The 144179-nt window shown below is 37.2% G+C and overlaps 3 protein-coding genes across 6 annotated transcripts; 1 reads left to right on the top strand and 2 right to left on the bottom strand.

Annotated features, from left to right (window-relative positions):
- The first annotated feature begins 26472 nt into the window (after window positions 1-26472).
- On the top strand, window positions 26473-104113 carry PIK3CA (phosphatidylinositol-4,5-bisphosphate 3-kinase catalytic subunit alpha). 4 transcript variants are annotated; one of them, XM_028100847.2, is made up of 21 exons: window positions 26473-26759; window positions 71994-72421; window positions 72961-73170; window positions 74699-74949; window positions 75540-75785; window positions 76708-76793; window positions 83266-83371; window positions 83879-84031; window positions 84123-84257; window positions 87849-87973; window positions 88860-88941; window positions 89254-89418; window positions 89641-89744; window positions 91136-91307; window positions 93510-93616; window positions 94134-94255; window positions 95069-95147; window positions 98705-98875; window positions 99429-99546; window positions 99655-99806; window positions 100624-104113. In XM_028100847.2, exons 2-21 carry the CDS (start codon window positions 72070-72072, stop codon window positions 100892-100894), a joined length of 3207 nt encoding a protein of 1068 aa, XP_027956648.1. In that variant the 5' UTR covers window positions 26473-26759; window positions 71994-72069; the 3' UTR covers window positions 100895-104113. The 4 variants fall into 4 exon arrangements, with proteins under 4 accessions (XP_027956648.1, XP_087881513.1, XP_087881510.1 ...); XM_088025387.1 differs by lacking the exon at window positions 26473-26759 and adding an exon at window positions 27452-27948; XM_088025384.1 differs by lacking the exon at window positions 26473-26759 and adding an exon at window positions 36570-36833.
- Window positions 103326-126859, bottom strand: LOC114206955 (calcium-activated potassium channel subunit beta-3). The gene is given in 5 exon segments (XM_088025389.1): window positions 103326-106691; window positions 106693-106716; window positions 111387-111585; window positions 115359-115550; window positions 126791-126859. Coding segments are annotated over 5 exon segments (522 nt in total). The 5' UTR covers window positions 126853-126859; the 3' UTR covers window positions 103326-106646.
- On the bottom strand, window positions 109854-110557 carry LOC148165030 (calcium-activated potassium channel subunit beta-3-like). Its single transcript, XM_088018825.1, has 2 exons — window positions 110537-110557; window positions 109854-110247 (listed from the first exon to the last, which is right to left on the bottom strand). Exons 1-2 carry the CDS (start codon window positions 110555-110557, stop codon window positions 109864-109866), a joined length of 405 nt encoding a protein of 134 aa, XP_087874951.1. The 3' UTR covers window positions 109854-109863.
- Window positions 126860-144179: the final 17320 nt, after the last annotated feature.

The raw sequence follows: 144179 nt of genomic DNA, 5'->3' as shown, positions 1-144179 counted from the left end.
CAGAGATAATTACCCCTGTCAAGATGGTGACTGCTCTTCTCATCTGCAGATTCCTAGGTAAACGATATCTAAAGTGCCTAGGCAATAGCCATATCTTGTAGTTCAATGAGATTATAGCTGTGTCCCCTGGATAGTACATCCCTTTTAGGGACCAGGACCTCTATCTCACAGTTGCAGGAGGATTTCAGGGATAAGAAGCACTATTTCCTCCAATGGATCATTATGAATAATGATAAGTGAGGCTTAGTCCTATCTCAATCCCTTGGATCCTGAGTGCATGTGTACTTCCTATGGGGAATGCAGTGCCCTATGGAGGTCTCTAAATCATATGCATCAAGCAAGATGATGTTTCAGTCTCACAAAATATTACATCTGTCCCTAGGGATATCATGCTCTATTAACCATCTCCTCAATTCTCTGTAGCTCAAGCCTGCTACTATGAATTGAATGTTTGTGTCCACCCAAAAGCTGTGTGTTGAAAGCCTTAAAACCCAATGTGATGGTATTTGGTAGAGTTTTTGAGAGGTAATTAGGTTTAGATGAAGTCATGAGAGAAAGCCCTCATGATGAGATTAGTGTCCCTGCAAGAAGAGGAGACCAGAGCGTCCTCCCTCTACCATGTGAGGATACAGCAAGAAAAAGGCTGTCTGCAAACCAAAAAGAGGGCCTTCACCAGAAACCACGACCCATACTGACACCCTGATTGCTGACTTCTAGCCTCCAGAAGTAAGAAATAAATTTCTGTGTCTTAAGCCAGTCAGTGTATGGTATTTGTTTTAGTAACCCAAACTGAGCAAGACAGCTGCCACTCCAGCCTCTCTGGATGTTACAATAGTTGGAACTCCTTGGCTTCTGGCACCTAAGCTTTACCCCGTGGGCTCTATAGCTTTGAGGCCCCATTGTCCCCATTTCTACCATGAGCCAAGCTAAGCAATAGTCTCTCCTACCATTGATCATGGACTGCAAAGGAGAACCACCACTGACCTAGTTAGTGATGCCCCTCTCACTTGTGCATTCATGATGGCCTTGGTAAATAGTGTGTCCTCTGGGTCTTGGACCTTAATTCCCTGGTGGGTTTTCTGGCAGCATATAATGTGAACATTTTGGCATGCCCTGTCTCTAAACCTTTTAATCCCTTCCTCCACCGTTAGCCACGGTAATTCAGGCATTTCAGTATCATTCAGCATGGGCCCTTGTCTTCTTCTTCAAGTTTCTTACAGTCCCCCTAGCAATGACTTTACATTATGCTCTGGGGTCCTTGTCATGATGTTAAATCTCATATCCTAAGACAGTGGTCCCAGGTCAATAACCTCTTCCGTATCCAGTGTTAAATTTTAGCCGTTTGATTAAGAACTTTCCCTGGGTCCTGCCAGTACCTGCTGGCCAATTCTTGCAGCTCCTTTGTGGTATGATCTTCCTTCCCCTTTTTGGTCAAGTCTAGTATGTCCCTGGACTGGCTATACTGTGATTTAGTCTTCGTTATTGGCCTGAAAGCCAGGAGAGTGAGCAAGGGCAGAGCTTGAGGGAGCCTCTGCTGCCCCTCGCAGGGGAGGGGCCATGAGAATAGGAGATGGGAGTGCTAGTTTTTAATAGGGAGGGCAACCTGTGCTGGCTCTGAGAGTTCAGAGGAATCTGGGGATTCAAAATCTTTGGGGTTATCCACACAAATGTTCCCATCCCATGTGTCAGGGACCCACGCTTCCCAACCACAGCCCCAACTGTAGCATAGGAGTCCTGCCTTAGCTGAGTACTCAATTGTGTTTGTAGCTTGGTGATCAAAATGTTAAATCCCCAGTATGGTTTTCAGCAATCTCTGCTCTCTCAGTTCAGGGAATAAAGGCCTTTAGGAGTTACCAAAGAGGCCCTATGACGGTCACACCTAGTTTTCAATTGTTTGTTAAATGCCCTCAGCATTCCATTATCCCTCTGTTGTCAGGGCAGCAATGCAACTTAGTAACAGCCAACGGGTTTCAGGAGGCCTGTCTACCCACCACCAGGCACTTTTCAAAAGCCTGAATTACTGCACCATTGAAGGTGCTCACCTCCAAAAGAATATTTTCCCAAATCACCACGGGTGGAAGTTGTAGCAATTTGGCTGCCATTTTGTATATAAACTCTCTTTGCCTCATATACCACCTAGAATGGGGTTGTCATTGCCCCCCAATTGGTGAATGATCTAATCCCCAGGCTTCACAGCTGGTGCCTTACTGCATCGCTTCAGGTGCTTGAGTAGGCAGGCACTAAGATAATATTAGGAGGGCAAGGGACTTATTGGAGGTTGATGTCTGAAATTTAAAGGGAATGAAGCAGGACTGGACAGGGAAGTCTTCAAGAAACAATGCAGATCTGAAAGTCTTAATCAGTGCAATGGGCAGGATTAAAACCGCTATTAGAACTCTTGCATCCTATTTTATAATACGTCTGTTTGAATATGGAAACAATGTTTTAAATTAGTTACTGCCAGGGGGGAAAATGAGTAACAGCATGTCCTATGGTAAGTGGACAAAATATTATAGCAGTGAATGCATCGATTTTATAAAATTGGATTGAAACAAGCTCCTACCAAATATGTTTTCAATTTCTTGTCAATTTCTCTTCTCTCTTGAGGTAACAATATTTTGGAGACCCTAGAATCTCATAAATCCGTGGACAGAGCCTGATAAAATATTTATTCGTATGTTTGTTTTTACTACATCACAAGGTATGAAGGGAAATCATCAAGAGGAGACACTCAGAACGCAGCTACCAAGATAATAGGTTGCAAGCAGAAATCCAGGCTAATGTCAAGCATCCTATGAGAACATGTTCCTAGTGACATAAGAAAGACATTCCAGAGTCAGTACCTTTTACAATTTGGGGATTAATTGTCAAAAGATATTTTCAATGAAGAAAGTGAGCTTTTACCATTAAATCTGTAATTTTTATCACGTGTAAATTTAAGTCTCAAATGGTTCATGATCCTCAAGATCAACTTTCTTCACATACCCTCAAAAATCATTTTTCATTGAAGCGATGCTATTGTTTTTGATAAAAATGTTCACAGCCTGTCATTTCTGCCATCCTGTTAAACATGCTAAGTAGAGAAGCAAATTTTTTCAGATGAAATGTTCTCAGTAAATAATGCAGGATTAGTTAATAAATTCAGGAAATAAGCACTCCTACAGCTTTATGTGTGATACCCATTTATTCATTTTTTTCAGTTGCCCCTCTATTCTTTTAAAATTCACATATCTTGTTGAAAATATTTGTTTGCCCTTGGCAAATAAATATGATTTCACAAATATTCTCATGGCAAACAATAGTAAAGAAAAACCAATGAAAAGTAGATCAATAACTTGTCTTCACCATAATAGTGTTATGTTTGTTGGACTACATGTTTTAAGCATATCAAAGTCTGTCTTTTGATGGTATAGTTCAAAAAATTCTGTTGTTTCAGCTTGGATACCAATTTTTGAAGCAAAACATTTTGACCAAATCTTCACCAAATTTTCTCCTATTCGGCAGCGTCATTGCCAACGAGAATTCTAAAACTGATTTTATATTTTGTTTTTGTTTAACTTTTGTAGTGATTTTTTTCTTCATAATTCATGCAGTTTGTTTTTAAAAGCCACTGAAAGTTGGGTGGCTTTATGTACTCAAAAAAAAAAAAAATTATCCTTGTAAGTCATACTAAGGTTCAAGCTATTTTGTATCTCCATAATAATAAGACTCATGCACAGAGATGCATCCATGACAGAGACATATACTGCTCACCAAATATGCATGTTCTCATTCACATTTCCTGATACATTTGCAGGTAGGTAAGCCTGTGTGACTAGTTTTGGCCTGGGATCAAGTGAGAAGTAGCCACTGTTAAGTCTGTTAAGTCCATAAGATTTTGAGGTTAATTTGCTACCCCATATAACCTAGCTTTTGAGTATATTCTACATTTTTTATTAACTGCTGCTTCTTACTGCAGCTGACTCACTACTATGATTGGAGTAATGCTAACTCTTTTTTTTTTTCTGCCAATGAGGGAGTCTTTAAGGAAAATGCCACTTGCTCACAAGCTTTGATCATTTCCATTACTTTCTTTAAAATGAGTATAAACAGTTTACATATCTATAGGTTTTAAGCTTCATCAAGATTTTCATTTGCCACCACCAATAGTTTCAATTGAAAATTGAATTGAAATTGAATACAGTTTTAAATATTACCTTTTTAAGAAGACAAAGAGAGGCATTACAGTCATTTTAAAGCAGAATGTCAGGTATATTTGTATTACAAAGTAACTCACTCCCATGGGAAGTAACATTAAGTGAAGTTTTATATTTGTAAACAAAGACTTGATTACGGGAAATTGTGTAAGGAAGTTGAGCTGATTTGTGAGAAAATTATTTTCTATGATTAAAATCATAAATAAATAAGTACACAAATACACGTAGGGGTTTAAAAAGAGGCCACCTTGTTCTTCAAAATACTTAATGTGTGGGGGCCCCTGGATATCTCAGTCTATTATCGTCCAACTCTTGATTTTGGCTCACGTCATGATCTCAGGGTGGTGAGATGGATTGGGCTCCATGCTTAGCATGGAGTATACTTGTCCCTCTCCCTCTGCTCCTCCCCCCGACTCTCGTACTCTCTCTTTCTCTCTCAAATAAATAAATAAAATCTTAAAAAAAAAACAAACCCTTAATGTGTGAACCTTCACAGGCTGAGAAATCACATGGTCCAGTTCTAAGCACTACGTTGGAGGAAGAGCCAGAGGGTGGATAACAGGGAGGAGGTGGGCTCACAGTCATAATGCGCTCAACTGGGAGGAGGGAAGGAACAAATAAACCAGATTTCTTCAATGACACAAAAGTCCAAATTTCCCAGGAATTCCTGGTATGTAAAAATGGTAAAACACACAAAAATTGAATACATGTAAAAAAAATTGATAAAACACACACACGTAAAAACATAAAACAAGATAAACTGCTGATCTTTCTTGTAGATTTATGTGACAAAATGTTTTAATAAAAAATATTCACAATTTTTCTCTGTAATATTTATCTAAATTTAATACTTCAGGAAGACGGGACATGTTAATTCTTTGGTTTCAAGTATCCCCAACACACTGATATATATGATTTTCAGGATAAAATTACCCCAATTTAAGAAGCATCACTCTAGTTTACCTAAAGATTATCCTTGTATTATGTGTTTGAAAACTTTGAGTCTTCATTGACTGTATAGATTTCTCATATCAGTGCTTTCACTTAGTGATACTTTGTTTACACTAAGGGCTGTCTTAGTTCAGGCTGCTATAACAGAATACCATAGATTGGGTGACTTAAACAACAGAAATTTATTTCTTACAGTTCTAGAGGCTGAGAAATCCAAGATCCAGATTCCAGCAGACTCAGTTTGTGGGGAGAGCCCCTTTCCCAGTTGGCAGATAGCCATCTTCTTGCTGCACCCTCACTTGGCTGATAGAGAGTGCTCTCTGGTCTCTTCTCATGGGGGCACAATTCCCATTATGAGGAGCCCATTCCCTATGATCTCCTCTAAACCTAGTTACCTCCTCAAAGCCCCACCTCCTAATATCATCACATTGGGGGTTAGAATTTTAACATGAATTTTGGGAGGACACAATCTTTCAGTTCCCATAAAAAACATTCATATGCAACTCATAGTAGAGCTCTTTTAGATTGTTGAGACCATCTTTTATAATTTCACATAACGTCCCTTTATGTAGTTCCATGAAATAAATTTCTTTTATATCTCAGGGGACAACTTTTTCCCACAAAACTGCTTTGTTTCTTAAATTAATAACACTGAATCCTTTAATGTGATAACTGTGGAGCCATCCACCAAGATAAACCCAATGATCCCCATCTCCTGATACATTCTCATGTAATTGCATCCCACAATGTAATAGAGTTGGTCTATGTCACCAAACAGAATATCATAGAAGTAATAGTATGTCATTTCCAATATTAAATCATTAAAAGCAATATGTCTCCTGACTTCTTTCTTGAATCACTCACTGGAAAATCCAGTTCCATGTTGTAAAGGCACCTAGGCAACCCTGTGGAGAGAGATGTGGTGAGGAATTAATGCCTTCTGCTAGCAGCCATTGAGCAACTAAGGCCATCAATCTCAGCCAACAGCCATGTGATGAGCTATCTTGGAAGTAGATCCTGCAGCCCCAGTCAAGCCTTCAAACAATTGCAACCCCATCTCTCATCTTAATGTCAGCCTCATGAAAAACCTGAGCCAGAACCCTCCATCTATACCACTCCTGGATTTCAGAGGTAACAAAAAAATTTTTTTAAGCAGATAAATTTTGAGGTAATCTGTTATACAATAATAGTTTATCAATCTGTTTCTCTTTTTCTTTTGTCTGTTAGGAATCCTAAATTCAAATATGAGGCTCACCTCTGAAATTTCTATAGGACTCTCAACATATATGTTTGTGTTTTGATATTATTTCCCTATTTTCATTTTTCACTTATTTCAATTTCCTCTTCTATTTATTTAATTGTATTACAATATATGATATAAGCCACTTCAAATAGTATTTTAGGAATTAAGCAAAGTATTATTTATGACAAAATGAAGAACTATAACCAGGAGAAGTTAACAGAATAAGGCAAAATAAATAAATAAATAAACATTGCCGCTAGACCCAAGCTTGAAGCTTTTTTCAACATGGAAGCAACAAAGTTATTATCTGAGTCTTTCTTAAAGGATTTGAATATAAGTTCTAGGAAATATAAGTTCTAGGAAAAAATAAAAATATTCACAAATTATAAGTTATTTGAAACAAAGATTATATTTTTATCCTCTGCATAATGAATTATTTGGAATAACCAGTCTATAAGAGATATTTTCACCAGTCCACTAGAAAACAAGAAAAATGAGGGCAATACAGTCAGTTTCCATTAAATTAAATTTATTCAATTTAAATTTGTTTATGTTGATAAACAGACATTTTCCAAAGAAGACATCCAGATGGCCAACAGATACATGAAAACACGCTCAACATCACTCATCATCAGGGAAATACAACTCAAAACTACAGTGCGATATCACCTACACCTGTCAGAAGGGCAAAAATTAACAACACAGGAAACAACGGGTATTGGAGAGGATGCAGAGAAAGGGGAACCCTCTTACACTGTTGGTGGGAATGCAGACTGGGGCAGCCACTCTGGAAAATAGTATGGAGTTTCCTCAAAAAGTTAAAAATAGAACTACCCTACAATCCAGCAATTGCACTACTAGGTATTTACCCAAAGGATACAAAAATACTGACTCGAAGGGGCACATGCACCCCAATGTTTATAACAGCATTATCAACAATAGCTAAAGTATGGAAAAAGCCCAAATGTCCATTGACTCAGATGAATGGATAAAGAAGAGGTGGTGTTTATATATATATATATTCCATTATATATATATATATATATATATATAAAATGGAATATTATTTGGCCATAAAAAGAATGAAATCTTGCCATTTACAGTGATGTGGATTGAGCTAGAGAGTATTATGCTAAGCAAAATAAGTCAGCCAGAGAAAGACAAATACTATATTATTTCACTCATATGTGGAATATAAGAAACAAAACAGATGAACATGGGGAAAAAGAGAGAGCAAACCAGAAAACAGACTCTTAACTATAGACAATAAACTGATGGTTACTGGAGGTTAAGTGAGTAGGGGAATGGGTTAAATGGGTGATGGGGATTAAGGAGGGCACTCATGATGATCACTGGGTATTGTATGTAAGTGATAAATCACTAAGTTCTACACCTGAAATTAATATTACACTGTTGGTTAACTAGGTGGAATTTAAATAAAAACTTGACAGAAATAAACTTGTTTATGTTGAGATTATGTTCTTTTTTTTAAAATTTTATTTATTTATTTTAGAGAGAGAGACAGAGATAGTGACGGAGATATCAAAAGAGAGCATGAACAGGGAGAAGAGGGAGAAGCAGGCTCCCCGCTGAGCAGGGAGCCCGATGTGGGACTCAATTCCAGGACCCTGGGATCATGACCTGAGAGGAAGGCAGAAGCTTAACCCAACTGAGCCACCTTGGCGCCCCAAGATTATGTTCTTTCTAATCTTGATGCATCTTCTTTTAAAATATAATGATAGTGTATTGCGGTATGGGTTTTTTTTTTAATATTCTTAATCATACCATTTTCTCATTTCTCCTAGCATTTATGTGGTTTTGTTGGGTTTTGTCTTATTAAAATATTCCCACTGTGTGAAACCGCTCTGCAGGAACCTGGGTTCCTAGAGAAGTATTGAGGGATGGTGAAGGAGTTGGAAAAGCAGTGCACAAATCTCAAGCCAGGGGAAGGAATGTCTGAGGGGGAAGAACATGCATACTTTCAATACAACCTTTGTTTTCATAACACTAACTACAGAAGCAAAATCTTAACCAACTTGCAACTCAGGGCTTCCCCTCCCCAACCTGGTTGAGTTTCATTGTTTCAAAGCAGTAGACAGGTTCCTAGCTTTGGACCTTAGAAACAATACAAGACATTATCCAATCCTTCTGCTCACTTAACATGATCTACAGTCTGAAGAGTATCTCCAGGTAACATATACACTATGTTTCAAATGTGTAGAACTGGAAGGCATAATTAATCAAATCCCATTAAAGTGGTCTAAATTCATGGCAGGTTTTTATATATTGTGTCATCTTCTAATTACTAGATACAAAAATATCATTACTATGAGAGGAACATCTCATAATTGTTTTAGAGGCTTTTTAAAATATTTTATTTATTTATTTGAGAGAGAGAGAGCACAGAGGGAGGGGGAGAAGCAGACTCCCCACTGAGGAGAAAGCTCTACTCAGGGCTCTGTCCCAGGACCCTGAGATCATGACCTGAGCCGAAGGCAGCCGCTTAACCAACTGAGCCACCCAGGCGCCCCTGTTTTAATATTTTTTAAAAGGGGCCCTTGAAATAATGGGGAACGACTTGTGCTAAATAAATGTTTTTGGATAGATTATAGAAGCCAGAAAGAAGAAAATAGAAAAGAAAGAGTGAAGGGCTTGAATCTTCTTCTCCATAATATGAGCTCCTAGGAAAGGTTCTTAATGTTGATAGACTCTCAGTCTGATACTTAATTCTTTATTTTCTTTATAAGGTCAAGTGGTTCCATGCTGCTATCTCCAAATGAAGTAAAATTGCCTCACTTTTAAAGTTGAAATTCTTTCTGTTCTCAGATAATCTGAAGAATGTGTTCATTAAGTCTAATATCCTATTTATGAGCCGATAATAAGACCAATTTTCATAAACCACTCCAGAAAATCAGTAATTACTTCATAAAAAAGAGCTCCAGTTTCCACGAGTAATGCAAGTAGATGGTTACAGCCTGCAACTTATCAGTGAGGAGCCAGGATATTCTGTCTCCTGTGGAGTTTTGAATGTTTCAGCATGCCTCCAGGACTGTCCTGTGCCTTCCATTCCATTTTATCTCACTTGAGCGTTAGGCTCTCTGTGATAAACTGCGTAGTATGAACTCACACCTTTCCCAACACTGCATATTGTATCCTTCTACTAACAGAAATGCATGTTCAGACTTCATCCAACCAGGCTTTTAAATCGTGAGAGGATGTCTAAAACTCTTCTGCTACCTTTTAGCAGATGGACCTAAGAGAGGAATGGCAACCAGTTAACATTCCTTATTTCTCCAGCCGCTCTTCCACTGCTGCTCCCTTCCTCTTCAGGAATTGTTTTCTAATCAAGGTTTGTATTCCTTTCAAGTCTGGAAAATAAATAAAGCTTAGTAAATGGTAAGAAAAATCACTGTATCTTGAAGATGGAAAGGACCAAAAAAAAAAAAAAAGTCTAAACTAATTACTTGAATTTCTAAAAGAGGAAAATGGGGCCCAGAGTAGCCTATGTGTCTTAACTAATGTCTTACCACCACTCACTACAGGATCCAGGATTAGAATTCCAGGTCTCCAGGCATCAATTAAAGAGTGTCTCCTGTGCAGGAATCCATGAGGTTAATGGTAGAACTGAAGAGAGAATTGGGAAAAAGAAGGATGATGAAATATTCAAATAAAGCCATTCTAATTTGGTACCTCTAAGAGGAAACTCTGAGGGGCCCTAAGTCTGGAAGGGCAGGAAGTCCTCCTTCCTGAGTCTCTTCCATCAGAGCAAGTGATGGCTTCAAAACAACTTAATTTTACACTTGTCTTGAAAGTCTAATAATGATGTCATGGCAGACCTATCCAGCCAACATTTCCTTCAGGGCCACAAGTTTTCTAAAAGTGAGATAAAAACCAAAACAGTATTTTCCTTTGCACAGAATGCAAAAGGAAAGGAGAGGGGATGGAAGGAGAAATAGAAAATGACAGTGTGATAGATATATAACAATTAAAGCCGGGGAATAAATTAAATGGTCTTTTCTGACCTTAATTTACTTAAGATTTGCAATTATAAAAAAAAAACATGATCTACCTAATTTTTAAACAGTAAAAATGATCAGGGCACCTGGGTGACTCAGTCGGTTCAGCATCCAACTCTCGGTTTCGGCTCATGTCCTGATCTCAGGGTCGTGAGATTGAGCCCTGCCTCAGGCTCTGCATTGAGCGTGGAGCCTGCTTGGGATTCTCTCTCCTTTTCCCTCTGCCCCTCCCTGCTCATGCTCTCTCTCTCTCTCTAAAAACAAACAAACAAATAAAAACATTAAAAATTATCATCAAGAAAACATTAACAAACTTTGAATGGACAGAGTACAGGAACCCAGGGGACAGCAACACAGGACAGAAGGTTACTCCAAATTGCATCAAATTCCATTATATTACTTTAGAGTATTCTTAATTTTTTAAATTATATAAGTTTTTCTGTAGCTACCATCCCTTGAATTTTATATCAAATTCTTTCACTGACAGCTTTAATACAAAGCCCCTAATCTGAAAACTCATCATTACACACTATTAAAAAACACCATCATTTATGACACTTTCCTACTTTTTTAAAAATTTTAATTAGGGCTTAAATTTTAAAATGAATTATGAAGGGCAGTACTTCTCAAAAACCAACAGAGAATCATGTTGATTAAAAACAACATTACAAACAAGATATACAAAAGGCCAACAAGTACATGAAAAGATGTTCAACATCACCAGTCATTAGAGAAATGCAAATTAAAACCACAATGAGATATCACCTCACACCTGTTAGAATGATCATCATCAAAAAGACAAGAAAGTGTCAGCGTGGATATGGAGAAAAGGGAACCCTTGTGCACTCTTTGTGGAATTGTAAATTGGTGCAGCCACAATGGAAAACAGTATAGAGGATACTCAAAAAATTAAAAATAGAGCTGGGCGCCTGGGTGGCTCAGTTGGTTAAGCGACTGCCTTCGGCTCAGGTCATGATCCTGGAGTCCCTGGATCAAGTCCCGCATCGGGCTCCCTGCTCGGCAGGGAGTCTGCTTCTCCCTCTGACCCTCCCCCCATCTCATGTGCTTTCTCTCTCATTCTCTCTCTCTCTCAAATAAATAAATAAAATCTTTAAAAAAAAAAGAATTCCTTTAAAAAAAAATTAAAAATAGAACTACCATATAAGCCAGCAGTTCCACTTCTGAGAATATACCCAAAGGAAACAGAAACACTAAAAAAGATATCTGCACCCCCATGTTCATAGCAATATTATTTATAATAACCAAGACATGGAAATAACCTAAAGTATCCATTGATGGATTAATGAAGAAATTGTACACACACACACACACACACACACACACACACACACACAAAGTGAAATACTATTCAGCCATAAAAAATAAGGAGGAAATCCTACTATTGGGGACAACATGGGTAGAACTTGAAGGCATCATTTTAAGTGAAATAAATCAGAGAAAGACAAATACTGTATAATCTCACTTATGTGTGGAACCTAAAAAAAAAAAAAAGGAAAAAATTCATAGGAAAAAATCAGACTTGTAGTTCCCAGAGGCAGAGTGGGGGAGGGGAATAAAGGAAGGTGGTCAAAAGGTACAGACTTGTGGTTATATGATAAATAAGTACCAGGGATATAATGTACAATATGATGACTATACCGAACACTGATGTATGATACATAGAAAAGTTGTTAAAGGAGCAACTCCTATGAGTTCTCACCAAAAGAAGAACATTTTTTCCCTTTTTTCTTTTCTTTTTATTGCATCTATATGGGAAGATGGATGTTAGCTGAACCAATGGTAATCATTTCACGATATATGTAAATCAAACCATCTTGCTATATGCCTTAAATTTATACAATGATGTATGTCAATTATTTTTCAATAAAACTGGAAAAAATGACAACATCAATTTTATTACACTAGGTGGCAGCAAGTAATTAGAAGGACCAAATAAAAGAAAACATTTGAGTATCACATAAATATTGAAGCATGGGAGTGAATAAAGAAATAATGATAATATTTGAGAAAGAAAAATAAAACTTCTACTTGACTCCTGAACATTCTTTAAGATTTACCATTTATTTATTCCTTCACTCAACAAACACTAACAAATACTTTGACTATTACAAAGGGCAATGGAAGTACTTCATGCTGATTTTATAATCCTCAAACAGCATATAAGGACTTAACTTGTTGCTCTTTACAAGCAAGAACAATGTTTTGGTCTTTGAATACTCCCTGTTTACTATATAACTGATATATAGTAGGTCCTCAGATTTCACATTCAGTTACTTGCTAGTTTCCAATCACAACACGAGAGTTCATACCTCTGTAGTTTGCATATGATGTTCTATATCTGGAATTACGTTCAATGCCCCACATACACACTCCACTATCACCCGTTTTGAGTGCTTTCTCTTTGCCAAGGTTTCAATGACCATCAGAAGCAAAGCAGAGCTCCCTCTTCTATGTTGTCACAGAATTCTGAGAATGCCTGTAATCATGGAGAGTTCTGTGTTATATTTGACTGTCTCCTCCATTAGATTATGAGCAGTGTTTTTATATAGCCGCTATCCAGCACAGTCTCTTTCACAGAGTAGGCCTTCTGTAAAATTTTGTTAAGAGATTTGGGTGTGTTACAGGAAATCAAGCTTCTATATCAGAGGTCTGATTATAACTTACAAATGTAGGTACCAATATTTTATAATGTGATGTGGTAACATATGGATAAGACTTGTGAAAGTGGCCAAAAAGCTAGAAGTGCCTGCAAGACAGATTCAAGGTTCATAAGAATACATTGTTTTATAATATTAATACCAAAGAGAAATATGAGGTCTAGGAGGAAAAGCAGAAACACAGAAGAAGAATGAGAATAGGAGGAAAGAAAGAAGAGAGTAAGGGGAAGCAAAAGGAGGAGAGGGAAACAGACAGGTGCAGAACACTGTGCCAGACACTATCCTAAGGATCTTACTTGATTAAATCCTTATAACACCCCTAAGGTAGATACTATTAATATTCCCATTTTACAAAATTTGGGAAACTTACTCAAACTCATAGACAGTGATGGGGTCTCCAGTGATTCCAGTGACCTTTAGCTTTGTCTGGAAACCACTGTCATACTAATTCAACACTTAATCTATTATACAAATAACATGTAGGTTTTCTTAACAGAGCCATATAACTCCTTGGTTTTTCAATCATACAGCTTTAGGAACAGGGGAATTCAAGTAAAATAGTGTAAAATCACCATTAAGTACTTCTAACTTACACTATAATAAAAATCTTTGCCAAAGATGGTGTGGATTATGGAATTTGAATGCAGTGATAGGTGATGAAATTATGAGCAAAACAAACAGACAAAAAAGCTTCTAGAATATATTCATAGATCTCTTTCTATTATAGGATATTCAATCTTTTCCTCCAACTTTACTTTTCTTGATTCCTGTAGAAGACATTTGCCATTTGTTTGCCTCCTCTCCACCAATCCTCCCCCGCCCCGCCACCTACTTCACTCCCAGAATCTGTATCCCCTTCCATTTCTTTGGCTTTTTGTCAACTATCCTGAATTTAAAAAAAAATTAAAACTCAAAGGAATTAGAGACATTGCAGTTTTCCATACACCAATAAGGAAGCAGCAGAAAGAGAAATCAAGGAATTGATTCCATTTACAGTTGCACCAAAAAACATAAGATACCTAGGAATAAACCTAACCAAATAGGTAAAAGATCTGTACTCTGAAAACTATAAAACACTGATGAAGGAAATTGAAGATGACACAAAGAAATGGAAAAACATTCATGCTGATGGATTGTAAGAACAAATATCGTTAAAATGTCTATACTACCTAAAGCAATCTACACATTTAATGCAATCCCTATCAAAGTACCACCAGCATTTTTCACAGAGCTAGAATAAACAATCCTAAAATTTGTATGGAACCACAAAAGACCCTGAATAGCCAAAGCAATCTTGAAAAAGAAAAACAAGGCTGGAGGCATCACAATTCCAGACTTAGGGCTATATTACAGAACTGCAGTGATCAAGGTAGTATGGTACTGGCACAAAAACAGACACATAGATCAATGGAACAGAATAGAAAATCCAAAAATGGCCCTTCGAGTATATGGTCAACTAATCTTCGACAAAGCAGGAAAGAATATCCAATGGGAAAAAGACAGTCTCTTCAACAAATGGTGTTGGGAAAACTGGACAGCAACATGCAGAAGAATGAAACTGAACCACTTTCTTACACCATACACAAAAATAAATTCAAAATGGATTAAGGACCTAAATGTGAGACAGAAAACCATTAAAATCCTAGAGAAGAACACAGGCAAGTAACCTCTTTGACACCAGCTGGAGCAACTTCTTACTAGATATGTTTCCTGAGGCAAGGAAAACAAAAGCAAAGGTTGGGACTTCAGACAGATAAAAAGCTTCTGCACAGCAAAGGAAACAATCAACAGAACTAAAAGGCAATCTACAGAATGGGAGAGGACGTATGCAAATGATATATTTGCAAATGACATATCTAATAAAGGGTTAGTAACCAAAATCCATAAAGAACTTATCAAACTCAGCACCCAAACAAATAATCCAGTTAAAAAATGGCAGAAGACACGAATAGACATTTCTCCAAAGAAGATATCCAGATGGCCAACAGATACACGAAAAGATGCTCAACATCACTCATCTCAGGGAAATACAAATCAATCAAAACTACAATGAGATATCACCTCACACTTGTCAGAATGGCTAAAATGAACAACACAGGAGGGGCACTAGGGTGGCTCAGTCAGTGGAGCCTCAGACTCTTTTTATTTATTTATTTATTTATTTAACAGAGACAGACACAGCGAGAGAGGAAACACAAGCAGGGGGAGTGGGAGAGGGAGAAGCAGGCTCTCCGCGGAGCAGGGAGCCCGATGCGGGGCTCGATGCGGGGCTCGATGCGGGGCTCGATGCGGGGCTCGATGCGGGGCTCGATGCGGGGCTCGATCCCAGGACTCCAGGATCATGACCTGAGCCGAAGGCAGACGCCCAGCGACTGAGCCACCCAGGCAGACTCTTGATTTCAGTTCAGGTCACAATCTCGAGGTCCTGGGATCGAGCCCTGCCTCAGGGTCCATGCTCAGTGTGGAATCTGCTTGAGATTCTCTTTCCCTCTGCCCCTCCCCCTGCGCTTTTAAAAATAAATAAATAAAATTAACAACACAGGAAACAACCGGTATTGGTGAGGATGCAGAGAAAGGGGAATCCTCTTACACTGTTGGTGGGAATGCAAACTGGTGCAGCCACTCTGGAAAACAGTATGGAGTTTCCTCAAAAAGTTAAAAATAGTATTACCCTACAACCCAGCAATTGCACTACTAGGTAGTTACCCAAAGGTTACAAAAATACTAATTTGAACAGATATATGCACGTCAGTGTTTATAGCAGCTTTATCAACAATAGCCAAATTATGGAAAGAGTCCAAATGTCCATCAACCAATGAATGGATAAAGAAGAGGTGGTGTGTGTGTGTGTGTGTGTGTGTGTGTGTGTGTGTGTGTATGCACAATGGAATAGTACTCAGCCTTAAAAAAGAATGAAATCTTGCCATTTGCAACAACATGGATGGAGCTAGAGAATATTATGCTAAGTGAAATAAGTCTGTCAGAGAAAGCCAAATACCATAGATTTCACTCACATGTGGAATTTAAGAAACAAAACAAATAAGCAAAGAGAAAAAGAGGAGAAAGAGAGAGAGAAACCAAGAAACAGGCTCTTAATTATAGAGAACAAATTGGTTACCAGAGGGCAGATGGGTAGGGGGATGGGCTAAATGGGTGATGGATATTAAGGAGTGCACTTGCCATGATGAGCACTGTATGTAAGTGTTGAATCAGTAAATTCTATACCTGAAACTAATATGACACTGTATGTTTACTAACTGGAATTTAAACAAAAACTTGGAGGAAAAAAGAGACAATGAAGTAAGGAAAAGAAATTTAAAATAAACAAATAAAAATTATTAATGTGCTGCAAAATTATAGAATATAAGCATTTATGAAACAAAAATAGGATGCTATAAAAAGGAAGCCTGAGAAGCAAGATATGTTACTTATCTATTGCTGCATGACAAATTACTCCAAAACTTAGCAACTTGCAACAAACATTTACTATCTCACAGTTTCTGTGGATCAAAAATCTGGAAGCAATTTAGCGGATGGTTCTGGCTCAGGGTCCCTCCTGAGACTGCAGTCAAGCTGTCAACTGGGACTGCAATTCTCTGAGACCTTGACAGGGGCTAGAGGATCCTCTTTAAGATGGCTCACTACATGGCTGTTGGCAGAAGACCTCAGTTCCTCACTACATGAAACTTTCCACAACACCATGTGTGTTCTTACAACATAGCAACTGGATTCCCCCAGAGTAAGTAACCCAGAGAAAGAACAATAAGAAAGCCATAGTGTCCTTATGACCTGGTATCCAAAAGTCATACACTATCACTTGTACTTTTTTTCTACTCACTAGAAGCAGGTCACTAAGTCCACCCCATACTCACAGGTGGCTCTATTTTCTGAGGGGAGTATCAAAGAATTTGTGGACATACTTTAAATCACCACACAAGAAGAAGAATAGCTCCAGGAAATTAAATATGACCAAAGTATGACCATCAAAATAAAAATTCAATAGAAGCATTAAAAGGTAAAGTTGAGAAAAGTTGACAAAAATCAGAGATGGCTACCATATGAAAAATGGGATGAAAAATAGAGCTTTAATCTAGAAGCTCAAATTCCCAACTAGTTGGAATTTCAGAGAAAACAGAGAAAACAAAGAAAAAACAAAGAGAAAACAAAGAAAACAAAAGGGGGAAAATAATTAAAGACAAAATTTTCCCAGACTCAAAAGATACAAATCTCCAACTTTATAAAAGGGCTTCCTTACTGCCTAGTACAAAGTATAAAAAATGACCCAAACGAAAACGTAACACTAGAAATAAAGAAGACATACTGAAAGCTTCTAGAGTAGAATTTTTTTTTTTAATTACAAGTTTCCAAGCACCACCCATCTGGTATTCAAATTCAATATGTTTGCAATGGGGACTAAAAATGTTTATATCTATTAAGTTCCCCAGGCATTTTTAAAGATTAGCCAAGCTTAGAATCATTGGTTTAAAGAGTTTTGAGGAGAATGAGATAAACATCTTCATTTAAGTATTTAAGTATCTCCTTTCTCTAAAATTGTTGGACATATTTTTCTAATATTCTGCTATAAATTAATCCACTTTTTTTAAAAATGTATGGCAGAATTTTCCTCATTTTATAGAGTCATGGTGGAGGGAGGAGAAAAGAATTTTTAAAGCACGTCTTAAACTAAATTTTAGTTCCATGTAACATTCTTCTGAGATTTATACCCAAGGATTGGTAACCTGTTCTCTAACAGCACTAAAGGAAGAATAAAAGGAAATGACTTAAACTACAGCAAAATAGTCCTAGGGTAAGGAAGTTTCCTGACATTGAGGTTTGTTAAACACTAACATAGGATCTAGGGATGTTATAAAATTTTCACCTTGGAGAGTTTTTAGAAAACATATCCCATCTGTCTGAGTTTAGAGAATAAGCCTGAAGGAAAAATGGTTAGGAGACTGAATACATTCATTTATACAATAAGTTCTTATTAAGGTACTGCTAAGTGCCCAGCACTGTACTAGGTGTTGAGTATTTCAAGACAGCATTTTTCAAACTTATTTGATTACAGAATATTTCTCAAATGAAGGTTTGTGAATATATCTCCATCAAGAGGAACTTCCAATGTATGATGCTTACTTTCATAAAAAGGAAATAGAAAAAAAGTTTCACAGAATAATTGCTCCAAGAAAACAAAGAAATAATATTTATTAACAAAATTTATCAAGCTTAGTAAAATAGCTTTCATCTCGGGAGCCTGGGTGGCTCAGTTGGTTAAGCAACTGCCTTCAGCTCAGGTCATGATCCTGGAGTCCCGGGATCGAGTCCCGCATCGGGCTCCCTGCTCAGCAGGGAGTCTGCTCCTCCCTCTGACTCTCCCCTCTCGCTCTCTCTATCTATCTCATTCTCTCTCTCAAAATAAATAAATCTTTTAAAAAAAATAATAAAATAGCTTTCATCTCAAATTTTTATAATAAAACATGATACAGGGCGCCTGGGTGGCTCAGATGGTTAAGCGTCTGCCTTCTGCTCAGGTCATGATCCCAGGGTCCTGGGATCGAGTCCCGCATCGGGCTCCTTGCTCAGCAGGGAGTCTGCTTCTCCCTCTCCCTCTGCCTCTCCCCCTGCTTGTTCTCTCTCTGTCTCTCCTGCAAATGAATAAATAAAAATCTTTAAAAAAAAAAAGATACACATTTACAAATTAGGTTTATACACATTTAAATAAAACAATCAACTATATTTTTTAGAACTTGCAGTAGTTTATTAAGGTGATCAGATAAAAAATAAATATACAAATCTTTTCTATAATCAGTTTAAAAAATGTAATGGGGAGGTTTGAGTAAGGTTCTATCCCCTAGAGGAAAAAAGAAGATGCAATATCTATCAACATTACAGGACATATACAAGCTCTATATGAAGAAGCTGGTGGTAATTTACTGAACTAAATCAAAAAATGTTTGAATAAATAAATAATTCCAGAACAGAAGACTTAGTATTATAAAGATATCAGTTCCTCTCAAATTAACCTATAGATTTAATGCAATTCTAAATAAATTCCTATGTCTGTAGATGGGTAGGTCAGTTAGAATAACATAGAAAACTGATTATAAATTCCTATCAAGAAGAATAATACATTGAAATAGAAGCAGATGGCACATTGACTATAGAAGTTTAATTCCTCTCCCTCCAAATTCCCACCTAAAAATGACGTTAGGGGCGCCTCGGTGGCTCAGTCGTTGGGCGTCTGCCTTCGGCTCAGGTCATGATCCCAGGGGCCTGGGATGGAGCCCCGCATTGGGCTCCCTGCTCGGCGGGAAGCCTGTTTCTCCCTCTCACACTCCCCCTGCTTGTGTCCCCTCTCTCTCTGTCTCTCTCTGTCAAATAAATAAATAAAATCTTTTAAAAATAAATAAATAAATAAATAAAAATAAAAATGACTTAAATCTGGGCACCTGGGTGATTCAGGCAGTTTAGCATCTGTCTTTGGCTCAGGTCATGATCCTGGGGTCCTGACACGGGGCCAGCCGCTGCCATAGTGTCTGGCTCCCTGATCAGCGAGGAGCCTGCCTCTCCCTCTGCCCCTCCTTCTGCTCGCTCGCACTCTCTCTCTTAAATAAAATCTTTTTTTAAAAAGTTTAAAAAAATTAAAATGACATTAAATGGATTCTTGAAAAATATAAATAAACTCCTCTCTTGAAAGATTTGCCTAAATAGGTAGACTCAACCAGGATAATCTCTCTTTGATTAACTCAAAGTCAACTGATTAGCAACTTATTCATGGAATAATATCCCATTATATGTACTAGTATCACCCACACTCAATTGAAGGGTATTATGCAAGTCATGTACAACAAGGAGAAGAAATCTTTTTTTTTTTTTAAAGATTTTATTATTTATTTGACAGAGAGAGACACAGTGAGAAAGGGAACACAAGCAGGGGGAGTGGGAGAGGGAGAAGCAGGCTTCCCGTGGAGCAGGGAGCCCAATGTGGGGTTCAATCCCCCATGACCCAAGCCAAAGGCAGGCGCTTAATGACTGGGCCACCCAGGTGCCCCAAGGAGAAGAAATCTTGAGGGCCATCTTAGAATTCTGCCTATCACATCCAACCAAACCTTCATTTCAAGTTTGAGGCAATCTGTTTCTCAACTCTGGTATCACATTAGAATCTCCTCAAAAACTATTAGATCCTAATATAAGACTCCTCATTTAGTTGGTCTGAGGCAGAGCCTGAGAAGGTTTTTTTTTGTTTGTTTTTGTTTTTAAGGCTCTCCCTTGTAATTCCAACATTCACCAGTGTTGAAAACCACTGGAATAGAATAAAAACCTTTTCGGATATCCAAAATCTCAAAGAATTTACTTCCAATTCACCCTCTCTCAAGAAGCTACTAGAGGAGTACTCCTCTGAAATGAGGAAGTAGTGAGAAAGAGGAAAACACAGGACTCAGGAAATAAAGACAGTAAAATAAGAAATAGCAAAGGGCAGTCCCAGATGACAGATAGCAGGAGCTTAGAAAGTAACCAGTCCAGACTGGAGCAGGAGGACGAAGGGCTCCAGGAAGAGGTCTCGGACCAAGTGGAATTGATGTATTATCTGATATATCTGAGCAATGAGGAAGAGAACTAGTATTAGGCATATGACATAATTGTTGTGTAAGTGGGGGAAAAAAACGTAACAATAGCTATATAGAAAAGTTATACATATGATAAGTGATGCAATTATGTCCTTCAAGAAAATTAAAGGCATATCAAGACAGAAAAACATGTACTACTTAGCTATGAAGTTAACAATATTAATATAGTCATAGTGTAAATACTAATTTTTAACTGAAAATTATAATTATACTGAGAGTATAGGATAAGGGAAGAATATATTTGTGTCTACTCAAAGGAGCTAAAACAAGAAATTGCAAAATAGTTCATAATATGAATTTCTGGAATACCTGAAAAGTTTAATGGATTTATCTTCAAAAATAAAATAGAAGGTGTGGGGAACTACTGTTTTTTTTATATAATCTTTTTTGTATTATATTCTTTTCAACTATATGCATGTGTTACTGCGTTAAAAGTTTTTTTAAGGGCGCCTGGGTGGCTCAGTTGGTTAAGCGACTGCCTTTGGCTCAGGTCATGATCCTGGAGTCCCGGGATCGAGTCCCGCATCGGGCTCCCTGCTGCTCAGCAGGGAGTCTGCTTCTCCCTCTGACCCTCCCCCGTCTCATGCGCACTCTCTCTCTCTCTCTCATTCTCGCTCTCTCAAATAAATAAATAAATAAATAATCTTTCTAAAAAAAGTTTTTTTAAAAAAGAACAGAAGGAAACTCAACAGCAATAATGTTAAAGGAAAACAAATTGGTGATGGGATGTCAGTTTTTACTTGATAATTAGCAAAAGTTTAAAACTCTAACATTATCAATAGTTAGGAAAGATAAGGGGAAATTCACAACTGATAGAATAGTAAATTTGTGTAGTGATTATGGAAAGCAATTTAGCAATCTAGTAAAATTGAAAATGTGCACACACTACCACCTAGAAATTTACATTCATACACGAGACATAGAAGGATAGCTAACATAGCATTGCTTGTAATATGGAAATTTTTAAATAAATGGAAATTGAAAATAACTTAATTGTCTATTGATTGGCATATCACTAAAATTCATTTGTTCATTCAACAGATATTTATAGAATGGCTGCTATGCATCAAGCACTGTTCTGAAAACTGGAAATAGCAGTTAATAATACAGACAAAAATCCTTGCCTTTATGCAGCTTACATGCTCATGGGAGACATGATAAATTAAGAAGTAAATAATATTTTAGATGGTAATATGAGTGATAGAGAAAAACAAGGCTGGGAAGGGATAACAGGAGCCCTGAGAAAGAGTGTGTGTATAATGTTTAAAAGGATGGACAGGGAAATCCATACTGACATTTGGAATAAAGACTTGAAAAAAATAAGTGAGCAAGCCAAGAGAATATAGGAGCTGGGGGTGAGGAGATAAGTGTACCAGGCCTTTAAAATAGGTAAACTAGATCAATATATATGTCAAAAAGATAATGTTGAGGGGCGCCTGGGTGGCTCAGTCGTTAAGCATCTGCCTTCAGCTCAGGTCATGATCCTGGGGTCCTGGGATCGAGCCCTGCATCAGGCTCCCTGCTCGGCGGGAAGCCTGCTCTCCCTCTCTCACTCCCCCTGCTTGTGTTCCCTCTCTTGCTGTGTCTCTCTCTGTCAATTAAATAAATAAAATCTTCAAAAAAAAAAAAGATAATGTTGAGCAAAAAAGGCTGTAAAAGTACCACATGATAATACTATTTCTTGTTCCTAGATATAGGTAGGTAAAAGTATGAAAAATACAGGTAAAACTAAGAAGGAAAAATACAAAATTAAAAATAGTGTTTGGTTCTGGGGAAAAGAAATTGGAATGGAACTGTTAACCCAGAATTCTATAACCAGCTAACATATCCTTTAGAAACAAAAACAAAATAACAATATCCTCAAAGGAAGGGAAGCTAAGAGAATTTGTCACCAGTAGACCTACTGTAAGGGAAATGCTAAAGGAAGTTCTTCAGGCTAAAGGGAAATGATACCAGAAGGAAACATGGAATTTTAAGAATGAAAGAAAAGAAATAGAAATGGGTGAGTAAATATAAAAGATTATTTTTCTGCTTAAATTCTCTAAAATATGTATAACTGTTGAAAGCAAATATTATAAAATTATCTGAAGGGGTTTCCATATATATAAATATAATACATATACCAACAATGACATAAAAGTCAACAAGTCAGGGGAGAGGACCTATATGGCTGCAAAGTATCTTTCTACAATTTACTTAAAGTGATGTAATACTAACACTCAGTAGACTGGGAAAGTTTATGTACATATATTATAAGCCACAGAGCAAATAAAAAAGAGAGAATGATGTCCAAAAAGACAACATATAAATTAAAATGTAAAATTAACAATATTCAAATAATTCAGAAGAATGCAGCAAAGTAGAAACAGAAAAAACATAAGGGACAAACAGAAAACAAATAATAAAATGGTAGGCCAAAATCCAACCATATCAACAATTATATTAAATGTAAATTGTCTAACCATAGCAATTATAAAAGATATTTTCAGATTGGAATAAATTAAAAAAAGCCCCAACTATGTGTTGTCTACAAGTTACCCATTTTAAATATAACAACATAGATGCATAAAAAGAGAGACCAACATATACCATGGGAACACTAATCAAAAGAAAGCTGGAGTGACTATATTAGTATCAGACAAAATAGATTTCAGAACAAGGCTATTATGAGCGACAAAGAGATATAGTACATAATGTTAAAAAGAGTCAATTCATCAAAAACACGTAATTCTAAATGTGTGTGCACCTAACAGCAGAGCTTCAAAATATACAATATATAGCAAAAATACATAGAAGTGAAAGGAGAAATAGACAAATCCACAATTATGGCTGGAGACATAATGCTCCTCTCCCAGAAATTGATAGAACTGATAGAGAAAACCAGTAAGCATATAGAAGACCTAACAGCATTATAAACCAACTTGATATAATTGACATTTATAGAACATTCCACCCAACAATGCACATAAAATGATCTTTTATAAGTGCAAATGGCACATTCAGTAAGATATTTTGAGGCAAAAGAAACAACAAATTGAAAATAACTTAAATTTTATGTTTTCTGACCATAACTGAATCAAAAAGTGCTATACAGTAGCTCATTTTGTAATCCCTTGGTGTGTTTTCACTGTTGAACTTGGCAATTTTATACATCCAGAGTACATTGCTACACAACCAAAGTGATTCTTGTTTTCAAGTGACTTCAAAGCTCAGCAATGACTTAAGCGCTGTTAGAGAATGTTTTGGTGCACTTCTGAGTATCAGTTATCTTTATTTTCAATGGAAATAAATCCAAAAGGCAAGTAGCTGTTATATTTTCAATATGTTAGAATAAAATAATTTTTTCATCTTGGACATTTCACCTTCTAACTTTGAAAAACTTAGAATGCAATTCTTAAATTCTGAAGTATTCCATTTTTCGTTTGAGAGTCTGAGAATTGCTATTTCAACTTTTCCTTTAAAACATTCTTCCTACAGGGGCGCCTGGGTGGCTCAGTGTTAAGCGTCCGCCTTGGGCTCAGGTCATGGTCCCAGGGTCCTGGGATGGAGCCCGCATTGGGCTCCCTGCTCAGCGGGAAGCCTAAAGCAGGCTTCCACTCCCCCTGCTTGTGTTACCTCTCTCGCTGTTTCTGTCAAATCAATCAATCAATCAATCTTTAAAAAAAAAAATTCTTCCTATAGCTACAGGACACATGAGCAATGAGCTTTGTCATATAGATGTCTAACATACTGTATACCTGAATAATAGTGCAAACACCTTTGAAAGCAAGATAAAATACATGATAGATCAATGGTCACCCAATAAACCAAATGCATCAACTGAGAATTGAGCAATAAATGCTATTACTGCAAAGTGAATAATCATGCATTCAAGTACCAGGTATGGCATTTTCTGCTATGACACTATTTCTTAAGTGCCTATCATCACATACAAAAATTATACAATGTAATTAGCATTTTCTTGTTTAAAAATAAATTTTAGAGGGGGGCGCCTGAGTGGCTCAGTCGTTAAGCGTCTGCCTTTGGCTCAGGTCATGATCCCAGGGTCCTGGAGTCCAGCCCCACATCGGGCTCCCTGCTCCGCGGGAAGCCTGCTGCTCCCTCTCCCACTCCCCCTGCTTGTGTTCCCTCTCTCGCTGTGTCTCTCTCTGTTAAATAAATAGATAAAATCTTTAAAAAAAATTTTTTTAGAAGGAAAAATATACCTAGCGGACTTCCTATTAATATCTCACAAAACTCTGTGCCTGGAATGGAAACATAGTTGTCGAAATGCTGCCTTAAGGTTTACTTTGACTCCAGATTCAGTGTTATTTGCTCCCTCTCCGCGCCCCGCCCCCCCCCCCCCCCGCCCTTAAATTCCCTGCTCTGGAGTAAGTAACATCGTGTCCTGAAACTGCCGGAAAAACAAAAAAACAAAAACAAAAAACAAAAAAAAACCCTGTTCAAGGAAAATATTTAGAAACATAGACCCCTGGAATGTGAGATGAAAACCAGAGCTTAAGAAAAGAAATAAAGAAAACAAGAAATAGTCAAATGAAACTATGACAACATAAAGGAATGAATCTCAATTACGATTGCGTACGGGCGTGTGGTGTTCCAGCAAAAATTGCTTATTGGTCAGGTTTTTGCTCTTGGATGACAAATGAGACTGTAACCTCTCTAGGGTGGATCACTTCCAAGTCCTCTACCTAAAAATTCAAGAACGGATGTTTGAGGACTTGTATTGCAGACTTCCAACCACGCTTCTGTGTCTTTTCAATACAATGAAAAACCACCAGGGGGAGAAACACGCAAAACACTGGACCCTTACTAGCCGCCGATCTCAAAAGGCAACAGATCCCATTACTCTCAAAGAAAAGGGTGGGGGGAGTGGGCTTCTGTGGCACGCAGCACCAAAACTTGAATCTAATCTATAGCTAAGATGGCTTTTCTGAAGTCTCCGTGCACTTCGGGCACTACGCGAAAAAAGCTCTTCTTCTCAAATCAGAATTGAATCCTACAAGCTGATTCAAATCTGAATAAAAAAGCATTGCAAAACCTCTCCTCGGAGTGAGTCAAAGGATTGCAGAGGGCAATGGCAGTGTATTCCTCTTCCGATTTGGGCTGTAACTTAACTTTACATCGGCAGAAGGACGCGCAGCAACGATTCCTAAAATGCCTTCTTTCTAGTATCCATAACCACTTTGGGTTAGCCACTGACAGCGGCGGTGAACCACTGGGGCCCCTTCTCTCGCCCCCAAACAAGAGGAAATCTCATTTCCTCTACGGGAGTAAAAGTGAAGGAACTCACGATCCCAATACTCCTATATCTCTACCCTAGCCTGCCTAGTTCCCGTGGAAACAGATACACAACACATATGCCGTCCTAGTATGACACAACAGTCTCACTGCTGAAAAAAACCGGGCATAAACACAAGCTCTCCAGAAAGCAAGCCTCCACCACCCGAACTTCGGGCGGAAAAGCAAGGCGCAGGCGCACTGGCACACTGTTACCCGATTTGCCCACTTCCCCCTCCCGGTCTCAGCAATTTCACTTCCCCTCCTTTGCACATCTGCTTCCGGGGTATTGTAGGCTCAGCCCCTCCTCAGCTCTAACCCTCCTCTGCCCGAGGAGGGGGGGAGTCGAGGGGGTGGGGAAGAGTTCGTTGTTTGTTTACACGATGTGAGCGGAAAAAGAGACCAATAAAGTTTATTCTGGAAACAAAAGGAAAAAAAACAGGGTGACAGAGAAAGGAGACGGGGGCGGGGGCGTGTGGCGGGGGCTAGAGAGGAGAGGGAGCTAGAAGGAGAAAGCGGCAGTTCCGGTGCCGCCGCTGCGGCCGCTGAGGTCTTGGGCTGCTGCTGCCGCGGCCGCTGGGGCTGGGGCCGTCGGCGAGGCAGGGCTCGGGCCCGGCCGGGCAGCTCCGGAGCGGCGGGGGAGAGGGGCCGGGAGGCGGGGGCCGTGCCGCCCGCTCTCCTCTCCCTCGGCGCCGCCGCCGCCGCCGCCGCCGCCCGCGGGGCTGGGACCCGATGCGGTTAGAGCCGCGGAGCCTGGAGGAGCCCCGAGCGTGAGTAGAGCGCGGACCGGCCGGGAGCGGGCGCGGCCGGGATGGGAACGGGTGGGTGTGGGGGCCTCTCCGGCGCGCCCGTGGTATTGGGCGGGGGCTACCCACGGGTCGTCTCTCAGCGTCGGCCCGTGGCGGAGTTCGCCTGTGATCGCCGTTCCCTCTTCCCCGCCTGCCGCTGGCCTCACCCAGATGCAGACGCGAGGGCTCGCCGCTTAACTCTCCTTTCCCCCTGGCTGCCGCCTCGCTCCAGGTTTCCTTCCTCTCTCATTTTTTGGGATGGGGCGGCTGGAATCTGAGGAAGTGCACCCAGGGCCGCCGCCCCGGTCGCGGTAGCTCGGTCCCCCTCACCCTTGCACGCCCACCGGGCCCGCGGGTGGCGGGGCTGCCGCGAACACCGCGGTGTGAGGGACCCTGGCGGAGCCGCGAGCTGTTCCGTAGGGGCTGTCATGCCCCAGGACTCCGGCCCCGCCAGCCCGGCGACCCTGCGTTTGCCTCACGCTGAGTTTAAATCGCCCGGCTGGGGCAGGGAAGGAAAACCGCTCTCCCCACCCCGCAGTTCCCCTCCCACCCTTCCTCTCGAGGTTGTTTTTTTCCTTTTAACCGAGACAATCAAACGTATTGGATCTTCATTCATAGGCCTGAGACAGTGTCTCGTGATTTGTGTCTTTACTAAGTCTATTATGTGATGCCCGTTTCATAGCTCCTAAGTGGTTCAGAAAGGTAGGGTACGCCCAGGATTGGACTATGTAAACACCAGACGTTCAGCCTGTGTTTTGACCGCGGCTTGAGGGGTTTATTTTGGGATGCTAAAGGAATAGTGGTGATGGTGGCTAGTTCCCAGACTTAGGAATTGAAAGCCATTTTCTTAGATGTCAGTAACTAGGGAACTGTTTACATAGCTATACGAAGGATAAGGGAGCGCAACAAGGGGGGCTTTGAGGAAAACAGCCCGCATATTCGTTAATGGTAAGAGTTGTGATTTCGTTTTAGAAAAGCTTCCTCATTCCAGAGCCTTTGTGCACATTCGGTACATGGGTTTTCGAGATGATGTTTTGAATCTAGTTTGTGAGGCCTGGGAGAACCCCTCGAAAACTTGGGTAGATAAACTCCTGGTAACTCAAGTCGGATGATTTCAGTGGCCACATTTGAACCACTGCAGGCAGTATTGGTCGCATGCTTTCCTCCTCAGGTAATAGATTCTCGGGGATATTTGTTTACAAATTTGCTTTTATGCTGGATTGTGTGATGATGTTGAGAAAAGACCTGAAAAATACTTAAGATACTATGTTGCTAATTTAATTTAGATAAATCAGAATACTTTATGTCTTTATTAAGAGGCCCTTGAAGCAACTGCAGTGTAAGAATTTGTTAGTATGTCTGTGTATTCGAGTTTTAAGATTTTTTAACTGAAGTGTTGAATTCTGGTTGACAGCATAGATCTCTAGCTAAACATCACATGTTATGGAAAATTTCAATTATCAGATTAACTGTTCTGCAGTGTCATCAACCAAAATTATCTGAAGAGGACCCAGTAGAGAGAGAGAGAGAGAGTGTGTGTGTGTGTTGGTGCTTGTGTTGTTTTTTAAGTTTTCTTGTCTCGTGTTTTGGGGTAAAATCAAAATGTCATCCATAACTTTTTTCAAAAGTTTCTTGTGCATTTTTTATCTTTATAAAATTTCTTCACAAAATAGGTGACTGAAAGAAATGATACCACATCATAATAGTAATAGCTCCGTGGAGGAAATAGCAAGAAAGTAAATGAATATTAACTTAATATCCAATTGACTGCGAGTATAAAGTTTGAAAGGCATTTCTGTTAGTTTTATTTGAAGAATTAAAAATGAGCCACATGTAAATGCAGAACAGTGTTTTTATATAAAGCTTTAAAATTTTAAATAAATTGGATATAGCATGAAAGAGATGTCACTCGATACAATACTGCACTTGAACTGAAAGATTACTGCATGAATGTGTATATTCTCATGGGGCTGGATATATGTAAAAGGGAGACTAAAAGAACAGTGACTTTGCCTGGCTCTGTGTATGGAACAGTCCTTCTGGAGGCAGAGCTTCCTTCCTGTCAGGATAAGATCCTCTCCATCCCAAATAAGTAGTCCCTTAAAAACAAAACAAAACACCTAAGTTTGTAAGTAAAATACTTGTTAAGAAGATAGGTCATAATAACATTTTTCCTAAAACAGTTTGTGTGTAACTTTCCTGATTAGAGCCCTTTACTGAACAGAGTTTTAACATTTGTTGTTACCATTAAAGGGCATTTGCTCTGTTGATCTGTTTATTTGAAAAGAGCTAACTTAATCCCAGTTGATCTCTTTAGTAAGTAGAGTAGCATTAAAAGGATCAGTTCTCTATTTTATTATTTTAATATCTTGAATTCCAAAATAGGTGTGATTCTTTAAGTGAAATGTGTTCCTTATGCATCATAAAAGATCTCATCTTTGGTAAAAATATTTATGATCTTTAAAACTGCAATTTTAGTAGCATAAATCATGGAATATTGTGGTTCATATTTTATTAGCAGTTATCAAGCTGTTTTCTTAAGTGTTGTCTTGAGTTAGAGCAATCCTGTAGGCAGGCAGTATTACTATCTCTGAGAAATGACATGTTAATCTAAGGTCACAGGTGTCAGGTGACAGACTCATTGACAAAACCAGTGTTTTCTGACTCATTTTACTATATCAAGCTACCTCTAACCTGCTTCATCCTAAGGCCCAGAGAAGTTAATTACTTAAGATCACCTTTTTCTTTATTTCCAGTAATAAGTATATATTTTAAATTCCCTATATAGCTTAAACAGTAGTTTTCAATCCTGGCTACACATTAGAATCATCTAGTTAGCTTTTTTAAGGCACCAGTACCAGGGTCTCATTCCCAGAGATTCTGATGTAATTGGTCTGAGATAGGACCCAGACATCTGTGATTTGTTTGTTTGTTTTAAAGTTCCCCAGGTGATAGTAATAGATAAGATTTTAAAGCTCTTTCTTTCAAGGACCTGTATGATTTGGTCCTTGCTTGTCTCTCTAGGTTCATTTCTCCTCCCACAGCTTCCTTGGCCTTTCCCTGATGTCTTGTGCAAATACTCTTCCTGAAATATTTGCTCACTCCATACCTCTTCCTTAACTAGCTGACTCCTACCCGTCTTTCATACCGCCTCCTTCGAAAAGTCTAGTCTGGGTTAGGTATCCCTGCTTCCTGTTCCCATAGCATCTTGTATTCCCACTGTCATAGCATTGACTCACTGCATTATAATTGCCTATTTATTTGTTTGTATCCTCCACCAGGATAAACATTCCATGAGAAGGATAGGGAATCCTTCTGTTTTATATACAGTTGTATTCTTATTGCCAAGCACAGTAGCCAGTACATAATAGGCACTTATTAACTGAATAAATAAGTATATTGGCAACAGATTTCTTTACAACATGTAATAATTTACAAATACCAATTAAGTTTTTATTCCTGCCAAATACATTTAATATCTTTGGTCACTAAAAATGTATATCTCTGAACTTGACATGCATATAATTTCATTTGGAGAGTCAAGACATTATAAATTATGTATAAATTATACCAAGCATGACTCAACCCCAAACACACACAGAAGCAAAAATAAGGATCATTATTATGCACAGAACTGCACTGAAAATCAGGAGACTTGAATTCAAATCCCAGTTTCACCAGAAGCATTAGGTCCTTAGGCAAATCTCAATCTTTTTGGGCCTCTGTTTCCTCTTCTGTAACAGAAAGATTGTACCAGGTGCTCTACATGCTCCTCAGTGGTCTAGCCTTAAAATCTTATGAGTACTGGGGTGCCTGGGTGGCTCAGTCGTTAAGCATCTGCCTTCGGCTCAGGTCATGATCCCAGGGTCCTGGGATCGAGCCCTGCATCGGGTTCCCTGCTCAGCGGGAAGCCTGCTTCTCCCTCTCCCACTCCCCCTGCTTGTGTTCCCTCTCTCGCTATGTCTCTCTCTATAAAATAAATAAATAAAATCTTTTAAAAAAAATAAATCTTATGAGTACTAAAAATACTGGCTTTGGAATCTGAAGCTCCTTGGTTCAGTACCTGGCTCTTACAGTTACTGGCAGGATTACTTTGGACAGATTTCCTAATCTGTATAATGGGAGTTATTACTATTCAGTAGACTTGTTATTGTTGAATTAAATGAAATATAGATCCAAGGGAGTTTTTGACCTGTATCACTTAATAAATGTTCATTTCCTTTCCCCTTAGGAGGTGTTAGATCTCATGAGTAGACTTATCTGAGATAACAGAAGGACATAGTTAATGTAATCCTCTTTGCCACTTTGCTAACTGCTAGCATCACAGGTGTGACTAGGGACCAAAACCACACTGGCTTTTAGTTTCATGTTTTTAGAACCCCATTGCACTGTCAAACACCCAGGTGTTAGCCTACTTGGGAAGTAATTGTGCCTAGAAGTTTCAACTATGACAGGATATCAAGTGCCAAGCTATGAATACACCTGTAATAAATAACATGAAGGAGGAGAGAGTCTGGAAACCTTATACCATCTCCAAAGATAAGTGAAATCATACTTGACCATTCCAAAAGAAGGAGACAAATTAAAACTAAGGGTGATTTATAAAAGAAGACCCAGAAATTTTGGTGAACTCTTGTTCACCAAAGCTTAAAATTCAGGGATCATTATTTAGTAATTTCTAGGAGATATAGAAAATATACCTCTGGTCAGGACCAAATCCATAAGATAAAATTGCTCTTGATGTCAGATTAGCAATTTCAGATATCAACAGACTGAAATTATTGATATTTCTCTCTATTTGGGAGCCATGTTTTTAAATATGTAGTTATCTTAGCTTTTATTTAGTAATAGAGAGTAACCTTACATGCAGTGTAATAATACCTCTTTGCTGAAATTTCTTTCTTTTTTTTTTTAAGATTTTATTTATTTATTTGACAATGAGAGAGGGAACACAAGCAGGGAGACTGGGAGAAGGAAAGCAGGCTTCCCGCTGAGCAGGGAGCCTGATGTGGGGCTTGATCCCAGGACCCTGGGATCATGACCTGAGCCAAAGGCAGACACTTAACGACCGAGCCACCCAGGTGCCCCTCTTTGCTGAAGTTTCTTGATACCAATTTTATTTTTATATAAATCAAATTGGTGTGCCTGAGTTTTCCCTTAAGTTTATGTTTAAAGTGAATTTTAAGGCACCTGGGTAGCTCAGTCAGTTAAGCGTCTGCCTTCGGCTTAGGTCATGATCCCAGGATCCTGGGATTGAGTCCCACATGGGGTTCCCTGCTCAACGGGGAGTCTGCTTCTCTCTCTCCCTTTGCCCCTCCCCCTTGCTCATGCTCTCTCTCTCTCAAAGAAATAAATAAAATCTTTAAAAAAATTTAAAAAATAAAGTGAATTTTATTACCAACTATATTGGGGAAAAATACTATGATAAAAATTAAAAATTGGAGAGGAGAAACTAAAATGTTAGGGCATAAAAAAGAAATACTAATACTTAATACTTCACAGAGTGAAGTCTGAGGATTCAACTCGAAGGCTTGAGATTTCCATCACTGGAAAAGATTATTAAACCGTAGATATATCAATAATGTTTTATAGCTCTATCTTATTCACATTTAATACTTTACTCTGTGAACTGATTGATCCTTGTTAAGGAATTTTTAGGTGCTCTTTCTCCCTCTCCCCAAATGCATAGTTTGGGGAGTTTAAAGCTAAAATGTGCCAATAAAGAATTTGTAAGTTTATAATAAATATGGTAGCTTAGAGCTTTTTCAAATTTAATATTTCTTAAGGTGAAGCTGTTTTTAGTGTAAATATAGACCTCTGATATAGAGGGCTAAGGGACTAAATTCTAGTCCCAAACTGCTACTTTGTGTATGGGGAAGAAGAGGCAGATATATCAAATTTTTGCCTCTTTTCTCTTCATTGATAGGATAGGAATTGTATTATGTTGCTTGCTAAGTAACTTATATAATTAGATAATTTAAGTGATCCCAAATTACATAAAATTAATAAGGAAGAATGTATTCATACTAATAATTATTCTGTTTATATCTACTACAAGAATAACATATTTCATATTTAGCCCAACAATTACTCATTTCTTCTATATTATTTTAGTAGCTACCTTGATAATTTCACAAAATTGTCATTTATTAGAAATTTTTAGTAACTTTTACCATATACTTGCAATTGTTATGAAGGAGTCTTTGTATCAAAGCCAGCATTACCATTTGAAATAAAGGTGGGATTAAAAAAAATAGTGAGAATTCTTACAGATCCTACCTATCTGGTACAGTTCAGATTTTACTTTATTTTATTTATTTATTTGACAGAGAAAGAGACAGTGAGAAGAGGGAACACAAGCAGGGGGAGTGGAAGAAGGAGAAGCAGGCTTCCCGCTGAGCAGGGAGCTCAGTGCGGGGCTCGATCCCAGGACCCTGGGATCATGGCCTGAGCCGAAGGCAGACGCTTAACAACTGAGCCACCCAGGCGCCCCCAGATTTTAAATATTTGTGTAGTGGAAGTCAAAAAAGTCAGTGTTGTGATTTGAAAAAAAGCTGCAACAGAATAGAATCATATACTCTGATCATAATTTCTCTTCCCAAACTCAGTACTAACTCAGGAGTTAGTAAGACTCAGTGGAGAGATGCATCTTACAAAGTTCTATAGAAATTTAAAACAATATTATAAAGATAATTTTAAGCATAAATTTTTTAACAGGAAGAAACCATGTTCATTCTTGTTATCTTCAGTACCTAGCATAGTACCTAAAAGTAAGTGGCCAATATGCGGCACAATTGAGAATCAAAATAATTTTCTTATCTTTTATCAGTGTGTAGCTATATACTTTATCTGAAAAGTAGGTAAATTGCTCTGGGCCAGTTTTAGTTGATCATTTATTGAGTACAGACCTGAAGTATATCAGAAACACTTTTCTGTAAGTTGTTAACTTGTTAACTAGTTGCATATTTCTATTGCTATTTGGAGGTATTTTTAACAAAGATTGATAGGTTAAGGAGAGGCTGTGTGCTATGGTGAAAAGAACTTTGGATTAGGAATCTAAAATCTGAATTCCACATTAAACTATTGTTTTGTTTTAGATCCTGACCTTTTCGCACTTGTTCCTTTTACCTACACAATTTCTAATGTTCTTTACAATTCCAAAATTCTGCGAGATTCCTAGTATTTTAAAGTCTATTTTGGGGGGGGGGGGCGCGTGGGTGGCTCAGTTGGTTAAGCATCTGCCTTAGGCTCAGTCATGATTCCCAGGGTCCTGCTCAGCGGGGAGCCTGCTTCTCTCTCTCTCTCTCCCTCTGCCTCTCCCCCAGCTTGTGCACTCACTCTCTCTCACTCTCTCTCAAATAAATAAAAAATAAAATCTTTAAAAAAATAAAGTCTATTTTTTATTTCAGAGAAAAGTAAGTAAGCCATTCCCTAAAAAGTGAAGACAGTCTGTATCAGTTTGTTGTATTTTCAGAAACTAAAATCTTTTTGTCTGCCTGTTTATAAATTTGCACATATTTGAAGTCCCTTGTGTGAAATTCTGTGGCATAGACAAGCTGCCATCAGAAAAGAATGGACTGAAAAGATTTTTTTTTTTCTTTCTGAAACCATCAGTGACTTAGAATCAAACTTACTGCAGGCGTGGCCATTTTGGTTACTGGCACTGAGAACAGTTGAATGACTGACAAGCATTGAGAGTAGGTCATCCACTTGCACACCAGTTGCCAGGGTTATGAAGGCCAACAAACCTGTCACAGCACCCTTAATAGCCACTGGTCACCATCCTTACTTGTTAAAGACTTCTAGGAAAGTATGTTCCACAATTTCCTTTGGTGACCCATCCCACTAGATGGTTTTCAGAAAATGTGTTTTAATCTTAGGAATAAAATTCCAGAGGCACAATAAGCCTCTTTTTTTTTTTTAATCTATCCTTTTTGTGCAGACAAATATAAGGAAAGATGACAAAAATCATTGTTCTTGATTGGGAAGCATTAGTATTTATGCTACTGATTTGTTTCTGTAAATATTCAAATTACTCGCCTATAGGGTTTGAATATTTTTTAACTGGCAAACTGTTCAAGTTATGAGATATTAGTGTTTTGTTTTTTTTTTTAATTTTTTTTATTTGTTAGAGCACAAGTGGGGCAGAGGAGAGGGAAAAGCAGACTCTCCGCTGGGCAGGGAGCCTGATGCGGGCTCGATCCCAGGACCCCGAGATCATGACCTGAGCCGAAGGCAGACGCTTAACTGACTGAGCCACCCAGGCGCCCCTATTTAGAGTTATTTTGAGTATGTATTCATTTTTCAACAAAGCTGAGCGCATTTCTGTGGTTTATTTTTCTTTAGAGATCGTACTTTTCCAAGTACTTTTTTGATGGACTTATTGCAGGTCTAGACCTGAAAGTACTATTGCATTTTGAAACAGTTAACTGCCTCTAGCTTAAAAGTGAGTGAAGAGTGTGTGTGTGTGTGTGTGTGTTTTCTTTAGGAGGTTAGCTTCTTGGCAGGTGCAAAAATAAAAATCTTGGAGTTTTTTGCTATGTGAGCTACTATTCTGTGAATATAGATTTGTAGAGCACATCATCAATATAAAGCATCATTAATGGGAAAAATTGTGGGGGAAAAGATTGAAATTAGGACTACTAAAGGCCAATCTGAAATCAAACCATATATGACAGAACTGTGTTTCATACTGTCATTTTTTTACTTATCATAAATATTAATAGTAATAACATTTTAAAGTTATTTTCCATATGAACATTTTCTTAAAATCTAATGGCTATTATCTGCATTTGAGACTCCAACAGGCAGCATCTTAATATATTTATGAAAGAGATATTTGTAGTTTTTCTCTAACTGTATAGCAGTTGTAAAAGTTGAACATGACTTTCCCAAAGCAGCTTCTATACTTGATAATTATAATGGTAGTAACACTCAAAGTAGTTTGGAATATTAGTAATACAGTAACACTATAAAATTAGTGTGGAGACTGGTTGTTTGTTTTCTCTTCACTAAAAATGACCAAATTTCAAATTTCTTAGTGATATTATGGGACTCCAGATTTCTTCAAAATCACTTTGAATAATTTTGACTAATTCTTTGCAATAAAAGGCAGCATTTTTTACAGCCATGTTATGTTCACAGGCACTATTAATGTGTAGCTAAATGTATCTACTAATGTACAACGACTGAAGCACAGCAAACATATCATGCTGTGGTCTTTTTTGTTGAGTATAAAAATCAGGTATATAAATTAGTACATTTCTCTTGCAAATAATCTTTTCCCAACCAAAATGAGGGTAAGTAATTTGACAATAGGACAGAGTATTTGAAGTTAGGACAGTCTTAGAATATCCACAAAAGATGGTCAGTGTACTTACACTTCTTTAATTTTCATTTCTTTCTCCAAGATATATGTCATAATGGTTAAGAACATGGGTTATGGAGCCAGACTATTGAGATTAGTAGTTTTGTAGCTTAGGGCAAGTTATTTAACCTGTCTGGGTTAAATATTCTCTGGGTTAATACACATTTCCTTGTTTGTAAAAGAGGGATGGTAACAGTACCTACATCATAACATTGTAACGAGGATTAAGTGACTTAATAGTTAAAGCATTTAGAACAGTGCCTAGCATGTAGTAAGCACTCAATAATATTTATAGGCTCCTTGAGAGCACAAACTATGTCATATTCATCAATTTATTTGGGGGCTTTAACATTATGTAGTGAATTGAATTTTGTCCATTCTGAGGATCTACTAATGGATCTAGTCTCTGGAGAGTGAACAATAAGGTTGCCTTCTAACAAGCTTCTTGATTACTGCTTGCTTTTTGTTCTGTTACAACTCTTAAAATTTCATTCTAGCTCTAGGAACCTGAATTCTGTTTCATACCTACTCCTAAGAGAAGTCAGCATATGGAGATTTAGCTTGAGAGGAATAAGGTTTTGATGGACGGAAGATACCAAGTAAATGGATGTACATTTTTCACATCTAGTCTGATCTTCTTATGGATTATTTTTCCCTGTGAATTCCTGGAATCTCAAAATCCCCAGCAGGTATCTTAATAGCACTCTGCCATTGAAGCAGTACTTGTTTCAAGCTACTAGGCATTTCTTTTCCCTGTCCTCCATGTACTAAAGACCATAGTTGTGTCATATTGTCACATATTCCCTGCGTTATATGGCTTTTATAGAAGTCTCGTCATGTTTTAAAGCTGCTTATATCTCTCCCATTACACTTGTTATGTGTATCAAAATCATACACAAAAAGAGTAAATACTGTGTTTAATATACTCTTTTGTATATGATTTTGATGCCCAGTTTACACTCATTGGAAATTGTGTAAAACTAGAAGTCATTTATGTGAAAATAAGGAAAGGAACCATGTGTTTTGATTTTTCCATGAGTTCAGTCTCTAATTCTTTGCCTTTAATTACTAAGTTACCTATATAGCATCATTGATACAAGTTTTTGCAGCATTATCTTGTGGTACCTTACATAAGTGAGACAGACTGGTAGTTCATATTTAAATTTTTGGTAAATATATGTGTTTGTTTTCTCACCTCCTACTTTTTAGCAATTTAGACTTCTCTTGATGGTCCCACACCGTAACTTATTCTTCTCAAGCTGATGACCCCATCACCTGTCTCTCTCATACCAGATTGATAGTAACAATAAAATCCATGTACTTTTTAAAACTATATATATATATATATCATTATTATTATTAATTTATATGGAGATTGGTTTAGAAAGGATCTATAATTTTGGCACAGTTATTCAAAATTTTCATTTTTACTTTTTAAAGAATCATTAAGCATACTTCTAAACCTTTTTTATACTTGTAAAACTCTATAGAATTTAATCTCTTTTAAGGAATGGTATGCTTAATGAAAAAAACAAAAACTGAATAAAACATGGCAGTGGACTGCTCTAGTACTGACCAAGAGTTTATTGCCGTACTATGTGGTTATGATTAACCTAGGCATTGAGGTTAAGAATTAACTACTTATTTTAAAATGGCATCATGGAGAGTCATAGCTGACTACCTGTGTGAGAAAATTTCCTTGATTTTCTAAATGTATACTTTGAGTTACCTCAAACCCAAATTATAGTATCATGAATCTGGGAAAGAGGAATATTATGGACTTAGTATATGTTATCTCCCTTAGTCCTCACAATAACACTTCCGTACACATGTAGTCTCTCCACTACACACAGTAGGAAACTAAAGTTCCACATCTAATCAGTACAGTGGAGTCTCATCACAATTTATGTGAATTCAACTATATACACTCAGCCAAAAGTAAAATCATGACAAAAGTAATCATTTAAATATTGCAGTCACATCCCACTACTGAGCTTTTGTTTCAAAATAGTCATGAGATTAAAGATGTGAATCTCTTGTCACCTCACCTGATCTCAGTGTGTAGGTATGAACATCTCACAGTGTTGAGTGTGATTCTGTTAGTCATATGTAATGTTCGTACAACATGGCTTCTAATGCCAAACCTGTAGTGCTTAACCAAAGAAACAGCAATCTATTCCAGTGCTGGAAGAGAAACTGCTATTTTAGACTTGCCAAGCAATTGTGTTGATTTCCAAGATGACCTGCAGATATGGCCACAGCAAACCACCACCTATACGTGTACATCCTCTCTGGTACATACATGCACATGCATAAACCCACACCCTTTTAAATACATACATTTTATATATTGCACATATAATTTTGTTATGTGTTCTAGATTGCTGTAAATAGATTTTATCTTTATGCAAAATGTTTCTGTACAAGGTGGTATACAAAAAATGTGTCCATTGTAATTTATGGGTAATTTAAGAGATTTTTTAAGGAAAATTTTTACTCTCTACATCCAGACTGTGTATTTTTTGCCACTGAAAACCCAGAGTCTAGCACACTGCTAAGCACAAAGTTTATTGCATCACTGGGAAAAAAATCTTTAATACTTAGCTACTTATTTTTTAAATATAAATATACATGCAGTGATCATATTTTCTCAGCTCAAATTTTGAAGCTTTTGAAAAATCTGCTTCATACCCCAGATGAATTAGTCTTAAGTCATTTCAGAACAGTATGGAAATAGAATATTAGAAATTACAGCTATCTCACAACATCTGGTCCTGATGTGACCACTGGACTTAGCGTTACTTATGTTTCTTTCCTTTCTCCCATCTCTTCTTTTATATGTATATGGATGGATTTGCTAAAGGAAACTCTAGCCGTACTCTGCAGAATTATTTTATGAAAACTCTGAGTAGGTTTCTGCTAACTCTTGAACCTAGAGAAATGGAAAAACTAAAAGATAGGACATATAAATAAGGGGACAGATCTACATGTTACTCTAACCTCCTTATGTAATACTCATTCCCTTTGTACAAACACCCACTTTTTGAAAGTCCTCTCTGATCTGTGCAGGAAGGTAGAACTTCCCCTAGAGCCTTGAAAAGAGAAAAGTGTACTCTGCGCTGCCATCTGCCAATCTTTCTAGCTGGCCAGAAGATAAGACTACTGGGCCAGGAAGACATGATCTCTCTCACACTGGGGGAGAAGAAAGGGTTGGCGCAGTGAAATGGGACATTTGCTTATAATTCTAGATCAGAACCAGAATATCTAACTTGCCTGCCAACCACGTGACCCTGAACAAGCCACTTAGGTTTTATGAGCCTGGAGAGTTATCACTAGATGGCTAGTTACTAAAAGAGATATTTCTAGGGTGCTGTGTCCCAGAAATGAGCTTGCGCAAACTTTAAGAATGTAGAACTCAAATAAGCAGCTATGAATAAGATAGAAATAAAAATAATTCAACAGTACATTAAGTCTTCTTTATGATTATCAACTATCTAAGAATGCAAAGATGGCTAAATATGAAATTTTATAATGCATAGGTCAATGAATCTGATAAGGAAAATAAACATACCAGCAAACATGGAAAAGAAATTAATTTCCTTTTGTCTCTTTAAAAGCCAAGAATGAAGAGAAATTTCCCTAACAAAACATATCAAACTAAAAGCTAAAATAATAATTGATGGTGAAACACTATAGAAGCAATGACTATTAAAAACTCAGAAACCCATTATCACTACATTATTAACATTCTTCAGGAAGTTCTGACCAATATAGTAAGACATGAATTGAACAAAGAGGAGTAAATACTGAAATATTGCACAATCCCATTTTTGGTGTGGTATGATTACATTCCAGGAAAACCCAAGAGTCAGCTGAGAAGTTATTAGAACTAATAAGAATATAGAGTAATTAGATTTAAGGCAAATACTTTAAATTCGGTAGTTCACCTTTATAATAGCAGTAGTCATTCAGAAAGTATGGTAGAGGGACGCTTGGGTGGCTCAGAGTCCTGGGGTCGAGTCCCGCATCGGGCTCCTTGCTCTGCAGGGAGCCTGGTTCTCCCTCTGCCTGCTGCTCCCCCTGCTTGTGCTCGCTCTCTCTCTCTCTCTCTGACAAATAAATAAATAAAATCTTTAAAAAAAGAAGAAAAGAAACTGAAAACTACTGGGATACAGGTGGGGGGCAGGGCGCGGTGCAGGGAGAAGAATATCATATGCCTGAATGGGAAGTCCTAACTATTACAAATACCCATTTTTCTCAAGTTAACTTACAGCTTTAGCAGAATTCTGATTTTTTAAAAATGTGTTTGAGAAATTAATAAGATGATTCTTTCTTAGTTTTGTCCAAGAGACTAAAGAGGAAAAAATGAGATAAGTGAAAAACCAAGAACAGTGACAGAGAGCTAACCACTATAGCCCTAAGAGATATCAGAACATACTATAAAACTATAATAAACAAAAGAGTTGGATACTGACATAGCATTGATAATAAAGTTGGTAAAAGGGAATTGAGATCTCAAAAATAGATATGCTAAATATAATAAAGGAATCCTCAGAAATGAGTAGAAAAAGGAAGACATTCAGTGTATGTTTTTGAGAGTGTTAATTAGTGTTCAAAATAAATTTGAATCTTTATGTCATCTTATATACCAAAATAAATTCCAGGTAAATTGAAGAGTTAAATAGAGTAAATATCCTTATGCTAGTCTCATAAGATATTTATGTGAATGGGGGAATACCTTCCAAACTTTAAAGAACTGCCTGCCACATGAAGGACTCATGAAGGGAAGTTGATTACATTTGACTCAGAACATTGACATTTATTATGTCCTTTTCTCCCACCCCTCTTCCCCCAGTACTAATGAACAAACTGAAGATGTGCAGAGCAGGATTAGAAATTTGTGAATATGTAGCAGACAGGTTTATCTCTAGTTTATTTGGATCAAACCATTTTATTGGGGGGCTTCAGGGAATGAAAGGTTGAAGGGCTGGGAGACCAGTGAGATCCCACGTGCTCGGCCAGGCTGAGATCTCCCCAGCTTCACAGTTGCAGAAAGCAAAATGTTTATCTTTAAATTTTAAAGTCTTTCTACAAATGCTTTCAAAAGCACCAAGTCATTGTACATGAACGAGCAAAGAACTTGAGAAAACAGGTTCATTTACTAAAGTGAAAATAAAAGCAAATGGGAAAATGTTTCTCCCTGACAGATAATCAAAGCAGGGAAACTTTAAGAAGCGGTGATATATTTTTACTTTTTGAGTTGGCAAGAAATTTTTTCTATTGGTTTTGTTGCTGATGAAGGTACCATGAAATGTGCTTGTTCATATATTTCTATTGGCAGTCTAAACTGATTGAACCCTTTTGGAAAGCAAGTCAGGAATTTTTGTGCCTTTAAAATTAAATACCTTGTGATCCCATAATTTCATTTGCAGCATTATATATAACAATGAAAATTTTAAAACAGCTTAAGTATTCTATAAGTAAACTGCTATATCTCCCATAGAAATAGGTGGTTTGGAACAGTGTTGTTAGTGAAGAATTTACAATAGTTTGAGGAAATGTTTTTGAAGTGAAAGCAAGATAAAAATCATTATATTATAGGGGCGCCTGGGTGGCTCAGTCATTAAGCGTCTGCCTTCTGCTCAGGTCATGATCCCAGGGTCTTGGGGTAGAGCCCCGCATCAAGCTCTCTGCTCTGTGGAAAGCCTGCTTCTCCCTCTCCCACTCCCCCTGCTTGTGTTCCCTCTCTCGCTGTGTCTCTCTCTGTCAAATAAATAAATAAAATCTTAAAAAAAAAATCATTATACTATATGAGCACAACTATATAAACCGAAGAAACAAACTAAAATATTCATAGAAAAAAAGCTGTAAGAGAGAACATCAAAAAAGGGTAGTAATGGTTGTCTCAGATGCCTTTTTCACTGTTTTGTTTTCTTTGTTCATCCATACACTGTTGCATTTTAAGTAGGCGCAGAGCACAGTCCTGGATCTTAATAGACACTTCAGTCAGTATTTAAGTGAATGAATTTCTATAATAAGCATGAGTTACTTTTACATTAAAAGAAATATGAAAACAATCCACATCTAAGTTAAGAAAAGGAGAAGTGTGGGAAGTGCTCTAGAAAGGAACCTGATTAACAATATCTTACACTTAGATTTCCAGTTTTCACAGTTTTATTTCATATGATCCTTTTAATAATATCATTACTTGCTAAGTTAGAAATTTCTGTTAACCTTTATTCTATCCTGCCTGAACTACCAAATCTGACTAATCACCAAATCTTGGGTGTTTCTTTATTGGAGAAATGTCTTTTGATTTCATTTTCACCTCTTCTCATAGTCACTGCCTTATTTTAGTTTTTTCGTGTTTCACTGAAGTACCCTGACTAGTCTCTCCACTTTACTTTGCACACTGCTGCCAGAATTATCAGACATGTAAATAACTAGCAGAATTTCATGAATGTGCTATAATAAATAGATTCTGAGGAAGAGAACAGGGGAGAGATTGACACTGCTTCCACACTTGCCAAAATATCACTCATCCTAAAATACAAAATTGATCTGCTTAAAGCTTGGTAATTCCTTGTGGCCTACATTGCTGCTTCTCAAGCTTTGGGTGTTTAAGAATCATCAGGGGGATTTGTTACGATGTAAATTAGACTCTAAAAAATCTGATTCAGTGCATTTTTGGGCCTGGGGACATGCATTTTAACAAGGCTTCCTACTCTTGGTCCTTTACATGTGATCCCAGGACAGAATTTTGAGGAACAATGATCTTGGAATAAAGTGCAGTCTCATTAATTTACTATCATTATCACAATTTGGCACCAATCTACTTTCCTGTATGGAGTTTCTGTACGTTTCCCTCACTGTACACGTTGCAATCTAGCCATTATGAACTGCCTCAAACTCACCTAGGCCTTTCTGAACTTCTGTGCTTACCACGCTTGTGCTCAGAGCCCCTATCGCGGTGGCTGCTCCTACCCAATAACTTCGTCACCTGGCCCACTGTCTTGAGCTTCTGTGTAATCTGTGTTAAGTATTCCTGGACTCACTCTCCTAAACCAGAATCAGTCTCTCCCTCCTCTGTTTTCTGTAGCCTCTGTTTCTTACACCACATACACACTGTACTAAGTTTTCCTTGCTTATTTGCACATCTGTCTTCCTTCATAGATTATAAGCCTTTGAAGTCAGGGATGTCATTTTATTTATCTTGTACCTCTAGCATAAGCCTGGTGCATAATAACTGCTTAATAAATGTGTGTCATATAATTAACAATCCAATGAAGAAGACAGGGAAGGAGTGATTAGTCCCATTTTTCAGTGAGGAAAATGAGGTCTTAAAAAGTTAAGTGTTTGCTTACTGTTACCCAGCTTGTAAGTATATATAGATTTGAGATTCACACACTCAAGATATAGACTGTCACAGCAAAATGAGACACAAACACACCCCCTTTTTAGCTCCCTCCACTCATTTATCAGTTGATCATGTTTGGGGCAGAAGGTGTTTTAATAAACTTTCTCATCATATTCATTCTTTATAAAATAAAACCTATTCCTCCAGAGCAAGAACTGATTACTAGGTATTAAACTGTTTGTCTTTCAGTTTCATATCCAACCTCCTGTGCTGTACTTTGTGATGCTTACTTGTATCCCTTGCAGAAACCATATTATAGTACCTAATGGGGTTTCCACAAATGCTGGTTTAATTAAATTCAGCTGACATTTATGCAGGTAACATTTTATTCTGCAACAATTAAGACAAAAAGCTATATATGTCTTACATATTCAAGTAGGTTTCCACCATATTTTTTAAAGCTCCATTTTCATAGTTTAAATGTGTTTAGCCTTACCATAGACTTCAGTCTTAAGGTGTTGATGGAAATCAACCACCAGCTGCAAAGTTCAGATCCAGTATGCCATAGAATACATGTAGCTATGGCTTGAACCAAATGTTAGCAATGAAATATTTAGTAGCAACTGTTCTTTTAAAAGAAACATTTTAGATAATTAGAGTCATCTTGTAATATCCTTTTTTTTTTTTAAGATTCTATTTATTTATCTGACTGAGACACAGCGAGAGAGGGAACACGAGCAGGGGGAGTGGGAGAGGAAGAAGCAGGCCTCTCGCAGAGTGGGGAGCCCGATGTGGGGCTTGATCCCTGGACCCTGGGATCATGACCTGAGCCGAAGGCAGACGCCCAACGAGTGAGCCACCCAGGAGCCCCTAGAGTCATCTGGTAATATCCTTATACCCAGCTGTCAGCTTTTTACTTTTCCTGCCAATATTTCTGGAACTGAAATCAAGAAAATGGAAATTAGGGTACCATACTTTGAAATACATTAAACACTTGAAAAACTGTTATATCTTATAAAGATTTCCAAATAGAGTTCCTCAGTCAGTGTCTCAAAGATATTTATAAAAAACAAATATCTATAATAACCCCAATATTAAGCTGAAATATATGCATTGGTAAATAATAGGAGCATTTGAGAATTGAAAAATTCCCTCTATGAATAGCCACTGGACTTGAAGATTATTAAAGTAAATTTGAGCATTTTAATTTCACTTTGAAATTTTGTTTTTTCTTAATTTTGTTACCATGTTTAATCAGCATCTCACTATTCTTCCATTCTCCCTTTAGCTTTTGTCATCTTTCTACTTTGAACATACTCAATTCCCCATTTTCTGTCACATCAACTTTCAGTAATAGTCCTGATTCCACACAATGTTAGACAATGATATTACTCCACATTTTTCCTTTCAAGTCTTCTACCCTTTCACCACATACTATATAATTTTTACATTGTCAAGTAATGGTAACATTTACATTCTGTATTATAACCATACTTTAACCCGCTTATGTTTTGACTATAGGTAGATTTTAATAGTTGAAACATACTATTTACATGAATGTGATTATGTAAAAATGTTTTATTCCACAACTAAGTAGAACACTAGGATTAGATTTCTTTCTCTGTGTTCAACATCATGAACCATACAAAGAATATTTTTAGCATTTCAGTCACATGGTTCCTCTTTTCATATGCTCTACAAATTGCTCAAAATTGTGCTGTTTTGTTTCACATTTTGAGCACGATTTTATTGTATATTTGGGGGGCTTTTCCCTAAAGTTTCCAGTTGCCTTTTTTTGTTTTGTGAAAATAATCATATACATTCTTCATGTATGTGTCTTTAATACTAGGTAACCTCTCAATTCCTTTATCTGCTGCTTAGAGCCAGTTGTATTCTTTGTCTTGAATATTTTTTACTTGGGCCATATAGATTTCATCTGCTAGCTTGGGTTTATTACTTCTTACAATTGATAAAACTTTACTCTAGAATTGCTTTTTCTTATTATTTATATTGTTTGGTCACTGGGTCAGTTCCACCATTTCTGTATAGGATATTTTCCTCTTTCTTGACCTCCATCTTTGGTTGGCTAGAGTAATATATCAGGTGCCTCAGAATCAGTTCATGGAAGTAAAACCCATGGAAATACCTTTATTTTTTCTTTACACATGATACTTGCTGAGTATAGAAATCCTGGTCAAATTATTTTCCAACAGACTTTAATTACTGCAGAGTTTTTCACTACTGATTATTTTTTAGTTTAATTCCAGTGTAGTTAACATACAGTGTTACATTAGTTTGAGGTGTACAGTATTCACTACTGTTATTACTGATGAGAATAGTGTTGCCAGTCAGGTAATTGTTCCTTCACATAGTACTTATTTTCCCCTGTGAATGCTTTTAGGCTTTTATCTTTATCTTTTTTGTCTAGTATGGAGGGTTTTGTTTTTGTTTTTTGTTTTTTTTACATTAATCCACTCAGTTGTCTCTTTTAATCTAAACACGAAAGTCTCTCCAGCTCAGATGCTTTTTATTTCTTTAATTTTCTTTCTCCATTTTTCTCTTATTTCTTCTGGAATAATAAATGTTTGGTTGTTGGACCTCTGATTCATCTTATATATCTGTTTAATTTTCAATATATTTCTTTTCACTCTGTGTTTTAGCAGTTTTTTTAAATTTAAAATCCAGTAGGTGAAATATATCACTTAATTTACCTTTTATTATGAATAAAGATGTGTAATTATCATATGTTTTTTGGTCACTTACATTTCTTTTTCTATGAACTCTGAGTTCATATCCTTTTGTCCATTTTTTATTGGGTTGTTCCTATTTATACTGCAGGGATTTTTCCCATCGTCAGTTATATGAGTAGCAAATAATTTTTACTAGCTTATCTTTTGTCTTTGCCTATGTTAGTTTTTCCCTACATGAAGTAATTTTTGTTTCTTGTGTAGTTGGATTTATTCATCTTTTTATGGCATCTTAATTTCACTTAGGAAAGACTTCCTCACATATATGAAAAAAGATCATCTCATGTTTTCTTATAGTACTTTTATGTTTTATCCTTACATTGTGATTATTCTTCTGAGTAGAATTTCTTTCAATGTAAGGTGTAAATAGGGAACGCACTCTTTTCTTTAAGTGTCCAGCCAGTTTTTCCAAATGGTCTTTTCCCTATTGATTTGAAATGACACCCTTATTATATAATACATTCTGTGTCTATTTTTAAATTTTCTGTTCTAATGATGTGACCTGTTATGAGCTATATCTTACTATTGTAATTATTGTGCTTTTATAATATATTTTAATATCTGGTAGGACTAGACCCTTTTCTCTCCTTTCTTTTTCCCCCTCCCCTAATTTCTCCTGGATTTTGTGCTGTTATTTCTATTTTTATTTTTGAACATTAGAGTCAGCATGATAAATTCTGCACACACAAATCATACTAGTATTAATTGGTATCATGTTAAATGCATAGATTATTTAAGGGAGAATGGACATCTTTATGAACTTAAGTCTTCCTATCCAAGAATATATGTTTTTTCATTCCTTCAAGTTGTTTATGTTATGCAGGAACATTTTAAAGTTTTCTTTATCTTAAAGCAGTAAAAATTAAACTTTTCCCCCCCTCCAAGTAGCTAGTCACTTCTGTCAAGATCATCTGTTAAATAATACATCCTATTACTTAGAGATTCTGGTTTTTTTCCCAGACAAAATTGCAGCAACTACTTGGGTTCATTTCTGTACTCAGCTCTGTTCCCTGGATCTGCATCAGCCAATACTATATATACTGTTTTTTTAATTGAATCTTTAATGTCTGTTAAGGCTAGTGTCCCCTCATTATTCTTCTTTTAAACATTCAGTATATTAAAAGCTATTATAAAACTTCTTACACTATATTAAAGGCTCTGTCTCACACACACACAAAGAAAACCACAGACCTGCCTCACTTCAGGGATTATTTATCTTAAATAAAGCATTAACTAATAGATTCAGTAGTTTGTGAAAACATACACATGCACACTCCACAATCAAATGGCATTTATGCTAGAAATACGGTGGATCATTTTAACTTTAGGGTATCAGTAACACACATATGCACATACATTCTCTCCCACACAACCTTAGTAAAATATGAATAGTAAGCTATTCCTTGACATATTAAATAATATGTATCCCAAACCAGAAACTTCAGTCAGGCTTAATAATCAAAGGTTCACACTCCATTCATGTTATGAATAACAAGGAACAATCAATAACTTTTCTCATTTGTGTTGGTGTACAATACTAATGGAGTTAAACAAGGGAAAGAAAATGAGTATAATAAAGGAGGAGACAAATTATTATTTGCAAATTTTGGTTTCGAATTTGTATATCCATTTCTATCTCCTAACTTCCCAATCATATCCTACCCTCCAAAGTAGAGCCAGTGTTAAGAGCATGTGACTAATTCTAGGGGGGAGAATAGAAGAGGATAAAGGAAGGTATATTTACATATATTTTTAATCCATATTTTATTAGTATAGAGTTATAATCAACATTTTCTTTTTAAAAATATATTCTGAGTCTACCATTATATTCCCTTTTAAAATTTGTGTTTAATTTTCATCATTAAAATAATTGGATCTTCCAGTAATGACAGCATGATGAGATTGGGTGATTCTCCTCCATAGAAAACAGGCATAAAAATGTTAGAGTGAGTATAATAATATCAGTGAAGATATATTGTAAAACAAAGAGTGATACTAGATATACGGAAGGACATTTCATAATTATAAATTATGAATTTATACATACATATGTATGTATACATATGTATACATGATTTTCAGAAAATACAGGAGTAAAAAATGTCACAACTCATTTTGTCAGGCCAGTATTACCCAGGTACCACAGCTAAATAAAGACATTGCGAGGGGAAAAAAAAAAAAAAAACGAGCATACAATATTCCTCGTGAACATAGACACAAAAATCCTTAACAGAATATTAGGATATTAAATCTAGTAATGTATAAAAAGGATAATACACCATAGTTATATGGGATTTATCCTAGCAATGCAAGGTTGGTTTAACTTCCAAAAATCAATTCAATGTAATATACCATGCTACTAAGATAAAGTTGAAAAACTGTATGACCATCTCAGTAGATGCAGAAAAGTATTTGACAACATTCAATACAAACTCAAAAACCCTCAGCAAAGTAGGAATTAAAGGCAACTTCCTTAACCTAATAAAGGATGCTTAAGAAAAAACAGTATACTGGGGCACCTGGGTGCCTTAGTTGGTTAAGCGTCTGACTCTTGATTTCAGGTCAGGTCGTGATCTTGGGGTTGTGATATCAAGCCCTGAGTCGGGCTCTGTGCCCAGTAGGCAGCCTGCTTGAGATTCTCTCTTTCCCTCTCTCCTTCTGCCCCTCCCCGGCGCGTGTGCACACTCGCTTGCTCTCCCTCTAAAATCTTTAAAAAAAAAAAAAAAAAGATTCTCTCTCTCCCTCTCCCCTCCCACCCTCCCCACGTTTGCTCACGCTCTCTCTCAAAAAAAGGAAAGGAAAATACTTCATGGTGAATGATTTTATGCATTTCCATTTAAGATCAAGACCAAGGTAAGGATGTTTACTCTCACCACCTTTATTCACCATTACACTGGAGGTCCTAGCTAATGCATTAAGACGAGAAAAAGAAATGAAAAGACTTACAGAATAGAAAGGATGAAGTAAAACTATTATTGTCAGGTGACATGTATATAGAAAGTTGTAAGGAATCTGCAAGAAAAATAAAAACTAATAGAACTAATGTGAATTTGGCAAGGCTGTAGAATACAAGATAATAAGAACTAATTGTATTTCTATATACTAGAAATGAACTATCCAAAAATGAAATTAAAAAGTAAAAACAAAACCACAGTAGCATTATATAATTACCTTGAAATGAATTCAACAGAAGATATGCAAAACCTGTACACTGAAAACTGCAAAGTATTGCTGACAGAAATTAAGACCTAGATTAATTGAGAGATATACCATGTTTTTGAATTGGAAGACTAAATGTTTTTAGGATGGCAATTCTCGAAAACTTTGATCTATAGAGTCAATACAATCCCAATCAAAATCTTGCTAGTCTTTTTCATAGAAATTGACAATATGATTCTAAAATTTATATGGAAATGCAAAGGCATAAAGTAGCAGAAAAAAATTTTAAGCACAAAATCTGAGGACTTAAAGTACCTGATGTTTAGACTTGCTATGAAGCCACAGTAGTCAAAATGGTTCAGTATTAGCCTAAGGATAGACATATAGATGAATGGAAGAAATTTGGAGTCTAGAAATAGAGCCATACTTAATAGGATAATTGATTTTTTACAAAGATGCTAATGTAATTCAAGGGGGAAAGAATCTTTTCAAAAAAAGGTTCTAGAATGACTAGATGTCCATTTGGAGGAATTTAAAAAAAGATCCTTAACAAGGTCTTCACACCAAACCCCAAAATTGATTCAAAATGGATCCAGACCTAAATATAAATGCTAAAAATGAAAACATCATGCTAAGTGAAAGAAACTAGACACAAAAGAATACATACTGAATGATTTCAGTTATATGAAATTCCAGAATTAGAAAAATATACAGTGACAAAAACCAGATTAGTAGTTACCTAGGACCTGGGGTAAGAAAGGGGATTGAGGATTGACTACAAAGGGAGAAAATTTGGGGGATAGATAATTGACTGTTTTTAACTTGATTATGGTGTGATTTTTCACAACTGTTACACACTTACCAAGACACACTGAACAGAATTTTAAATTACCTCAAATAAACTGAAATAAAAATATAATCATGTGATTTTAAATTACTACTGAAAGATTGATGTAAAAGTTTACTACTACTCCTTCCTCCCATCGTCTCCCCTGAACTTGTCTTGCCTTATGTAATTCTTCAGGAAAACCACTTTCAACTATTTCAGCTCATATTTTCTAGCTTATAATAATAGGATATGGCACTATCTCTTGGTCCACCAATAATTGACATTCATTTCTTCTTGTAACATGATTTTAACTCTTTTTATGCCTTATTTTGCCTTATCTCACATCCTAATTAGTTATTACTGGTTAAGTACATACTAGTGTTTTCATTATTATGACCATATAAATATTATTCAGTAATGAAGCAAATAGTGCATTTGGTTATAGCTTTTCTGGTTTTTATTTTTATTAAATAATTACCTCATTTAAAAAATTTTTGCTTACTTACCATTGTTATCTGAGTTTCTTCCCACACACTTCAATCCATCTTTGTCATACCTTTCACCTGTGAGGTAATTAGTTTGGTTATTTTCCTAAGATATCCTTCCTAGAGCCTTTGGTTTTTCTGATTTAATCTTCACTGCTCCCTAGGTCTCTTTCACAGCTGTTATCATAAGACTTCTCTTTGCTCTCATCCTGGAAATTCCCTACACCTGCTTCCCGTGTTGGAGCCTTGATTTCCTGTGCCCCATACCTTCATGGTTTATTCCCTCATTTACAGGAGCATATCCTCTAATGGCTTCCTGAAAAGGGATAACTGAGAGGTAAATTTTTTGAGATTTTACATGCCTGAATATGTCATTTTCTACTCCTACCAGTATGTGATATTTTAGGTGAGTGTAGAATTCTAGATTGAAAATCATTTTTAGGGCGCCTGGGTGGCTCAGTTGGTTAAGCGACTGCCTTCGGCTCAGGTCATGATCCTGGAGTGCCGGGATCGAGTCCCGCATCGGGCTCCCTGCTCAGCAGGGAGTCTGCTTCTCCCTCTGACCCTCCCCTCTCTCATGCTCTCTCTATCTCATTCTCTCTCTCAAATAAATAAATAAAATCTTTAAAAAAAAAAAGAAAATCATTTTTACTCAGAATTTTTGCAGTGTTGCTCTACTGCCTTCTAGCTTCCAGTTGTGCTATTTAGTAGTCCAGTGCCATTCTGGCTCCTGATCTTTTAGTTATTTTTCTCTTTGGAAGTATTTATTATCTTCTCTTTGTGCCTAGTGTTCTGAAGTTTTAAGGTATTGTATTTTTCATTTATTGTGCTGTGTGCTAAGTAGGTCCTTGCTTTCTGCAGACTTAATAACATCCTTCAGTTCTTGGAAATTTTCTTGCCTTACTTTTTTGATATTTTCTCACCTCTGTTTTCATTGTTCTTTCTGGAATTCCTACAAATCAGGTATTAAACTTCCTGGATTTCTTTTTCTGTATTTTTACCTTGCCCTCCTTTTACTCATCTTTTTCTTTTTATTCTGCCTTCTGGAAAATTGCCTTGACTATAACTTCAAACTTTTATTGAACTTTTTTTCAGCTTTTATTGTCTAATTGTTCTATTCTTACTGGTTCTTCATCTGGTTAGTGATATACAATATTTTCTCTTAGACTATTTTAGTTTCCTTGATATTTTTTTCTGTTTCATCATTCTGTTTCTTAGCACTCCCATGATGTTTTAGTCTCTGTCCTTAATATTGGAGACTTTCCTGAAATGCATAAAAGTCCTTGACGACATGTCATTTATATTTAATCATCATTAAAAGCTGGTGGAAAGTGGAGTTTGAGGGCAGAACTCTTGTCTGTTGGTGGACTGTGCTGCAGGAAATCCCTAAATGTCATGATCTTTCTCTAGGTTAATCAGTTTTGGATCCTTTTCTGGGGAAAATTTACCATCTCCTATGTAGACCTGCTTGTGTTCTAGAGCTATACTGAAGAAAGGGGCTTTGAGTGTCATTAGACTTCATGTAATCTTCTGGTTTTAGTCACAGCTTTACCCTTATCTACTTCTGTGTCTATTTAAATCCAAAGTCAGTTGGGTTTAGTTTTTCCAGAAACTGCACCTTCTGATTTCTGAAGGATTGGGAAGTCATTGACTGTACTAGGTGGAGTTAGAGACCTGGAATGCTAATAGTTCCAGGTATCTCCTAGCCCCAAACCTTTCTGAGGTTCTGTGACAATTGGCTTCCTTTTTATCTTTAGGCACTTAATTTAATATTCTTCATCTCATTTATCATCCTTTTTTTTTTTACCCTTTCTATATATTATGGTTTAGGGTGACAATTTTCTAGCTTCATCAAAGAAGGTGTTTTTCTTACTCTCCTTATTTAGGAGTGATTTGGGGCACAAAGGTCTTTACACTGATATTTTGAAATCAAAAGTCTGTTCCCTCCCTTTTTATAAACACCCTGCTCTGTTGCTCTTCCTTGACTCCTTACTGTATTTTGGTGATCATTTCATATCAGTACATACAGTTATATCTTACATCTTAATAGCTGCATAATATTTCATAAAATACACTACTATAATTTACATAACCATTCCCCTGTTGATAGGTTATTTCCAGCTTTTGCTTTCATGAACATTGCCTCATTAAATATTCTTTAACCTACTTTTTGGTGAATTTTTTACAAACATATCCATATAACAAATTCCTAGTGGTGGGATTGCCTAGTCTAAGAATATGTACATTTTAAATTTTGAATCATTTTGTCAAAATTGTCTTCTAGAAAGTTTACATTTCCACCAACTTTCTAAGAGTACTATCTTTGTAGTAATGGGTTTCATCAAATTCAAATGTTTTTCTTTTTTTTTTAAGATTTTATTGATTTATTTGCCAAAGAGAGAGGGGTGAGAGAGAGAGAGAATACAAGCAGGGGGAGCAGCAGGCAGAGGGAGAAGGAGGTCCCCTGCTGAGCAAAGAGCCCAATGCGGGACTCGATTCCTGGACCCTGGAATCATGACCTGAGCTGAAGGCAGACGCTTAACGCTTAATAAGCTTAATGTTTTTCAATCTGATAAGTAAAAAATGGAAATATATCATTGTTTTATTTGTATTTTTAAATTATTTTCTTGAGCTTACCCATTTAAATTTTCTTTTCTGCCAACTGTATTTGTACTGTTTTCTTATTCATATTTTTTCTAATTGACTTGTCTGAGCTATTTGTAAATTACCCCCAAAAATTAGCCTTTTGTCCTATGTATTACAAATATATCACCAGTTTGCCAGTGGTCTTTCCATTTGGTTTGTGGTACTTTTGCCAAACCAGATTTTTTACTTTTACTTAGTCATATTTATCCACCTCTTCCTGTATGTCTTCTTGGTATTATAATGTTAATATATAAAACAGTTTTCCTTTATATGAACAATAACCAATTATATAATGGAAGAGAAGAACTCATTTATAAAATTAACAAAAAGATCACTTATCTAAGAAATAAACTTAGTAAGCCGTAGCAGAATTTACATCAAGAAATCTTTTAAGACTATTAAGAAGGCAGGGCGCCTGGGTGGCTCAGTTGGTTGAGCGACTGCCTTCGGCTCAGGTCATGATCCTGGAGTCCCGGGATCGAGTCCCACATCGGGCTCCCTGCTAGGCAGGGAGTCTGCTTCTCCCTCTGACCCTCTTCCCTCTTGTGCTCTCTCTCTCATTCTCTCTCTCTCAAAAAATAAATAAAATCTTTAAAAAAAAAAGACAAGAAGGCAAAGATTTCTTGGACAAGACATAGGAAGTGCTGATTATAAAAGAAAATGAGGTAAATAAGACTTTATCAAAATTAAAAATTTGTGCTCATCAAAAGACAACATTAAAATGAATAGATATGCCACAGAATGGGAAAAAATATTCTCAGTTCTTATAAGTGACAAAAGAAGTTATATCCAGAATATATAAAGAACCTCTGAAGTCAACGTTTAAAAAAAATCAACTACCTAATATAAAAATGTGTAAAGACACAGACATTTCACAGAAGATAAACAAATGGCCTATAAGCACATGAAAAAATTTCAACATCATTAGTCATCAGTAACTGCAAATTAAAACCATAATGTTTTTATACACCACTACATACCCACTAGAATAGCTAAAGTAGAAAAACTGATAGCACTAACTAGTTATGAGGATAGAGAGCAACTGGAATTCTCATTTATTGCTGGCGGGAATGCAAAATGGTCAGTCACTTTGGAGAACTGGTAAGCAGTTTCTTACAAAGTTAAACATAACATTTACCTTATGTATTTGGGAGGTCACCAAGACCACCCCCAGGTTCAATGGTTTACTAAGAGGACACATAGGACTCTGTGTAATCATGCTTTTGACCATGGTTTATTACAGCAAAAGGATACAAACCACAGTCCAACAAAAGGAAAAGGTGTATGGGGAGAAATTCAGGGAAGATTAGGTGCAGGGTTCCAAGGGTCCTCTTGCAGTGGAGTCACAAGATACATTTAATTTCCCCAGCAAGAAGTTGAGACAACATGTATGAAACATAGACAACCAGGGAAGCTTGTTAGATTCAGTACACAAATACTTCGAGGCTGATCCCTCTGCCCAGTACATACCCAAATTCCAGAAGGCAAGCAGCTATTTAACATAAAACATATTGTTTTCATAAACAATTCAGGCACAGTGAGTGAGCCACTTTTATCATGTAAGGGGTGGAAAGTCTTTCAAAATCCATGATCCAAGTTCCCAGACACCAACCAGGGGCCAACCTTGCAAGCAGGCCTTCTTAAGGATAAGTAGTCAGTCTGCATACCATATAACCCAGAATTTTACTCCTAAGTATTTACCAAAAGAGATAAAAGTATATGTCCACTAAAACAAAAACAAATATAAGAATGTTCATGGCCAAAGCCAAAACAGCCCATATATTCAACAACTGGAGAATGGATAAACAAGTTGAAATATATTTTGGACTGCTACTTGGCAACTTGAAAGAATTGATTACTGATACATTAACAACGTGGATAAATCTTAGATACAATATGTTAAACAAGAAGCCAAACACAAAAGAGTATACACTGTGATTCAATTTATATGAAGTCAAGAACCTGTAAAAGTAACCTATGATTACAGAAATCAAAATGCAGTAATCTAGGGATAGAGAGAGAAATGAATTGGAAAAGAGCATGAGGTAATGTTCCAGGTTAATAGTATGTCCTATATCTGGTTTTGTATGGTGGTTCCATGGATACAAAAAGTGCTTGTGCGGTCACTGTATGTTAATTATAGTACAATTAAAAGGTAACTACTAAGGAACATTGAAAAACAGATTTAGATAAGTGTAAGTACATCCTTGGATAGGAAAGATAGCTTGTAAAAATGTCAGTTCTCCCTAAATTAGTACAAATCATAGTTTCTCAATCAAAATACAAACAAACTTGCTTTGATCTTTGTTTTTGAATTTCACAAAATGATTCTAAAGTTAATCTGGAATTATAAACCAAGTTTAGTGAGACTGTGAAGGGACAGAAGGGAAAGCATTGGGCTGAATTTAAAGGAAAGGTATGATTGAAATGGCAATGAATGGGAACAGACATAGAAGAAAGATCATGGACCCTTCTTACAAAGGCAAAGAAAACTGTAAAGGAAAAAGATTGATCTAGAAAGATTAGAGCTTGGAGTGTGGGGAAAAAGCATAAGGGCAGAGCATAGTTATAATGGTTGATGAGGCTTTGAGTTTGAAGTATATTTTAGATAACAAGAAATTCACCATATTATTTTAATTGAGTAGTGATGTGATTAGATATATGTTTTAGGTAGCCAGTTTTAGTGAAACTGGATAGCGAATTGGGGGAGGGGATTGAATACTGTGTTTCCAGGCTTTTTGCCTTAGCTCTTACTGCACAGTTAACCTGCTCCTCTTTTTGTACCTATCAGAAGTCCCACCAGTCATTAAGCTTCTTTCCCTTAAACAAGCACATACATACACTTTCTCCTATAATTACTATATTCTGCCTTGTAGATTGTAAGGTAATAAAGATTTTCATCTTCACTTATGTACGCATGTGAATGGTTTTTTCCCCTCTTCACTTTGTCAGTGTCTTGTAGATAGCAGTGTTTATAAATACTTGTTGAATTAGAGACCTATCATTGTTCCATATGAGAACGCTTTAGAGTTTAGTAGTGATAGAGAAGATGCTCCCCCCAAAAGTGATGAGTTTGTGGGTGGTTTAATGCAGGAAGTGATATCACGCAAAAGGAGTTGAGATCTCCAAAGTGTCCAACCTTAGAGATTGAGAGAGTGGTGATATCATGAATAAACAAAGTAAGAGGTACCAACAAAAAAAACAATTGAAGGCGGCCAGAAAAATATCCTAGAAAGATTATTTTGACTTGTTTTTGGGAAAATTTGGGGAAAAACTTTAAATCATTTAAAACATCAATAGTTCCTTATCTTTTTTAAAAGACTTTATTTATTTATTTGAGAGAGAGAGAGAGAGCACAAGCAGGGGGAGTGGCAGACAGAGGGAGAAGCAGACTCCCCACTGAGCAGGGAGCCCAACATGGGCTCAATCCCAGGACCACAGGACCATGACCTCAGCCAAAGGCAGATGCGTAATCAACTGAGCTACCCAGGCACCCCAGTAGTTCCTTATCTTTGTAACTTTTACCTTTTAATTATGAAGATACTGTAAGGTGAGATATAAAATATGAACCTGAGAACTTTCTAACATTTAACATTATGGAAATAAATACCCACTTTTAGAATGTTCTCTACATATTTTACAGTGACTTAGTAAAAGATTACCCAAATAGGGAGAGGGGTGTGTGTGTGTCTCTCTGTCTCTATTTTGTCCTGGGAAGATGACATTCTGACAGGACAAAACAAAAGAGCAGTACTGAAAATAGTTAGACTAAAGGTTGTTTTTCTGTCACCACACACCAGATATGTAGAGTAGTAAAAGCAGACAGATGGACAGTTCTGCTAGTTTTGGAGTGTTAAAATAGAGAAAAGAAACATTCTGTTCCATTTATTCAGAAAAGGAATTTCTAGGCTAAATTACTGGTTTCAGTAATAAGTTTCATATTCTGACCAAAGAAACATTATTTTTTTCCCTGGGGATAATGACTCATGCTTTTCTCAGAATTTTGCTTTTGTGTAAACTAAAGTGCAGTCATAAATACAGCACTGTTATTTGGATCTTAGTGCTAATGATACCATTGTGAGTAGACTAGTGATGGGTAAGAACACTAGTATTGTAAAGCCAATTGGAACAAAGGAACCAAGCACAGGTTTTAATTAGCTGATTCCTAGAGATGTGAAAGTAGATTTTTTAAACTAATAAGCTAATTATTTTGGTTTTGTTAATTATGCTATAAATATAGCACCATACTTTTATCTTTGAAAAGAACTTTATCATTTTGAGGTCTTTGTGACAAAAGGTGAATTTCTGACTTGCAGTATTGACAGTGGGAATACTTTAAAGAATTTTTTCTGTGCCTTTTTTTCTTACTCCCCACCAAATTGGTATGAGACTATCAGATTGTGATTCCTTAGACCATTAGGCAACTATCAAGTAATAGAAATTATTAGTATTGACTAGATGAAGCTAAAAGTTTATAGTCTAGGGGCAGCTGGGTGGCTCATTCGGTTAAGCGTCTGCCTTTGGCTCAGGTCATGATCCCAGGGTCCTGGGATGGAGTCCCGCATTGGGCTCCCTGCTCCCAGGGAGTCTGCTTCTCTCTCTGCCCCCCACCCCCGCTCATGCTCGCTCACTCTCTCTTAAATAAATAAATCTTTTTAAAATAAATAAGTAAATAAAAGTTTATGGTCTAGTTTTAGTTTAACCTTAACCTTGCCATTTAAGAAATAGAGCTTTGAATGTGCTCTTTATGTACTATAATAGATGTTTTCCACATTTTCACATCAGCATTCTACATCATGTATCCATCCTTGTAATAACCATTATTGAGCACAGACTCAAAAGTCTCCATTATTGTCCTCCACGAGATCTCTCTCCAACTCCAGAACATTCTCTTCTCTCTTCACTTTAATCTTTACATTCATTCCCTTTCTTGATTTATTACTCCCAGTGAAGGTTTAGAACTTTAGCTCCTTTAAGTTCTCTGTTTCAAACTTTATTACATCTTACTCTGTGCCTTTATTTTAATTTCAGCAAGATTACATAATAAACTGTAATGTATGAAGTAATTTTTGGGCTAATAGTTTAATGACTTAGGTTAAATAACTGGTTTATAAGTTTTTGTCAGGTGATATATTTTCTAAGGAAGCACTTTAACTTACTGAAGTATTATAAGGTAATTTATTGTTTAATAATATGCTTTTAGTGGTCAACAGATGACATACTGAACATCAGTGAATAAAATAGAAATATTCTACTTACTGATAACTTATGTTGCTATTTTTACACAGTTATGCCCATTTCAATTTGTCATTCTCATTGCTATCATTTTAAGGTATATAACTATGGCTTTCCAGATATGTGGTATATTACACCACATGAAGTATAAGTGAACAAGTAAATGTTTAAAGAGGCAAAGTGAAGACCATCTACTACTATTTCTCTCTCATCATTAAGTGGATTCTGAAGTACCATTGCCCATATTGTATTGGCTTAAAAAAATTGATTATTTTTATTTTTTTAAGGATTTTATTTATTTTTAGAGAGCGAGACAGCGAGAAAGGGAACACAAGCAGGGGGAGTGGGAGAGGAAGAAGCAGGCTTCTTGCTGAGCAGGGAGCCAGACATGGGGCTCGATCCCAGGACCCCGGGATCATGACCTGAGCTGAAGGCAGCCACTTAACGACTGAGCCACCCAGGCCCCCCCCAAAAATTGATTTTTAAAATATTTGTGTTTACGTGCCTTCACACTGCTGTTGCTATCACTCATAGAACTCTCCTGTTCACATCTTAGCTAGGTGATGCTTGTGCTGAAATTGAGCTCCTCTCTCTCTCATTGCACTTCTGGGAGATCTATGTCCTTGGCTTGCCAAACAGCTGTTCAGCATTACTTCAAATTTTGCTTTAGTGAAATAGCCCCTTTATCAGAGATCAAATATTGAAGGATGATAAATCACTATTAAAGTTGGTCAATAATTACTTGCAGTGGAGTTTTTTCACCATTACTATTAAATACTAAACTATTCTGTTATTGTCAGAAAATGGAACAGATGGCAGATTTTGAGTTTAGAATGTTGAGTTGGTCAAAAATGAAAATAATACTCCAAAGCAGAGACTTTCTATGAAATATGTCTGGATTCAATTAGGTGAATATATTGTGTCTGCTAGTACCTCCAGTCAAAGGTAGCTGTCTTTATTGGACTGGACTAGATGGAACATTTACTATTTTATCATTTTGGGATTCTTTTCTCTTTGTGGACACAAACTACCTGTTCTGTACAAGGAAGAGAGAACAACTGGATCTACTGAGAAATCTGTAGCTAACTCAAGTTTCACTTTATAATGGCAGTAGAAGGTTGGTATACAAGACTCATTTTTTCATCATTGTCAAGGAAGACCATAAGGTTAATCAGTAGTGGAGTGCAAACAAGTTTTAAAGCATCTAGACACTAGAGAGCTACCACCAGAAGAAATAGTACTTGACTAGAAGCCCCGGTAGAAATTAAACTATGTCTTCATTCCATGATATAAGGAAATAAGGTAGCTGTTCATTCTTGATGAATAGAGAAAACAAAAGGGAATAGTGTGAAGCAAGTGTTTTCCAGAAGTTCATCCACCCTAACCCACAGTGGCAGGAAGACTTGGAAGAAGATTGTTGAGGTATTCAAAGACATGGAAAGGCTTACAAAGGCATTTACACTATACAAGAAAAAACATAAAGAAAAAAGAAAAAGTCATTTGATAAACTTAAGGGAAGTAAATTCTTATTCCTGGTGGCTTATGGAAACATCTTGCCTTCAGTTTGTTACAGGTCTTTAAAAGAATAGTCAAGTGAGCTGGAAGACACATTGCTACGGTTACCTTTTTCTAGATGTTCTTATTTAAGATGCTTAATCTAGATATTCTTAAGCTTCCCAATGAATTTATCTAGCTAGGACCTGGATGATGTACTCTTTTTGTCTCTTCTTTCTCTATCATTAGCAGCCAGGAAATAACAATTTTACAAATCAACCAAGTGCAGGATGGTGTTAGCTTCTTTAGGGCAAGAAAGAATGAAGTTTTTTTTGGTGAAGCCCCCAGGCTTTTGAAAGAAAAACAGAGAGAGTTAGTTTTCATATTGATTTTAAGCTGAAAAGTAGATCCCTTTTATACTTTTTTTCTTAACCCATAAATCAAGAAGGAAACAATGTGTGGCTGGCACCATCTGTGCAATACCAAATAATAAATTGCTTTTGTTCCTGAAGTATATGGTACATGAGTCTCATTTGTAAAGGGAAATTACAAAGGACTCTGAGCCCCATATTTTAGTTATCATCAGTTATAAGTTTGGTTATAAACTTACTTGTAAAAGGTTAAGCTTTCAGGTTCTCTTCTCTTTATGTTCCCTGGGAACTAAGATGTTTGTTTAGCAGAAAATAGTAACATTTCAAGAACCCCTCCATATTTTGCATTTCCTTCCTTTCTTGCTGGGCTGGTCTCTTCAATGATCTCATATTGGTTAAATTTTCATGGAGACAACCAGATACATAATTGGGGTTCTATTTTCCCTGTCTTGTTGAAGTATACTTTTGGCCCTTCAAGATGCAGATACAGCTGTAAAATTTAAATACTTTAGGGTTACTTCTCTCTTTATATAAAAGAGACTAGTTTGTAATGATTTATAAAGAAAGTTTTTTTTCTCTCATTAAAAAGTTACTCTCCACATTATACCAAATTTCCTTTAAGTATTGCTTCAGTGAACCAAATAGTATATTACTTAATGTAGGACATGAGCTGTGTTGTTGGTTTTTAGCCCCCCCAAAAAATCATTCCTGCTTATTTTCAATCAAACCAAATATGATTAAAAGGCATTTATTTAATATGAAGAGAAAATCAGTGGTATGGTCTATGTAATACCCTTTCACTTCTCTCTTTTCCTAACTGGTCGTCATTTTTTTCAGTCCAAGAACCAAAAATATTTGTTACTATGACTTGGCATTTTTATCTCTAACATTCATTGCATTTTCCCTCTTTTCCTTTAAATAAGAAAATCAATATAATCTCACGTATACATGTAAAGAAGTAGATTTTGCCAATTACATATAGCATAATTCTAAAATAAGAATTTTTGTATATATTTCTTCTATTTTCTTATGTCTCTTGTTGATTTGTATTTGTTTTTATGTTTTATCATTATTGAAATATATCAAATGTCCATTTTTTAATGCTTATGCTCTACTGAGAGTGTGTAAACGGATTTAAACAGAGACAGACCTCGGGGCGCCTGGATGGCTCAGTTAGTTAAGTGTCTGACTTTGGCTCAGGTCATGATCTCAGGGTCCTGGGATCAAGCCCAGTAGGGCTCCACGCTCAGCCAGGAGTCTGCTTTCCCTCTCCCTCTACCCCTTCCCCTGCTCATGTGCTCGCTCGCTCTCTCAAATGAATAAAATCTTTAAAAAAAAAAAACCAAACAGATAAAGGTTTCATCCTTTAGGAGTTTTGCAGTTCAATAATACAGAAACAAATATAAAGATGAGGACAGAGACATTTGTACAGATTTTAAAGATGTAAGTAAAATATTCTGCATCAAAATATTTTTTAATGATTATAATCCTGAAACGCTAAAGTTCTGGCTCCTTTCTGGACCCATGGATTTAGATAGCATGGATCCAATAGATAAGAGAGGGAACCTTTATTGAATTTCCATGCTCTAGGCACTATATGCTAGGATTTTACATGTATTGTTTCACTTAACTCTTTTCAATCATTATGAGGTAATAACTATTTTTATTCACTTTGTGGAAATAAGGAAACTCTTGGAGAAGTCTAAAGAATTGCAGAGTTCCCGGGGCACCTGAGTGGCTCAGTCGTTAAGCGTCTGCCTTCGGCTCAGGTCATGATCCCAGGGTCCTGGAATCAAGCCCCACATCGGGCTCCCTGCTCCGCGGGAAACCTTCTCCCTCTCCCACTCCCCCTGCTTGTGTTCCCTCTCTCGCTGTGTCTCTCTCTCTGTCAAATAAATAAATAAAATCTTTAAAAAAATTTTTTTTTCAGAGTTCTCTTGGGGCACCTGCATGGGGCAGTCAGGCTATTCGGCTCCGGTTGCGGTCTCAGCGTTGTGAGATCCAGCCCCATGTTGGGCTCCACACTCAGGGTGGAGTTGCTTAGGACTCTTTCTCACTATTCTTATGTCCCTTTCGCCCCTCACCCTGCTCTCTCTCAGATAAATAAATAAAATCTTAAAAAAAAAAAAAAAGAATTGCAGAGTTCTCCATAGGGTCGGTAGAGCTGAAGATGATGGAGGAGTGATCTGAACAAAAGCAAAAACACTGGTTAAACCATTTCTGCTCTACCCCTAGAACTAGACTGGGTTCATATATGTTGTTTTCTTTGCTACTAAAGACTAAATAATACCATAGTTGAAAAAAATGTAGAGGTTTCCAAAATGTTTTCAGCTCCATTGATTATTTGTTCCAGGTATTAAGATGTTAAAGCTCAAGTCACTGGTTAGATTTTCCTTATGGAATCATTAGCTTTGTCCTTTTCTTTGGGCAGAAAGAGGCACCCTTAATTCTGTCCACCTGTCTTATCAATACATGCCATCAGTCACAAGATGGGCTGGTTAATAAGGAGGAATCAAAGAATTAGAGCAAAAGTATTCTACTACTAGAAAAATAAGGCAAAATATTAATGTATTTTTCATTTGAAGTACTAGTCATTCTTTCAGTTTTATATTTTGAAATCATAACTTACCAAATACTGCCATCTGGATCTAAAAAATAAATGGGGTTTCTAGAATTGCCTAATTTACTATTGACTTTTGACTGCCTACTGCTTGTTTTATGTGAAACTATGATAATCCTGCCTTGACTCCCTCACAAAGAGAAAAGAAATATTTTCTGGAAAACTCTATGTCGCTGTGGAGTCATTTGTCTTATTAAATTGTTTGATATTATGAAATATCTTTTGTTGTATTTTCTACGTGCTTAACTATGTTTGCTTTTCCTCATAATCCTGTCTATATTTCTATCACCTCTATCTATTAATATTTAGTCTCTTTTTGAGCTTAAATTTTAAGAAATTTTATCACACACTAAAATTTGAATTTTTGAAGTTCAAATTGGGGAAATTAGTGACTACATATTTTGAGATTTGGTAAGGTTTCTTTATATCTATATAAAACAGAATTTAAATTCATTATTTAATAATTAAGATCAGGTATTTATTAATCTATACTTCATTAGTGACTCTTATGCTTATTTATCCCATTCAATTCTGCTAGTCACACTGGATTCTTTTTTTTTTTAATTTTATTTATTTGACATAGAGACAGAGAGAGAGAACACAAGCAGGGGGAGTGGGAGAGGGAGAAGCAGGCCTCCTGCTGAGCAGGGAGCCCGATGCGGGGCTCGATCCCAGGATCCTGGGATCATGACTGGAGCTGAAGGCAGATGCTTAACCGTCTGAGCCGCCCAGGCGCCCCCACACTGGATTCTTTTAACCCACCTTAATAAAGTCCTTGTTCAGGAATTTATTGATAATCAGAAGTCCACAGGAGCACCTGGGTGGCTTAGTCAGTTAAGCGTCTGCCTTCGACTCAGGTCACGATCTCAAGGTCCTGGGATCAAGCCCTGCATTGCGCTCCCCTGCTCAGCCACGAGTCTGCTTCTCCCTCTCCCCCTGCCCCCCCCACTCATGTGCGCTCCCTCTATAAATAAATAAATAAATAAATAAATAAATAAATAAATAAATAAAATCTTTTTAAAAAAGTCTACATTGGCATAGACATTACTGACTTAAACCTTAATTGTCATTTTTTTTAAAATCCAGTAGCAAAGACCCTTCCTAAGCCCATCTATGATCTTCATATTTGGGAACCCTTGTTTTAAATAAACCATTAAATCTCTGAAATGTATTTTTAAATCTCTGAAGTGTATTTCACAGCACTGTGAATTTAATAGTGAAAATGAATTATATCCCCTTCTAAAGGAATTTGAATTTTCTACATACCGGTCATGAGAACTTGATTTTCCACACTGAAGTTGTTAAGGTCTCTCTCTGAATAACTAAGAGAATGAGTTAAATGTGTTTTCTCATGGTCAGCTTGTAAAGGTCAGTGAAGGACAGCGTTTTGAAAGAAGTGGATAAAATGCATCCTTCCAGCACTAGTGTATATTACAGCTGTCCCTTTGGACTCACTCCAACAACAGCTCAGTGACTCTTGGAGGAAGAGAATTTTAGAGGCCCTAACTGGGGCTCATGAAAAATTGTACCGAAAAACACTTACTTCCCATGCATTTCCACTGCAGTGAAATTTGTTTAAAATTACGCTTCTTATCCTTCAAACCCAGTTAGTCTCTCAGTGCTTTTGATTTCCTGTTATAAGCTATCTTCGTCTATCTCTTTCTTCTATTACTATTGCTACTTCTCTTTGTTTCAGGCCCTGGGACTTTCCCTGGGATAACTTTAACAGTTTAGATTTCCTACTTCTTATGCTGTAGGACTGTAGTGACCCCAAAAAGATCCTATCCTGAAAAAGTTCATAGTCTAGTAGGAAGTCAAATATGGAAATAGATAATTCTAACAAGAATGTATTAAGGTACAATCAAAGACATGTAAGAGGCAACATTAAGAAAAGGAGTAATTAACTGGAAATATTTAAAATAAGTTTTAAAGAGAGTAATCAGATCATAGAATTATTAATCTAGATTTTAATCATGTTATTTCTTTAGGAAGTATAGAGGCAAATTTTTTATTTTGTTCTAAATCAGACTAAAGTAAGGATTCATTTGGTAATTTAAAAAAACAGGAAAGTATATTTTCTAGTTAATGAGCAAATAAAAAGGTGCAACTGATTAGCAACAAAACTACATGTTAATGTTTTCCCATTGACCTCTCTGAGAATGAGGGTGGAAAATACCTTGTCAACATATATCTAAATATACTCCTTTAGTAATGTGTCCATTAAATCAAATAACGTTGGTTGAATGTATCAGTTAAATAAGAAGTATTTTTAAAACTTTTGTTCATTCAGTAAATACTTATGAAGTTTCTATATTTGTGGAACACAGGTATCTAGAAAACACAAGCTGCTTATTTTAACAGATTAAGGCTGTCTTGAGGTGAGTAAGCTGCCAATGGAGTCAGTATAGATACCCCCCTAAATTTCCAAGTGTACACTTCAAAATAGCTTTCTTATTTTAATGGCTTTCTGATGCAGATGTAATACTGATTACTTTAAAAACAAATAACTTTTAAATATAATATACTTTTGAAATTGAAACCTGAATTAAAATATCTAAAGTATACATTATATTTTAAAGTAATTGAGTTAGAAAAGGTTTCTGCAGTCTTAGAATGTATTTATAGAGACTCATAATTCATAGGTACATACTAGATTTTGGTTGCTGCATTTTGAGATGAATATTAATTAGCAGAAGAACACTTTAAGTGATGGCAAAGATGACGGTAAACTATCTCTTGAATTATGGTTAAAGGAATTGGGGGATAAAAAGACCCAGAGAAAATTCTAATAGCTGACAAGCATGTGAAGAGATAGAAAAGGCAGAAATGATGGAATGAAGAAGTTTAGAAATAATGTTTTGGGATAACTTTAGAAGTGCTCCACAAAAACTTCTATATCAGATAGTGATCTCCCAACGCTGAAAATACTCTGTATAGTGACTTCTGAGATACTTTCCTATTTTAGGATTTTAACTTCACTGGCTTAAAATTAATGCTTCCTCTCCACCTCAGCCCCGAAGGACTTCGAGTGAAAGTGTAGGATTGTGGTCCAAAAGGCAGGGTTAGGGATGATTTATTAAGTGATGTCCATTTAGAAAATTCTCCAGTTGAGGGCACCTGGGTGGCTTAGTTGTTAAGCATCCGACTCTTGATTTCAGCTCAGGTCATGATCTCAGGGTCCTGAGATTGAGCCCCACATTGGGCTCTGTGCTCAGCAGGGAATCTGCTTGAGACTCTCCGTCTTGCTCTGTCTCTCCCCTCATGCACATGCTCTTCCTCTCTCAAATAAATAAATAAATCTTAAAAAAAAGAAAGAAAATTCTCAGGTTGATTTATTGGGTAATTCTGATACCTTATCAGAGGCCAGCAAACTTTTTCTGTAAAGGACCAGATATTAAATATTTTAAGCCCCACGTCTCTATGGCATCTGCTCAACTCTGTTGTTGTAGTGGGAAAGCATTGTTGACAACATACAAACACAATTTATTGGTGGGATTCCCATTTAAATTTATTTAACAAAAGCGGGTGGTGAGCTGGATTTGGCATGTGGGCAAGGAAAGGCTTTGAATTTAGAAGTTAAAAAACATTGTCAAAATGTCATTGTCTTCTTGGGCTGAAAGAGTGCACATTAGATGTTCAAATTAAATTGTCCAATGAATTAAGAAACCCTCGACTTACAAAAGTCAAGTGACAATGGCAAGTCTGAGACTGTTTTCTACTGTTCATTTCTGCTGCTTATTTTGTGCTTAAAGTTGTCTTTACTCCAGCTGAGCAATACCATTGCCCTCACTTGCACTGCTAATGCAGACCCAGCCCTAACCAAGAAATGAATGGGGGTTCAGGCCTTCTAAGCACTAAAGACTTTCAGTGCCTTCTGCCAAAACACAGTTTTTAACAGTAATGTTAACACCAGAACAAGGAAGTAAACAAAATCTCTGACCAGCAAGGTATCTGTTAAATATATTGTGCTCCTAAGTTCATACAGTCACCATTTGGTCTGTTGGTCTCTAGTCTAGAGATTATTATAAAATGGTAGTCAGTGTTGATGCTTATAGAAATGAGTAACTGAAGAAGAGGAGGCTACTATCACAGCCGGGGGGCTACAGCTGAAAAGTGACCATTGACTACTGGAAAACAAGGAGATGGGGGCCATTTTAAAAAGCATCATCTCCAACCTGGGGTCACCGGGGATAGGGCCAAAAATACACTCAGACTCTTCAATAATACTGAAGTGCTTTGCTGTATTGTGTTTCAGAATAGCACAGTAATTGGTTTTATAACGAGGACTGTAATTCGTCAAGAAAAGGGGAAATTGTGAGTTATATATACTCTTTTAAGAAACCAGGAACACCCCAATTGAAAAGCTTATCATTAGATATATAAAAAGTTAGGGTAAGTAAAAAACTGATTTATTTCCTAAGAGTACTGAATAATTGTGATTTTTCAGTATATGAATATTTAGTCCTGGCATTCTGAACTCAAAAGGCCAACAGTGTCAAGGCCAGGGTCCCATGCAGAGCCCCTTGTCCCAGAAAATGGGGCACAGCCAGAAAGGGAGCTGCCCCTCACGGGTCACTGAGTACACATTCATGGGGAACCTAATGCTAACCAATTGGCAGACCCTGCTTCTGGGTCTGGGTTTCCCACATAGCAGGGGAATATAGCTCCCTGCAGTCTATGGAAAGTCAGCTCTCAACACAAGGGTTTGTAAAAAGAAAAGAAAAAAACAATAGAGTAGTTCCTTACTCTTAAAGTATTTTATTTTTAGTAAATACATGTTTGTGACTTCAAACTGCCAAATTGCAGAGATTCTTATTTTAAATATTAACTTTATGGTGATTTATCCCCCTCTATTGCTTTTCAAATAAGTTCCTTTGTAAATAGGTTATGCACTTCTATTTGGGTAATTCCACCTTCTTTGTCAGCATTTAATTTCTTCTATAGTGTAAAGGCCCTTTTATTTAAAATGTTACATGTATATATGCTGATTTCTTAACTTTAGGGATTTTTCCCCCCAAATTAGAGGAATTGAGAAGATACCATTTTTACACCTTGGTTTAATGCTTATTTGATTATATCCTGTATTTGAAGAGAAATATTTTTTTAATCTGAAATTTAAAATCATGAAAAAAATGTCATGTCATTCTTTTGCTCAAAATACTTTTTTTTTAAGATTTTATTTATTTATTTGACAGAGAGAGACACAGAGAGAGAGAGGGAACACAAGCAGAGGGAGTGGAAGAGGGAGAAGCAGGCTTCTTGCTGAGCAGGGAGCCCGATGCGGGGCTCCATCCCAGGACCCTGGGACCATGACCTGAGCTGAAGGCAGACGCTTAATGACTGAGCCACCCAGGCGCCCCTTGCTCAAAATACTTTAGAAGACTTCCTTTACTTACAGCATATTACATAAAATTCAAACTCCTTAACAAGGAGTCTGCCCACCTTTCTGGCCCCTGCCTACTTCTCCCCTCTCCCTCCTTGCCACACACCCTACCTATTCCCATGCACTTCAGACTCAAGTAATAAAAAACAACCTCTGTTGCTGGTAACAGGCTGCGTTCTCTCATGGTCTGTGACTTTGCACACATACTCTTGTGGCAATCTAAAACGCTTTCCTCATCTAGCTCCCCTTGTCAAAGCTACCCCTTACCTTCCCTGCAAGATCCCTACTAATCTATAATCTACTTAAATTTTACTTCTCTGATGCCTTCGCTAACCTCCTCAAGCAGTTGGAGATTTCCTGTGACTTTACTAAAGTTCATATTCTGTCCTACAATTTTCCATTGTCAAAGTTGTTCTTGGCTTTTATTCCCCAATGAACTGTGAGTCCCTCAACAACCGAAGAGAAAGCATTTTATTTACCTTAGTTTTCATAGCATATTTAGCTCAGAGCCCAGCAAAGGTAGATATTTCTTCAAAAAAAGGTGGAGGGGGTTAGCAAGGGATTCCTTACTTAAGCTGTAGTTAGCTGTACCATTTAAATAGGAATATTAGGAGTCCAGGGAACTAGAGGCAGCTGTGAGCCTTGCATTACCAGTGCTACCTTCAAAGTTCAGCTTTTAAAACTAGCACTCCTTTATAAGGCTCCTTATTTACTTGTCTCCCTCTGTAAAAGAACTCAAACCTCTTTTTCCCATCCCTATCTGGTGCCAGCCCTGGATAATTCATAATAGCTTGAAAAGGTAGTGTGGGTGTACTTTACAGGTTTATATTAATAAACTGAATATTTAACATTTACTGAATGCTTACTGTATGCCAATCTCTTTGCTTACATGTTTTTCATATATTACCTCATCTAATACAACAATCTGATGAATTTTCTGCCATTATCCCAACTTAACAAAATGGGATGGGGAGAATGAAGTTCAGTGAGATGAATTAAACTGCTCAAGGCAGCTATTTACTAAGGTAGTGAGAATTTGAATCCAGTGTGACTTTAGAGCCCATTTTCTTATTCACCACCTGGCCATAACTGAAGCCCAAAGAGCAGCATGGTTACAGTGTGCACTTTGAAATCATCTAGACCTGGATTCAAAATCCGTTATCTAACATTTACTGGTGGCAAATAACTTCACTTTTCTGACCTTCAGTTTCCTCATATGTAAAATGGTAAATCCTATCCTGAAAGGGTTATTGCCACCTAAGTGCATGATATATACTGACTAGTAATGTTAGCTCCATTCCCCTCTTCTACGCTTCTGTTCATGTGAGCTCTGAGGTAATGGTTTGTACAGAGTAAGGCCTGACATAAGACAAATAAGAAAGTTAGCATCCTCTCTCTTCTATTTAGTACTACCACAGTGTCAACTAGTGCCTCCCTTCCAGAATCTCCCAAGTGTTTTATGGCTATGATCACATTTATTCTGAGAACGTGTGTCTTGAGTATTTAATAATTGTTAACTGACCATAAATATACTATAATAGGATAAAGATTAGAACCAGTGATCTCTCCACTATACTAGACTTCTCTTTTGCTAATTCTTAGGGGACATATGAGACTCTGAGATGTTATTTATTATATAGTTGCCCCTATGACTCCGTAACATGGACCTGTTAGCGCCATTCAACAAAGAAAACTATAAACACAGCTGCTGTTTTGGTGTGGCTTGTGGTTTGGTTTTGTTTTTATTTGAACTTTTTTATGCAGTCAGATCATCATTTAAAAGTAGTCATTTGGCATTTCCCTTGCATTCTTCAAATTTTTTGTATGTTTTAAAAAGCTTAGCTTAAGTCACTTCTGTAATTATGCACAAAGATTGATCCATCTGGTCTTTTTACTAACCAATGAATTTTCATTTAGAAGTGTAGGAAATAGAATAATTATATTTTAAATCCTATAACTTCAGTGGTCTCTTATAAATTTGAAGGAAGATTTTCAACTATTAAAAATCGTTGTACATTCTCTATTGTCTTCCAACTGACTTCTATATTTCTAGAGATGGGGGAGGGCTTGAAATTTTTGCTATTTCTATTTCTCACCTCCTTCATGTATTAGAACTCTGAAGCATACTATAAGTACTTGTTTGCAACTAAAATAGCAAAAATGTCTGCTCAAAGTAGACCCTATTGCCCTGTCTAGCTCACACTGGCTCTAAAGTGAAAGATGGATTGTAGGGGGCAAACCTAGATCCAGGGAGGCCATTTAGGCTTTAGCAGTGGTCCAGACAAGAAATAGTAGTGGCCTGACCCAAGGTACTAAGAGTAGTAGTGGAGTATACAGATTCGGGAGATAGAATTAACAAAGTTTGTTGATGGATTAGATGTTGATGGGTATGACATACAGGAGTCAGAGAAGATAGGTTTCTGGATTTAATTACCTGTGAATTTAATTATCCTATACCCAACAAACCCATAATCTTCACACTCTTGACTTTGCTTTGTAAGTGCAAGGGCCATGCCTGTCTTCATTATCATATTCCCAGGACCTAACATGGTCCTGTGAAAAAGCCCCAGTACATTTTTTTTTTTAGCTCCAGTACATTTTTAGTGAATAAACAAAGTGTCATTTATGACTGTTGTCCGCAGTGCCTGATAGAATAATCAAATATAATAAGTTATCTGGGCCCTTTTGATTCATTTCTCTAGCTTGACTTTCATTTCTTTTTTATAATGTCTCTCACCTTACCTTTTTTTATGCCTTTACAGTGTAACTTGCTGAATAAAAGAAAATATAAATAGCAAAAAATAAACCTGTGCCTTTGTGGGTTTTGCAGTATCTTCTAAAGAATCCTGGAGATTTTTGACATCTTTAAAAATGAGGGCTTCAAATCATAATAATACTTTGTATTTTAAAAAACATTAAAAGTACTTAACACTGTTGGAATATTTTACTAACAGAGAGTCAGTGGGTCTCATTTGTGTGTTGATCATTTCAATCAGAATTATTAGGGTTGGGTTATTTGATAAAGTAGGTGGATCATTCAAATTCATCATCATATCTCAAGGAAGAATTGATGACACTTTATATTATAGTGAATATATATGTAAATTCTACTTTAGAAGCAGAATGGTCTAAGATGTCATGTAGACAATAATCAGTACAAAGAAGGAAATCACAAAGATGAATTTAAGAAAAAGACCAAGCCATGTAATTTCTCATTACATGGGTAATGGTAGGGAGTGAAAAGGAAGATTTGACTTCTCTCACCTTTACTCACCTTTAAAATGAGAGCAATGGACCCATGATCTAAAAGATCCTTTCCAGTCCAAGTGTTTTTTCTAATTCCTGCTTTGGAATCAATTCTTTCAGCCTAATTTGGAGCGAGTCTCCATCAAAATATTTAAGATAAATTATTAATACCCTAATCAATTCAAACTACAGAAAATGAGTTTTTACATTTAGTAATGCCATAAATATATTCTTCTGTAGTTTTTCTTTTAACATATTTTTTTCCCCTTTGGTTTAGATTTCTGCTTTGGGACAGCCACACATCTAATTCCTTAAAATAGTTTTATATGTAAAACTTGTAAAGGATCAGAACAATGCCTCCAAGACCATCATCAGGTGAACTGTGGGGCATCCACTTGATGCCCCCAAGAATCCTAGTTGAATGTTTACTACCAAATGGAATGATAGTGACGTTAGAATGCCTCCGTGAGGCTACATTAATAACTATAAAGCATGAATTATTTAAAGAAGCAAGAAAGTACCCTCTCCATCAACTTCTTCAAGATGAATCTTCTTACATTTTCGTAAGTGTTACCCAAGAAGCAGAAAGGGAAGAATTTTTTGATGAAACAAGACGGCTTTGTGACCTTCGGCTTTTCCAACCCTTTTTAAAAGTAATTGAGCCAGTAGGCAACCGAGAAGAAAAGATCCTCAATCGAGAAATTGGTATGACTCAGTTTTTGACTAAATGGCATTGTCATTCTAAAAGCAAATAACTACGAAACTTCACTATTTTCTCATTACTAAAATATTTCTGTCTGAATCAGTTAACTACCTTTGTAATGTTAAATAAATAGATTTTGAAATAAAAACCATTACAAATTGAAAGTATTTTTTGACTACCTGGCTAAGGAACTGTTTTTAACACCTTGGTAGTATCCTATAAATTTTTCTTTAAGAAATATCATTTGTAGGGTTGACTTAGATTTGTTATATCCCAGTTTTGTTTTGTTACTCTTTTAAAAAAAAATTACATGGATGTTTGCTGACTTTCCTCCAAGTTGCTGAATATATTATATATTATATGTTAAAAATATTTGAGTCTTTGTCAACTCTTACTTTATGTATTCATCAAAATTTCTTTAAACACAGAGAGACTTCTTTATTGTGAACTTCCAAATGTGTCAGGTTCCCCATTTGTAAGAGACATGTTCATACTATATGTTTAATAGAATGTTATATTCTTTATATATATATTTTTTAAGGTTTTGCTATTGGCATGCCAGTGTGTGAATTTGATATGGTTAAAGATCCAGAAGTACAGGACTTCCGACGAAATATTCTTAATGTTTGTAAAGAAGCTGTGGATCTTCGGGATCTTAACTCACCTCATAGTAGAGCAATGTATGTCTATCCTCCAAATGTAGAATCTTCACCAGAACTGCCAAAGCACATATATAATAAATTAGATAAAGGTAAGAAAATTGTCAATCTATCATAATTGGTTACTGTAGTAAAAATTTCTATCTCTTTTTATCCCAGCTACATGATAAGCTTCTGGAAGACAGGGACTGCTTATACTGACAAGATATAGCTGAGTGCCAAATATATATGTGTGTAATAAATATTTATTGATTGAATGAATTTTGCACATACAGTGCTGATCCCAGTGAATTGTGTATCTTAAAACCAGAGAACTTTGAGTTTGAACTTCATTATTATTCAGTTATAGCTGATTATCTTTTTACAAATAAAAAGAGCATAAATAGAAATACTTTATGAAATTTTGGGAAAACTTTGAACATTTTTGTTATATATATATGAAGAAAAATTTCTTAATAATAAATGGAATAATTAAATCTTATCATGAGCGATAATATATAGAATGACTTTTGACACTTACTGTATCAATTTCTAGAATTAAGTGAAGGGGTGCCTGGGTAGCTCAGTCATTAAGCGTCTGCCTTTGGCTTAGGTCATGATCCCAGGGTCCTGGGATCGAACCCCACATCGGGCTCCGTGCTCCATGGGAAGCATGCTTCTCCCTCTCCCACTCCCCCTGCTTGTGTTCCCTCTCTCACTGTGTCTCTCTCTGTCAAATAAATAAAATCTTTAAAAAAAAAAAAGTGAACATGGAAATTTATACACTCTGTTGTTTAGAAAATGAAAATATCATTGTATCAGATGAATATCTATTTTTCAACATAACAAAGTGAAGGTTTCAATTTGAAGTTTTAGAGTAAGTTAGCTTTCACATACTCTTAAATACAAAATTCTGTTGGTAGAATAAGTTAAGACATCTTATTACTATTTCACTCATTATTCAAACTAGTTTAAGGCAGTATAACAAAATCTTCATTTGAAATTCTTTTCTACTCTGGCATACCTTTTAAAATGAAAGTCTCTTTTCATTTTCGGCCAACATTCTTTATGAAAATTTTCCTACAGAAAAGTTGAAAGAATTGTACTGTGAACACTTGGACCACTCTACCATAGTTTTAATCTTTCCATTTTCATCATCTTCACCCCTCCTCCCAGCTTAATTGATCTTAAAAGGAAAACATTTAAAAATTCATATTCTTTCCCTTCTTCCACCATCTTTTCTCTCCTGATTCAGCATTTTCATTAAGTCTCCATGATTCTTTCCCATAGTTACCAAAAACTCTTCTACTTTGATAGCATCATGAGTCACTCTTCACAGGAGTTGTTCTCATGAAGTATGTGATGCAGTTTAGAATGGAAATTAACTTGGCCTCAGGTATTGTGACTCTCGTTACAGTTTTGCATGCTTGCCATAAAACACGAGGTTTGGGCATGGCCTGGCAGCCCTATCATATTTGAAGATTTGTGGTTTCTACCTGATATTACCTGTATTTAATTAGTTTGATTATAAGTCATTTCTGATTATGGCTAGAATAATCGTAGTACATACTTTTTGAAATTTGTCTCTTGAAAAATGAAATATATATGGTGATTGCATCTAATAATGTTTTCCTATTATAGGGCAAATAATAGTGGTGATTTGGGTAATAGTTTCTCCAAATAATGACAAGCAGAAGTATACTCTGAAAATCAACCATGACTGTGTGCCAGAACAAGTAATTGCTGAAGCAATCAGGAAAAAAACTAGAAGCATGTTGCTATCATCTGAACAACTAAAACTCTGTGTTTTAGAATATCAGGGCAAGTATATTTTAAAAGTGTGTGGATGTGATGAATACTTCCTTGAAAAATATCCTCTAAGTCAGTATAAGGTGAGTAACAAGCTTCAAAAATATTGATAGGAAATGTAAAAGTTGGGGACAAGTATCTGTATTTTTAGGACATACTTATATTTTAGTGAATAGCTTCATAAGTTAATTTTTAATACTCTATTTGGGGCACTTGGGTGGTTAAGCGTCTGCCTTCGGCCCAGGTCATCATCTCAGGGTCCTGGGATCAAGCCCTGCGTAGGGCTCCTTGCTCAGTGGGCACCCTGCTTCTCCCTCTCCTTCTGCTTGTGCTCTCTCTCTCTCTCGCTCTCTCTCAAATAAGTAAATTTTTTAAAGTTTAAAAAAATATATACTATATTTGCGAGATTCATGATGAATTGAATTTGAGAGAACAGATGCTTTTTTTCCTTTAGGTTTTATATATTTAATATTTGGAGCCTGACTGTAGATATATGGATAAGCTGATTAACATTGTTCAGATATAAACAGTGTTTTCATAATGAGTATCCTCTGGTCATTGTTTTTAATTCCTTTGTTACTTTTTTTTTTTTTTTTGCTTACATGTTTGTTGCTTTTAAAATGAAACACCTTATAAGAAATGGCTTTTTCCCTCCCCTCTTAATCTTTTACAGTACATAAGAAGCTGTATAATGCTTGGGAGGATGCCCAATTTGATGCTGATGGCTAAAGAAAGCCTTTACTCCCAACTGCCAATGGACTGTTTCACAATGCCTTCATATTCCAGACGCATCTCCACAGCTACACCATATATGAATGGAGAAACATCTACAAAATCCCTTTGGGTTATAAATAGTGCACTCAGAATAAAAATCCTTTGTGCGACCTATGTGAATGTAAATATTCGAGACATTGACAAGGTAAAGTCAAGTGTTGATGCTTATTTATATAAATTATTTTACATTAACTTTTTTATTGAACTGGTATAATAATCTGTTGACCTGCACTGTTTTCAGATAGCTAGAAAACCACTCCTCTCCCTCAGATGTTGCACAGCTTACAGTCCTTTGTCTGTAATGCTGATATCCATAATTCTAATATTCTCATAATTCTAATTTCCGTATATCTAAGTTCTTAAAACCATGAGTTTTACAGAATTCATGTGGCAGCCAAACCTCACCTAACCTGAAGCAGGAATTTTTATAGTCTCTGTATATCCCATTTAGTGTAAATATGCATGTGTTTTGTTCAGAAATGTTAATGTCTTTATGGGGTGCTGTTCCAGCTGCTAAGAATATGAAGTAATACTTAGTATATGTACAAATTTATCTTTCTAAAATATGAAAAACTCTGAATTACATACCTGGCCTAAAGGAATTGTGAGTCTATATTGATTTTTTTATAGTGTGATGTCCCCCTAAAGGCAGCAACACATTTTGTTTGGTGAAGAATCTGCATCAGAGGGCACCTGGGTGGCTCAGTTGGTTAAGCGACTGCCTTTGGCTCAGGTCATGATCCTGGAGTCCCGGAATCAAGTCCCACATCGGGCTCCCTGCTCAGCAGGGAGTCTGCTTCTCCCTCTGACCCTCTTCCCTCTTGTGCTCTCTCTCATCCTCTCTCCCTAAAATAAATAAAATCTTTAAAAAAAAAAAAAGAATCTGCATCAGTATTAACTTATTATATATGTGAAGAACAGAAAAGCTACATCTGAACGGAAACTTCTGATGGATTCTGTCATTCATATCAGTTACATTATTTTAATATTGTTTAGTATTGGTTCTGTAGTGTGTGTGTGTATTTGTTATGTATTTATATACACAAACTTTTTTTTTCTTTTTTAAGATCTATGTTCGAACAGGTATCTACCATGGAGGAGAACCCTTATGCGATAATGTGAACACTCAAAGAGTACCTTGTTCCAATCCCAGGTAAGGAAGTGTATGGATATATTTCCAAAAGCCATGTTAGTATTTAGCAATGTAATCAATAAAAGTATTAAATTTTTTTTGCATTGTTAGTTTTATACAAGTAATTTAAATTACCATTTCCATATAGACCATAAGGACTTTCAGTCAAATGAGTATCTATCACAAGATCATTTTGTTAATTCCTTGTAAAATTTTATCCGAAGGTTTTTCTGATTCCCTCTTTCCATTATATCAAGTAGAGAACAGAATATAGTTGCATTTTGTGCTGATGATTCCCCACATTAGAGCCATTAACATAGTATTTTATTCTTATCTCCATTTACATTTACATTAAGAAATGAGAGTTGGCAAACAACTTCAGAGCCAGACTATGAGGCACTCCCATCACTCACAAGAGTAGATCTTTATGACATTCAAATAAAGAGTCTTGGGGAACAAATCAGTTTCTGAGAGGGAGTTTGGGGGAACATTTTAAATGATTACTGGCTAGAAATACAATGAAGAAGTAAAAGGTAATATAATCCAACAGTTTGCCATCCTGCTATTTCTTTGGCTCTTTATAGAATCATTTGGGAATGAAGAGTCTACCCTGAACATAATAGAAATATTTTAAGAGCACTCGAATTGTTACTAAAAATTAAAGATGGATTTTGTAGACTAGCAATAGAGACAACTAGTAAAACGTCCAGAGGTAAATTTTATAATGAATTTAGACTGAGTTCTGGGAAAGTCAAGAAAAAGTCCTGGTCTTGTAATTAAGTTGCTAGATATGGCCACCATTCTAGAGCCTAGGTGAAGTTCAAAGAGGTGATAGCCTTCTCTACCAGGAGTAAAATAGTAAATAGTAAAATAGTTCCTTACCCTATCTGAACTATTGTCAATCAGAAAGTACATTATTTAAATTAGAAGTTACACTGTGAAACAACTACAGGATCTTTTTAAATTTTTGTTGTAACAGGAAAAGTTTATTTCCCACCCATACTGCATGTCTCTCACAGATTGAGTGGGGTGCTTGTGTAAGAAACAGAAAAACAATATTTGAGGAATACTGGACAAAAATTTGCCAAATTTGTTGAAAACTATAAACATTTTAAGGAGTTCAACAAGCCCCAACCAAAGACCCCAAAATAATATTGGGTAGATATATTTTTTCAAGTTGTTTCAAGTACCAAAAAAGTAGACTAGTTTTATAAAAGCAAAATGTAAATTTGTTTAATAATATAAGATTAAAAGCTCAAAATTTTAGTAAATTAGCTATTTAGAGAAGACTTAAATTTGATTATCTTTTCTTCAAGAATTCTCTAGTTTAGAATGACAGGCCAGTATCTCTGATGAACATGACAATCCTCAACAAAATATTAGCAAACCAAATCCAACAATACATTAAAAAAATCATTCACCACAATCAAGTGGGATTTATTCCTGGGATGCAAGGGTGGCAGTAGTTGCAAATCAGTCAACATGATATCCTACATCAATAAGGGAAAGAATAAAACCATATGATCATTTCAGTAGGTGCAGAAAAATCATTTGACAAAGTACAACATCCATTCATGATAAAAACTCTCAACATAATAAAGGCCATCTATGAAAAACCCACAGCTAACATCATATTCAATGGTGAAAAATTGGGTCTTTCCCCTTAAGATCAGGAACAGGACAAGGACGTCCACTCTCACCACTTTTATTCAACATAGTACTGGAAGTCCTAGCCATAGCAATCAGACATGAAAAAGGAATAAAAGGCATCCAAATTGGTAAGGAAGAAGTAAAACTTCCACTATTGGCAAATGACATGATATTCTATTAGAAAATCCTAAAGACTCTCTGAAACAAATAAGACATTATATGTTAAAAAAAAGAAGAAGATAGTAGGAAGGGAAAAATGAAGGGGGGGAATTGGAGGGGGAGACGAACCATGAGAGACTATGGACTCTGCGAAACAAACTGAGGGTTCTAGAGGGGAGAGGGGTGAGGGGGTGGGTTAGCCTGGTGATGGGTATTAAAGAGGGCATGTATTGAATGGAGCCCTGAGTGTTATATGCAAACAATGAATCATGGAACACTACATCAAAAACTAATGATGTAATGTATGGTGATTAACATAACATAATGAAATAAAATTAAAAAAAAAATCCTAAAGACTCAATGTTGAAAAAGAAAAACAAAGCTGGAGGCATCACAATTTCCAGACCTCAAGCTGTAACATCAAGACAGTATGGTACTGGCACAAAAACAGACAAATAGATCAATGGAACAGAATAGAGAACCTAGAAATGGACCCTCAACTCTATGGTCATCTAATCTTCGACAAAACAAGAAAGAATAGACAGTCTCTTCAATAAACAGTGTTGGGAAAATTGGACAGCCACATGCAGAAGAATGAAACTGGACCACTTTTTTTACACCATACACAAAAATAAACTCAAAATGGATGAAGGACCTAAATGTGAGACAGGAATCCATCAAAATCCTAGAAGAGAACACAGGCAGCAACTTCTTGCTAGACATGTTTTCAAAGGCAAGGGAAACAGAAACAAAAATGAACTATTGGGACTACATCAAAATAAAAAACTTCTGTACAGAAAAGGAAACAACAAAACTAAAAGACAGCCTACTGAATAACAACATACCCAATAAAGGGTTAGTATCCAAAATAGATGAAGAACTTAAAAAACTCTACACCCAAAAACCAAATAAACCAATTAAAACATGGGCAGAAGACATGAACAGACATATCCAAAGAAGTCAGACATCCAGATGGCCAATAGACACATGAAAAGATGCTCAACATCACTCATCATCAGGGAAATGCAAATCAAAACTACAAGGAGATACTACCTCACACCTGTCAGAGTGACTAAAATAAAAAACACAAGAAACAACAGTGTTGGTGAGTTTGTGGAGAAAAAGGAACCCTCATGCACTGTTGCTAGTAATGTGAACTGGTGCAGTCACTATGGAAAACAGTAAGGAGGTTCCTCAAAAAAAAATTAAAAAAGGACTACCCTATGATCCAGTAATCCTGCTACTGGGTATTTACCCAAAGAAGACAGAACACTAATTTGAAAAGCTACATGCACTTCTATAGTTTATAGCAGCATTATTTACAATAGCCAAATTATGGAAGCAGCCCAAGTGTCCATTGATAGATGGATGGCTAAAGAGCTATGTACACACACACACACATGCACACAATAGAATATTATTCTGCCATAGAAAAATCTTGCCATTTGCAGCAACATGGATGAAGCTAGAGAGTTATAATGCTAAGCAAAATGAGTCAGAGAAAGACAAATACCATACCATATGATTTCAGTCATGTGGAATTTAAGAAATAAAACAAATGAACAAAGGGGAAAAAAGTAAACAAACCAAGAAACTCTTAACTATAGAGAACAAACAGGGTCATCAGAGGGGAGGTTATGGGGGCGATGGGAAAAATAGGTGATGGGGATTACAAGTACACTTATGATGAGTAAGTACTGTATAGAATTGTTGAATCACTATATTGTACACCTGAAACTAATATAACTATGTTTAACTATATTGGAATTAAAATTAAAATACTTAATAAAACTAGGTAAAGGGTAAAATCCCTATGGTAATAGTATGAGGATTTAAGTAGATTTTTTAACTCTTCTGTATTCACAAAATTAAAATCAAGGATAAAAGAATATGAAGTTATTAGAAAGGTAGAAAAGTTGATTTAAAAAAAATTCTTACTGAGATTAAGTGATTATTCCAAATCCGTACTTCCCATATACTAGGTAAAGTAGCCACTTAATGATTTCTTCATAGATGTTACCAGTCCTCTCCAAAATCAGAATAAATTTGGAATATATATATCAAACCGTTGCCTAAAAATAAAGAATTTAATTGATGTGTGCACGCATGTGTCTGTATGGACTTTAGAGGAAGAGAGAAACATGTTTTGGTCAATTGGCATAGTATTGAACAACTACATTTATAGGACATAGCTCTCTTAGAAAGTGTGTAGAATATTTCTCATTTATTATAAGCAATTCTAAAGTTTTAGAAGTAATAAAAACTCTTGGGTACATGTGAGTACGTGTATCTTTAGTTTTTCTAAATTATTGTAGCCTTATCAGATCCCACAGTATTTCTTCTACTTGCATTTATTGTTTCTTTCCCCTTTAGAATTTCTTATTACTAAGTTCTCCCACTTAAATGTAAGCATTCTCTGCATCAAAGGACCATATTTTTTTTTTTATCTCTGTCCATAAGTAGAACTTATTTTACTGATAAAGTTCATACCTTAGTTTGGCTAATTAAAAATAGAATTTTATGCCATTTTATTGTTAGGTCTTATTTATAATAAAAAATAGAATTATGAAAAAACCTTTTGAAGAGATTTTCTAGATTAACATCTTAGCACTTGAACTTTTGCTGTGGACCAGTTACTATTCTAATCACTTTACTTATGTTATCTGACCAAGCCAGCCAGGCACCCCTTTATTTGTGTTATCTCATTTAATCTTCACAACAACCTTAGGGAGTAAGTGCTATTATTAGTCTTATTTCACAGATGAGAAAACAGACAAAAGCAAGGGTCACACATTTTTTTATTTAAATTCAACATATAGTACATCATTAGTTGTTTTTTTTTTGATGTAATATTCAGTGATTCATTAGTTGCAGATAACACCCAGTGCTCATCACATCACAAAGGGTCACACATTTAATAAAATAGTAGGAACAGGAATCTACTCTAGGTAGTCTGACTTCTGACTTTATACTGGTAACTGTTGCTATGCTGTTTCAAAACAAGACAAAACAATGTGTTGTGGGGCACCTGGATGGCTCAGTCAGTTAAGCAACTGCCTTCAGCTCAGGTCATGATCTCAGGTCCTGGGATCGAGCCCAGCCCCACCTTGGGCTCCCTGCTCAGCGGGGAGTCTGCTTCTCCCTCTCACTCTGCCCCTTCTCCTGCTTGTACTTTCTCTCAAATGAATAAATAAAACCTTTTAAAAAAAAAGCAACAATGTATTGTTAATTGGCTCTTTACAAATATGTCCACCAAATATAGACATAATTTCACATATAATATCCAGTAAATTGAAAGGAATTTACCATAAATATTTGTCATCACTTTCTAAAGCAACTTTTTATTCTTTCCTTATTATGAATGTTAACTGTTACCTCTTGTGAAGTAGTTATTCTCAACTTCAAATACTTTACGCTTACATATCCTTCATTTTAGTTACATACTTAACGGGTTCTTCTGAATAAAACTATACCATATGTAAAAGTGAATATAATTGTAATAATAATAGGAAATCTCACTCTTCTTGTTTAGTTTCCCTCTTTCCTGTGCCTTTTCTGTAAGCTAGTTTGTTTTTAATTATTTTTTTTTACTGAAGTATAGCACAAATGCATTAAAAGTATATAAATCGTAAGACTGTTGAATCACAGACCTGTACCTCTGAAACAAATAATACGTTATATGTTAAGAAAAAAAAAAAAGAAGAAGAAGAAGATAGCAGGAAGGGAAGAATGAAGGGGGAGAAATCGGAGGGGGAGACGAACCATGAGAGACTATGGACTCTGAGAAACAAACTGAGGGTTCTAGAGGGGAGGGGGGTGAGGGGATGGGTTAGCCTGGTGATGGGCATTAAAGAGGGCACGTACTGAATGGAGCACTGGGTGTTATACGCAAACAATGATCATGGAACACTACATCAAAAACTAATGATGTATGGTGAATAAAATAATAATAAAAGTATATAAGTTGTATTCATAAAGTTCAGTGAATTATCACAAAGTTAATACCTATATAACCACTCTGCTGGTTAAGAAATAGAACATTTACCAGAAATATGACATTGCCACTTCCCATTAACCTTCTCACCTCCCCAAAGGCAACAACTTGCTGACATCTAACATTATTTTTCAGTTTGAACTGTTCTTGAATTTTACATAAATGTACTCAAGGAATAGATACTCTTTTATGTCTAGTTTCTTTCACTCATGTTTGTAAGATTTCATCCATATTGTAAGTAATATGTTTATTTCCATTATTGTATAGTATTCCATTATACAAATATACTGCAATATATTCAACTTTTGGACATTTGGTTTGTTAACACTCGGGGGATATTTGCAAATACTCATCACTAGCAATGTGTGAGATTTCCTGTTACTACAACTCCTTACCCTCCCTTGGTATCATCATTGGTATCATCAGCCTCTATAGTTTTAGCCAATCTCTTGTATAGTAATATTTCCATGAGATTTTATTTTGCATTTTTTGGATGACAAATAATAATGACTACATTTTTATGTTTATTGGCCATTTGGATATGATCTTGTGAAGTATGTCTATTTCAGTTGATCTCTGGCCTGTTTTTATTTGATTTTTCATTTTCTTGTTGATTTGTAGGAGTTGTTTATATACTCTGGATAAAGCCTTTTTTTGGTAAATTCTTTTTTTCTTTAAAATTTTACATAGGTGGAATGAATGGCTAAATTATGATATATACATTCCTGATCTTCCTCGTGCTGCTCGACTTTGCCTTTCCATTTGTTCTGTTAAAGGCCGAAAGGGTGCTAAAGAGGTAAAATATTTCAGAAGGAATAATTATATTTACCTGTAAAAAACTCCTAATTATACTGCTGATTGGAATTTTTATCAAGAAATGGATTTTTTTCTTTATCTAAAAAAATTAGTCAAATATTTTTAAATTTTTAATAAATGTCTCATAGAAGAATACCTCAGGAGAGCTTCCTGAGTTTATTTACGATGAGTATCTCCTGAGTTTGCATTGACACAATTTTTAAACATGCAGAGTGACTACCCACAGATATCTGTTAGGTGACTACATGCCGATATCTGCCTGACTTGCTTTGGTTCGTATTTCCTATTTATAATTAAAGACAAATTCATGTAATTTCAAATGGGAAAACAGAAAGTGCTTGTATTTTCAAAAAAAAATGATGTGGCTTATTATAGATACCATTGTAGCGATAGTTATTGAATTCTTTCTGGGGAAGAAAAGTGTTTTGAAATGCATTTTGTAATTTAATCCACAGAGTAGTGAATATTTTTCTGTTCGTTTTTGAAGGAACACTGTCCATTGGCCTGGGGAAATATAAACTTGTTTGATTACACAGATACTCTAGTATCTGGAAAAATGGCTCTGAATCTTTGGCCAGTACCTCATGGATTAGAAGATTTGCTGAACCCTATTGGTGTTACTGGGTCAAATCCAAATAAAGTAAGCTTTTTATTATCATAAATTAGAATTTTTTCCTTTTTTTATGACAGTTAAGCACAATATATATGATAACTTTTATTCCATCTCTTAGGAAACCCCATGCTTAGAGTTGGAGTTTGACTGGTTCAGCAGTGTGGTAAAGTTCCCAGATATGTCAGTGATTGAAGAGCATGCCAACTGGTCGGTGTCTCGGGAAGCAGGATTTAGCTATTCCCATGCAGGACTGGTAAGGCTGATCACTGAGTTTTCTTAAGTATCAGTCATAATCGCTGGATTTGGGTTTATCCTCTTTGTTTGAAGAAGGGTTCATGTGTTTTAGTTACTATGGGCTCTGGACAGAGTTGCGATATAATCACATTCTCCATATGCTAATATTGTTACTGCAGTTCTGCCTCTTAGTTTATTCAGAGCCCTAGCCTGCCTTCATTTAACAAATATTTATTGAATGCCAACTATGTTTGTATTTATTGTATGAGAGGTACTAGGTAATAAAGTTGTGACCTAAAGAGACCTCCATTGTGTATGCAGTCTAATGTGAAAATAGACATTAAAGTGGTAAAAGAAATATAAGATTATAAATCATGGTAGGTGCTAGGATGGAAAAACCAGTAGTGTGCCAAGAATGATTACAGAGGGTTGGGGTGAAAAGCTGATATATATTGGGTTCAAGAAAGAACTTTTTAATTCTCTGAGATAGTAACCTTAAAGTTGAAACGAAAGTATGAGTATGTTGTTAGTTGACCTTGGAAGTAGAGGAGAGCTTTGTTACCACCATACTCCAAATCCCCTGGAAAAGATTACATATAAAATGGGAGTTTAAATATGGATCAAGTTGTCTGATCTTGGCCATTACTTTGGAACCACAGTATAACTGGGTTCAAGGACCATTAACTCTCTTATTTCTCAAGGGCAATGGCGTCAGTGCTAAGAGAAGAAGGTATTTTTGTTCTTTGTTGTCTCTTTCCCTAGTTTCCAATTTATCGCTCTTTCTTTGGCCTCGTGATACATTATACTTAGACCAACCAATGAGTATGGGGCCAGGAGGTCTGAAATATGCCTCCCTGGGGCAGCTGGAATCCTGCACTGAGGAACTTTATTAGTTTATAGCTGTGTTCTCAGTAAGGAGTTTACAAATCCCTTTTGTAAACTGATTAGTAATAATCATAACCTTCCTGCCAGTATACTTTCAGAGATATGTAGCAGGTGTTTGGATAAGTATGAACTAATTTAAAATCATTAAGACTCATTTATCTCCTGTTTTTATTCATACATTCACTTTACCATCAGAGTCTGTCTCAGTTAGCTTTGAGTTTCTTTTTTGAGCAGTTCTAACTCTTTGTAAGGATTGATATTTTATGACTTTTTTTTCTTAGAATTTTTTCTTTAAAGAAAAAAAATATTTATTTTTATAAACTTTTATAAATCTAAGATACAATATAAAAGGTCCTGGGAGGTAGAGGGTACAAAATTACGCCACTTGAGAATCATTACTCCAGACTCTAATGATGGTAGTAAAATTGATCGTATAGGGAAAACATCAAATAATATCTTAGATGAATTTTCTCGAACTCAAGATATGATGAGTGAACAATGTATTTCCAAGGACAAAAAGGAATATGGTATTCACATGCAGTTAGTCATTCAGCAGGAATAACTTCATCGCACATTTTTTGATGAGAACTTGGACCACACCTCATCTTTCTTTCCAGTTTTAATGCTGCTGTACACCAAAATTTACTTGATATACTTTTTAAGTGGATAAATATCACACGCAGGTGTGTATGAAAAGATGCGTAGAAGGAAAACGGTGATGTAGAAATATAAAATTGCTTGGATTACTATAAAAGTTCTCAAAAGTATTACATTTTGACAGTTCAAGTACAAGAAGAAAAACCAGGAGTAATGATAAGCTAGAACTTACTAGGTATGCATTTGAAGTCAGGAATCAGTATCTATAAGATGTGTATGTTCCAGGCTCATGCATGACAGTTGATGAGCAAGCAATTAATGGCATTGAAAGGATGTTGCCCATTTTGGATTATGAATTTGGTTCTGCTGCGTTTAAATTCTTAATAAGATATCTAATAAAGTTGTTTTTCACATTTATTTTGTGTTAAAAATGAAAACAACTAAAAATAAGCCAATAATATTAAGAGTCACTTGGACCAAGATGATAAATGATAATGACTACTTTTCCTGGTGAATCAAGGGTTAAGTATTTGTTATCTCTCACCTGGAGTATTACAATAGCCTCCTAAATGGTCTTCCTCAGCCTGCAAAGCAGCTAGAATAATCTTTGTAAAACATAAATCATCCCTTAAATAGCTTTTGCTAAAAATAAAATCCAAACCTTTTACCCTGATTTGCAAATTTTACGTGCTCTGACCTCTCATCACCGCTCCCCTCATCCACTGGGCTTCAGGCTCACAGGTCTTCTTCCTGTTCCTCCCTCACTCCAAACTCATTCTCTCATTGGGTCACTTTCACTGTTTCCTCCATCTGCAGTGGTCTTTTCCCTGTTGTTAGTGTGGGTGGTTCTGTCTTGTCATTTGGATCACTAATAAAATATTCCCTTCTTGGGGCACCTGGGTGGCTCTGGTTAAGCATCTGCCTTCGGCTCAGGTCATGATCCCAGGGTCCTGGGATCGAGTCCCGCATCGGGCTCCCTGCTCCTTGGGAGCCTGCTTCTCCCTCTGCTTCTCTCTCTCTCTCTCTCCCTCTGTCTCTCATGAATAAATAAATAAAATCTTTTTTAAAAATAAATAAATAAATATTCCCTTCTCAGAGGCCATTTCCAAACACCCAGTGTAAAGTATAGCCACTCAGTCATTCTCCATTACATCACCCAAAGTATTTGTATCAACTTGCCAATTTTTTTTATTTGTTCGTTTAATTTTTCACTATAATGGGGACCCTGTTAGTGCAGGTTCTTCTGTTCCCAGCAGTAGGAACAAAACAAGGCACACGCTACATGTTTTAATAAATATTTGTTGATGGACATGTGCCAATATTTCTTTATATTATTGGATAAATTAATATTTAAATGTTAATAAAATGTTTAAAAATGTTAATAAAAACCAAGTGGCATGGATGCCTGCTTTCATTTTTAGCCATTGGGAATATGTGTAACCTTCCAAGGGATGTATACTTGTTTTCATGATATATTAATATACATTGATAATTACTCATTATGCAGTTAATATATCTGTATTTAAAGGGAATAAATATGTTACTTAGAATCTTGGAATTATACCAAAGGATATGGTATTTTCATTTTAGTTTCCAAACATTTAATGTCCAGTGTTTTAATGGGGGTATTTCTTTTCCTTTTTTCTCTTACTTACTTTTACTTTTTAAATTTGAAAGCCTTGCAGTGATTATAAGGATGTATTTGAGCAAAGATTATGAAAGAATTTACATTTTTATTTTATTATTTTACTATTTCATATTATTCCAGAAACATGAGCAGATTAGTTAATAGAATACTAGGAAGGGGCCTCATCAGGAAGAGAAATCAGTTACTCACTTCTACCCCTGAGTATCCCAGTCTGGTCTTATGCCTGACTCACTTTGGTAGTTACTGTTCTATGGCTGTTGTTAATGTTAACTAAGATACTGGATTTGTTCTGCAAATACTGCCTTAAGTTGATTCTCCCCTAGCCCTGAAAATAGAGGCTTATGATGAGAATAAACTGTTTCACAACAGTTAATAAGCAATATAGAGTTGTTGGCCATTGTCTTTTTTTGTAGATCACTCATGAATCCAGGAAAAAATATGGCAAAGGAAATCATTATAAGATATTACTTTATTTTGCAGAGTAACAGACTAGCTAGAGACAACGAATTAAGAGAAAATGATAAAGAACAGCTCCGAGCAATTTGTACCCGAGATCCTCTATCTGAAATCACTGAGCAAGAGAAAGATTTTCTGTGGAGCCACAGGTAAATATTAAGATGGAGATTCCCTGTTTCTTCTGTTACAGAAGGAACAACAGATTTTGGCTTATCTTGAAGGTTCTACCATACTTGTTAAAGTACATAAAGCATAATTTACGTGACTTTTTATTATAAACATTACTCTTTTTTAAACTGTGGATAAAGATCAATATTTCTAGAAAATCATGCTGCATTGGTGCTAACCTTCCACCTTCAAGGCTTGAAGGCTTTTTTAAAATTCTAAATCCCTGATATGACTTTTTTTAAGATTTGATTTTGGGGGCTTTTTTTAATGAAATTCAAGATCTGAAGAAAAAAAAATGCCCTACAGCTTTAGATCAATTTAGTTGTGAGGTAGTTGGTCTAGATATTTCAATTTTTAGGCGTTCCTTCCATTTTTTTCTTACACTTCCTCAAAGTGATAGTGCAATGCTTTATTTTCATTTATGAAGAATTACCCCACTACTTGGGGTAGTAAATACTGGTTTATTTAAATAAAGCAGTTGCAGCACATTTCTACAGAAAGTCCATTGAAACATAAATTTTGTCCAGTGACTACAGTAGAAGTGGCGACTCTTCTCATGGTTCCTATGGGGTAAGTAGGTACATAAAAGGAGCTCTATAGTGTTATAAGTTCATAATTTGTTCAAAGTATCTGTCTTCCATTTGGATTTTTCTTTTGTCTTTCTTGACATTATAACTAAGTGTATATGTGCATAAATATGCAACTATAGTGTTAAATGCTGATTTCTTTTGATTTTAAAGAATGGTTTGCTAATAATGGTAAGTTTTGAAAGTGTTTGGAAAGATTACATAGTTGAAAATTTAGATATCTAGGCCTTTTGAATAACATGCAAGAATGTTTTTTGTTTGTTTTGTCTTTTCCACACAGACACTATTGTGTAACTATCCCTGAAATTCTACCCAAACTGCTTCTGTCCGTTAAATGGAATTCTAGAGATGAAGTAGCGCAGGTAAATGCATGTTTGAGATTACAGAATAACTGTTGTATACAATTGGTGTGTCACTCAAATTGTTTTCTCTCAGAAAGTCTGCATAAGAGGTGAAAGAGACTATGTTTTTATATTAGTAATGATAATATAGTGGAGAAAAATACCATTCACAACACTCCACTGATAAAATTAATTAGAATTGAACATTTTAAACACCAAATTCATAAGGAGAGCTCTTAACTAATTTTAAAATAATAAATTAAGACAATGTCTTAGAGAGTTCACTCACAATTGCCTTTCCTTTTTAAATATGATTTGTCTTTCCCATAACAGATGTACTGCTTAGTAAAAGACTGGCCTCCAATCAAACCTGAACAGGCTATGGAGCTTCTGGACTGTAATTACCCAGATCCTATGGTTCGAGGTTTTGCTGTTCGGTGCTTGGAAAAATACTTAACAGATGACAAGCTTTCTCAGTACCTAATTCAGCTAGTACAGGTAAAATAATGTAAAATAGAAAAATAATGTTCTATTCTAAGTCCATGCAACTTTATCCAAACTGTGGATCTTTATCTACACTGGTTTTATGCCTTTTTTAAAATCAGTTTTATTACTAGTAGTACCTACTTACTTTCTAAAAAATTTTCTTTAAATCCAACTATGCAAAAATTGACCCTGATTGATGCAATGTTGTTTTTATCTTCGTGTTTAATCACATAGGTCCTAAAATATGAACAGTATTTGGATAACCTGCTTGTGAGATTTTTACTCAAGAAAGCATTGACTAATCAAAGGATTGGGCACTTTTTCTTTTGGCATTTAAAGTAAGTCACATTATTTTCCCAGTAAATTCTTTTGATATATATTACTTTCTTTCTTAACAGATCTATAAATATTATATACTGTTGTTTTTGTCTGAAAGAGTTTGCCATAATGAAAGTATATTGTACCAGTGGTAAGCTTCCCTTCAACTTTTTCTCTTTAATATTAATAAGCAATAAAATTCAAAGCTGAATTTTATACAGAAATGAGAGCTGAAATATTTCTAAAGACTTTGATTTTACTTTAAGCAAAGCAAAATATGCTAGATTAATACTGGTTAATATTGCAGTTGGTTTTCACTTATATGTGGATTAAAATACCCAAAATAAAGGGGAAGAAAAAAATCCTGCCTTGGAATTCAGAACAATAATGACAAAAATCCCAAGTTTCAGAAAACAAGCTAATTAAGAATTAAAAGTATTTGGGCACCTGGGTGGCTCAGTTGGTTAAGCAACTGCCTTCAGCTCAGGTCATGATCCCTGAGTCCCGCACTGGGCTCCCTGCTCAGCGGGGAGTCTGCTTCTCCCTCACTCTCTCCCCTTTCCCCTCTTATGCTCTCTCTTACTCTCTCTCTCTCTCAAATAAATAAATACAAGAATTAAAAGTATTTTGTAGAATATGATCTATCTAATACTCAAAGTGAGATCATAAACCATACACTTTTCTAAATTTAGAAAGATTTATAATTGACTTTTTTGATAATTAACTTCATTTTTTAAATGTTAAAATGAATCAAAATGGAATCTCGAAGCTAAGTTTAAAATAACTTAAATTCAAAGACAGTATAGAAAAGGGACATGTATGCCACAAGAGTCAAATAGTACTCACTCGCTCTTCACTCCCTCCCTATTCATTTTATTACTTTTGTCCTGAATTTACTTGTTTCATGTTTATATATCTTTCCTTTTAAGTTCTTATTTAAATTCCAGTTAGTTAACATGCAGTATAATATTAGTATTACATATTAGTAATACAATATGTACAATATAATGATTAAACACTTCCATACAACACCCAGTGCTCATCATTAAAGCAAGTGCACGCCTTAATCCCCATCACCTATTTCACCCAGCCCCCAACCACCTCCCCTCCAGTAACCATCAGTTTGTTCTCTATAGTTAATATATCTTGTGCTAAGATTAGTAAATGAAAAGTAGTTGAAATAGGCCTATAGGCTAGTTTATTAAATTTACACTTCCAGGAACTGTCTTAAATTCTTGATTATTTTGCTTTCAAATGATAGATTTTAAATCATTTTATTGTTAGTATGATTATAACATTAGAAAAAAAGACTACATATATTTATTTAAGACCATATATGTAATGCAGTGTGTGCGTGCATGTGTATATGTGGGTCTTTTTTTTTTTTTTTAATCTTACGCTGCTCTTTTAGATCTGAGATGCACAATAAAACTGTTAGTCAGAGGTTTGGCCTTCTTTTGGAGTCCTATTGTCGTGCATGCGGGATGTATTTGAAGCACCTAAATAGGCAAGTTGAGGCTATGGAAAAGCTCATTAACTTAACTGACATTCTCAAACAAGAGAAGAAGGATGAAACACAAAAGGTATGTGAATCTTTAGTTTGTTTTTGAAACTCTTCAACTGTGTAATGTTAGACACATTATTTAGTCTTTGAGATCCATTTTCCTCCTTTATAAATGGCAGTGATACTTTCTACATAGTGTAGTTGTGAGAATTAAATTACATGAGATGCACTGAAGTACATATCACAGTCCCCAGAGCGCAGGCGGTGCCCAGTAAATGTTAGTCCTTTCTTCTTTCCCTTCCTTCTCTTTTACACAGTCCTGACTTTTAAAATTATTTTTCCTTATTTTGTGTCATTTATTATCTTTCAGTAATGACCCTGAAAATAAGTGTAAAGAAATTAATTTGTACATTTCTAAGTTTAAAATGGACTCTTAGTCATGCAGTGAACATCATCACACACTGGTGATCGGGAGTCTAACCTGGTGTACCTGAGGAATGTGTTTTCATGACCTCTTCCGCCTCTCTGTCCTTTTTTCGATCTGCCACATCCTGTAGTAAAAAGTGAGATCATTCCTCACCTCTAATGAAATGGGGAAAAAAAAATCCCAGCATATCAGTCCCCAAGCACAAAGAATGTAAATTAGCAGTACTGAATGAATTTTTCCAGCATCTTCATTGATACTGCATGAAAAAAATTTTAAAGGAAGTTACTGTGTTAATCTAAATGTCATAGAGTGGAGTAACTGAGTTGATTTTATTGAACTTGTGGAATGTAAGTTCAAATAATGATATTAGAAAATAATTGTGGGGGCACCTGGGTGGCTCAGTTGGTTAAGCATCTAACTCTTGATTTTGGCTCAGGTCATGATCTCAGGGTCGTGAGATCAAGCCTGGCCCTGGGCTCCGTGCTGGGCGTAGAGCCCGCTTAAGATTCTCTCTCTGTCTGCCCCCGCCCCTGCTCACACGTGCTCTCTTTAAAAAAATTTAAAAATAATAATTATTATTATACTGCTTCTGATGCTGGAATCATGAGCTAGAGGGGATTATACTGCTTTGAAAGAATAAAACTTACTATATTTATGTTGTAACAGATAAGAAAAAAGAAACTAGATATTAGTTAAATTTGCAAGTATAGGCATTTCTTTTAACTGGAATTTTCATATCACAGCTTGGCTCTGATACAGTGGATTAATTGGGAATGTGAAAGTCATTATTCACATTACTATTGGTTTAAATGGGATTGTGATAGGGAACTGAAAATGCCATAGGAACAAGAACAGTTTCTTTGGGTGATTTCATGCTTTATCATAACAATGATAAAGCATTGGAAGCAGTGTGCTAACATTAGGGTTGATAGTGATAGAAAAAGAAATGCCTTTCACATGAGCAAGAGCTGCTCTAGTCAGTGATAACTAGATTTTCCAGCTACTCACTTAGCCACAGTGAAAAAGGAAAAAAAAAATTTTATTACTAAATTTACAGCATGAAAATTAATTTATTATGAATTCCTAGCTTCTAACCTCTTTTGTCCCCCACTTACCTTTTATATCTTAGATAGATGAAGATTTCCTAAAATAAAATGGCAGTTATTGCCTGATATAGCTCAGCAGTCTGGGCTCTGGTTTCAGTTGATTAAAGAGATGTTTCTGCATACATACCAGAACCTGAGTATAGTGTGCGACTCGGTGTAACAAATGTTTTTATAAGTCCTTTTCCAAACAATTGCCTTTAGCCTCACTAGACTTTTTTTAACCCAACAGAGAGAAAATGAATATGGTGTTTTCTAAAGCAAAGCTTAAAAGTAAAGTTACTAAGCTAACCTCGTATCTCCATAGTTTTTCTTCTATAACAAAGGTCAGCAAACTTTTTCTTGAAAGGCCAGATAGTAAATATTTTAGACTTCACAGGCCATGCAGCCTCTGTTGTAACTACTCAACTCTGCTATTCTAGTGTGAAAGCAGCCAGTATCTAAATGAATGGGCATGGCTATATCCAGTGCAGTTTGATTTACAAAAACTGCCGTCATTGACCAAGCCCGGCTCTAGAGCCAAAACATTGCCTGTGTCAGCGTGCAGAGTTCTTACAGGACAGGACACAGCTGCCCCTCCTGCCACTGCCTGTGGTGTGTTGCTCTGTGTCTGAGAAACCTTTCTAATCAGGATACAGGATACGGATTCATACACTATACAATACTGAGGTTCCAACATATAACAGAGATTAGCAGCTAGTTTCACCTTTCACGAAATCAGTTTTTAAACATGATTATGCTCATTTATCAGGTACAGATGAAGTTTTTAGTTGAGCAGATGCGGCGACCAGATTTCATGGATGCTCTACAAGGTTTCCTATCTCCTCTAAATCCTGCTCATCAACTAGGAAATCTCAGGTAATGAACCTTATTGGAAGTTTTATTGATATATTTAAACAAGCACCCTTCCTGGAGAAAATCTTAAGAAAAGTTAAAATGTCCATTATAATTAGAATGTTCAATTATATATGCTTCCCTCTGCCATTGTCCTACCTTGCAAAATAAGTTGTTCAGATTTCTTAAGTTCAGAACTGCATTTAGTCAGAATGAGTTTTTACTACTTTAATAATAGAGTTTAAAACTTCTCTGGCCAGAATTTTTGGTTTCATTTCAAAAATGAAATGTAATGTCTGTAAAACGAATGGCATATCCCTACATTTGTTGAAAATTCATATGCTACATTATATAAGAAAGTTTTAAGCTTAATATTTATTTTTTATACTCCCTTAGAAATGAATTCATAAATGAAATTGAGAAAGTTTTAACTTTTTAATAACACCAAAAAACTATATTGTCTGTGTATTTTAAAATAAATTTGAGGGTAAAAAGAATTTAAAAAGTAAGGTGCCTAGTAAAGTGTTTAACTATTTTAAAGGCTTGAAGAGTGTCGAATTATGTCCTCTGCAAAAAGGCCACTGTGGTTGAATTGGGAGAACCCAGACATCATGTCAGAGTTACTCTTTCAGAACAATGAGATCATCTTTAAAAATGGGGATGGTAAGGAAGAGTATTAATGAACTTATGATGCATGAATTTAGCTGTCTTTTTATACACAGGATATTTATGAATCACGAAGACTATTGAAAGCTATTTAAGGAATATGCATGTGGTAAAATATATAATATTAAACGGATGTCTTAACCTCTAGAAAATGTATATGTAATTATTAAAAAGAAAAGAAGTACTAAATTGAGAATCAAAAGGCCTGAAATAAGTTTCTAACTATTATTTACTTAGCTGTGTGAATATCCATTCATTCCATAAATACTTGATGTGCTAGGCCATCAAATTGTAAGAATAAAACAGAGTCCCTGTTTACAGTCTAGCAGGGAGAAGAGAGATAGTAAACAAATAATTACAAAAATAAAATTACAATACGATACAAAAGAAAGGTGTAGTCTCCTAAGAAATCATATAAAAGAAGGTCCTAATGTACTGGGAAAACAAGCTGTGGCAGGAAGCAATGGGAGGATCATGGATGGGTTTCCATTGGGAAATGACATTTCAGCACTAAATTCTGTTAACCCCGATATCAGGTTCAAATTTAAGGATTCAAAAAAATAAGTACTTTAAATGTTTAAATATAAAATTTTTATGAAATACATGCTAGCTTATCCTACATTGTTATATAGATGGGTTTATGCAGATACCTTAGAAATGGGCTAGAGAATCAAAATACTGCTTCTTTACAGATTAATTTGAAAAGTAAATTTAGCTGTATTTATTTTCTGTTTGAAAGCAACGTGATGACCTAACACCCAGGTTTGCATTTATGGCATTAAGTGGTGATACATATTATTTGAATTGCAGATTTACGGCAAGATATGCTAACACTTCAAATAATTCGCATTATGGAAAATATCTGGCAAAATCAAGGTCTTGACCTTCGGTAGGTAACCAGTAAGGCAATATATATGTTGAAAGTTATCCTGAAAAAGTAAACTATTAGTAAACATCAGTTATAAAGCATAAAGGGGCATGTATCTATGAAGAAATGTAGGGAGTAGTAATTAATACTAGTTGATTACACTACTTTCATTTGTCTTCCTCTTCCTTGGCGTAGAATAGCTACGAGATGCTGCTAGTCAAGAAGAGCTGTTTCTCATAAGTTGGCAAAGACTGCAGCTGTGTCTGGAGTGTCAGTTTTTAGGACAGGACATAGGAGACACAAAAGCCCCCTATTTTCATTCAGAAGTTAAGAGATTAAAAGAAAGGTTCTTTCATAATATAAATTTTCTAATTTTAAAACTTTATATAGCCTCTTAATCTTGAATCAGTTTGACAGCAAAATTTATGAAAAGAACTCATCTTAAAGCTTTTGCCATTCTGTTGGTTTCTGCCCAACCTTCTGCAATTATGTCTAAGTTTACGGTCATGCTTCATCTTGTCCTTGTCATTTCTGCTTCTCACAGTGTACCCCTCTTTCTCTTTGCAAGTCTAGAGTCATTCCAGCAAAGCCACTCTCTCCAAAAGAATTTTTGTCCATAAGTGGGCATAGGAGTCAACTCTGGCTGCACCAGCAGAGCAGATTAGGGCTTATTTGTATGCCTATTAAAGATTGAGGGTAACTAGTATGTAAAAATATATCAGTGACACATAGTAGAATCATCTTGTTGCAAAGAAAAAAAAAATGGACATGTCAAGTAATTTGCGAAAGCACAAAATTAGGTCATCGACTTCAAATTTTTAACTCCTGATTCTTTGCTTAGTCCCTTCTGCTTTCCTGTTTAAAAACAGTGTTACACGCATCAAGTTTCCTCTTTTGGTATAACTATCTGTGTCTGAGAGATAATACATCCCATTACTACCACTGCCTCCAGGGAAGTATAAAACAAAAGAGAATGCAGAACTAGACAGAGTAAAGGATTTAACTATATAACTCTGGTAATTACAGTATTTAATTTTAAATTAATGACTGTTAAAAAGCACTTAAAGTTTAAGCTAGATCATTGGAAAGTAAGTTGGATCTTCAAGAAGTTTTTAAGTCTTAGAATATTTTCTAAATTTTTTTAACTTAAGGAATTTAAGCAAAAATTTTTATTTAAAGTTTGATTTTAAATAAAAAATTTATTGTAAGAAAGTCACGGCATTTTTATTTATTCTTGCCAAAACTTGGATTCTCTGCTTGTTTTTTTTGTTTTGTTTTGTTTTGTTTATATCACAAGCCTTATAGGACTGTGTGACTCTTTAAACTATGAGCATGTTCAACATTATTAAAATGTGAGAGAGAATGAGCAGGAGTACAACCTTAAGAAATTCCTACATTTACCAGGGCAGGTAGAAGGAAAGATTCTGTAAAAGAAATGGTCAAAGGGATAGGTAGACCAGAATAAGTAATTCACAGAACCCAAAAAAGGGAAGAGATTCATAGTTTATAGTATCAGGTGCTTCAGGGGATGTAAGAGCATAAGGACTATGAAAAAACCTTTAGATTTGATGATTCATGGTTAACTGTAAGAGTTGAGTCAGTAGAGTGGTAGGCAATAGAAGTTACGCTACATGGAATTGAGAAAATGAAAATAAGTGAAGACTGTTACTCTTTTAGGGACTTAAGAAGTAAAAGAGGGTGGCTCAGTCAGTTAAGTGGCTGGCTTCAGCTCAGATCCCAGGGTCCTGGGATCGAGCCCCACATCGGGCTCCCTGCTCAGTGGGAGCCTGCTTCTCCCTCTCCTCCCGGCTTGTACTCTATCTTGCTGTCTCTGTCACTATCTCTCTCTCAAATAAATAAAATCTTTTTTAAAAAGAAGTAAAAGAAAGATGGAAAGCATAGACAGTAGCTTAGGAGAGCATCAGAGCAAGAAATACCATACTTTAGTACTTCTGTGCCAGTTGGGATGTTTTTCTCATTTTGTGTTTAACTGCTCACACCTCCCTTGACTACATGTCCTTTTTACTACCCGGTGATGAATAGGAGGTACCCATATAGCACTTCTGCTGCATACCCAAGTATGGTTTTATCAAGAAAAGGCATTTGTGGGTTATTAAAGAATTGCAAGCCATACTAGCTGCTTTTTTCATGGAACCATTTTTACTTAAAGAATAACTAATAGATAAGCTTTCGTTATGAGACATGGCTATTTGGCAGACATTTTCTTGAAAATGAATGATATGAGCCTATCTCTTCAAGGTGAACAACTGACAGTATTTGTTGTCAAAGATCAAATTTGAGCTTTCAAGCAAAAATTAGAATTTGGAAAAAATTGTATGTACCACCATAAGCATAAGAGCTCCCCCAAAGTAAAGACTTTTCTGATGAGATCAGTGGTAATATTAACAATTGTGATTTTTTTTAGTTGGTACAATGAAAAGTATCACCATCTGAAAGATCTTTGTAACTCAGTGAACTAATATCTTCCAAATGACCAGTGCAGAATATGATCAAGTCACATATGGGTAAAAGTTCCATTCAGAGGCAAGATATACTATGTTACATTAAAATCTGTCTGACGAGTTTATTGATATGGTTTCACATTCCATATTGCAACTTGAGAAACTACATTTTGTCAAGTTTTGGAATAGTATCAAAGAAAAATACAATTATCTGAAAAGTGTATTACAGTACTCCTCCTTTTTCTACCTACATAATGGTACGAAGCCAGATTTTCTTCATATGCTTCAATTAAAACATTGCATTAAATTGAATACAGAAGTATATATGAGAATCCAGTTCAGTACTATGAAGCCAGACATTAAAGAAATTTGAAAATATGGGAAAGTGTCACTCTTCTTACTAAGAATTTCTTTTGTAAAGATTTTATTTATTTGAGAGAGAGTGCAGGGCAGAGGAAGAGGGAGAGAGAATCTGAAGCAGACTCAGTGCTGAGCACAGAGCCCCACAACCGCAAGATCATGATCTGACCTGAAACCAGGAGTCAAATGCTTAACCGACTGAGCCACCCAGGGACCCCAAGAATTTTTTTTAATATAAGGTTCTTTGTTTCATAAAAGATGTTATTTATATTACCACATAATAGTTTATTTTCAAATGAATAATTTTTTCTCTATTTTGATTGCTAATATCAGTAGATATAACCCACATAAATAAAAGCTCTTTGGGATCTCAGTAATTTTTAAGAGTATAGAGGAGTCCTGAGACCAAAAATTTGAGAACTGCTGCCCTGAAGTATTATTTAGATGTCAGCTAAACAAGCTGAAATTTACCCATATTTTTTAAGTCATAAATGTTTATAAAATTTTAATTGCCACAATAATCTTAGTGCTTTTCTTTCATACAATTAGGTGCTTTCTCAGCTGAAGGTTATAACAAATGATGGCAGATAATTTTGAAGATTTTTCTAGTATTTTTCTAATTTTAAAAGAGAAAGTTAAAGGAATAAAGGTCATCCATGACAAATTTGCATTAAGAATATTCCTGTATTAGCCTATTAAAACATTTGTTGTTTTAAAATTCCATCACTTAGTTGCAAATGTCTCGATCCTTTTCAGAATGTTACCTTATGGTTGTCTGTCAATTGGTGACTGTGTGGGACTTATTGAGGTGGTGCGAAATTCTCACACGATTATGCAGATTCAGTGCAAAGGTGGCCTGAAAGGTGCTCTGCAGTTCAACAGCCACACACTGCATCAGTGGCTCAAAGACAAGAACAAAGGAGAAATGTGAGTCTGTTACTCTTTTTTTCCTATGTCAATCTAAGGTTTTGTTAGACGAGTCTTTTAATAGTTGCGTACATTTCTCTGAGACCAGAGAAAACATTTGTACTTACTTTGGAAAAAAAATATGCTCACCTTTTGAAGTATTTGAGATTTTGTGTTTGATCAGAATTACTTACAATTTTGGTGAATCCCTAATCTACCCAACTTTATACATCTAATTTTAGGTATCGAAAATGTGTTTTTCTCCTTATTTTTTTTCAAGGTCAACATTGAACATTTCAAAATTTACTTCTGGTTCATTGTTAAAATGATTAGAAGAAAATTTTTTTCATGACACGTTCAGTATTTTTTCACCATAATAAGACTTACGCCTTTAGTCAGAGGATATCCAGAAATGTCCTTTCTACCTCAAATCTTTGGATAGAAATACTTCCTCATCTTAATGTCAGTGATTGTTGCCACTCTTCAATACAGACTTTGACCATCTTTTCCCCATTTGGACTGGATTACTCTATATTACCACACTACTCACCAGGTGTTTATTTCTTCTTTGTAGATATGATGCAGCCATTGACCTGTTCACACGTTCATGTGCTGGTTATTGTGTCGCTACTTTCATTCTGGGCATTGGAGATCGTCACAATAGTAACATCATGGTTAAAGATGATGGACAAGTAATAGCTTTCTCTTTTTAAAATGTTTTCACATTCTTAAATTTATTAATTCAGGATATTGTATTTCTGCATTTGTCAAGCTATAATATAATTCTTTATTTTTGAAAGCTGTTTCATATAGATTTTGGACACTTTTTGGATCACAAGAAGAAAAAATTTGGTTATAAACGGGAACGTGTGCCATTTGTTTTGACACAAGATTTCTTAATAGTGATTAGTAAAGGAGCCCAAGAATGCACAAAGACAAGAGAATTTGAGAGGTAAGCTCAAGAAATCAAAAATACAAAGTACAGAATTCTTGCTGCTTTATCAAAAATAATTGATATTTTTGAAGCAATTTAAAATATGTTTTATTAACATTCTGGCCTGAGCATTTTAATGTATTTATTTATTCTTGTTTTATTGTATTTATTTATAATGCTATGAAGAAAAATGGAAAGAAAAACCAATTTATTAATGAAGGCCTGAAATGGTTTAAGGTCTAAGAAAGTGATTCTTAGACTTCTTAATATATTAAAGGTTTTTATTTACTGCTGTTTAAATAATTGGACTGCACCTTCTCTATACTGATAAATAATGTATAGTGCTTAAGACAATATTTTTTAGTCCTGCAATTTGAGGAAATCAATCAGCTGTAATTACCACATTTATTTATAATTTTTCTGACTGCTTTCTGGTATATAGTCAGTCTATCTTAAACCTAAAGTACTTTCAGAAACCTTGTATAAAATTCCATTTTATCTGCAACTCTGTCCTGGCCCTAGCCTAAATCGTAAAGGCTTTAGTATGGACCAGTTCTTACATTTAATAAATCCTTAGTAAACTGCTGACGTACCAGGCATTATCCTAAGGTGCTGGTGATAAAGAAGTAAACGGAATCCTTATGGACTAACGGAGTTTACATTCTAGCATGGGGTAAAGAGAACAGAAAGTGTTGGTAAGGGAAGTGGGAGAGGAAGGCTGTTTTTTATAGGTTTGCCCAAGAAGGCCTCTCTAATGATGTGACATTTGAGCAGAGACCTGAAGGTACTAACCCCATTTGCTCCATACTGATCAAACTATTCTTGTTACTTATAGGTTTCAGGAGATGTGTTACAAGGCTTATCTAGCTATTCGGCAGCATGCCAATCTCTTCATAAATCTTTTCTCAATGATGCTTGGCTCTGGAATGCCAGAACTACAATCTTTTGATGATATCGCATACATTCGAAAGACCCTAGCTTTAGATAAAACTGAACAAGAGGCTTTGGAATATTTCATGAAACAAATGAATGATGCACATCATGGTGGCTGGACAACAAAAATGGATTGGATCTTCCACACAATTAAGCAGCATGCTTTGAACTGAAATGATAACTGAGAAACCGAAAGCTCATTATCTGGATTCTGTACTGCACTGTTAATAACTGTCAACAGGCAAAGACTGATTGCATAGGAATTGCACAATCCATGAACAGCATTAGAATTTACACAAGAACAGAAATAAAATACTATATAATTTAAATAATGTAAACGCAAACAGGGTTTGAGAGCACTAAACTAGTTCATTTCAAAATTAAGCTTTAGAATAATGCGCAATTTCATGTTATGCCTTAAGTCCAAAAAGGTAAACTTTGAAGATTGTTTGTATCTTTTTTTAAAAAAGAAAACAAAACAAAAAAACCCCAAAATATATAGAAATGATGGAGAAGGAAAAAGAATGATGTTCTTTTTTTGTCTTGCAAATGTTCTATGTTTTGAAATTGTGGACACAACAAAGTCTATTATTGCATTAGGTCCAAGGAAACTGAAGTTTGGTGTTAAATTACATTGAGATTAGAAAACAATGAAGATTTCTTATTTTTCCATTGCTGTTCAATTTATAGTTTGAAGTGGGTTTTTTGACTCCTTGTTTAATGAAGAAAAAATGCTTGGGGTGGAAGGGACTCTTGAGATTTCACCAGAGACTTTTCCTTTTTAATAAATCAAACCTTTTGATGCTTTGGGGTCTTATCTGCAAAGTTTTGGAAGCAGTCACAAATGAGACCTGTTATAAGGTGGTGTTTTTGGGCAGTATTTACAAGAATCTGATTCTTCTTTCCCAGAGAAATTCTGGGCTCCCACAAAGTACAATAATCATCAGAGAGAAAGAATGAGCAGGACTAGTTCTTGCTCCAGAATTGTACAGTATTCACCGTAGGTTGATTTTTTTTTTTCTCCTTTTGCAATTGAATTGAATACATTTTTCATGCATGTTTCCAGAAAATAGAAGTGAGTATTAATGTTATTAAAAAGATTATTTTTTTTATTAAAGGCTATTTATATTATAGAAACTATCATTAATATATATTCTTTATTTACATGATCTGTCCCATAGTCATGCATTGTTTTGCACCCCAAATTTTTTATTGTTCGTAGCAGCATGGTCAGCTTTCCTCTTGGTCTGTGGGTGAGGCTCAGGCACTATCCCATTTATACCAGTGACTAGTGTATAACTGCATAAGGAAAACAGATTAAAGTTCATCCTCTTTCGTTTTATTTCTTTCTGTTTTCATATGACTCCCCCATTTTCCATCTTCTTTTATAGTCGATAATGCCTCAGTCAGGAAACTAGTTACCAAAATTAACACAATATAGAGTATCTTCCTGATTGCTTCAACCCTTCTACCAAGGTATGCTCATGAATAATACTTTATAGTATGGGGGAATAGAAACCATGAACTTTTTACCTTTTTAGGCTATTTATGCAATATCTGGATAATAAAAGTAGGACCTTAAACCATTTTAAGATCATGTCCCATTTCCAAGCTATTAGGGCTCACTGTCCAACTTTATTAAATTGCATTTGAGTGCAGGATACATTCTTAAACACTTTGGAAAACATTAACCCAAGGTGTAGGGGCTAATGCTAGTCATCACTCTAGAATCTGATATTTTACTCAGTATTTGAAATGAATGATTAATGCCCTAGGAAGTAGCTTTAGCAAATGTCCAGGTGCCACACCAGAAAAAGTGCAATAATTTACTGACAGTTTTCTAGATTAGGCATACTATTGGACTACAAAACTCTATAAAAAGTGCACATTATATACTCTAGACAGCATCACTTAAACGATATTCATTTATGAAATCAGTTACCTATAATAGAAGTCTTGAATAGTAAACAAGGGACTCTAATACAAATACTCTTAATATTTGGCTATTTTAGAGCCCTTAAAGGGCCTAATTATTGGAGACTTAGGTACTTCACTAAAGCATGTATATAATATTGCCAACGAGAAAAATAAATTTGAAGATTTAGGGAACTTATTTCTGTAAACTGTCTTGGAATAGTTAAGAATTTAAACTCCCATTTTAAGCAGGAAGCCAAATAGATTCTTTTGCAGATGTAGATTTCATAACTTATTAAAACTTCTTTAACATTTTGTGCCTTTTAGATATATTCAGTTAATAACATACTAACATCCCAGTCTTTTCTATATCAGGGATTAATTACAGGAAAACTTAATGAAATGGTACAAATCTGAAACTCTGATGGTGGAAACTGAAGATTTAAGAGAGAACAGCATTTACCCGAGTGCCAAAAAAGCTTTGAGCTTCCTTGCACAAAATTTACATGATTTTTGCATGTCTCACATCAGTCCAGCTAGTCCTCTTCCCCTGAGACCTCTCCACGATTAAAACACAGCCACATAGCTTATTTATCCTTTACATTTATTTTCAACAGTTATTACAACCAAGTTAATTCTATTTGAAGAGGTGTAGACAAATTTTACAAAGAATGTAGATTAAGTGATCTAGCTAAAAGCAAAGCAAATTTTAAAAGAATCCAAGCAGAGTTTAAGCAAACAACATTAGAAATAAGAAAAAGGGGTCAGGTAGTGCTCAGAAGGCAAAGAATCAAAAATTGAATGCTACATGGGGTGACTAGGCTGTCAAGTCAGTGGTAAGCCGTTTCCAGGTACTTCAGAGTCCTATCACTTCCCATGGATTGGTCAGTTCCTGTGGCCAACCATCCTTGTCATTGAATGTGGTGTAACTATTGACTTTATGGTTTCATTTGGTCACCTGAGAAATAGTTCCTTCAGTGACTATTTTGGAGGAAAAAAAGAAAAACCAAGTAGGTTTATAGAAAATAAAACCTAATTTTAAACACATTCTACTAAGATATAATCTGAAAATCATGTTTTAACTTTTTATCATATTCTCAGTATACAAAAATCATTTATTTTGAAGATTTTTAGACTGCTGTTAATTTGAAATCTGTTAATCATTGTAGAATTTGGTTTTTAAAAAAGATGTTTCTAATTGGATTTTTTAAAGAAGAATGGAATTTGGTCACTATTTTATGATAGAACCTAAGCTTTCTGTGGTTCTTAGTGTCTTCTGTAAAACTCAGTGTCAAAGGAATCAACTTTGAGGTTTTCCCTTCTAATCTGCTTTATATTACAAGCCCTTTAGGAAATGGGAACCTGGTGAATATACAATGAATTGTAAAATATTTTAATGTGTAATTTTTTCAACTGTGAAACTATGAATATTGGTTTTTTTTGATGAAAACAGCTGCTGATAAAGTATTTTGTGTAAAGTGTAGTTCTTATTAATCAGGAAAATAATCAATGACTTGATTAGAATGTATATACCCTCTTGGATTTTACTTTCAATGGATTGGTGATTTTCACATAGGTAAAACACAGTCCATCTGTATTCTTTTTCCATCAAAAATTGAGAGATTTAGCATTATAAAAAAATTATGAGCAGCCTATCTCACAGCACATAAACTTGGATTTGTTTCTTAATGATTTTGTAAATCCATATAACTCATATTCTGACCAATAGCCCATGCTTGCCAACTCTTTGAAAAAATTGGATTTCCAGCATTATTTTTAAGCCAGCAGGTTACCTTTTTCTGAATGTTTTAACTTTCTTTTGTTTGTGTCTGCACAAACTGCAGACCTGGGCTGGACCCACACACTCAGAATCCACCTTGAAATCAATTTTGATGTCCAAGACATCCCTAAAATATTTCAGTTTAAAGACCATATGTGGTGTTAATGGATTGTGGTGCTTCTACTATTTAAAAACAACTTCATACTTCAGATGTTTTTGAGAAGAGGGGAATGTTGAAGGAGGGAGTAGAACAGGGAGGAGTTGTTTGAATGAATCACATTCTTCATATCCATCCTGCTCAGAAGGGGCACTTCTAAGGGAAGCCTTAGATGGAGCCTTCTAAGAGAAGGCCGAAAGTTGTGAGTATATTGTGCATACCATGAGGGAACTAACTGTTCATCAGGGATGGGATTGTGAAGGCTGAACTATAAAACTCAGCACTGACAGGATCCTCAGATAGCAATTCTTGGTGACAGAGTAATACAGCTGGGCTGTTTTTTTAAAATATAAACACAAACCATTTTTATTTTTTAATTATTACATTAAAATTATAAGTGTATTTTATGTGCCATGGCCTGGGAAGCCTTTTTTTCTTTTCTTTCAAAAGTTACTTTCACTTTCTGAAAAGATTATGGGGTTTAGCTCAAGATAACTATGGTCCTGATAAAATTGGATTGGTAACTCTACCTCAGAAGGTTAATAAGAAAAAAAAATGAGTCACAATTCAGTGCTTCAGGCTCTTATGTTACAGAAATTTCCAGAGCACTGTAGTTTAGACTTATAAAAAGTCAAGAGTTGGCATGCCTTATTTTTAATGGCACTGGAGACTTGAGAAAAATTTTCAGTTAAAATTTAATCATTGCTCCAGCCATGGAAAAGGCTTATGGTACTAGGTTCTTGAATTCGGCATTCGAAATTAGTTGTGTTCTCTTTTCTTTATTATTAGTGAAATTAGTGTGTGTATATTTGCACACATTTCTATTTGTGTACACACTGCTTGCTAGCCCTAGTCAAGAGGCATCTTTTATAAAATTTTTATAAAAGGTGTAAACATCAGGTTCTAAAGTTCAAAAGTGTTTAGAACTCATTAGGAGTTTCCCAAGTTGGGATGTTAGTTTTTAAATAAGCTTATTTCATCCGAGTATTCCACTTGATTAAGGTTTCACACTTCCTTTTTATTCATGAAGCGCCATTCCTTTTCCTTAGTTTTAGACATGTTAATATTACAGCCATGCTAGTTAGCATAAAGTGACAGTTACGAGCCATAAGGAAATTTTCTGACTTAATTTTTACACAACTACATACGAGTTTTAGTAGGGGGTGGGGGGTTGGGGGGGAATCAGTCCATTGTACATTTAGTGTAGTTTAGGTAACTGATTTTCACTACCAGCAGTAGACTCCATTCTTCATGTTGGTAAGTATGGAAAGGTTTTTTTTAATGCATTTTGTAAGCCAGTTAAGTCTATAAATCTATCTGAAACCTTATTTAATCTGTCACTACAATAATTTTGTGGTTATGCTAAGAGCCATGTATATTTTTAGGTGATTCTTATTTTTGTTCCTCCTTCTGAGTAAGCAAGGAGGCAGAAAACTTTCATTGTTTTATATTTTCTCAAAATATCTTTAATAAGACTAAACTTAATTCTAGTATGAATTTCCAAATGTAGTCATGATCTATCAGTTTCATAAGAAAAAGCCCCTTATCAGTTTTAATTTTTGTTCCAAAGAGTGGTTGGAGAGCTTGGACTTCATGTGGTTTCTAGAAATGTTTTTGGCTATGGAACCTGTTTCAAATACAATTAATAGCTTCAATGTGACTTAGTCCTTGGGCTTAATTGGGTTGAATAAAATCTAAAAGAATATATCCTTTTGGAACCTAACACTTTAATATCTTGGGGAATGTGGCACTACCAAAAGAAGACTAGTAACACATAAAATGTTGACTTTGGAAGCTTCCAGAAGAAGCCCCCACCACCCTTTTTTGGACCCTTTTATTGTAGCAAATCTATTTCTCTATTTTGTCATTCTATGAATTGAAGTCCTATGGTATAATGCATTCATTAGGAGAAAAATGTTTTTAAATGTTCTTTTAATGATGGCCCCAAAAGTATTTGACACAGCAAGATGCATGTGTTATTGTACTGAGAATATAGAATAATACAGTGTCACTAAATTTAAGACCGCTTCCCAGTCTTGCTGTTCCTAGCAAGAAGTTTGGCCTGTGACTGCACTTACTGTTTGTGCTCATCAGAAACTGTCAATGTCTGCTTTTCTTTTAACTTTGCAGTCTGTAACCTCACGCTGTTTATTAAAAAAAGAAAAAGAAAAAAATGACTTGTGTCCAAACAATCCTTAGTGTACTATGTATTTTAAACCAAAAAAAATGTGATAATTATATTTTGCCTTTTTTTGAATACTTAAAAGCAAATCAGTGTTGCTAATAATCAGAATTTAGCTGAACTTGAGTTCTTACCAATAATGACTAAGAATAGTTGATTGAAAACCTGAAACTATTATGCCTTAAAAGCCAATTTTTCTACCCCAGTAAAGTGATGAATATTGAGAGAAATATCTGTTGGAATTTTAACTTCCTTTAAGCATAAGGAATTATGTGTTTGTATTACAAGCAAATATATATGTATACACATAAACGTATGAATGTGTATGTCTATATGCAGACAGAAGTCTGTTCAAGACCAGAACCTGTAAGTGAGATTAGGCTAGAAGCAAACTGGTTTTGCTTTCAGTTATCATAAACCTTGCAAAAGGGGAGTCTGGGCTTTTCTTGGACCAGTAATACATGTGGGCATTGATACTTTGTACTTCTAAGCAATTAACAGCAAGTAATAGCTTAAATTTTGTTTCTTTGCCAAATGGTTTGCGTGACTTTAAGTTAACATTGTTCTAAATTGACTTTCTTCTCCAAGCGTAATCTCTCTCTTTCCTGAGATGAGATTAGGGGATGAACCAAGTAGCCGCACTCTGTGAGTGGAAAACTGTAGTAATTGAAACACTTTTAAGTTTCACACTTTCACTTTTTAGGTTTTAAATCAGTGGTTTTGAATTTGTTAGAAAAATCCCAAGAATTGCATGTTGTTAGATGCTTATCAAACTAAGAAATGGACTAAGATGTGCCCTTAAGTAATCTATAGACTCTCAATTTGCAAAATGATTTAAAATATGTATGCATACATCTATTTTATTTCAGGAAAGTCTTTGGTATACAAAATAATTTACTGCAACCTCTTAAACGGCATGTTCTGGACCTTAAATGTATATTATATTTAGCCAAGAGAAGGTGGGAAGGAATCCTCTTCTCCAGCTCCCTACACTAGCCCCTATAACCAGCTGTCCAATGAAAGGTACCAAGGCTGACTGAATTTTATTTTTTAATAAGAATTGTATATATTTAAGATGTATGGTATGATTTGATATTCATGTGAATAATTATAGTCAAGCTAATCAATGTGTCATCTCCTCACCTAGTTACCTTTTGTATGTGTATATCTGTGTGATGAGACCACCTGAAATCTACTTTCATAGCAAATTTCCAGTACTCAAGATAGTAGTATTGCCATCGTCTTCATGCTGCACTTGAGATCTCTAGACTTACTCATCTTATGACAAAGTCTGTACACTTTAATTATCTCCCCATTTCCCCAAGACCAATAAGCACCATCCTACTCCGCTTCTATGTCTTTGACATTTTTGGATTCCACATATAAGTGAAATGCAGGTTTTTTTCTTTCTGTGTCTGACTTACTTAGCATAATGCCCTCTGGGTTTGTCCACGTCGTTGCAAATGGCAGGATCTCCTTTTTTAAGTCTGAATCATATTCCATTGTATGTAGATACATACCTGTGTGTGTGTGTGTGTGTGTGTGTGTGTAAGATCACAATTTATTCATCTGTTGATGGACACATATCTCGGCTATTGTCAATGATGCTCCACTGAACTGGGGAGTGCAGATTATCTCTTGGAGGTACTGATTCCATTTCCTTTGGGTATATACCCAAAAGAGGGATAAGGCTGGCTGAATATTGAAACTTAGCAAACAATTTTTTATCTACTAACATTTTTGAGCACTTTTACTAGACGCCAGAAATTGAGCGAGATGTTTTACGTACTCTACCTTGTTTATTCCTTAACCCCATGAAGGAAGAGATTATCCTCATTTTCTAAATGAGAAGAGAAAGGCTTGAACCTTCATTTCAGTTCAGCTGAATTGCCCAAGGATACATATCTGAAAAGTTGTAATTATGGCCTACGAATTCACATAAAATCCTTTGAGACACATGTTTTTTTCTACCATTCCACACTCGAAAGAGGAGAAAGCACCAAAATTGTTCATTACTTGTCAAGTTAATATTGCTCTAATTATCCAGTCTATTTAGTCATTTTTGACTTGAAATTCACTGCGAAAAGGCATAATTGACTTAGAAGCAAAATTTCTGTTTTGATTACATCTGCATATAGAAGTTGCTTCAAAAGTCTCATTCTTTCTAGTCCGTGATGTATGACTTTGTAGTGAAATTTAAAGATACTTTAAGGCACATAGGTTTTCAGAACAAACTCTGTTTTCAGCTCCTATTCAGCTTACTCTGGAAAGCACTTGTTGGGAGAGCCTTGTGACATTCATTAGTTAATAACCACGTTGAGTCATTAATTAAAGTACGGACATTTGCTGACTATCCACGTGGGACTTGTCTACAGTGCGGATCATCTGACATGAATGTTAAATTCCATCCAGTACAGCCTCTCCCTGCTTCACATTTCTGGCTGTCTCTCCCACTCCCACCAGAATGTGCACAAAGAATAAAATGAGCTTATGGAAAGCATAATTAACTAGAAAAATGTGGCTGAAAGCAAAATTACATGGTACATGGCAAGGTTAAGTATGAATAGCTCTAAACTTAGTGAATTTGCTAGGCAGCGGCTTTCTGCCTTTATCATGAATGGGGAGGTAGAATGGTAGGCCGACATTTTTTTGAAATTACCAGATTATTCTCTTCCCAACAGTGAATGACTTGCTCTTCACTAAGATTGTTTTGAGAAATATTTTGATGTGAACTCTGTTCCCGACAGCGAGGCTGGTTGTTCAGTGGTCAGTAGGTAGATGCCCTCATCATGTACTCCACACCTACGGGTTCCATGAGAGCCGAAATTAGATCAAGCACAGCTACCTGGAGCCCATGCTGCCATGAGGGAACAAAAGTGCTGCCTTGGCTCACATGGAAAGAAATGTGGGGTAGAGGAAAATTTGTGTGTATTTATAGAATAGATGGAATACGTAATGAGGTTTTTTAAAAATGTTTCCCATGTGAAATATCATACTTAATTTGAATTGCCTCTACATGGTTAGTCTGTAAGCAGGCATCATTAGGTCCTCAGGTGCAAAAATTGCCAAGCATCCAAAGGCCAAAAATGCTCGATTAATCTGGCCACCATCATAAGATTTCTCTGCCCCTTTCTTGGCTCCTCCCCACACTCCACAATTTGAATCGATCCTGTTCCATATAAGGTACTTTGCCACCTACCTCATCTCTGTGTGTAGTGCTATATTTCTCACACAGTAGAGACAGGTACTGTGTTAATTTCACCATGCCAACAATCAGGGCACCACCTACCAGAGTCAGAGTTGGCCAGAATAGACAGTGGAAGATAACCATTTGGTCGTACTTTTTTATGAGAATGACATCTTCAGACTGGCTCTCTGGACTGTAGAAACATGAAAAGGGGGTCCCATTTTTGTGATCGAAGAATTCCTTTATGTCCAGAGCACTGTTGAGCAAATCATTCCTGTCTCGGTGGTACTTGGGTATGTAAAAGCACTAGGAATATAGAGGAGGAAGAAAGATGACACTGTCCCCAAAACCAAGCATTTAAACAACAGTTTTAATTCTGAAAGAGCTTCAAACTGAAGCTATCTGTGGAGAGTTTCAATCTCAGAAGGTGATGAAACCTGTTGCAGAGCTCATGGGGAAGGGTGGGCAGGAGGGCACCAAGTGAAATGGCCATTTCCAGGCACTAAGCAGAAATGTGGGAAGGAATTCTTTAAAATACAGACATTGCAGAAGAGGCAGTGACCAGCTTCATAAGGACCATGCTCCCTCCACATACAGGCACTCGGTCTTTGTCCATTCAACAAATATCTATTGAACTCACCACATGCTTTCAACACCTATGAATGCCTCTAGCCCAGTTGTCTTGATTTCCCATAGTAAAATCTTTCCATAAAGGGTAGCATGTTGTGGCTTCTGCCCTAGGCCCACAGAGAGGGGTCCTACATAGGTTTTGTTTCCTGGAAGGCAGAACCAGTGAAGGGATCTGTCAGCTGGTGATTTTTTTTTTTCAAAAAAACTTGAGGTTTTTCAGCATATCCACTAGGCACTCATGGCACTGGGCTTAGGGCCTACAGAAATGTTTGAGACCTTAAAAATTATTGCATCCAAAACAGAAAACAGAAATCATCAGATGGATTAGTGCCTAAGTAAAGACAACAAAGTATAGCATGTCAACTAATCTAATACAACCTAACTTTCATAGTTAGGTACAAATACACACTAAAAACATATGAACCAATTTAGTAACCTATTAAAATTATAATCCTTTAAATTTCTTTGATAAGAAAAATTGTTTACTTGATTTAAGGTGGGTTGTGAGTACATTTTAACATTTTTGATATGATGGAGAGTGGGACCTCCAAAAGTAAGACTGCCCACAAATGACTCTGTTCACTGGCTTAGCCTGTAAATTCTAGACACCAGTTTGTGAAATTGGAATAATTCCTTTCCATTCTATATACCCCATTTTTTCCTCAAGAATGCTTTTAGCTTCCTTTGTCCTGATTAGACCACCGTAGAGGCATTCACTGGAAGGTTTATCCCCAGAGATGGTCCCGGGGACTGCACTCCGCTGGGGACAGTCTGGCAAGGAAGGAGGGCTATTAATTACATGAACTTTACATTACCTTGGAGTTTATCTGGACAGCTTCTTCATTATAATGTAGGAGAGCTTTCTGACTTGAATGCGTGAGGTTCACAAACACCTGAAGACATGGGTACTTGCCCTGGCCTCGGTAGTCCACACCACAGGTGCAAGCACAGTCCATCCAGTCATCCATGATATCAGTGTGGATGATAGTGCAGTTTGATTCTTCTCTCTGAGTGCTTCAGTTGGAAAAAAAAAATATCTTCACCCTCTATAAATTTAGTTTTATATTTCTCTCTTTTTTTAAGAGAGAGCAAGCAGAGAGAGGGGCAAAGGGAGAGGGGGAGAGAGAATCTCAAGCCGACTCCACGCCCAGTGCAGAACCTAATACAGGGCTCCATCTCAAGACCCCAAGATCATGATCTGAGCCGAAATCCAGAGTCAAATGCTCAACCAACTGAGCCACCCAGGGGCCCCTAGTTTTATATTTCTAATGTGATAACCCAAGGCATTTGTCTATTTCAAGGTAATGTAGAACCATTACAGAAGGTACATAAGGGTTAGGGAACATGGAGAACATTGAGAAAGGGGATAAACAGCAAATTGCTAAGTTTCATCTCAATTATGACCCTCTTGGCATATTTCTCACCGCACCAGCCCTTGGATCAATGGTTTTCAAACTTCAGAATCACCTGAGCAAGTTTGTTAAGAGTGAAGAATTTGTGGATTCTATGGCTTCACTCCTAGAGATTTGGGTTCAGTTGATCTGAGTTGAAGCCCAAGAATCTATATTTAGCCGTATTTAAGATGCAGGTATTTGGCAAACCATGCTTTGACAGATATTACTATAACCACGTACTCAGAAATCTCATCCTCTTTCATGCCTCATCATCTCAAGATGTACCCATTTGCCTGTCCTGATGGAAATGTGCCTTTGGAAGGGGTCCAACCACAATCAATGTGGCCCTTGGTCAATATAGCCTAGTAACAATGTACAATTCCATGTACTCTCTCTACTTTCAAAGAGCAAATAGAAATCATAGAAGGAATGTCTCATTCAAAAGTTTACTATGTTTTGGGGCACCTGGGTGGCTCAGTTGTTAATTAAGCGTCGGCCTTCGGCTCAGGTCATCGAGCCCCACATCAGGCTCCCTGCTCAGTGGGAAGCCTGCTTCTCCCTCTCCCACTCGCCCTGCTTGTGTTCCCTCTCTTGCTGTGTCTCTCTCTGTCAAATAAATAAAATCTTAAAAAAAAAAAAGTTTACTATGTTTTTGCTATCAGTAAGTTCCTTGAGGCTAGGGGGTACATCCTATTCATCTTTATGTTGCTCAAAGCATGAAGCACCATGCCTCCCACATAGTAGAGGCTCAATAAGTTACATTGAATTAAGTTTTACTTGGAAAACGTTCCTTTGAGAATTTGCACATGTACTACACACACGGAATGTTCTAGGTGCTATGAGAAATGGTAGACAAAATTCCTGCCCATGAAGATTTTGTGGTGGTGTTGAAAAGACAGATATGTATGAGATGATTAGAGGACAAATCTAAGGGTAAATGAATGTGAGAGGAAATGCTTGACTGAATGTACAGGACCAGCTCCTCATGCACCCTCACACATGTAGGTGGGTCCCTGTGTTTATTTCCTGGCGACTTAAACACAAGAAGTGAGATTAGCAAATTCTAAAGTCAGTGTTTGAAAACCCTCATTGGAACTAGGTTCACACGGCACTCCCATTGAGATCTTTGGTCATGAGTAAGCATTTTCTTTAATAAACTTGGGAGACAGTGTCATTTAAAATAATCTCAAGGCCAGGGCATAAAAAAACCATTGGATGGAGCCTAAGAAGAACAAAATTTGGGGCAAGTGAAAATACAAATATGGAAAATAAGGTTCTTTTCACAGGTTTAACACTAGCTTGCTTTTTCACAAAATTAAATTCTGTACTTATTTAGACAAAGTATCTTAAAATCATTCTTCAGAGTTGCCTGTTTATCTGTGTTAGAACTTAAGCTCTCTGAATTCCCTGCACAAGAACCAGGCCAGGCCTCTCAAGTAGAACCAGGGATGTATTTACAGCTGAAAACATGAGCGTGTTATTTCAATAACACTGTGTGTCTGCATCTACAAGCAGGCAAAGTCCATAATTGGATTGAGAGATGAGAATCTAAGGGAGTGGGGACAGGTACGAGCTACCCAGGTCATCTTCTGTGGAGCAAAACCAGGCTGTGAGGTGCCACAAGATCACAAGGCAGGAGACAGTGGAGAACGCATCACTCTTAAGCACCCACTTAATTACTTTAAGCAAACAATTTCCAGAAATGCTTAGAAAAGTAAAATTTAAATATAAGCCACAGTTTGGCATCAGGTTGTGGAAGGTATCCTTGAACCATCTCCCAAATTATCACATTTTAAAAATAATCTGACCTGGACCAGCACACACACACTTTATTCAGTTTACATAGGTATGTGTAATGTAGCTAGATAGATAGGTAGATATAGATACAGATCTCCCCCATATATATATATATATATATATATATATATAATGGAGTAATAGGAAAGGGAAGTAGAAAGCTAGAAATCAAGAGTGAGGTACAATCATGTATCCTGCAGACCATAAGTTATGAGAACTGGGGCACAAATTTGGCTCTGAGCTTCCTAGCAGCCAAAGCAATGAAGGAAATACAACTACATAGAAGATTCCTGGTGTCCACTGAATAAAAGCTGGTTGATCAGAAGAAGAACATATTCTCCCAGTGTTAATAGCAGAGGGAAAAATCTCCTGGGCACTTCTAATAGTGGTACTATGTGCTCTAGCAATGGAGCTCCACATTATTGCCCTAATAATGTAACTTAGGAATGGCAAAAGATGAATCCAATAAATAACAAAAGCAGGCCACCTATTTCCTATCCTATGACCCTTTTTCTTCACTGAACTCCTAGGCCTCCCTCTCCCCATTCTCCCAACTTTCTATCATTCTTTGGCTAACCAAAGGGAAAGTGTCCCTTGCTTTTCCCCTACCCAGACTGCCCTCCCTGAAAGTACCCCATGTTGTGTAAGCCATCCTCCAAAATTAAAGAGCTCCTCCCCTGCCCTAATGAAATCTCCCATCTTCCCTATTGCTGCAAACTTCATTTAAGTATTAGGAGGCAAGGAGTGTTATATCAAAATGACAGGCAAGTTCTTTACTGGATAGGTGAACTTGGGCAAGTTACTTGGCCTTTCTGAGTCTCAGCTTTCTTATTTATAAAAGGAAAATTAAAATGATAATGCTACCATCATAGGTTTGCTATAGACTTAAATAGGATAAAATATGGTATATTTTGGCATATAGTATGTTTGATAAATGATAATTGTTATTAGATGTATTTAATAAGGAAACCAATTAAAACAAAAGGAAGGAAACTAATATTTATTGAGCAACTACTATGTGCTAGATGTTGTCAAACTCAAAAAACTCAAATAACTTTTATTGTGCTCATGTAAAAGACTTAAATTAACTATTCCCTGTGACATCTGCTTGTTCGGGTTTTTTAAAGATTTTATTTATTTATTTGATGGAGAGAGAAAGCGTGAGCACAAGCAGGGGAGTGGCAGGCAGAGGGAGAGGGAGAAGCAGACTCCCCACTGAGCAGGGAGCCCAATGTGGGGCTCGATCCCAGGACTCTGGGATCATGATCTGAGCCGAAGGTAGACGTTCAACTGACTGAGCCATCCAGATGCCCCTGATATCTGCTTGTTAAAGGAAGAATTTATTACCTACACACATATCTAATGTATGGATTAGTTGTTGAAAGTATTTTTCAGATTGAAGAGGGGGAGTGGCCAAGGAATATCTTCTGCTTTCTTACCCCGCTTCCTGCCAGCACTGAGAGACAAACAGGTGATTCTATTTTCCCTTAGACAATGATCAGGAGGGCTGAAGAAGCCAAAGCTAGCCTCTTCTCTACCGTTGTGCTTGGTCTGATCCAAACTGAAAATTCTGGGTCTCCTTTCTCTGCTTCTTACCTGAGCAAGAAAGGCTTTAGGATGGTGATCCCAAGCAAGAAGAACATGAGGACGGAGAAGCCCATCATTGCAAACCCTAGCAGCATAGCTCGGTCCTCTCCAGCACTGGAGGGCAGCTTCTTGTGCACATCTGGGAGGTCTCCATCATTGTGGTCTATATTTCTATTCCTCCCCGAGGCAGAAAAGGCTGTCCTTTGGAGAAAGTAGGAAGAAGAGATTTCAATAAGCTCATAGAGAAATGGGAACATTTACCAGCTCATGGTGGGTGGAGGGATGATTCCATTTGCCGTCCACCTGAGGGTTGTGATCAGGTTCAGAACAACACAATGAAATCCCATGTTCAGAGCTTGATTAAAAGCCCACCTAAACAAGCTAAAATTATGTGTCATAAAATATAATTAACGTAATATTTTTACATATAATGCAACAGTAAGGAAGTCTTTATTTTTTTTAAAGATTTTATGTATTTATTTGACAGAGAGAGAGCACAAGCAGGGGGAGCAGCAGGGCAGAGGAAGAGGGAGAAGCAGGCTCCCCACTGAGCAGGGAGCCCGAGGAAGTCTTTAGAGATCTGTTTAATCAAGGACTAGAAAAGAATTACCTGTAAGTAGTTTTCATTTGTGTTATGTAAATAAGTGCTATGAACTTGCTTATCTGTCAGGGATACTGCACATTCCCCCTGAAAATAATTTTTACAATCTTTTATGAGTTCCATATGTAAAGAATGACTCAAAAAGTTCAGATTCAGAATTAACATCCAGAAATAGTAGGATTTGACTTGTTCTTTTATATTATTCTTTTTTATGGAAAGGCAGCTTATCTACCGTGGGGCTTGGTGGCCCATGCCAGTCCATTCAGAATAATGAAGGTTTCACTTCTGTCTTCTCTCCCCTCGCCCCTCTTCTCCTCCTCTCTGTTCCCTCACAGCTCTGTGTGAGTGGCCCTACATGTCTCCTCTCCCTCTTTCTACTCTGTACCAGCAAAGGATGTGATAAGTTATTTTTTCACAGTGGGGGTCCACTGAACAGTCAAGTCCAAAACAAAAGTTGCTAACTGCTGACCCATGGACAGCATCCAGCCCACAGATGTGTTTTGTTGGTCTTCTCTGTGTGTTTTTTTAGTGTGGGATTAGTTGCTAACACTTTAAAAATTGTGAAATTTCTCATAAAAATGCTGATTACTAACTTTTGGGAAAAAAATCATAAGGTCCACACTCCTGCCTAGGAATAGCTGGCCAAGCTAAGCAGAGGCTATCCCTATGGACTGGCATGTCTTCTCCAATTTGCCATAGTCCCACCACTTCCTGTGGTCAATGTCATTGATTTGCAGTTCCTTGCTCAGTAGGCATATGAGTCCCAGAGGTATTTCCACTTTAAGAGTCTTAACAAAATCTTAAGCCAAACAAATGCAGTTATAATGGTAGAAACTCAGACACCATCAAACTGCATAAAAAGCTTACTAAAATTTAAAGCCGAGCAAAAACCTTGTAAAGGAAATTGCTAGTTGTTTTCTTCCAAAAGTATATTTTATACTTTACCTCACATCCTTCCCCTTCCTTTCCCTAGCTCCTTTTCTCCCAGACAACATCTTCAGAATTCAAAGACAGTGAGGGGAATGTCAAGAAATCCTCGATGTTCTAGGAGCCTGCAGTGGGAAGCACCAGCCTCAGAGGGTGGCAGCACTCCCGGGTTAATATTACTTTGCGAATCAAGGATGTGGTTTGAGGATTTTTAATCTCCTTTGATATTTTATTCACCCTCTGTCTTTCCACCCTCAGAGAATGGGCAGGGAAAACAACTTTTTAAATGAAATTTGAGGCAGTACATTTTATAATTCATAAACAAATATGATAAAGAGTTTTACCCATAAAATAAGATTTGGATATTTTGTAGGTTTCCAGTACCAAATACCCTGTCTTTTCCTTCATGTTCTGAAACTGGACTTTAGTTGCTTTATATTGTAAGTCATCCTGGAGGTTGGTTGTAAGATACTCATGCAATCCATGCATGATGAAACTTATTATGAGGTCTCTCTGGCACTTGCAATATATTGATTTAATAAACCCAAGTATAATTGTTGATATGCAAAACTGGCATAATTTCAGTGTGCATGGACAGCATCCACACAGGGGACAATCTTTGATCACCTGACCCTGGTGGCCAAGACACTGGTGTTCCTGAGTTCCACAAGAATGTAACAATTAGAAAGAGCTCTTGGCAGGCCACCCTCCACCCCCACCCCAGGACAATGCACAGATAGCAGACTAAAACACACAATCTTCCTGTAAAAAAGGCCTATTTACTTAGCCTGGAGCTTCAGGCTGAAGTACAGGCTTCAGGTTTCCCATACATCTAGAGGCTAAAAGGCACTCCCAGGGAACATCAGCAGGGAGACACAATCCTTACACACCCTCTTGGTCTTGGTATATCTCAATAAGACCTCCCAGAAAGGAGCTTATACACTTGTTTGGAGCCCTAATTTTTGCAACTCTCATCTAGGAGACACCTCTAAATCACCCAGTCTAAAGGTCAGCTAGTTTTCCAATTGCCCCCAAGGGACTGTATATATTTGCATACTTTTACAGCTGCTGCCTGAGGGTCTGAGGGTCTTCCAATCAGCCTTAAGCTAAGTGCTAAATGAAATTCCTCCCCTTGGAACACTAACAGGTCTTGACATACCCTCAACAGCTGGGACACATAAAGAATAAATCGGGCAGTTTAGACAACCACAAAGAGACAACCAAGAGCTAGCGAAAGAGTGAATGAGAAGATTCATCACCTACCCAAGGCCATTCCTTCAAGACTGAGAGAAGGAGCTACTTTGCCCAAAATATAGAATCCAACACAGAGTCAAGCAAAATGAGGAAACAAAGAAACACCTTCCAAATGAAAAACAAAACAAAACAAACAAACAAACAAACAAAAAAAAATAAGATGAAACCTCAGAAAAAGAGATGAGTAATCTACCTGATAAAGAATTCAAAGTAATGGTCATAAAGATGCTCACCAAATTCAGGAGAAGAATGAGTGAACACAGTGAGAACTTCAACAGAGAGAAATTATAAGAAAGTACCAAACAGAAGTCACAGAACTGAATAACATAATAATGGAACTGAAGAATATACTTAAGGGGCTCAACAGCAAACTGGATGAAACAGAACACATCAGCAAGCTGGAAGACAAAGCAATAAAACTCACCCTGACAGAGCAGCAAAAAGAAGAAAAGAATTTTTAAAAATGAAGACAACTTAAGAGACCAACATCAAGTAGAGTAGCATTCACATTATAGGGGGGTCCCAAAAGGAGAAAAAAGAGAAAATGGGGCAGAAAAGTTATCTGAAGAAATAACAGCTGAAAACCTCCCTAGGGAAGGAAACAGACATCCAGCTCTAGGAAGTCCAGAGAGTTCCAAATAAGATGAACCCAAAGAGATCCACACCAAGACACATTATAATTAAAATGTCCAAAGTTCACAGTAAAGAGAAAATCTTAAAGCAGCAAGAGAAAAGCAAATTGTTATGTACATGGGGAAACCCCATAAGGCTATCAGTAGATTTCTCAGCAGAAACTGCAAGCCCGGAGGGAGTCAAAATGTTGAAAGAAAAAAAAATTCCAACCATGAATATATTGCCCAGCAAGGTTATCATTCAGAATTGAAGGAGAAATAAAAACTTTGCCACATAAGCAAAAGCTAAAGAAGTACATCACTCCTAAACTGGTCTTACAAGAAATGTTACAGGGATTTCTTTAAGCTGAAAAGAAATGGCACAAATTAATAACAAGAAAACATACAAAATAAAAAAATCTCACTGGAACAGGTAAATATATAGTAAAGTTAGTGAATTAACCACTTACAAAGTAGTAAAATTAACTAACACTATAAAATTAGTTAAGAGATACATAAAATAAAAACATGTAAAATGTGACATCAAAAACTTAAAATAGCTCTGGAGAGGGGAGTAAAAAAGTAGTTCTGGAATGTGTTCAAATTTAATTAAAGTTGCTATCAGCTTAAAATCAACTGTTATGGGGGTGCCCAGGTGGCTCAATCAGTTAAGCCTCTACCTTCGGTCACAGTCATGATCCCAGTGTCCTGGGATGGAGCCCCACATCAGGCTCTAGAGAGCCTGCTTCTCCCTTGCCCCCTGCCTGCCACTCCCCTTGTTTGTGCTCTCTCTATCTCTCTATCTCTCTCAGTCTGTCAAATGAATAAATAAAATATTTTTAAAAATTGACTTATATATTTAAGATGTTATATGTGACCCTCATAGTAACCACAAAGCAAAAACTGATAGTAAATACACACACAAAAAAAAAAGAGAGAGAGAAGGGAATCTAAACACAACACTAAAGGAAATCATCAAAATACAAAGGAAGAGAAAAAGAGAAGAAAGGAACAGAGAAGAACTACAAAAACAGCCAGAAAACAATTACCAGCATGGCAGTAAGTACACACTTATCAATAATTAATTTAAGTGTAAACATACTAAATTCTCCAATCAATACAGAGTGTCTGTATGGGTTAAAAAAAAAAAAAAAGCAAGACACACCTATATACTGCCTACAAGAGACTCGCTTCAAAAGTAAGGACACACACAGACTGAAAGTGGGGGGCAGAAAAAGATATTCCATGCAAATGGAAATAAAAAGAAAGCTGTTGTAGCTACACTCATATCAGACAAAATAAACTTTAAAACAAAGACTGAAATGAAAGACAGAAAGGAGCACTACATAATGATAAAGGGGTCAATCCAGTAAGAAGATACAACATTTATAAATGCATTTGCATCTAACATAGGAGCACTAAAACAAGGCAAATATTAATAGACCTAAAAAGGGGAAATTGGCAGCAATGATATAATAGTAGAAGACTTTAACTTTAACCTAACTTAAAGAAGAATTTAATACCCCACTTACATCGATGGCTAGATCATCCAGACAGAAGATCAGTAGGAAAACACTGGCCTTACACCACACATTAGACCACATGGACTTAATAGATACATATATAGAACATTCCATCCAAAAGCAGTAGAATATACGTTCTTCTCAAGTGCACATGGAACATTCTCTAGGACAGATCACATGTTAAGCCACAAAACAAGTCTCAATAAATTCAAGAAGATTGGAATCATATCAAGCATCTTTTCTGACCACAATGGTATGAAATTAGAATTTAATAAAAGAAGAAAACAAATAACTACAAATACTTGGAGATAAAACAACATGTTATTGAATAACTACTAGATCATAGAATAAATGAAAGGAAAAATAAAAAAATACCTAGAGACAAATGAAAACAGAAATAAGACATACCAAAATCAACAGGATGCAGCCAAAGCAGTTCTAAGATGGAAGTTCATAGCAAATACAGCCTACCTCAAGAAACAAGAAACAAACGATTTAATTTTATACCTAAAGGAAATAGAAAAAGAAGGACAAAGCCCAGAGTTGTAAAAGGAGGGAAATAATAAAGATCAGAGTGTAAATAAATAAACTTGAGACAAAAAAGACAATAAAGAAGGGGCACCTGGGTGGCTCAGTCAGTTGAGCGGCAGATTCTTGGTTTTGGCTTGGGTCATGATCTCAGGGTCCTGGGATCCAGCCCCACATTGGGCTCTGTGCTCAGCAGGGAGTCTACTTGTAGATTATTTCTTTCCCTCTGCCTCTGACCCTCCCCTACTACGTGTGCTCTCTCTTTCTAAAATAAATTAAATAGGGGCACTTGGGTGGCTCAGTCGTTAAACGTCTGCCTTCAGCTCAGGTCATGATTTTGCGGTCCTGGGATCGAGCCCCACATTGGGCTCCCTGCTCAGTGCGAAGCCTTCTTCTCCCTCTCCCACTCCCTCTGCTTGTGTCCCCTCTCTCACTGTGTCTCTCTCTGTCAAATAAGTAAATAAAATCTTTAAAAATAAATAAATAAAATACATAAATAAATAAATAAATCTTTTTTTAAAAGATAATAAAAAAGATAAGTGAAAATAAGAGCTGGTTCTTTGAAAATATAAACAAAATTGACAAACTTTTAGCTACAAAAAAAAAAAAAAAAAAAAGACAGAAGGCTCCAATACATGAAATCAGAAATGGAAGAAAAGTTACAACTGTTTCTATGGAAATACAAAGGATCATAAGAGACTACTGTGAGCAATTAGAGGCCATCAAATTGGACAACCTATAAGAAAGGGATTAATTTTTAAACACTGACAATCTTCCAAGACTGAATCATGAAGAAATAAAATATCTGAATAGACCAATTACTAATAAAGAGACTGAAACAGCAATCAAAACCCTCTCAGCAAACAAAAGTCTGGGGCCAGAGGGCTTCACTGGTGAATTCTACGACACATTCAAAGATCTAATACCTATCCTTCTCAAATTCTTCCAAAACATTGAAGAGAAGGGAATATTTCCAAACTCATTTTAGGAGGCCAGCAATACCCTGATACCAAAACCAGACAAGGACGGCACAAAAAAAGAAAATTATAGGCCAATATTCCTGATGAACATAGAAGCAAAAATTCTCAGCAAAACATTAGCAAACTGAATTCAACAAAACACTAAAAGGATGATGCACCATGATTGAGTGGGATTTATTCCACGGATTCAAGGATGGTTTTACATCTGCAAATCAATCAGTATGATACAGCACATTAAATAACGTAGGGTAAAAACCATATGATCATCTCAATAGATGCAGAAAAAGCATTCAGCAAAATTTAAAATCCATTTATGATAAAAACTCTCAACAAAGTAGATATGGAGGGAAAGTACCTCAACATAATTAAGGCTATATACAATAAGCCCACAGCCAACATCACACTCAATGGTGAAAAGCTGAAAGCTTTTTCTCTAAGATCAGGAACAAAACAAGGATGCCCACTTCTACTCAACATAATATCAGAAGTCCTAGCTACAGCAACTAGGCAAGAAAGAGAAATAAGAAGCATACAAATTGGAGAGGAAGAAGTAAATCTGTCACTATTTGCAGATGACATGACAGTATATATAGAAAACCCTAAAGACCAACAAAAAAACTCTTAGATCTATTAAATGTATTCAATAAAGTTGCAGGATACAAAATTAATATACAAAAATTTGTTGCGTTTATATACACTAGTAACAAACTATCAGAAAGAGAAATCAAGAAAACAATCCCATTTACAATCACAACAAAAAGAATAATATACCTAGGAATAAATTTAACCAAGGAGATGAAAGACCTGTACTCTGAAAACTATAAGACATTGACTAAAGAACTTGAAGAAAAAACAAATGGAAAGATATTTTGTGCTCATGGATTAGAAGAATTAGTATTGTTAAAATGTCCACAAAAACCCAAAGCAATGAGATTCAGGACAACCCCTATCAAAATTCCAATGACATATTTCACAGAAATAGGACAAATAATTCTAAAATTTGTGTGGAACCACAAATGATCCAGAATAACTAAAACAATCTTGAGAAAGAAGAACAAAACTAGAGTTATCACACTGCTTGCTTTCAAACTATACTGCAAACCTAAAGTTATTAGCATAAAAACAGACACATAAATAAATGGAACAAAATAGAGGGCCCAAAAATAAACCCATGCTTATATGGTCAATTAATTTATTACAAAGGAGACAAGAATCTACAGTGGGGAAAGGACAGTCTCCCCAGTAAACGGTGTTGGGAAACAGGACAGCTACATGCATAAGAATGAAACTGGACCATTTTACACCATATACAAAAAAATTAACTCAAAATGGATTAAAAACTTCAATGTAAGACCTGAAACCATAAGACTCCTAAAAGAAACCAAAGGTGGAAAGCTCTTTAGTCTCGGTCTTAATGATATTTTTCTGGATCTAACTCCAAAAGCAAGGAAAACAAAAGCAAAAATAAACAAACATGACTACATCAAACTAAAAGCTTTCTGCACAGAAAAGGAAACCTTCAACAAAATGAGAAGGCAATCTACTGAATCTAGGCCCCAAAGGAATCCTGTGAAGTTTCAAGGAGTATGTGTTCTCATTCAAAAGTCATAAAACACAGTAAGGGCCTTTGAGTGAGAAAAAACAGATTCAGATCCACAAAAAACTTCAGGTATTTGGACAGTATATAAAAGTGTATCTGTGATATGTTTAAAGAAATAAAGAAAGTATTAGAAATATCAAAAAGAGCAAGACTGCAATATGACCAGGCCAATATTTAAAAGAATCAATGATAATTTCTAGAAATGAAAAATAAAATAATTTAAATAAAAACTCCATGGACAGATTTAACAGTAGATTAGAAACATCCAAAAAGATAATTAGTAAACAGAGAGATGGACCTGCAATATAGCCAGAGTATAAGACACAGGATTTCTGTAATGGAAAATACCAAAGGGAAGTGAAGAAACATGGAAAATAAATAGGAAAGATCTAACGTAAGGTCTATTCAGAATTCCAGAAATAAGAGAAATAAGTCAGAGGCAATATTTTAAAAAGATAATAAAATCTCAGAATTGATGAAAACCCAGTCCTCAGATTCCAGAAGCCCAGTGGGATAAAATAAAAAGAAACCCACACCTAGACCCATCACGGAGATATTGCACAGACCCCACAACAGAAAATCTTAAAAGCAACCACCGAAAAAGATAGATCAACCTCAAAGGAATGACCGGCTGAGATCTCACTTCCCCATAACAGGAATGGAAACCAGAAGACAGGAATATTGTCCATATGCTGAGAGAAATCACGCGAGGCACGCAGATGTAGAAAGGTTGAAGTTTGTCAGGCAAAGTCTAATGAAAAGCAAGCTGATGTGAAACTTCAAGTTAAAAAGCCTCTTAGAAATAAAGAAAGTAATGCTATTGATTAAAGAGTCCCCTGAAAGAGCTAACAATACTAATTTATACGTAACTAATAGCATTGCTTCACTGAAGAACTATAGGAAGAAATAAACAAAATCCACTGACAAATGAGAAATTTTTGCATACTCCCTCAGGAATTGACAGCTCAACCTGATAAGTCAGTGAGGAAAAGGTTTGAGCAAAATAAGTAATGGGCTTTATCTAAATGATAATATAGAATACTGTCCCCTACAGAATATATATCCTTCTCAAACATATAAGGAACAGTTATGAGACCTAACCACAAACCGAGCTATAAGGAAAGCCTCAAGAAATGTCAAAGGATTCGTGAGAGTAATGTACTTTTTATATGCTCGTGTTATGAAACTTGAAAGATGTGGAAAAGTCGAAAGAAGAGAACAAAAATCACCCACAATTCTACCACTTAGAGATAATTTCTATTCACTTACTGAGTTATTCCCCTCTTCTATATTGTCTTAAATAGAATGAGATCATTCTGGATATAGTGGGTTTTTTTAATCTTCTCTTTTCACTTAACATAATAAGCCCTTTCTTATATCATGAGCAATTCTTTGTGACCCTTCTATTGGCTGCATAATATTCCATCAATTGGATATGCCATAAATTCCTTACCTATTTCCTTATTGTTGAATATTGGGGTTTTTCCAGTTTTCTGAGACCATAAACATCCCTGTAATTAACTTTGTGGTATTTACGAGCACCTTTCATCCAAGGACCTCAAAGCGTTTCAGAATGATCTAATTTTGTTCTCTAACCAGTGAGATGAGTGAATAGCATTTTTATTCCTTATTGCCAGAAATGTATTTCCACTTCCAACCAATGTGTTACCTGGAGATGTTTTATTCACAGTCTAGGCAGTACCCACCCCCTTCGGCGGCTTCCCCACAGACAGAACTGACTTTCCCACCAGCCCTTTTGCACACATTGCTCCAGGCACCTTCTGGCTTAGCCTCAGGCAAACTCGATTTCAAAAGCTTGAACATGCTCCTCTGGCTGTGATCCCTGCCAAAACCAGCAGCCTTTCCCTCCAACACTCTAACTTGTCAAGGAATGTTCCTTAGAAAGACACTGCTGTTCATCAAAGCTTGGTAATTCGTCTGGCACTCCTTTCACACGTGCATGTAACTTCTAAGCACTGGGATGTTAAATTCGTATTTCCCTGTAATTTGTTTGTGTTACAGAGGAGAGGTGGGTAATTATTTTTATCCTCCTATTTTTTAATTACAAAATTGTTTAACAACTTCTTTTGAAACAGCAAACGAGGTTGAGTAAAGTCAGCATGGTTCATCGAGTTCAGCAAGAGGCAAGGGCAATAATCCAATTGTGCATCTCACCAGTGAAAATGGGAGACTGTATTGCTTTGGGGAGAACACAACTGCTCTTATATCTAGTTAATTGTGTTATGAACAGGGCATTAAAACTTGTTCCCTTGCCTGTTCGTCATTTGATCTTCTGCCATATAGTAATTCGCTTTAATTGTCTTTTCATAAAAGCATTTAGTGCCTTTCAAGGAGAGAAGTGTTTTTGCGTCTCTCTCCCCCTTGATCTGTCTGTGTTTTCATCCTCTGACCCTCACCTCTGCCCAAACCCCTCTATCTCACTTTCCTTCGTTTCTCAAATACCCATGCGTGTCGTCACAAGATGATGGAAGTGGGTACTGTGATGACCACTGTGGTCTTTACTCTTGCCACAACTCAGCTCCCAGCTCCACTTGAGCCACTAACAAACCATCCACATTTCCAAACAGAGTGTGCGAACTTGGCTGAGGAATGTGCCCCCCTGGCAAGCTTTTAATATTCTATTCCTCAAACACCCTCAGGCATGGCTCCTCTCTCAGTTTCAGCGTCCAGTTCTGACAACAACACCAGCCCAAACCCAGAAGCAGACAGAAGGACCGTAGCTTTGTTTAAGGCTCGCAGCCCTCTTGTTTTGCATTCCTCTGGGGAGGTCCTTAAGGTCCTTAAGATAGCCTATCTCACTTCCTTAAGGAGTAGACGTGGATGGTTAATAAAAATGGTTAAAATAGAGAGGGTAATGGAATAGTGTAGACAGTAGTACATAGAAGGAATGCTAAGGCATGGAGAGACTATTACTACCCCCACTTTATGGACAAGGGGTTGAGGCAAACAGAGATTATATGACTTTCCCACAGTCATATAGCTAGTTAAGGGGTGGAACTGAGATTTGAATCCAGGCCTGTGATTCCAGGGCCCAAGCATGCTTCACCAGGGAAACCAAATGCTGGTGGTAATGTCCTCGACCCTTCATTCAACCAAGAGATATTTACTGAGCACCAAACATGTTCTGGGCCATGTTCTAGTGCCAGGGAACCACGGGTGAGTTAAAAAAAAAAGGTCCCTGGCCTTCAGGAATTTGCAAGCCAAATGGAGGAGGAAACCAACAAGAAAGGTTGCAGCCCCCTGATGTCAGGACTTCTGGGGAAGATGCCCCCAGGGTCCCCTGGGAGGCATGGCAAGTGGGCACCCTCAGAGGATGAAGACCAAACCTAACCGCCAACTCGTCATGGCCGCCCTTCAGCCACTTATTCAGCAAGAGAGATTCTAGTGGTGACTTACCTCCCCTGATGCTGCCGGCCACCCTGGAGTGTAATTTGAACGGGGATGCTGAACTGCTGCATGAGACCAGGGGGCTGGGCAAAATGGACTCCTTTCACCCGAGTCATCGCCTCTGAGGGAGCAGGAAGGGTGAAGCTGATGCATCAACGGAAGTGGGGTCCCACCGGGAGCCACCAGTCCCAGTGTAGTCAGGCATCAGAAGCACCCTAGCCTCCAGGGCGGCCACGGGGTGGTGTGCAGACCCCGCTTACCAGGAGAGGTGGGAAGTCGAGGCAGGCGGGCCCGGGATTTCTGCAGATTCTTGGCAAGGCAGAGCAGTCGAGCCTAGACCTCAAGAAGACCCTGCACAGCCTTGCGCAGCCAGACTTCCCCATGGTCGCCCAGCGCCTGCCTGCGCCTTGTCACCTGTGTTCTGCTTCGGCAGCCCGGTGCATTGCCATAGAGACCCAACTGCTTGCGGAAAGTTGAGGCCCAAGGGACCCTATGTAATTGGTGAGGGACATACCCAGTTCAAGGTTTATAAAAAGAGGAAATGTTTTACCCTGACCACGTTTCCTTTTTCACAAATTGTCTCTTAGAGTGCAAGCTTAGGGAAAGTTAATTGCATGTTCCGATTAAAAGAATTTGTTTTTATGCCATATGTGATTTCCCAAATTTTCAAGGGCCATAAAATAATTCACCATTAAAACTATATCAAAGTTTTAAAGAACTGTATGAAATAACATTTTATCTTTCTTTGATAACCCAGAAGACATTTGGAGATCTTTCAATACCCTCAAATCATGAACATCAATTACCATTATAATGTAGCTTACTAAAACTGGATAATAGATTGTCAGATAGACCTTTTTTGCCATATGGTTTTAATAAAGATAATATCATCTCACCATTTTCCAAAACATCAGTGTGAGCAAGAATGCAAGCATAACCTTGTCTGTAAATATCCATGTTTATATAGCCAGATTAACTACTACTTACAGCTATTTTAATATTATTTAGTGAAATATATATAGAGATAGATATACTTCTGATTTGTATTATTTTTCTATTAGAGTTATGGACTAAGCCCTTTATAAACTATTTGTTTCTGAGGAACTGATGCAATTTGGAATAAAAACTAATAGCAACTAAAATTTTTTCCCTTCTGCTCCCTACTTGCAACTTAGCCTTGTAAATCTATAACCTTTCTTTTTCAGATTTAGATGTGCTAATAAATTCCTCTGCAATTTGGTATGTAACTCTCTTTGAAGAGTAAATAATTTGTTACTATTTTTGCAGATTTGATTCAGTCTCAGAAATACAATACTCTTTGAGCCTGTGAGATGCCTACTTGGCTCCCAGCACTTGCATCTGCCTTTCCTGGGGCTTTCTGGTCATCCCCCTTTTCTGATTCTTATTCCATTTATGTGAAAATACTCCTGCATGGGCGCCTGGGTGGCTCAGTTGGTTAAGCGACTGCCTTCGGCTCAGGTCATGATCCTGGAGTCCCGGGATCGAGTCCCGCATCGGGCTCCCTGCTCAGCGGGGAGTCTGCTTCTCCCTCTGACTCTCCCCCTCTCATGCTCTCTATCACTCTCTCTCTCAATAAATAAATAAAAATCTTTAAAAAAAAATACTCCTGCATGATCTTTAAATATTCATCTCGAGAGGGTAGAGAGAGAGAAAGTGAGTTATTTCAAATTATTTTTAGTCTCCATTCAAGAGTTCTGATAGACCCAGACATTTATTTTGGGTCCTGGACAAGTCAGGGCCTGAATATGTCTGAGGTGTAGCTGTCATAACTGGCCATCTGAGATTGATCTCAGACCTAGCCTGTGTGTTGTTTCCTCTTCCTTTTTAAAGAGGGCCATGATGACAAGTGAGAGGGAGTAACATAACCTGTTGCCCTTTGATTTCCCTCCTACTGTGGCTTCACTTGGTAAGTGACTCACCTCTGCCCACCAATACCAGGTCACTCCCCCCTGTCACATGCATACTTCCCTCAAGGCTCACAGTCTCAAAAATCTAGAGTAGTCAGTATGAACTGCAATCCCAATGTGTCTATTCAGTAGCATGGCAAGTAAGGCAGGAGTGTGGTGCTAAGAGACATCAGTACATGTGCCTTGCTGTACATCAGGATCTCTGGTCCCCACTCTTGGTCCCCTAGACCGTCCCTGAGCTCCAAGCTTATTCCTTCCTCTCAGAATTGCCAGAGATCACTTCCTGCTCCACAAAACATCAGCTATGAGTCAACTGTCAAACCCACCATGTGGGTCCCCTTCCTCTCTGGGCCAGAAGCTTTGGGTATTGGGTTCAAATCCCAGCTTTGTAACTTCAAATAACCCTTTAAACATTCACTGCCCTGGTTTTCCTCAGTAAAAAGGAAGTAAAGAAAACTCGGTGTGAAGTGGATGAGTACGGTGAGACTTAATTAGTGTCCATAAACTGTTGTGAGATCTATAGATGAAAGAGGATGTCATTGCAAAATGCTGGCATCGTGGATTCCTGATTCTAGAGTCCATAGTAATTTTCTTTTGCATTTAACAAATGCTTTGCTCAATTAAGAAAGAACCACCTGCCTCTTTCATCATGCTGGAGAAACTACTTCCTCATTCTTTTCACATTCTCTCAATTACATACTACCTATGACAGCTAAGAATTCTTTTGTGGCTGAAATTCTTCATGTTGATGAACACTGTATCTCTCTTTTCAAATTGAGACACGCACAAATAATTTACAGCAACCTAAAAAGTATACAGCAGCCTATGTACTTGTGTGTTCTCTGTGCATTTGTGGGTAGGAGGATAAATAAATCCCTAACTGAACCATCGTTCCAATATGATTAGTTTCTGCTGATGCAAACAACAATTTAAACTGTCAAAAGTAAAGTCATATCTGATCTTACATTCTCTTCACAGGTAAAAACAACAAGGTAGTATGATCTGTACCATGCACTTAGGGAGTCTTGATGGGATCTTCCATTTCCTTTATCTTAATGACTGTCTCCAACCATCTTTGCTAGTCAAATGGACACTGATCCTATGATCTAAGTTCATGTCCGAGAAACCAGCATCACCTCTCTGCAGATGCTCCTCCTGCTCTAATGAGAAATAACACTAATGGCTAACATTTATTGAGCACTTAGTGTGAGTCCCTCACAGTTCTAAGGCTTTACGTGTATTGAGTCATTTCTTGGGCTTTTGCAAGAGCAGAGAGCCACACTGAGTTATGCGATTTCAAGGAGCCTCAGAACTGAGCATATCCTGGCATAGAGACAACTCACTGGATAATTGAAGCAGAAACTAATAGAAATAATAGCTGAAATTGTTAGATAATTCAACAGCCCTAGGTTTATGTTCCTATTTCGAATCCACTGTGACCAAGTCTTCAGGTGGCACTGGGTATGGGCATATCTTATATCATAAATGATCAATATTGATCATTACATGAATGGTACTTGACTTCAAGTGTGGCCTGCTATGAAATGCAGGTTCCCAGGCCCCATCTCTAGAGATTCTGATAAAATAGTTTGGGTGTAGGACCCAGGAACTGCATATTAAAAAGCTCCTCATATGATTCTTTTTTTTAAGATTTTTAAAAATTTATTTATTTGAGAGAGAGAGAGAGAGAGAGAGCACAAGCAGGGGGAGGGGCAGAGGGAGAAGCAGTCTCTCTGCTGAGCAGGGAGCCCAACATGAGGCTGGATTCCAGGACCCGGGGATCATGACCCAAGCCAAAGGCAGACGCCCAACCAACTGAGCCACCCAGGTGCCCCGCCTCATATAATTCTAATACAGGTGGTCCTACATTCATACTTTGGAAAACCCCACATCACATTATGGGTTAATTAGATCTTCGAGGCCTGACCTTAGAAAACTAAACACTATGTCTAGTCCCAGATCCCACAACCTCCCTGGATCTCAGCTTATTCCTCAGTACAGTGTGGGGGTTGGAGCAGATGATTTAATGTACTTTCTACTTTTAAGACTCAATGAAATCTATGAAACCATAAGTTTGTTTGCAAGAAAATGTGATCTCCTCTCCTGGAGTTACGAGAATGTAAGAAGTCCCCACATGAGCTGATGAGCAGCCCCACTCACCTAGAAAGAAGAGAACCACCCACCCACCCTCACCCCGCATCTGCCAGGAGTAATGATCACCCTGCACTAGACATCATGCTCAGGGCTTTGGGAACATTATTTGCTCAGTCACATGACCCGAAGAGGTAGTACTTCACATATCCCTGTAGGTGAGACCACAGAGCTTAGAGAGGACAAGTAACCCCCAAATCACAAAACCACAGCAATATGGGGTGGGTCCTCATCCAGTGGCTGGGGATATGTGTCTTGTTCTTAAGGTTTGCCCAAGAATGTTGGTGGCCAGGTCTTCACACAGAGAGGACATTCACAAATTTTGCTAGGTATTGGGGTGTCCTAGTTACTTTCAAATCAATTCTTGTTCCCAACTTGACCAAATCTCCATTTCTTGGCAAGTGATATCTCTTCGTTAATTCTAATGCAACCTTACAAATTATAGAATAACTGTGTTCACGAGAACTCAATCAGAATTATCAATTAACTAGAAGTTGTTTGGGTTGTTTTGTTTTGTTGCTATTTCTCTTTCTGAGAAGAAAAAGACAAATGACAGGAGAATGAACCAGTATTAGAAACTGAATTTTTTAAAAATAAAATTCGAGGAGAGTTCCCGGGTTAGTAGTGATTCCGGTAACTCTTCTGTTTCAAGTAAGACACTTGTGGCTAGTGGGTTCCTGATCTCATGGCAGACACCTTTAATGTCAGCTCTTCCTGAGCTCGAAATGTTAGCCCCATGAGGGCCCAAATCTGTGTCTGTTTTATTCATTACTCTATCTCTATCTCCTAGAACAGTGCCTAGCATAGATGCCCAGTAAATAGTGCTGAAACGACTGAATGAGCTGGACACTACCCCCAAAATTATTCTATATATGATATTAAGGGCAACTACTTCCAACCAATTGGAGTAGGCTTGAAAGACGAGAACATTTGGCTCTCCTTGTCTAGATCTTCCATGTATAGCTACAGCCTCTCCACAGTGCAAATTAAAGTTCAAAATGATGGTTGTTGGGGTGCCTGGGTGGCTCGGTCGTTGAGCATCTGCCTTCGGCTCAGGTCATGATCCCAGGGTCCTGGGATGCAGCCCCGCATCGGGCTCCCTGCTAGGTGGGGAGCCTGCTTCTCCCTCTTCCACTCCCCCTGCTTGTGTTCCCTCTCTCGCTGTGTCTCTCTCTGAGAAACAAATAAAATCTTTAAAAAAAAAACAAAAAACAAAATGATGGTTGTGAGGATCTACAAGGTTCGTCATCATTCTATTCAACAAGCACTTAGTGAGCCTCTCCTAAGTGCAGAGTTCAACTCCATTCACGTATTCCACCACAGTGGTTCGGTGCCACCCCCTGGTGGGCATTTTGGAAATCTGTGGTGTGTTTCTTGGTTGTCCCCATGATTGGAGTGAACAGCCAGATGTGGCTGATGTCCTGTAGTCTGCAGGAAAGTCCCACACAACAAAGAATTGCCCTGAGTGCCATGGAACTTTCCATGTCCCACTAGACATTCATGTAAATGAAAAGCCTGTTTATAATGATCTGAGCTAAAACCTAACTTCATTTTACATATAAACACACAGTATCTGTGTTTGAGTGTATTTGCATTTTTTCAATATCCACTGAATTTTCCAAAAATGCATCTATTCTATAAATTAAGAGAAATATGTACTTGCTTTGTTCAGAACTTCATCAAAAGTTCTTTGCATCTTAGGGGCGCCTGGGTGGCTCAGTCGATTGGGCTTCTGACTCTTGATTTCAGCTCAGGTCATGATCTCAGGGCCTTGATCTCAGGGTCCTGATACTGAGCCCCGCATCAGGCTCTGCGCTCAGTGGGGAGTCTGCTCGAGATTCTCTCTCTCCCTCTCCCTCCGCCCCTCCCCCGGCTCTCTCTATCTATCTCACATAAATAAATCTTTTTTTAAAAAAAATAGTTCTTCACATTCTATAAAATCACATCACCATAAGCAAAGCTGTTTGAGTTGGTATTTGAGTTACCAATGCAATAAAATCCCCAAATTGGCCTATGTTTTCAGCTGCCACATCCACAGTGATTGTCCATATAGATGTCACTCTCTGTGGCCTTCATTGGACTAGTGTTGTAGCCATGCTCAAGTATTTACATGGAGAATCACATATTTAATGGTAACTTACTTAACTTTAATTTTCCTATATAATAAAGTTTGGGTATTATGTTATTTTTTAAATGTACTGGTAGGTTATGTCCTCTATGAGTCTCATTTCAGAATAGTAAAGTTATCTGCTATGAAGGAGGCATTGGGACTGAAGGGACTGAACATTACAGTTGTCCTTGTTAAGAAAGTGGACAATTAGGTTGCAGAAATTATTTTTTAAGCTTGATTCAGCATACTCTTTTCCACAGTTTTTGGTACAGTGTTCCAGCATCTTTCTTGAGCCATATGGAACATGTCTATTCAAGTGGATTCATACCCTATGTCAATTGGCTCATTTGGGGAAAGAAGTCAGTTTCAATGTGCTATACGAAGAGAAACCCACCTAATTCCTGCACTGCAAACACGCAGGTTTCTCTGAGTTTCTAAGGTCACACACCAGACATAAGAAGAGCTAAGCTGTGCTTTTCTTCCCCATCCTCATCCCTACCACTCTGCGTTATCCTCACTGTGTGGATCTCCCTGGTCTTCCAGGTCCTGCCACACAGTAGGCTCAAAATAAAAGGTTTGAATGAATGAATGGCCTCTTGAAGGTATTTGTGCTGGAGGTAACACACTGAAAAAGAAGAAGCAGAGAGATGACGTAGTAGGGAGGCTGCCTATATTTTCATCAGATACACAGACTGGTGCCAATTTATTTTAACCAAAAAAACATGGCTTTTGTGCGTCAAATATTGTGAGTATTTGAAACATTTTATGAAATTTCCACCATGCCTCTTTCTTTGCAGAGGTGAGGAGTGAGATTTTTTTGCCTCATCTCCTTCAGCTTCCCTCCTCCCTCCTGAAAATTCTGTTGCCACCTCTTTACCTGCCCACCTCTCCTTCCTTTCCCTCCCAGAGGAAAAGGGTTCTCCGCCTTTCCAAGAAACCCTCTCAGCCTGCACTTTCGCTCCCCTCCCTCTCTATCCCCTGCAGAATCTTGATCTGTCTCCAATTTTATAACTTCCATCTTCCATTCTCCCTACAAAAATGTCCAGGTCTACCCTCTCTTCTCACTTTGCACCAGGCACTATGCTAAATGCTGTGTGTGTGTGTGTGTGTGTGTGTGTGTGTGTGTGTGTGTGTGTGTGTGTAAAACCTTCATTCATTGTTTCCTTTGATTTTCCAAGCACCCTCTAAGGCTGCTAATATTATTCCTATGTTACAGTGAGGAATGGGGGGGGCGGGGACTGAGAAACACCCCCAAGTCCCACAGCTCATCAGTTAGTGAGTAGAGGGGTCAGGGTTCCGACAGCCCACCTGTTTCTGCCCACCAGAGAATTTTAGTCTTTGGCCTCTACTCCCCTTTTTTATGTCTCTTTAACCCCTCATGGTCTGACTTCCCTTCCCCATTCATAGAAAGTTGCTTTCTTTAGTCATTTAAGGTTAATGAGCAAACCTATCTAGCACATCTTACTTGTAATGGGAAATTTTAATCACTTGTTTCACATCATTTTGTTTTGAATTCACTAATTAATTCCACCAGTGGTTCTCCATCCTGTCTACATCCGGATCATCCATAAAGATTTTTTTAATTCACACATTTATTCTGTAACAGGTAGTATGTAAACGTGGCTCACCACTTTACAATAAGGAGTCTTCCTCCGGTCCCTGTCATGCAGCCGCCCAGGACCTCTCCCCAGAGGCAACAAATGTTACCAGTTTCCTGTGTACCCAGGAGCCTTTACAAAATACAGACTGCTTTAGGAAACTCAGACTTAATAGGTCAGTATTTGAAAAGTGAAGGTAATTCTGTTTTACTGGCAAGTTTGACAATTCCTAAACTTTTTTCTAAAATTTCTGGCCCCTTCCAAGTCACCAAGATCACAAAGTAAATGTTTTCTACCATTTGGAAAATGAAACCTGACCATATCTCTCCCTGGTTGAGAACACCTCAATGGCTCCCCATGCCAAATCTGCCATAGAATTGAAAGGCTGTTCAATGAAAAAACCATCCCGTGGTCAAATCTGCTTGGGAAATGCCCTATTACTAGTCCAGCATTAGGAAATGGAAAGCACACATTAGCATATTGTCCCAGTTAGCTTCGTTTAAATGTAATAATGCTGTGAAGCCTTTAGCCCAATGTCTGGTTCATGGCATGGGCTAAAAGAGTGTTAATTCTTGTTCTTATTAACCATTCTATCTGTATCCTATAACACATTCTTCTTTCCAGGGCTTCTCTCACTTGTAAATACTTAACATATCATTTGTAGCTATTTGTTGAATTCCTACTTTCCTCGTTGGCTGCAAGCCCCATGAGCATGGGACAGTATGTCCTGTTCTCCCCGTGTCCCCCACTGCCTATCACAGGATGATGCACAGAGCTCAGGAAAAATGGGTACCAACTGGACAGTATTAATACTGCCTTTTAAGTCAGTGTTCCCCCAAATTAGCTAATCATAAAACCCTTTTACTATGCAAAAGTCATTATCATCACACAAAACAAGTATCCTTTAAAAATATATTTTGGAGGGGTGTCTGGGTGGCTCAGTCAGTTGAGCATCTAACCCTTGATTTCAGCTCAGGTCATGATCTCAGGGTCATGAGATCAAGCCCCGTGTCAGGCTCCATGGCTGAGCGTGGAACCTGCTTGGGATTCTCTCTCTCTCTGTTTCTCCCCCTCTGCCCCTCCCCCCCAGCTCATGCATGCTCTCTCTCTCTCTCTCTAAAATTTAATAAATAAATTTTTTAAAATAAATAAATAAAATATATTTTGGAAAACACTCAGTCTGTAGGTAAAAATTCAAGAGCCTTAATGGCCCAGGCGCTCCGTGTCCATGCCTTCCTGTTTTTTGTTCTTGCCGTTCCCTCCCTGCCCCTCTCCTTCGTCTGACCAGCTTGTGTTCATCCCCCAAGACTTTACCCTACTATGGCCCTCACAAATCAGATTGAAATCATCTGCCCTCTTATCTTGAATTGCCCTTTAGACTGTCAGCTCCTCAAAGACAAGGACTTGATCTTACCCTTGTCCTCAGCCCCTAACACAAGGCCTGGTAATGTAATCCACAATTTATAAATAGTTAGTGAATAAACGACTAATTTTCTTTCACAATTAAAATTTCACCCCAGGGATAGCATTACATAAAATTACCAACTGAATTATGGCTGTGGATCTCAAATCTGTGATAACACAGCAGACCAAAGGATGCAATGAATCAAAAGTGAATAGAATGAGCCTGAGCTAACCCTCATGTTGTAAGTCATTGAGTCTCCCTGTGGGGGGGATGAGGTAGGCATCCTCCGCAGCACAGATACTGTTATGATTAATGAGGCTGGTCTCACAAGAGGTAGTGACTGTAACTCAGGTTAGGTGAAAATAGAGTCATTCAAGAGCTAAGAACATCAGAACCATGACTCTGGAGTTATCCCAAGAGAGCCTCTTCTATCCCAGGCTCGTGAATAGGAGCGTGTGAACAGGATGTGAATGGAAGGATGGCTCAGATAAACTTAATTTGACACAATAAGGATGATCTGAGCTCTTTTGCAACTGACTGGCTCAAGGGTCAAAGACTTTTTTCTTTAGTGCCATGGTTTTTGGGTAAATGGCTGTTAAATCGGATAATTTAATGATTGCGTCACTAACCCTGCCTTCACTCCTGCATATCAGATTCACACATCCAGTTTCCCAATGCACCCACCTTGTCTATTCCACACAAATAATTGTGGGATTGAATTCTAAGTCTTTGTCAGACACCAGGATCCAAAGACGAACCCTGCAGAATTCCTGCTGGCAAAACACTCAGGGCCTAACTGGGGAGAAAGACAGGTACGCAAACAAGGACACAATGCTGTGTGAAGGTGTGTAATTAAAGATTGGAACGAGGTACTAAGAGAGCAAGGAAGAGGAATGACTAGTGCTTGGAGGTCAGGGCAAGGGAGGGTTTTCGAGAGGACAATTCTGAACTGAATTTAGGAGTCTGCTTGGCAGACCAGGTGGGCAGTTTGGGCCAAGGGAGTTGGACAGCTCCAAGGCGACAGTTCTCCAATTCAGCCAGCACAAAATCCATCAAGTCTTCTGCCCCAGCATAGACCAGACAAGATGTGGTCTCAACAATCAAGAATCGATAACACTCCATGAATCGTTTATGGAGCACCTACTGTGGAGCAGGCGCTGTTCCAGGCTTTCCAATACAACAGTGAGTGTAGGAGGGGAGGCCCCTGCCTTCTAGGAGCTTTCATTCTAGTGAGGAAACAGATAGGAAACAAGGACCCAAATGAAAGAATTTCAAATATGTTGATGTGATGAGGAAAGAGAAATGGGGATGATGATGTAGAAAGAGATGGGTAGAAGGGCAGGCCACATTGAATGGGAACATGGCAGTTCAGCTGCGACCTGAGGCAAAGAGAAGCCAAGCAGGCCAGGGAGCAGAGCATGGCAGGCAGAGGCACAGCCAGCGCAAAGGCTCGGAGTGGGAGGAAGTTTGGTCAGCAAAAGGAACAAGAATAAACCTGGTGACTATGGTCAGGACACCCAAGTGGGGGAAGCAGGATCTCAGAGTCTTGGAAGAGGCAAGCCTACTGGCCCCTAGCCATGCAAATAGTCAAGCAAAGCAACACTCTGGGGCATCCCCTCTGTGGCCGATATCCAGGAGTCAAGCTCATCATGGAGGGATTTTGTCCATGTGAGGTGCGGCCCTAATCAACATGCCAGAAAGGCAGACAGAAGGGGCTTGCAAAAGTTGAGCAGGGCACCAGGTCCCAGCCATTAGACCAGTTCTCAGGGCAGCACTAGAGTACGAGGACTAGGGAGGAGAAGGTGAGGCAGCCTACTGTGTTCTGAAACTCCGGCCACCCAAGGCCCAGGACCCACTCCCAGGGTCATCGAGCCCTAGGTCCGAACCTGCGTCCCAGAGGCACTCTGAGAGAAGACATAAAGGCTCGACCACCCGACCCTCATAAAAGCTAGATCCAGCCAGACCACTGGATCCTGGGGCTAGCGGAAGGAGCCCTACCAGATAGGGGCAGGCATTGGAGAAAGGGGGATGGTTACTCCCGGGTCTCATCAGTGGAGGCTCAAGAACTGACACGAGAAGAGAGATGTACTTGAGAGGCTGGGGACCATCTCCGCCCGTGAGCTCAATCTGAATTAATGGCAGCAACATCCGCCCCATCGGTCACCCAAGCTGGAAGGCTGAGTCATCTCCTTTCCCTCAACCCCCATCCATGAGTCACTACAGCCTGCTGCTAACTCACGTCTCTGAACCATCTCTTGAATCTGTGCCCTGCTCCCATTCACACCCGACCTGCTTTCGTTGAGTCTTCTTTCTCTCTCACAGGGCAGAGTGGAAAAGGCAGAGGTAGAGTCAGACAGCCTGAGTCTGAGCGCCGGCCCCTCCGGTTACTGGGGCATAGTGTGCAGTTAGTTGTTTAACCTCTCTGTACCGTCCTATCCTCACCTGTGGAATGAGACCAGTTACAAGCTTCATGGGGTTATTATAAGGATTAGTGGAAGAACTGTGTAAAAAAAAAAAAAACTCTATTAATATAGGTATTTGTAATCAGGGCAAACTTACGTTTCCTTAGGTCTCAAGATAGTGTTGCAAAGAAAAGAAAACAAATCCAATCTCAAAAGTTTTAAACGATAAGTGCAAGCTTCTGGGGCACCTGGCTGGCATGTGACTCCTGATCTCAGGGCCGTGAGTTCAAGCCCCACATTGGGTGTAGAGCTTCCTTTTAAAAAATGAAAGCTTTGGGGCGCCTGGGTGGCTCAGTCGTTAAGCGTCTGCCTTCGGCTCAGGTCATGATCCCGGGGTCCTGGGATCGAGCCCTGCATCGGGCTCCCTGCTCAGCAGGGAGTCTGCTTCTCCCTCTCCACTCCCCCTGCTTGTGTTCCCTCTCTCGCTGTGTCTCTCTCTGTCAAATAAATAAATAAAATCTTTAAAAATAAATAAATAAAAGATGCAAACTTTTATTGAAGTCTCTTAATATTTGTTGTTTCAGCTAGCTAACTTCTATTCTCCCTTCTGCCGGTGCCCCAGTTTTCTTATGGCACCACCCCTCCTTCACTCTCAGTTCTCGTCCTATGTCTCTGTCTCCCCTGACACAGGTGACTCGGGCTTGGCCAATCAGAACATCACACTCTTGGGGCGCCTGGGTGGCTCAGTCGGTTGTCTGCCTTTGGCTCAGGTCATGATCCCAGGGTCCTGGGATCGAGTCCCGTGTCATCGGGCTCCCTGCTCAGTGGGAAGCCTGCTTCTCTCTCTGCCCCTCTCCCCCTTGTGCATGCTTTCTCTCTCACGTGCGTGCTCTCTCTCTCTTTCTCTCCCTCTCTCTCGCTCTCTGATAAGTAAGTAAATAAAATCTTAAAAAAAAAATAACATCACACACTTTGGTCAGTTGTGTGACTAGGGGTGGGCTTGTGACTAAGTTAGAGCCAATTAGACAAAAGGAACGTTTTCTGGGGTTAATGCCTTTCCACCACAGCGATGAGTACTTGGTCCAGACTGTCCAGCTCACATGTACCATCCCTCTGGTCACAGGGATGAATTCAAAGATGAATGCAAAGCCTAACCTGAGCAAATGAGTGTTTTCTCTGAGAATAACGTCAAGACAATGGAAGAGAAACGTTTTATACTCACTCAGGGTTGCTAAACTGGAGAATATGGGCCCCGGGCTATTGTCACCCACCTTACCTGCCTGTAAAACAGACAAGGCGAAGCGATAGAGGAACGTTGCCTGGATGATAGGGTTTGAACCCCCAGATTCAGCTGTGCCTGAAGCCGTCCACTCCTGGCTACGCTCCCCTGGATATGAGTAAATAGATTCACTTTTTGCTGATGCTAGAGAGTTAAGTTTCTGTCAATTTCTAAGCCATTTAAAGTAAGCATTCCTATTTTCTGCTTTCCTTTACGGAAGACCTGACCCATTCACAAACTGGTAAAGATGATGAAGAGAGCATGTCAGCTTACCCACTTTAAATGCCTAATGATCTACAAAGGAGCAAATAAGCTAGAAAAACAAATTTGCTCTTTGTGCCAATTATTAATCATAAACTGAAGCCCATAACTACCTACCAAATTTGGCAAAGTTAAATTATTAGACATCCGTGACTTTGGCAATAAGGAAGCAGTCCTCTCTGTAAGGACTTATTACACCATGATTATTTCCAGAGCACACAATTAGGTACCCAGCTTTGCAGCCACAGGGGCAAAGACAATCAGCAACTTCATGGATCACCCTATCTCATTCACCCAAGCTGAGAAATCTAGGCCCTATTTCTCCATCAAGTTAAAAACAAAGTGGGGGGGGCTGCAAAGGAAACCCCACAAGTCATATTCCTGGACTGGATGGCAAGCACCAAATGCAAAGATCTATTTACCCTTTTCCAAACTGTGTTTTGTAGCGGGGCCTGTCAATCTTACTAACACTTTATTAATAAACTAAATGAATTTCCATTTCTCTTCCTCAGGAAAAGAACTACAGAAGCTGGATTTCACAAACGTGGTATGCGCCCGGCTATGCTTCCATTTCAGGTGAGGTAACTGAGATGCTTCGGGTAAGGGGTCAGGGGTAGGACAACAGCACAAATTGCCTGAGAAATTTGAAGGAAAACCATATTCTCGTGTCCTGACACTCGGTACTGGGTCTCTTTCCTTTTCCTTCATGAAATGTTTTCTGTCCTCTAAGAAGCTGAGGGTTTGTTGAGCCCCTTGCCTTGACATGGATTCTGTTATTACAAGAAACGTTTTGAAAACCCAGTAATGGAAGTTCCTCTTTTGCCTCTTCGCCTGCGTGATCTCTCTACAGGCATTCCGGGGCACCTCGGCAGAGAGCAGGAGGGATAGGGTTTTTACAACAGGAATGGCAAGAGGAAAGAGTGTTCAGTCTCTGACATCCAATTATGTGATTTGGGATGGACCGCAGCACAGTAGATTTGGAAAGCCAGGCTTTGTGAGGACAAAAGGATTTGCTAAATGGCTTTATGTTCCTTTTCAACAAAAATGAAGCAGGTCAGGTGAACTCAGAAGCTTAATTTCTTCAAAACCATAGGAGGATGTGGCTGATTTTCCCCTACAACACAAGACTGGCAGTGTGAGGTGAGAGGAGCAGAGGAAGTGAAAATCCCGCAGGCCACCCGAAGCCTGGGCCCCGGGGGAGGGCTCCGTAACTTCTTACCCACCTAAACGGGAGCGCTCAGGGGTGAGGGCACAATCCGAGGGCTTTCCGGTCCTGGTGCCATTAGCATTCTGGGCTGAATTTCACCTCACTGAAGTATGAATCCAGGAAGTCAGAAGACTCCAAAACAGATCATCCACCCACAATCTCATTCCTCAGCTCCAAACTCCAAATTTGGAAAACGGACGGAATTCGTTCCCACTTTGTTTACATCCTGTGTGTCTGTTCCGGGCTGATTTTGCTGCAGCTGTGACCCAACTCGGTGCTATTATATTCTGAAGATATAAACTTGGTCCTTCTCCAGGGCCACATCTGTGACATTGAAAATGAGGCCAGAAGTTCACTGAGTTGTTTCTCAGCATCAAAAGTGTGTCAAGCATGGACCAAACTAGCCCTGAGGTCTACCCACCCCGCCCCTCCAGCAGGAGAGACCCCAAGGGCATCAAGCAGCCTGAATACCCCCGGCTCCCTCCAGGCATGAGCTCACCTCTCTATGCACAAAAAAACACCAATAACATCAATCCTTTAGGATGGGGAGAAGTGGGGGCTCATAATAATAGGATCATAGGATCAGGAAAATGGGTCACATCAACTTAAAATAAATGGTGGGGCCAGTGTCATTCCTTCAAAAAATGTTTGGTGAGCAAATATTTGTCGTGTACCAGATGCCAGGATAAAAGATGTACAAGGCCAGGCTACTAACTAAGCGCTCCAACTCATCCCCAGGCAGAGCCGCCGAAGGCCTGCCCAGGCTGTGCACTGCACACCTCCAGGAGGCGCCATTCACACCAGCTACCATGTGAATGGTGCCCCTGGGAGTTTACAACACTACCAGAGGCATTCATCTTCCTGCTGAAGACAAAGCTATAAAAAAAAATAATCACGTATGACAAGCGTAGAAATAAAGGTATGTGCAAGGGCTCGTGGGAACCTGCTCAAGTAATGAAATGGCTCTATCCATCCTGCTCAACATCTGCCACGTGCCCCAAGTTAAGGAGCAGCAGGCCCGGGGTTGGGATGGCCAAAGGCCTCCCTGCTTGGTACATTCCTGTGCATCTAGGAAGAGCTTTTAGAAAGCAATTCAGACCAGAGGAAAAGAAGATTTCATAGCTTCCAGATCCACTCCCAAAGCACAGATCCTGGGCAGTAGTGATGTGTGGGGCTGACTTTAGATGCTCCATAGCCCACAGAGCAGGTGACTCAAGAATCCGAAACACTGACTACTCCTTTTGCCTTTTCTTCCCAGGATTCTGCCACTGATTGGCTGGCGTTAAAGAGTAAAACCAACAGGTGGTTAAATGTTTTTTAAATTGAATCCCTTTGGTGATTTCTCCCCATTTTCTAGAAGGGAAACCTGAGTGCCAAGTTCATCAGAGCCTTTTGAGCCTCTCTACTGCTGGGGGCCGTGGGGAGCAGGCGGAGGACATCAGATAATGTCAGATGCCTTAGTTGACTCGGGACACACAGAAGAATCCCACTTCAACCACCCACGGGGGCAATGTACCTAAAACAAGCACCCTCTGAGACAAGGTAATATTTAGAGTTACAAGTCACAAGTGAGAATATTTTCTTTCCTGATTTATATTATAATTCTTTGCTTTACACATCAAAGTAAATAGATTACACGGAAAACAAAGAAGCAAAGTAACCCTAACGGAAATCAGGCAAGAGATGAAAACCTGCTCCAAAAAAGACGAGTTTTATGTGTTTGTTAAATAATAATTAAATCATAATCTTAAGTAAATATTACAAGATCAAAATAATAATAACTACCATTTCTCGAGCCCTCATCATCACATAAGGAAATTGAGACTCAGAGAAGGGAAGTCGTTTTCCAAGAACATAAAGTAGTAAGTATTGTGACTAACATCCAAATCCAGGTTTTTCTGACCCCAGAGCTTGTTTTCCTCTTCACTATGAATAATCAATATTGACAAAATAAAATTAAAACTTGTGATGAATAAATATTGATGAAATAAAACTAGAGTGCACCATAAATCTATTATCCTTAACATTTCAGATTGCCCCATTTCCTAAAGAAAGTGTGTAGATTCTTTGCCTTTTTTTCTTTTTCATCATTCTGCTTGGGGAATGCTGTTGGTGATTAGGGTTATGGGGAGACACGAGAGGCCCATGCGAAGATGCCCCTGGCACCTGCTACAGTGTTTTCTCTCACCTGCTTCCTAGGGAACCTTCATGGTCTACAGCGATACCCAGGAAAGGAGGGGACATATCTTCTTTCCTGAACAGTCTTATTATGTCTTTCAACATTCCTACATCCTGAGGGAAGGAAGCTTCAAAAGCCTGGACTACAACTAACTAGAAAGACCATCAGGGCAAGAGTAAAGGGAGAGACATGAGTGTGCACGGCTCTAGAAAGTGAGCACGTGGATCACGTGAAGGATCAAACCTGAGGATAGCAGACTTCCATTTCCAAAGCCACCCACTTCGTGTGACCACCTAAACTTCTTTGCATCTTGGTTCTTTTTAAGAGCTGGAGCTTGTGCTAAAACCCTCATGTCCTGGTTTCCTCTTTGGGTCCGCATGGGTATTAAAAATCACAGTCAAAGAGATGAGAAGATTGGGGAAAATTTATTTCAACAGGGTCACAGGCGCTTGGTTTGGCACCTTACATATACTATTTCATTTAACCCTTACAACCCTATAGGAGATAGATGTGTTTATTCCTCACATGAGGACACTGAGGCCCAGTGAGGTTTCATATCTGCCCAAAATCACACCGCTAGCAAGTGGGGTTTATAACCCACACTCTCTCACTAAAGTCTTTGAAATTCATGCTTGAAGCCACTTAGAGCTGAACCTTTACAATAGCAACCTAGAACAATAGGCTATATTTTTGAAATCATCTAACCCATCACTATCCAATTGAATACAATATGAGCCATATACACAGTTCAGATTTTTCTAGTAGCCACATTTTAAAAAAGTAAAAAAGAGGTGAAAATCATTTTAATAATACATTTTATTTAACCCAATATAGCCACAATATTATCATTTCAACATGTAACCAATACAAAAAAAAGA

The sequence above is a fragment of the Eumetopias jubatus genome, unplaced genomic scaffold (genome assembly GCF_037043125.1).
Source record: "Eumetopias jubatus isolate StellerSeaLion01/CBP00866 unplaced genomic scaffold, mEumJub1_p1.0 scaffold_1, whole genome shotgun sequence".
Taxonomy (NCBI): Eukaryota; Metazoa; Chordata; class Mammalia; order Carnivora; family Otariidae; genus Eumetopias; species Eumetopias jubatus.
This window is presented reverse-complemented; position numbering and strand designations above follow the sequence as displayed.

What these genes read in the sequence shown, in the direction of transcription:
- PIK3CA (XM_028100847.2), top strand. Translation starts at nt 72,070, where the DNA reads ATGCCTCCAAGACCATCATCAGGTGAACTGTGGGGCATCCACTTGATG. An exon ending in ATCCTCTAAGTCAGTATAAG is followed by an intron (nt 74,950 to 75,539) that starts GTGAGTAACAAG and finishes AATCTTTTACAG; the next exon opens with TACATAAGAAGCTGTATAAT. An exon ending in GATTTTCTGTGGAGCCACAG is followed by an intron (nt 87,974 to 88,859) that starts GTAAATATTAAG and finishes TTTTCCACACAG; the next exon opens with ACACTATTGTGTAACTATCC.
- LOC148165030 (XM_088018825.1), bottom strand. Translation starts at nt 110,557, where the DNA reads ATGGACAAAGACCGAGTGCCT. An exon ending in TGGACAAAGACCGAGTGCCT is followed by an intron (nt 110,248 to 110,536) that starts GTATGTGGAGGG and finishes CTATATTCCTAG; the next exon opens with TGCTTTTACATACCCAAGTA.